Below are 106873 nucleotides of genomic sequence, written 5' to 3' on the forward strand. Positions count from 1 at the left end.
CTTATTAACGGAGAGTGAACAAGTTAAATCTTTTTTAAGGGATTATCTAACCACCATGTTGCAAGTATTTTGAGATTCTATGAATGCAACTACAGCCGAACTATCTTTTACTGCCATTTGTTGTTATTGTTATCATTATTTCATTCAGAATGATAAGAAAAAACGGGAAAAGTTTTATATTTATTACTTTATTCACTCCTGGTGTAATCTTGATGAGACTTAAAGTTTTTCGATGAAGTCTTGTAAATGTTTTCATAAATGAAGGTAATGTTCCTACCCCGTGGTACACCAAAATTTATGTGTCGGTCTAGTTACCCAGATCATATATAATTTTTACCTAAAAATTTTACCTTTTTTTTCTCTGCATCCTTTCAGAATAAAAGGAAATCGTTGACATTAACTCTACAGTAGATCCAGTCATAAGACTAAAATTGTGTGTAAATATATGGTACGTATTTATTAATTTAATTATTTATACATTTATGAGTTACCAAGTGCTTAATATTTTAAATACGTCTATAGTTGATGTTTTTTAATAAGCACTGCCAATGAGAAGAAGCATTGGAAGTTTTTGTTGATAACAAATTGGTAGTACTGGTACAGTAAGCGACGAAATCTGTTGTCTGCCGAGAAGTGGTGGATCGGAGGCCACTGTGAGTCATCCCTGAGTCATCTGTGAGTCGATCCCGCGACAGGTGAGTCCACTCTAGTTGGCACAGAGGACGCGGTGTCAGCCTCATATATCATGATTTATAATGGTAGGAGTCCTGCAGTGGTTAATATTTTTTTAATGTTCACAATGTAGCTACGCCAGGCCTTACGTTCCATGGGTTGGCATGGCGATTGTGGCACACATAATATTTTCAGCTAAATAAGGGGTCAGGAGCTTTTATTAGTAATATGACTTTCGGGGTCACAATATTGCATACAATAAATAATAGTATGGTATCGGGAAGTTCTGTTGATGGGTGAAATGAAGTTTGGGAATTAAGTTAACAGTTCAAAGTAGATTGATAATAAGTTTTGAAACATGTTTATGATTTGACCAAATGGCTGAATGGGAATGAGGGTATTGGGTATTTTTCTAATTATTTATTTTTGTGTGGTTAGGAAAATTTACAAATACTGTACCTAATTTAATTATAACACTTAAATAGTTAGATTGCTTCATTTTTTTTTTTGGGGGTGTAACGTACGGTACAGTTAATAGCATCTTATAAATCCGGAACCCCCTGAAGCATAAAAAAAAAACACTTTTCCCACCTTCCTGGCTACCTACAATACCACTATCCATGCAACTTCAGTAAATTAACAATAATCATCACTTAACTGGAGGTGATTTTTAGCAGGAACAAACCTCTTGAGTGTTGGCTGTGCTCAATGGCCCATTTTTGCTTAAATCTAATATATAGTTCAGTGATTTTTTTCTTAAGTACTGATGACATATAGATGGTAATACAGTATAGGAATGCTAACATGGGGGAGAAAACTCGTAGCATATATTAGGGGTTCACAATTTGGAAACCACAAATAGATAAATTTCTGAGGAAAGGTGTTAAGATGGTGCCCCTCACATGCAATTTTACTGTAAATGTATCATGGGGGTTGTTGACAATTAATTATGTATAGTTTTACAACTAATTCAGTATTTCCGATTCTAGAAATAAGTGGTAGACATAAGAGTTATTGTTTTACTATAACATATGAATTTACTCAGTAATACTTTATGACAGATGCATGCCTGAGTCAACAACTTGAGGCCATTCTTTACACAAGATAAATGTTTTCTTACCTCAACCCGGACATACGACCACCATGGTCGTATAAAATATTTTTCTAATTACGTATTTTCGAGTCCTGACGTTAGTGATCGCGCTGTGTACTGACAAAATTTTCGTTTGTAATTTAAAATGGCTGGCAAGCGTAAAAGTAAGAGTTCTCGTGGTGCTGAGAAGAAAAAGAGACACCCATTTTTAAATTTCTATGTATTATTTTCACCTTTTCGACTTACGACCTGGTCGTCAGGACGGAACCCTGTCGTGTATATATATATATATATATATATATATATATATATATATATATATATATATATATATATATATATATATATATATATATATATATATATATATATATAATATGATAACTATTACATTATGTATAGTAGATTAGGATGTCAAATTATTTACTTAATAGATTATTGAGGTAGTAGGTATAGACCAGCACATGCCAGGAATAGCAAACTGGTGGAATTGTTTGCCGAGGTTTGGGAATATTCATTCATAATATTGACACCCAAACCTACCTAACCTAACTTAAAATATTAGTAGTTATCTTTTATAAAAAGAATACAGTATTATTATTGAAGGACAAGGGTCCAGATTATCCACCCACCTAATGAAAAATAGCTATAGAAGAAATCTTCTTTCTTACCTCAAGATTAAAGCAAATTGGGTTGAGAAACATTTTTTGGGGTATTCTGGTTTTCCTATTTTTTTATGAAAATAAAGATGCTGCTGCCACTCACCAGGTTCACAGAAAACACCATGTTTGTGCATGACTGTAGACAAACATTGTGCAGTGACCAACCAACAAATACTGAATGTTATGCAATGGAACACTTTAGAGCTAGTGAATAAAAACCACCGACCTTCCTTCCTTCTTTCTTTTCCACTGAAACCTTCCTAACAAAACCTGCTTACTATTACAGGTATTAATGTTTTTTTATTAGCGGATTATCATTTTAACATAAGACATAATAATTTATTGTCATCTTTACAAAAATTTCCGAAAGTTGTTGCTGCTGTTGTTTCTTTAGTATGAAATGGAATCTCGTAAATAACAGTACTCCACTTTTATATATGTGTCAGTATTGTAACCAATGAGGTTTATCTGAGTTGTGTTGTTGCATAAAGCTAGAATATCTGTTGATATTATTGGGAAAAGTTTAGGTCATCCCCACCTTCTCGCACTGCACACTGTTAATACACTTTGTGTCTTCAAGTGGAACCAACGGGGAGGTGCTGCTTAACATCCAGCAGTTTGTCTCTTTTTTTTTTCTGACCTGCCCCTCAACTATCTTCTGACTGGTGGTGATTTTTTTATATTGCTCCCAGGCAGTTTGTTAGCATTTCCTTGCTTTCTTTTGTTTTGTTTGTTTTTTGTACTTCAATGATGTCAAACAAAAAGGAGTACCCTGGATGCAAGAAGACAGTAACCAAGACAGCTCAAGCTCTAAGGTGTTGGTATTGCAGTGCCTGGTACCACTGCTTGTGGTGACTTTGATAAGGAGGCTTACAACTGTGCAGGTTGTGAAGACAAAGTATATGACATCCTGAGCACAGCCAAATCAAATCTGGAAGCTAAAATAGCTAATAAGGTAATGTCACTTACAATAACTTCTCTGGAGAATTTTGAACAAGGTGTGACTGGGAGGCTGAAAACACTGGAGGACAGGATCGATGCTTCAGGAGTGGCCTCTCTGGAGTCTCCTCAGTCATTCACAAATATTGCTAAAGAGGAACTGAAGGAGCTAAAAAAAAAATATCAGGATGGTACTAAAGGAGTGAGTGTCAAAATCAATGATTTGGACAGAGATAGGAAAATCCACATCCAGCAGGTACTCATACTGAAGCCAAAGGAGGGCATTGTGGCTGATAAAGCAAAAGTTGTTGATGCTGCTGGGAGTGTTTTGAGAGTACTGAAGTCTATTCATGTTGATAGCTGGAGAGAGACAAGAACTAGCTCCCTTGTTATTAGACTTCCCACTAAGAAGGCAAAGGAGGAGGCTAGTGGGGCTATGAGTTGTTGCTTTGGTACACACTCAGACTTTATGGTTTCTGAATCTAGAAAGATCATGCCAAAAATTATTACACTTCCTGATTATGAAATAGTCTCAAGCAGTGCTGAGAAGAATAATGAAATTTAAGAACTGTTAAATAAACGCTCCAATTTATGTCACCTGAAGTACGAAATTCCCTAAAGAAGTTTCAAAGGATATGTTTATGTTGGACTGAACAGATGCAAAGCTTATGACAGGTTCTAGGTCACTCAATGCTACCACTGCTAAAAATTTGGACACTTTACTTCAGGTTGTCCCAGCAAGCCTGGTTCTCCAGTTTGTGCCTTCAGTGCAGGCAGTCATGAGTCAAGGACATGCTCAACTAACACCTCACCCTGCTGTGCACATTGTTCCACCCTTCAGTAAAAGCCGAGTCATTTTGTATCAAGTAAAGATTTCCCATTGATAACTTCCCAACATAAAAAGTAATTGAAACCACTGATTTTGCTCGTTAAAAAAATGCATAGTGCTCTCCTTGAGTCTGTTAAAAGTAAGTCTGCTTAATATACGTGCGATCCGAAACAATTTGTGTCACAATAATTAGTTTCTGAGGGAGTTCAGCTTGGATTTTTATTTTATTTTATTTATTTATTTTATTTTGATTTTGATTTTTTGGGGGGTGGGGGAAATAGCCCACCAGGGCACAGAAGGATGTACTGTAATGGTCTATTCTAGCGTGACCGACATCTACTCAGAAACGGTGGGCACCGCGGGCAAGACGTGTGTTACGAGCCCACGGCCTTGCCGGCGGTACACAGGATGCCAAATCCACCGAACATTGCCCGTTAAAGTACCTGTAAAAGAGAGAGATTGAAGCAACATTGCGACGAAGAAAAAGGGAAGAGAGATTATCGACTAAAGGAGGAGAGTTAATGAAAAGAAATGCCTTTGATTCCACCCTATCAAACAGTTGGACAGAAGAAGAGCCACCCCAGATATGAGAGCAGTACTCCAAGTTAGGATGTATGAATCCCTTATAAACCTAAAGTAACTGTGAAGGAGTGAAGTAGCTACGTCATCTGTACAGCATTCCCAGCTTTCAGGGGGCAGCTTTAGCAATGTTGAGGATGTATGGCTTCTATGACATTAGAGGAAATGGTGAGGCCTAGCATATCTATTTTAGATTTTGGCAAAATGATATCCTCTGTATAACTGAAACTGGTTCTATGAGTCAGACATCAAAATTATTTGTAAAGCTCTTTTCAAGGCACATTTCCTTGTTCATGTTCCCAGGCCAGCTGCAAGAGCTCCGGTGGCAGAGTGGCACTGATTTATTCTGTGGCCCTGCTCAGCATTAGACTAATTAGTAGTTACTCTGTTTTCTATTTTTTCCTCCTTTGCATTTATAGAAGCATTAATAAATCTTCATCTCCAAGTTATTAGAATTGCCATTGTTTATCGTTCTGGTCAACCAGGTAGAGATGGGGAATTCATGGATTAATTTGGCTTGCTTCTCAGGAAAGAACGGGCGATGGTTGATCTGTGGTGACTTTATATTGAGTTGACGCTCCATCTCTGAAACCCTTTTCTGCTGAGTTGGAAATTCTCAATCTAAACAATTTTGTCAATCATGTGTCGTGCCCAACACATCCTTCTGGACACACTGTAGACCTAGTTTTGTCTCCTGCTGACTGTGATTGTGTATTAGATGTTGAAGTTGGCCAGATTAATTCAGCCGTCTCTGACCATGCTTTGGTTACTTTTGGTTTTAATGTCCCGAAGCCCCCTTCTTACAGTACTGTAAAGCTTTCAAGAACTATAGAAACATTGACCAGACCCTGATTGACCAGGAAGTCAAATCATTCTTTGAACTCGGTTACTCCTCTTTTGTTCTTTGAGAAGATGGTTAAATTGTATAATGATGTCTTCCAGTCCATTTCAGACATTTATTGTCCACAGGTCACGAAGAGAATTACAGTACTGTATACTGTATACAGAATGCACTAGATCAGAGTATGTATATGACTGCACGTAGGGCTGTACTTTGTTCAGTGAGGGTATGCAAAGTTGAATACAGGTTGTACCTCTCTAGTCCGGCATTCTGTGGTCCGGAACGATTTTAGTTTGCCCAATAGGTAGATAGGCAGCTATTATTATTATTATTATTATTATTATTATTTTTTTTTTTTTTTTTTTTTTTTTTTTTTTTTTTTTTTTTTTTTTTTTTTTTTACTTATCTGAATTATTATTATTATTATTACAGGAGTATTACATTTTCGCCCCTCAGGCCCCAATGTGGGTCAGTGACCTGTGCCCAGGTGGGCTAATCCTAGTAAAAAAAACAACAACAACAAAGCCGCGGGAAATTAAGGTTTGTTTACATCCGGCAGTTCGGCTCTCTCTCTCTCTCTGTTTGTCTATACAGAGTACAACATTTAACCCTTCAATATTTATGAGCAGTAAATAAGTGTTGCTTTCATATTCTTATGTAGAGTAATGACGATATGTTTTCACATGTGCGCACTTACGCGCAGTCTCACTTTTTTCCTTTACTATTAATGGTTAGCTACTTATACTGTTCCATTTATTAACATTACTGTACTTCAAACAACCATATTAATTTTTTTACATTAATTTTATTACAGCTACAACCAGGGTCTTATTTTCTTCAGTTTTATATGTAGAATGAGTCAGTCACTGGTTTTGTAATCAACGAAAACAATGCTGTCTCATTTCCTCAGTGTTTTAATATTCTACGTATTATTAATGAATTATATTGCTCATTTTGCACACAAACATTAATTCAATCAAAAAGACATTCAGTAATAAACAATAATGAATCTTTTGTACATAAGAGAAATGACGCTGTTTACACGATTGTGCACGTCGTCTGAACGTTGGCGGGCCGTTCAAACCTGTCGAAATTTGAGTTTCCGCCGTGAAATTTTTAAATTGTGTAGTGTTTTTTTTGTGTCCAAATATAAAACGTTGAATAAAAAACTCGCAAAATTTGAGAAGCTACTGTACGACACTTAATCCTTCAATATGTCTTCAAAGAGACCATGAAGCAGAGAAAGTGGTGCTTCCAAGCATAAGCACAAGTCACTATCTATCCAGGAAAAGGGTGAATTTCCATGGTCCGGCACCGGTCAGATCCCGAGGTTGCCGAACTAGAGAGGTACAACCTGTACTACAGAAGTCAAGTAGCCTCTTGTGGCAATGATCAGAACATTTTTTATGCAGTTATGAATAGGCTGTTGGGCTGGAGGTCTGGAACTACATAGTCCCCGACTTACGACGGGGTTAGGGATCCAAATCCAGGTCGTAAGTGGAAAATGCGAAAATAATACATAGAAAATCTAAAATGGGTCTCTTTTTCTTCTCAGCACCAAAAAACTCACTTTCAAACTTGCCAGCCATTTTAAAGGGAATTACAAACGAAAATTTTGTCAGTACACAGCGCGATCACTAACGTCGGGACTCGAAAATACATAATTTAAAAAAAAATTGATACGACTGGGGAGGACGTATGTCCGGGTGGTCGTAAGTCGAGTATGTCGTAAGTCGAGGAGTACCTGTACTATGCTTTCTTCCACTTCAGATGCTCAGCTTGCCTCACATTTTTCCTTTTTTGTGTGATAAAGATATCACGTATAAGAAATAACCTTGACGTTGTTTCTTGAATTGACAAATTTTCAGTTGAATTTCAACTGAATTACACCATAAGCCTCACTCTTTCATCATTTTGTCCTGTAAGGGTGAACAACTTTTTGCACTACATGAAGGATTCGAAGAAGACTTTTTGTTGTCTTGATCCTATAAATGTATCCTAGGTACAATTTGCTTATGAACATACTGCAGACTTTATTTGTAGAATCCTAAAGAAATGCTTTGCAGAGAGCAGTTTTGTGCCATCTGAGAAACGGACTTTACTGCTTTCACTTTTTAAGAAACCTGGTCTTGATACTGAAAATGTGTCAAATTATCATCCAGTCTTCAATCATTCATTTTTATCAATGATCATAGAGTGGGCTATGCTGGATCAGTTACTTCCTCTGTTAGAGAGAGAAATGGATTAATCCTCTGGTTCATTTAGCCTATAGGAAGCATCATTCAACTGAAACTGCCTTATGTAAAAATCATGATTTGGTAATAAACACTAGCACAAGAAAGTCCTCCCTCTTGGTCTTGCTAGATCTCTCTGCAGCCTTTAACAAGGTGGACCGTCATCTGTTACTTCAGTATCTTTGGTTGCTTGGTGTCTGTGAGAATGCACTCTCACTGCTCGAGTTTTATTTGTCAAAGAGATCTCAGTTTTGGGACCTTTTGTGTTTACAGTCTATACCAGTACTGTAGTCTTGTATCTCTTATTTTTTAATCTTTTATTTTTTATTCAAGATCCATATGCTGTTAAACAGTTTTTGGATAGACAGTGTCTTGTGAAACTATTACATTCACTTATTTTCTCTGCAGTTGACTATCTTAACTCTTTATGGGTATGCCTATCTAACTATCTACTGAAGAAAGTTCAGACAGGGTTGAAGAGGGTTGCCAGGCTTATTTTTGCACTCCCACCGAGGACTTCCACTACCCCATTCTTGATCAAATTGTATTGACTTCCAATTTAAACTTGGATAGTTTAAACACTGCCTAATGACTCTAAGACACTTAAGTTTGATGAGCCTAAGTTATGGCCAATCTACTAAATCCTCTGACTACACATTCTGAAATGATTTTACATAGTAGTGCTGATTCTTCACACCTTGAGGAGCCGAGAGCAGTTTGGATTTGTTCTTTTGTTGCCTGATCCTTTTCCTATGCATCCAGATTGTACAATTGGTTACCTACATCCATGAAGCAGCTGACTTCTGTGGAGGCCTTTAAGAAACAACTTGAGGCCTTTCTATTTTTGAAAGCTTACAGGGTTTAGGAAGTACAGTATTACAACTAAAGGGTATACGAATGATAGAAGTGAAACTCATTTTTTTTTTTTTTTGTAGTACCTGTACAAGTATTTCTTTTTATTCTCAGGCGTTTGTGGTGTTTCGAACACTTGTGAATTTTTTAGACAAACTGGCACTTTTGAAAAACAAAACACCAGCAATTATTATTACTCATCTTCCAGTATGTACAAGTACAGCTACTCCTCGACTTATGGCCTACTCGACTTACGACCATCCCAGTCGTACCAAATTTTTTTCAAATTACATATTTTCGAGTCCCGACGTTAGTGATTGCGCTGTGTACTGACAAAATTCCCGTTTGTAATTCCCTTTAAAATGGCTGGCATGCTTAAAAGTGAGGGTTTTGTGGTGCTGAGAAGAAAAAGAGACACCCATTTTAGATTTTCTATGTATTATCTTCTCATTTTCGACCAATTCGAATTACGACCTGGATTTGGGTCCCTAACCCCGTCGTAAGTCGAGGAGTGGCTGTTTATTATCCTCTTAAGAATGGCAATGGCACTGTGTAATGCTTGTTTATGATAAATGCAAAATTTGTATACATATGAAGGAATTATTTTAATAATTACATTGTTTCTTTGTATTACAGAATCTGGTTGGAAAAGCAAACAAATTCAGCAGCTATGCATGGTAAGCAACAGATTATAACAGGATCTAGTCTAATATTATAAGGTATTCATATACGTAATTGAATTTAAGTATTTTTACCTCTTATTTTTACTGTACTGTATATTATATTGTACTATACCTACTTTTATAGTAGGGTTTATTAATTGTTCTTTGATGATTGTTAATTTACTAGGTCCATGAAGTCCACCCCATTGTTCTTATAGACAGGTAATGAAACTGGCTCAAGTCTAATTAATGATCTGGGTCACTCGCACATAAAATCCAGCTAGGTTTAATTCTTGATCCTTTTCCACTGTTTTGTATGTAACATTCCTTTCTCATATTGGGGCTGGGGGCTTTGACTAGATCTTTGACATCAGTTGGGGAATAGGGTGACATATGGTACCTTACATACTGGGGTAGTTCCTATTTTTGGAAGCTCATGAATAGTCTAATAGAAAATTTTCTTCTTTCCATGTTTTTAAGTGATATGTTTCCTTTCTAGGCATTGATTTTTATTGGCATTAACCCATAGGCTTCGGTTCACCTCAAATGACATGTGCTTCCAGCGCTTCGGTTCACATCATATAGCATTTTGTAATTTCGTGGTACTATTCGCCATGTGGGCCTGGCTAAAATATGTTGCCAAGAAGGCATTTATCTTTCCCTTGCCTACACATGCGAGCCTCCCAGTCTCCATTATCAGTAGTTTCTCAGCTTTTGTGATGTATGGATCTCCCTTGGACTTAACAGTCTTCACCACATGTTTCTACCCCTCCAACCCTCAAGGGTAGTAGGGGACTCTTGACCATCAGCAGATTCGTGATCAATTAATGGAGGCAGTAATAATGATTGTGAATAGTGTAAACAGTAATAACATCATAAAACAAGTATTCTGTATGTCATACAGGTGTTGACCGTTATACGACAGGGTTAGGGACATCAAAAAGTCATTGTAAGGTGAGCGATCCTATATCGATCTTAATAACTTATGGGGGAAAATAGATTCCTTTTCTATACTGTTAGCACTTGCAGCACCATCTTTACCAGCAAATGCCTGGGAAAGTTCATGGAACCAGTGCGAGACAGAGAAGGACGCCAGAGTTAGCACTCGGTGGTTATTTTTCAACCCATAATTTCTGTTAGACAAACTGAATGTAATTTTATTTTTTTCCTGTTATATGCACACACAATCTTTCATACAGAATATGCCCCCAAAATTATTATAAGGTCAAAAAAAATAAAGGGAAGAAACATTACATGCACAAGAGTTACAACACAGAGCAGGAGATGGGGAGAGGAGCGGCAGGGGGTTCTCAGCTGTTTGCTGTCTCATGTCCCATGTGTTGTGAAAAGAATGCTAAATGGCAATGCAATATATTTTTTTCTTTATTTATTAGTACTGTATTATTTTTATTTATTCCTCACATTTACTGGTACAGTATAGCTATATTATTTTATGCATTGATAAAGCAGAAAAAGCATTCTGGTAGCAACCATTGTAAATCTGATCTTAGCCATCCCACAACGGTATTTATTGTTAATTTCTTAATATCGTAAAAATTATCAGTTCTATATCAATCAATTGTATAATGGCCAACCCCTGTACTTCCGTTAAGCCAATATAAGCCATTATTTACGTCTTCGGCAAATTTGCCGTAAGATTGTGATAATTTGGCTTGTTTTTCGGTATTTTATTTTTTAGTAATATTATTAGTAACACAATTTTTGTGCTTAGTGGACCACAGCTTGTCCCAGACACCCTAGCTAGGCACCTTCGCCTACGGTGCTTGGCCTCCAATCCATAATACGGGCGCATTAAACGCAGGGTAATTTGCGATACATTTAAAAAAAAATGCGTCTTATACACCAGCAAATACAGTACCGGGTAGTTCCATTTGGATGATAGGGTCCGCACCAATGGACCGCGGTCGGCCAGTTGAGTACCCCTGTCCTATACCTTTGGGGAAGGGGAGATGTCTGAGAATACTGGGGGTGTCTTAGTGAGAGGCTCATTATCCTGTTTTAAAAGATCTTAGGCCTATTTGCAATGTTAAGTAATTGACAATTAGCAGGCTGTGTTACCAAACTTTGCAATTGATAAATAAAGGAGGTCAGATTTATCCATTTCCTCCTCTCTCCTGGATGCATCAAGGGATCTAGCTAGATTCTGAAACAGTTCTGAAGAATCTATGCACCAGTGGCCCCGTTTGGCTAAATGAGGTGTGGTTCCACCCCTGCATTTTTTGTAGACAATGGGTAATTTGTGAGATGAGTACCTGTTTCCCTTTTTTTTTTTTTTAGGAAGCAAACTCCCATTTGGGATATGTTCCACACCACTTATGTTTCTTGGGGTCACTCCTAACCTGTATCACATAATAATTGAGGGCTAGATCCTGAAAACCCATTTATAACAGGCAATGAGGAGTAACCAGGATCACACCTGCATCCCAGGGATACTCTTACCAAGCTGCCAACATTAATTGATGTTTGCTGTAGGGATAGCAGCCAACATGATTGGATAATTTGTTTTCCTTGCTGCTGAAGGGTTAAAGGTCAACTGGAGTGAGCAAGTTGCTACTGTGAGGTATGATCTATGCAGTAGAGAAAATGAGGTGTATGGTGTCATAACTCATAAAGTTCCATTGTCTTGCAGCAAATTGAGTAACCTTTGGATAACCACTAGTTACGCCTATGGGTTTACTAGAGCTTGAAAAACTTCATTGCACCTCACTGGTTTTGTTATGAAATGATTAATCAGGATCAACCCTTATCTTTTGATGTACAATCAGACAGGTTCCTCTACCTCCGATTTGTATGATGGTTTAAATATTGCAGGTCACTCATGAGCCCTGTACAGTATTATACCGTTAACCCTTACACCCCAGATGATGTTCCAGAACGCACGCCTTTTCACGCCACTGTTTGAATGCCCATCGCGTGTTAGCAGGTACCAGCGTGACTATTTGTCTGTCACAGCACACGGAGGGGAGCGTGGGTGGGCTCAGAGCGGTCAGTAACCATTCCCCAGTTGTCATGGAGAGTCGCCCTCATCTTCCACTCCAATCAAGTGTCACCGCCGTGGGTTGGATGATAGCCAGATAAGGAAAGAACTTTTTGATGTAAGTGCTGTGGTGGTTGAATCTGGTGAGGAATGCAGTGATTATATGCCTAGTGATCCTGATGATAGCATCGAGTTAGACGATGTATTAGAGACAAGTGAGGATGAGTATGACACTGGCAGCGAGGCCCAGCCAGGACGGCGTATCCCCACCGTGCACTCACGGCTCGGACAAGGGACAATGGTTACCTTTGTTTAGTCTGATGGCAGTAATTTTCAGCCTGACATCCCTGATTTCAAACGATCATCAGGTGGAATTACTCCTGATTTTCCTTGTACAGAGGAATCACGTGAGATGGACTATTTTTGTGCTTTCTTTGATGGTGCAATCATGGACTTACTGTGTACCAAGACAAATAAATTTTATCAGTACACATGTGATGCTGACCCAGGCCCTGGCCCCTCACCACACATGCGTCGATGGAGTGATGTTGGTGTTTCCGAACTGTATGTGTTATTTGCATTGCTGATGATGATGGCACGTGTGAAAAAACACGTACTGTACTTCTGGAGAATGTCGATATAACACGAGATAGGTTCCAAGAGAGGTCACTTTAAACCGAATTCGCACTAAATCGAAGTGTCGTTTCAATGGAATAATTTAGTTTGGTACTTGAGAGAAACACAAAATACTAAAAAGACTGAGTCTACCCAGATGCACCTCAGCCCATCTCCTAGAATAAACAAAACATTGTTTTTTATAGTACGTATTATGTTAAAACAAACACTCATAAATCAACACAGCTAAAATTATGGGATGTGAAATGGTTTGTTTACTGGCTGGGAAGATGGGGGGGAGGGGGAGGTAAGGTGATTTGTTTGACAGTTGATGCCAAGGTCTAGTGCTTATTTATTTATCTGTCCTTAAGAGTGACTAAGTTTTTTCTAATAAAATGTCACTGAACAGACATGGGAGAATTTAACATTGCTGGAATTCTTATAAGATAGTGATTAATTTGAATATAAACATGCTGTAGCTCACATTAGACATACAAATTTTAGTTCTAATTTAAGAATTTTATTACAAAGAGCAAAAATTTTTAGCCTATGCAAAATATATGACTTATATTCAAATTATTATCTGTTTTGCAAGGACTCCAGCAATACAAATTACATTCTCTTAACTTTAGTGTGTGACATTAATGTAAGATAAAAACTTTAAGCCTTAAACACCAAACCCTGGCTGGGAAGATGAGGAGGGAAGTGACAGTGACATGTTTGACAGTTGGCGTCGAAGGTTTAGTGAAGTATTTATTTGTTTATTTATGTCCTTTAGCTTGAGTTTATGTTTTTTGCTTATAAAATGTCACAGAAGTGACCAGGAGAATATAATTTACATTGCTGGAATTCTTATAAGATAGTGATTAATTTGAATATAAACATCCTATAGTTTACACTAGACAAAAATTTTAGTAATCATTTACTACATTATTTTTAGTACATGTACAGTACAGCTTTGCCCTTAGGAAAGTGTAGCATGCCCAGAGAAACATTAGGCGCAAAATTTTAAAGATGATGCGCCAGATTGACTTGTGCGAAATAGGAAAGATTCGCTTTAAATTAAAACATTGTCCTTAATTGTGGGTGTTGCTTTAAATCAATAATCTGAAATTGAATCGCTTTAAATCGATGTAGTACTGTACTGGATGTCTCCTGATGACATCACAGCAACTCCATTGTTTGCAAAATTCATGTCCAGAGACCGGTTTCCCTCCATCCTACGTTATCTACACTTCATAGATAACAACATTCCTGTGGCTGGTGACAGACTGTGGAAAATAAGGAAAGTTTTTACGATGCTTAAGGAACGTTTTATGAAGTTCTTCAGACCATTTGAGAATGTAGTGGTGGACGAGTCTCTGGTACTTTTCAGAGGACGTGTTGCTTTTAGACAATACATTCCTTCCAAACGACATTGCTTTTGGAACAAGTTCTTTGTGCTGTGTGACTGCGATACTGGGGTATGTCTTAGATCTCGTTGTTTACACAGTAAATGACGTAGACATGCCCAAGGACGACCCTCATGGTTTCTCTGGCGCTGTTGTCAAGAAACTTATGGACCGCTACTTTGGAGGGAATCATGTCCTCTACACTGATAATTATTATACCTCCTGCCCTGGCCAAGTTCCTACTTGAACAAGACACCGGTGCAAGAACAGGAAACACTGGCCTGTGTTTACTGGCAAACCTGCACGAGGAGAGATCCAGCTGAAGCAAGCAGACAAGATGCTTGCAATATGTTGGCATGATAAGCGTACTGTGCAGATGCTGTTAACAGTGCACAAGGGTGAAATAGTGGACAGTGGAAAAAGGGACTGGACCACAGGAGAGGTCATGAAAAACCCTCGCACTGTCATGGACTACAATGTCAACATGCAGCTCATGGACAAGAGTGACATGCAGGTTGGCGCAATTGTGTGTGTACAGAAATGTGTCAAATGATACAAGAAAATGTTCCTACACCTCTTAGACATCACCATCCTGAATGCGTACAACTTGTACCTAATAAAAACCGGCGAAAACCCTCTCTCAGGATTTTTCAGAAGCAAGTTATAACACAACTCCTAGAGAAGTATGCCAACGTTGTGGCAGCTGTACCACGACCTTACAGCCAAGTGGACCTGCCTGACAAACTCCTTGCACGTGACTGGGTTGTTCGTCACTACCTTGACGACCTCCCAACTCTTCCAAGTGGTCGTAAGATGCAAAGGCGGTGTCACGTCTGCAAGACCACCACAAAGCACCCAGCTGAGCGTGCGGACGTGATGACGTGGTGTAAGGAGTGTGACACTGGTCTCTGTAAACCTTGCTTTATGGAGTACCACTCTAAGAAAACATTCTGAAACAATGTGGCACGTGCTTATAAATGGTGTAAATAGTAGTGTAAGCGTACATGAAAAGTGCAAAGTGTCATATTTGTAAAAAAAGGCACACAGTTGTGCTCATTCACTCGTCACTGCCCACGAGCGCTGGCAGGCAGTTAGCTAGGCGTCAGGGTATCACCAACACCACCATGTATCACCACCACCTCAGCGGTCAGAGGGAAGATTCTTGGTAAGTACCTTCTTTTGTTTATTTTTTATTGTTTGTTCATTTTATCATGCAGTACAGGTATCAAAGTAGTATTACTAAAAGTAGTATAGTTATATTATAGTGTAGTATTACTAGATAATGATGCTATGATTATGTTATAAATGTATTTATTTGTGGAATTATTATTCCGATTATTATTTGTATGACATTCGTGCTCCCCCAAGCACAAAGACAGCCATACAGCCTGGCGACAGACTGCGTGTGTCGCCGAGAATTTTTTATGAAAATTATTACAAATAAAATACATTCTAAATGAATTATTTATCGGAAATAAGTATTATGATCAATAAATATATGCATTATTGGCCATCTCAGACACAAAGACAAGCGGAAAAATTACCCCTAGGTGCGTAGTGACCGCGAGCGCCAGCCGTCAAAAAAAAAAAAAAATTCCCATTATTTCCCGTCAATGAGGCTCCATGGAAGTTCTAGAGGGATAAAATATAAATTTCTTACATTTTTTATTGCTTTATCATTTATAAAGGTTAAAAAAAAAATGTTAAAGTTGATTTTTCTCGTTTTACCCCAAGTGGGGGGTATGGCCGGCGCCACCCTAACGTAAGGGTTAATGAACAATTAAATAAAAAAACCCCAATTTATGATTGGGGGACAAAATTAATTGCTTGGAATCCTCCCATGCAGGATTTCTTATAAACAAGGAAGTGATCAGGGCTAGAACATGAGTCCATATGTTTGTAGTACTGTAGACTGTATTTTAGCAAGTGTAAACTTTCCATCAGTTCAACTCTTTGACTCCACTGGTCCATAAGGCAACCACCGTACTGGTGTCACAAATATGTGTACTATATTTGGCAGAGTGGGAAGGCTTCATGCAGCATAAACATTTGTGAATATGTCCTGCTTAGAGTCACACAATTTTCTTTAATAATGGCATGCTCGTGCAGGGGGTGTGGAGTGTACCATCACTTCTCATAGGTCAGTCCTTTCACCCTTTTGGCCATAACATGGGCTTTCATTATTCACTTTTTCTTTTTTATAAGGATGATTTCTTATTTGCCATTGTTAAGGTTAACTAATTGTGGTTTATTTTTCCCTAGGACGACCAAAGAGGAAAGGTCCAGACCTTAAATTTAAGTTCACAGACAGTCAGCCACCCCAGCCTGTGTAAGTTGTGTATTTTTTCAGTATATATATATATATATATATATATATATATATATATATATATATATATATATATATATATATATATATATATATATATATATATATATATATATATATATATATATATATATATATATATATATATTCTGTTTTATGAACTATATTAAGTTTAACAATAGCAGAAATAAAATACAACTTTAAAATTCTCTCCATTACCAATAACATGAATCTTTCATGTACTTGTATACCCCTTACTTAATTTCATAAACTTTCATTTTCATCTCCCTGTGCTAGGTGGGAGGAAATGTGTCTGCAATCATGAACTGTGTCATTGAAAGCTGTAACTTTGTAATTATAAGTTTATACAATTAAACAATCCATCAATTTTCAACCAAATTTCATGAAACTTGGTACTGTACAAATAGTGTAAGTTGATTGTTCATTTACTTGTGTGAAAATGGTTTCAGTCAAACAAATGATGGCAGAGTTAATGCCCTTCATTGTCTTGAAACCCACACCTGACGATATGACATTTTGAAACATCATTTACACTCCCTATTTCTTCTCTCTTGTCCATGCCTACACCTCCTTTTTATAAACAATTGCCCATAATTAAGTTTTCCTTAACCAGCGGTAAGGTTGCTTTTTTTTTCTTTCACCATACTTTGGACAGTGTTTGAGGGTTTTTAAGCTGCAGTTTAAGTTTAAGGCTAGGAGCATACATTTTCTTTGAAGAGAAGATTTACAGGTGTCTAAAGTCACCCCAGAGGGAAGAAGAGTCAAAAGAAGGGAAAACTTTTCAAGAAAGGTTTTATGTAAAAATACCATGCTACTGTACTTGTATTTGGTTTGTAGGAGCTAATTTTTTTTAAGAACACAGTATACATTTGGAAAGACAGCAAAACAAATTTAATGGGGCACCGGTGCCCAGTATGCAACTTCTTGTTTTACCCCCTGAGCTGTAGATTACACTTTTTTATCAATATTTAATTATTAGTACCATGCATAATGCCATTACTGTACAAATTTTATATCATGCAATCTTGCAAATATGCATGAATAATATTTGGATTGTGCCTCCCAAGTCATTTTTGAGCTGTCCGAAGTCACCCCAAGTAAGACAATTTTCATATACAGTACCTCCATTTAAGTCACATTTTCAGCTATACTGTACAGTATAGGAGATATCAAGCACCCCATATTTCTAATATTTTTCACTGATTACCGTATATACTCATCTATAACCCCCCCTCGTTTATAGGTCGACCCTGATTTTTTGACCAAGAAATCGTTAATTTATGATATTCCTCGTTTATAGGTCGACCCACGTTTTTGAGGGTAATGGAACAACAAAACCTTCAGTAAAAACACTCTACGTCCTATAAACTGAGGCTCGCCGTGCTTGAAACACGAGTGCCGAAGGCAAATTGTTTACCATTTATTATTACGACACGACACTTTACACTGAAACGCGGGTAGTTTCAACAAAAATATTGTATATTTCCATTCAAGTATTTATTCAAGTCAATTAGGAGGGAATATTATTGTAATACAACAGTTTTTTTAACTAAACCATTCAAAAAGCGATTACGGTAACATCTTTTGAACGAAAGAAAGCGAAAGTCATTGTTTTCGTCACGATTTTATCCCACTTTCCACTATAATACGTATGTAATTTCAGCAAAAATATTACATTCCGTGAATGCATTATATCAAGCACAGTATGAATAGAATATCATTGTAATATAACAGAATTTTAACCGAAAACTATTAAAAAAACGAGTAACATCTCAAGAACATCGGAAGCTTAGGTAAAGTCTTTTGTTTTCGTCATGTATTTTATCGTATTTTACATTGAAATATATCACGTTTCAGCAAAACTACTATTTATTTCCGAGAATGTATTCATTCAGGCGCAGTTTAGGTAAAATATACGTATGATGTAATAGTTTTTTAACTGAAAACGATTAGAAAAACACGTAACCTCTAGCCCTGATCAAGGAGAGGACTGGGAGAAGCTGTTTGGTGCTGCAGACGATGACAAGGAAAATGATTTTGATGGATTTTAATGAAAATATTCCGAAATATGGTATCGTAGTATTTATTCAAGTCAATTAGGATAGAATATTATTGTAATACAACAGTTTTTTAACTGAAAACCATTCGAAAAACGATTACGGTAACATCTTTTGAACGAAAGAAAGCGAAAGTCATTGTTTTCGTCACTATTTTATCCCACTTTCCACTGTAATATGTACGTCATTTCATCAAAAACATTACATTTCCGCGAATACATTATATCAAGCACAGTATGAATAGAATATCATTGTAATATAACAATATTTTAACCAAAAACTATTAAAAAAACGAGTAACTTCTCTTGAACATCGGAAGGTTAGGTAAAATCTTATGTTTTCTTCATGTATTTTATCCTATTTTACATTAAAATACATCACGTTTCAGCAAAACTACTATTTATTTCCGAGAATATATTCATTCAGGCACAGTTAAGGTAAAATATACATGTGATGTAACAGTTTTTTAACTGAAAACGATTCGAAAAACACGTGTACCGTCTAGCTGATACACTCAACAGCTGGTGGTGCGTGATGCGTCATGCGTCATTGTAAACAATAGGAGGTTGAAGTAGATTACCGGGTATTATATTAAGTGTGTAATATAGGAAAGGCTTTTATTGCCGGTATTTTTTGTAGATCAATGAGAACTGTGATACCGTATATGATAAGATAAGTTAGCCTGTGCTAAGAACTTCAACATGGACTACTGAAAGCGCGTTGTAAGGTAATTTAGCCTATTGTAAGTTGGTGAGCTTCATTTGCTGAAGGAACTGCACAACTTTTCATTACTAATTGGTACATATTTTACGTTTCCATTGTTTACTGGCAGTAAATGGTAGATATTTTTCATGTCTGAAGCTAAAAGTTGCTCCTCGCCGTTCCCATCATGCACGGGTTCAACCTAACAAAACTATTACGCATGTATAGGACGACCCCCAATTTTTTGCCTAAAAATTTGGTCTTAAAAACTCGAACTATACACGAGTATATACGGTATATTATTCTATACTCCTGCTAGAGAAAGTTTTGCAAGATTTAAGATTATTTATAATTTTTACTTCTATTCTTACTAACACTTTAAACTAGCAAATGTTACTCACATATGAAAACTACATAGCTAGGGCAACATTTTAATACCAAGAAAACTTTGCTTGCTGTAAATGTCTACGAGCTATCACCTCTTCAATATTTTGTCCAAAGACACCCGTGTATGAAGTACTCTACCCCAAAGGTTGTATGGAGTTTACATCTGAAATTATGACCCATGATCAGAGTACTATTTATTTGAGTTTATTGGGGGAAATAAATTTTACCACAGGATTTGTAGATTCAAAGTTCCTCGAAATCTCATCAGCTAACTTTGCTTCAGTCGGTCAGTTGAAGGCACGCTCTGTTGCCAGCATTACTCTTTCGTCATTCAGAAAACACAGTGGATTCTAACCTAGTGTACTGCCCTTAAAATGTCTCGAAACAAACAAAAAAGTGATGACACCGAGTACAATAGTGGAAAAAGAAAATAGTAAGTAGATTGAAAGAAAAAGTGAACATTTTCCAAAGGCTTGATGCCTGGTGTAATCGCTCATAGGAGCAATTGTGGCTGTGCAGGACAATAAGACCCTCGTCGTTGGCGTGATGAGCATAATTCGGTTCAAAACCTGTTGAATACATTTCACATAACAACTGCTGGTACATCAGGACACACAGTTTGAATAATACGATCAATATACAGTACATAATTACATTTATTAAAGTTATTTAGAGTTCTCAGAGGATTCAACAGTTCACAATCACACTCATGTTTTCGGGTCTAGGGTTAGACCAACGATAACAAATATTATGTCCTGCAGGAAGATGTTGGCTCATGAGAATCAAGATGTTGCCTCTACAGTAGAAGGCGATCATCTGCCCCTCAGGCAGTCACACAGCTGCTACCAGCTCTATCTTGCTTAATAAGCTGTTCCGAGTTGTAAACAGTCTCTTCACTTAACATGTGGCCGGCACGCACAGTTGTGCATGGCGATAACACTCCCCCTGTCGGGCTTCGCTCGAAATCACTGCCTACCATTAGATTCACTCTCCGACCCCTTCCAACAGGCAGAGTCTCGTCGCTGGGCATATTAACACTGAGTCTTTTGTCTTCACTTCAACACTTCGCACCAGGCCATCTGTGCTCGGTAGTGCTTCCAGTACTCTCTCTAGCATTCATTGACTCCTGGGGAGGGGTTGTCCAGAGATGATCACGATACTGTATTCCTAGCTCGGAGATTTCGGCGAGTTATGAAGAATTTTTGTCTCTGACTTAGTCTCAGGAGATATTCCTTTACCCATCTCTTCCAAAATTGGTCCACTGTGAATTTGGCATGCTTCCATCTTCGTCAGTACGCAGTGTGTCCGGGTTCATCCGTAGTATGTGAAGCGGCGTGAATGCTTCTAGATCCTTTGGGTCGTCAGACACTGGGGTGATAGACCTTACGTTGACGATCTCTTCTACGGCGCAGAACAAAGTGTCGAGTCGTTCATCATCGTGTCTGGGTGCCCACCACTCCCTGGAGGACCTCCCACACCCCGCCCATATGAGAGGCTGTCGGGAGATTGATCTGCCATTCTATCTGTTTCTGTAGGAGGGCATTCCCAACCTTGTCACTGTTGTTCTAGCCGCTCACTGCCTCTTGTAACTCTCAGCTAGCTCCAATCATGTTGGTTCCCCTGTCAGACCTGCAGCAGGTGAATCTTGTCAGGGCGTTGACAAACAAGTTGGTGTCTAATGAGGTGAGGACTTCTAGGTGTATGGCTCTGGTGGTCAAGCAGGTGTACAAGCATCCCCATCTCGGCCTTTTTTAACCACAAAAGGGCCGAAGCAATCAATTCCAGTGTAGGTGAACGGCCAGCCTCCAGGGCGCACTCGATCTTCTGGCAGGTCGGCTTGGCGTTGATGGGTAAGCCTCCAGTTGCTCCTCCGATAAGTCCCACACATCCGTATTGTGAGGTCGAGTAATTTGCAGCACTTAGGTGTCCAGTACGCCTAACGTATTGCGACAAGAGTGTGTTCTCGTCCCGAGTGTCCAGCTCTAGTCGAGCGTACCTCTCTCACGATGAGCCCCTTGATTCTGTTGTCCCTCGGCAACAGTATGGGATTCTTTAAGTCTGGGTGGAGAGCGGCATGTTTCAGTCGGCCGTCTACTCTGATCAAACTGTCCGTGTCTAGATGAGGTTCCAGCCAACTCACGTCACTACCTCTCATGGGTTGTCCCTGTTGTAACATTCCTAGTTATCGAGGGAATCCTTTGCTTTGCATAAATCTTAAGACAGCTAATTTTGCATCTTCCAATTCGCTGACCTGGAGCCGATTTTTTCTGTGATTTTTTGTTCTTTCTCTTCCCAAGCCGCCATTCTATAAACCTTCTAATCCATGCTATGTTCTTCAGAAGTCGATGCCACGAGGAGTACCTGGCCCATAGCTTATCGAGGATACCCTCCCCCTGGTCAACGCTCGTCATCAACACCGTGGTTTCCTTCTTCACCTCTGGGACTCCGTCTGTGAGATCTGGAATCCTCATTAGACTCTTGGCCAACTGTCTTTTTCCAACAAATGGAAAGCAGGTCTCCGAATCCACCTGCCCTCCTCGTTGAGCTCGGCTCCATGTAGTCCAAGACTAGCGTCGTTGACTGGGTTCAATGCCGACTTCACGTGACGCCATTGTTCTGCATTGGAGTCCTCATGTATCTTTGCCACTCGATTGGCCACGAAGGAATGGAAGCGTCTTTTGGTGATTCGTGTGTACTGAAGGACTGCTGTACTGTCTGTCCAGAACACTGATCTGTCTATTTGTAAGTCAAGTTCTCGCCGTAGTTGTTTGTCTGCCTTGGTAGCCAGTACTGCCGTGCAAAGCTCGAGTCGAGGTATGGTCTGCTGTTTCAGAGGGGCGAGCTTGGCCTTGCCACACACGAAGGAGATATGGTGAGTTCCATCTTCACACGTGGTCCTCAGATAAGTTACAGCTCCATACGTTTGTTGGGAGGCATCGCAGAAGTGGTGTAGTTGCACGGCAGCTACTGGATTTGCATCCTCGGGTCGGTAGCACCGTGGAACGTGCACCTGTGATAGGTGAGGAAGTTCATCTAGCCATCTTCGCCAAGCCACCCTATTCTGTTCAGCCATTCCTTCATCCCACCCAACACCTCGTCTGCACTCATCTTGGAATATAATTTTGGCTCTTGTGACGCTCAGAGTGATGAGTCCCAGTGAGTCATATATGGAGCTGACCATACTCAGAGGGCCTCGTTTTGTCTCCGGTTTCTTAGGGATCTGGACCCGGACCGTGAGTTCGTCTTTCTCTAGGTCCCACAAGATTCCCAGCACTTGTTCAGTGGGGAGCCTGTCGGCTTTCAAAATTACTTACTTTACTCCCGCGGCTTTCTCTGTCCGTGGAGTTGCCTTGAGGACTTCCTTGTGATTACAGATCCACTTTGTAAGTCTGAATCTGCCCTTCTTCATCAGCTGTCTCAGTCGATGGGTAATTACCGTTGCCTTTCCCGGCGAATCTACTGAGAGAAGCAGATCGTCAATGTAGAAGTTACGATTCGCTTTCCTGATGTCATCATGGAGACTTTCCCCGTAATCTTGGAATGTTCATTGTAGCGCATACCCGGCACATGAAGGGCTCCACACACCTCCAAAGAAATGTCCTGTCATTTGGTAAGTGAAGGGGGCTCCTGACAGCTGGTCGTGCGTCCACCATAGGAATCATAGGACGTCTCGATGTTCGGGTACTACTCGCACTTGGTGGAACATTGCCTCGATATCAGCCATGAGTGCCTCCTTTCCTTGTCTGAATCTGATGAGGACTCCCATCAATTTGTTGTTAAGGTCTGGCCCTCGCATCACCTGGCTGTTCAATAACATCGACTCATACTCGGCTGCACAGTCAAAAACTATTCTCACTTTTTCTGGCTTGTTGGGATTCAACACGGGGTGGTGTGGGAGATACCAGGTCTTCCCAGGTGCAACACTGAGTTTTTGACGTGGGACTCGCTCAGCATGTCCCTCGTCGATTAGACGTCTCATCTCTTCTTGATACCTCTGAGAGAGCCCTGGGTTCTTTAGGAGGCATTTTCTCAGTCCCGCCAATCATTGTTCGGCAAGCATCTTATTGTCTGGGAGTCCTGGTTCTTCAAGGTGAAACGGGATGGGAAGTTGGTTGTGTCAGTCCACTTGAGTAATTGATGTTGACCACTGCATCAGAACTCTCTGTCTTCGACAGCGACGGGATCATCGTTACTGCAGGCGGAGTCGCATTCCCAGAAGTGCCCAACTTGTCTCCGAATTCGGTGTTGCCATTCTCTCAAAGTGGTTGATCACATCATAATCACGGCTCGTCTTTCCAAACGACTCCCTGTCCTTCTTGGTCCTTACTTCTAACTGTGCTAGTGTTTGTGGTACATCCAGACCTATCAGGAAATCCACTCTTTTTGGTGCTTGGCATAGCGCAGTACCTTGGAGGTGTTCCTGCATGGTGACATCTTGGGTGTCTGCGACTGACACTCTCAGAGAAGACAGTAGATTCTCAAAAACAATAACTTTGGGGATAGTGATGGATTGGCTCTTTCTTACTCCTATGCTAGCCACTTTTAGACATATCTCTTCAATATTTACACTATTTCTTTCTTTCATGATTGTGCCAATGGAGAGGGAAACTGGCCTTCCCTCTGCCTGCAGCCGGTTAGCTAGGCTACGCGTGCAGTATGATGATTGGTTGCTGCCTGAATCCAAGAGAGCTCCGATGACCACTGCTCCTTTTACCTCTTGGTTCTTCTCCTCAATTGTTTCTCTTACTTTGACAACACAACATACATATATTGTTTCTCACTATATTTTTTTTAATTTTTGGATTTCTTTATTATTAGTGTTATTATTATTTAATTACTCTATTTTTTATTATAAATTTTATTTACTATGAATTATTATTATTATTATTATTGTTATTGTTAAATTTTTGCCCCCTAGGCCCCGATGTGGGTCAGTGACCTGTGCCCAGGTGGGCTAATCCCGTAAAAAATAAATGTACAAAAACTTAAATTTTAGTTGTTACATGCTAATGATACTTTTCATGTATACAGGTACTGTATACTGAACTTTAAGATGGATGTATTTATGTGTCTTTGTCAACACTTGTCTTATTGTATATATTTTCTGAGGCAGCCTCCAATATATATACAGGTATATTTTTTTCATTTTTCACTAGTTTAAACAGATACAAAATCATCTTCAACATTGATATCCTCTCTGCTTCATAAAATTCTTCAAAGAATATTTCAAGGCTTACTCTTTTGCGTGTTTGTTACTGAAAAGCAGAGTTGTAAAAGTACCGGACTTTGTTAATTACGTAAAAGTATTATTACATTGGCAAAATGTTACTCAAGTAGAAATGGAAGCATCCAAAGTTCAAAATACTCAAGTAGAAGTAAAAAAAAGTATATCTTATTAATAAAGTACTCAAGTACTGAAGGTAAAAAGTAACAACAAAATATTGTCTCAAATATTATAATAAAATCCACAATAAACTATAAAAAACTAGTTAACTAAAGATAAAAGACACACCATTACATAAGTTTATTTGCAAATCTTTCTATTGAGATTAATCAATACAGTAACGGATTCTCAAAATTATGGTTGTCCAATCAGGATCTTTTAGTCCTAAGCCCAGCATAACCTACCGAAACAGAATATGTTCAGCCGCTCTTCTCCCTACAATCTACCACATGAATAATGAATGGGCTGAAAATATATCCATCCAACACTCTAATCACTTTCTTCCCTATCCACACAAGTACTGGGTATTGTCAACAGGGATTTATGGTCCACAGACAATGTGTTTGCTCGCATTAGGTTAGGCAAGTATCTGAGGTATGGGATGACCCGCACTTTTCCTCATGTAAACTCTGTGACTGTTCCGCAGTCAAGGACCTCCTACCACAGGACAAGTCACCAACTACTTATTCCTAATAATTTAGATTTAATTCTTGTACACTACCCATGCTTTGGTGGGTGCTAATTCCCATTGTCCTCAAATCATATCAATATTGACTTCGACATCACAAGTCATAGCGTATCCTGCAAGACATGAGTACCAGTGTATTAGTGTCACCCCCTGGGGTGTAATAAATTAATTAGATAAATAATAAACCCAGTAAGACTAAACATGCTCATAAACAACAGGTGCAGGCAGTGGGGTGTTGAACTTGAGAGATAAGTCACACAATGTCAGGAAAGACCTCAGTAGCTCCATTCCATCCCCTGGGCATGCCAAGTTGCTATCAAGTTCCTTCAGTTGAGGAGTTGGTGGATGATTGTTATCTCCATAGTGATTAAGTTGTGTGGCTGTGGTGACATCACTTTTCGATTCTAATTGATGAGTGGCTGAATTTTCCGCACCACATAACATCTGTTGAGTGCTTGGGGGGGCAGTGGTGCTTAGTTATTTTAGCAGAATTTTAAATACACTCAGTCTCACACATATGTATTAATACAGGCTTTATATCTAAGATGGAATTATGTAAAGTATTTAAGAATCATACCCTCTTTGAAATTCATTTTAGGTACAGGTATATGCAAAGAGAAACTGACATCTATCGGAAGACAAAGCCCCTGAAAGAAAGGTGGGGGAGAAGAGAGGGGATTTGATGGGGGGAAGAGGGGGGGGGGAATAAGAGGGTAGGCTAGGTGAGGTGAGTGGTCAAGGTGCTGATGGGCACAAGAAGATCAAAGGGAAAGTCCGCTGTCATGGCCACTACCACCTCACCTCACCTCACCTCACCTCACGAGACCTCTAGGTATGTGACCGCGTGGTGTCTCCCTACACCCACACTGTACCCTTCACGGCTCCACCCACACAACTCTTTTACTATGGTTAATAATTAATTCATTCATTCATTCATTTAAAAAATGTATTAATAGTTTGCACGTAACAAATTAATTTTTTTATTTTTTCAATTGTATTGGAGTAAAAGTACAGTATTAAAAAACCATACTGAAGTAAAAGTAATGAAAAGTTTGAGCACATTTTAAAAAGTAAATACCCAAAAATGTTACTCAAGTACAGTACTCAAGTCAATTTATTTGGTTACTTTACAACTCTGCTGAAAAGTGTATGAATTGTCAGTAATCAAAAAAGCTAGGTTAAGATTATGCATGCATCTCCTTACTATAATGTAGGAAAATGTGGGTTTATAAGGAATATGTAGCTCAGATTGTAAACAGAGTATAACCAATGAAGAAATCTTCAAAATAACTTCTGAAGAAAGTCTAGAAAGAATGTGACAAGTGTTGTGTCTTAGTTTTAATAATGGTGCTGTAACAATACAGTTTCTTCATATTTGCAGTATTCCCATTGCTGTAAATGTACTTTAATTAATTATAATTTGGCTGAGGTACTGAAAGGGTGATCAAGAGAGTCTGTAAATAGAAATAAGACAATCATCACCATAATGCTATGCAGTACTTAATTAACATACTAACTCATTTAAGAGTAACCTTCTTAAAGATAATTGATAAGCTTCATCAATATAGGGGACCTCCACGGGACCTGGACAGCAGAACAACAATAACCATGGATGGCAAGGATGTGGAAGTCTCGGCTGATGACCTGGAACTACTGAAAGAATTAGGACGTGGGGCATATGGTGTAGTGGAAAAAATGAGACACAGGCCATCAAACACAATCATGGCCGTGAAGGTGAGATGCAGTAAAGAGCATAAAAAATGTGTGATGTACCGGTAATCATGCTCTTCAATATAAGATGGGAATGTTGGGACAGTAGGGTGTGTCATAGGAGGGAAGATCAGCTAAAACTAATGGCCCATCACTTTTTTGGTAGATTTTAGTGTATATAAACAGAAAATAATTTCAGTTTCAATATTTTGCAACCTTTTGCTAGGTAAATTTTAGCGTGAAATTTATCGAAAATCTAACGTACAGCTGCATTAGTGCATTACAATTAAATAGTGAACATTGCTTTCTGACTTCATTCTTTAACAACCCAACTAACAATATTTTTTTTCTGTTTCAGATTCTGATGCATTTATAAGTTGATAATATTTGCGATGGCTGCTTGTGTCAGGACGAGGAACCAAAAATCCAGCCATCTCAGTCACTATCTTGGGTCTGGGAGAGAGCTCCTGAAGTCGGAGTTGCCTACATTGAGAGATGCTTTGAGATACGGTGTTTTAATCAGGCAAATCAGTGAAAAGAACCAAAGAATTTACACAAACAAAGACATTGCCAGTGATGTGACCAAAGCTGTCTTGGTATGGTACAATTTCCTGGCTAACGCCAGTTCAAGCCCAGTCATAACAAGTCAGAAGAAGATTAGTGAGAGATCAAGAAATAGTTGGGGAAAAGTAAGATATCTCTTTGTAGAGGGAAAACCTTTTTGCAGTTATGACAGCTTTGCCAAGCAACCGAATTCAGTTATTTGGATATAATTACTTGCAAGTGCCCAATTGTTCTCTGGTCCGAGTTTGGATGCGATCGCGACTGTAAATCCCAGGCCCACATCTCCTGTATTTGCAAGCGGAACTGAAGATTCCCAGGATCTAACTTTCGGCATTTTGTCAAAGTGTCAGGAGAGAGAAGACTGGCAGTATAGGGGCTCTCTACATGATTTCTAGCTGTTATTCCGAGTCCAAGAGACAGGAGGCTGCCACAGAGAGACAGAAGAGGAGAAGAGTTGGGTTTATGAAAAGAGAATTTGGAGAAGGCCCAGGGTGAGGTAAAAAGCCGATGATTGGAGCCGCTGATTCAGAGTTTAATGATTTCCCCATGGCTGGATCCGAAAAGGACCAGGAGAATGGTGACTTTGTCCCTAACCCAGAAAAATAATGATCCCAACCTTCCAGGCATAAGATTCGAAATAGGAAAGATATCCCTAGCATAGCTTCTGGCCAGCATGCGACACCACACTGGACCCCAGAGAAACTGCAGAGATAGCAACAGCTGCCTGGATTGACGGTGGTTTGATAACACCTGATGATGTTCACCTGGTGATAGATCATAACAAAGTAAGGAGAGCTCAGGAGAAACTTGTCAGTAACCTAGAAGAGGAGTTTGATAAGGGGATAAGAGAAAATGGAATCAATTGTTTGTCCTTTGATGGGAGAAAGGATGACACTAAAGTGTTCATGAAAGTTGGAGATTCTGACAAGTTGTTCCCTGCCATGGTGAAGGAGGAACACTACTCCTGCTGCAGTGAACTAGGAGGGAAGTATTTGTGGCATTTCACTCCAGAGAAAAATGACATCAGGAAACCAGCTGAGATAGTGGCAGATAACATTGTGAACTGGCTCAGAGAGAGGAACGTAGACCAGACCCTGCAGGCCATTGGAGGGGACAGCACCAACACGAACACAGGGTGGCAAGGGGGGGTCATACAGTGGATAGAGCGGAAGATTGGGAAGAAGCTGGTCTGGATTGTTTGTGACCTCCACACCAACGAGTTGCCACTCAGACATCTGATCCAGGAGCTGGATGGCAAGACTCTTTCAAACAACAGATGGTCTGGTCCTCTTGGCAAGATGCTGGACTCTGCCACTGAGTTAGAAATAAATCCGAGCTTTGAAAAAATCACAGTTGGCCCTCCACTCGTTGAGCTTGCACATACTGTCATTGACGACCTGAGTACTGACCAGTACTATGGTTACATGATTTGCAGTGCCATCAAAACTGGGGTCATGCCTGATAGACTTGCTTACCTGCAGATAGGTCCAGTCTCACATTCTAGGTGGCTCACAACGGCTCTCAGGTTCTGCAGAATTTGGGTCGCTCATCATAAACTGAAAGGGAACCAGCTTCACAACCTGAGACTTATTGTCCAATTCATCGGAGTGTCTACTTGCCAAATTGGTTCAACACCAAGGTCAAGTCATCGCTCTCCGAAGGTCCGAGGCATGTTCTCTTCCAGCTTGAGCTCCTGAGGAGTCAGCCAAGGAAGGTTGTTCAGATTGTGGAGCAGACTGTGAGGAGATCTTCCTGGTATGCTCATCCCGAGGCAGTTCTGCAGACAATGCTCTGCAGTAAGGATGAGGAGGAGAGAAGAGTGGCAGTCAAAAAGATCTTGGATATGAGACTTATGAGAGGATCTGGGCATGACGAATCAGTTGGTGACGATTCCTTCAGGGTCAGGAAGACTCCTGAAGTCAATCTAGGTGCCAAGACCCTCACTGATCTCATAGATCTGGATAACATCCAGGCTGGCAGTGAGCCCCCTCTTACCTGCAGCCTCACCAATGTTCAAGTCAGAGCTTTCCTGGACAACCCCATGCATGTCCCTGCCTGGCCCTCGGACACCCAGAGTATAGAGCGTTGTGTACAGCAAGTGAGCGAGGCCAGCAGTCACGTGTACAGCCAGGAGAGGAGGGAAGGCTACATCCGAGCTCAGGTGGTCAGCAGGAGGTGATGAGTAGAAACAGAAGCAAGAAAGACATGTTCTCTATGGTGTGCAGCAACACCGGGTCGTAGTAGTAAAACCGGTTTTTGTATTTGATGATTTTGTTTTCTAAAGGAATATTAAATTTAATAAATGTGTCAAGATCATTCGCTTCACTATTCTGGATCATTTTCATCCTAATAAATTAACCTGATACATTTACTTTACTTTAAATAAGCTATTTAGTGGTGTTGGTAAAAGGGTGGGAATACTGAATTTTCATAAGATTTCAAGTTAAAATTTACCTAGCAAAAAATGAAAACTTTTCAAATCTGAAGATATCACATGATTCTGCACATAGAACTACATCATTAATACCATGGGCCGATTTTTCAAAAAAAAAAAAAAATTTGCCTCCGTATGACACACCCTATTGGGACAGTATCATACAGTATATTGGGAAAAAATTCATTATAGCATACTGGTGGTATTGATTTTGACTGAAGGTGGAACGGAGAATATTGTACAGTAAATGTAAGATTTTGTGGCATTACAAGATACAAAGTACATATATTGGCTGGTTATAGTTGCTCATAAGAGGACTACATTAGATGAACCAATGATGGCTTGTTGCACTTTACTGACAAGGCTCATTTTGCAGCATCTATACTGCTGCGGTTCTCCATTGTAATATATCACTGTTTCCATTCATTTAGTTATCTAATACAATATTTTATGGACTAAGCGTTGTTATAAGTGACTTATGAGATCTATCACCACAAAGCATCCCACATCAGAGCCCATCAATTGCCTTGAGCAGTGAGCACTGCTTAATGGCAGAACTTAAGAACAATTTTATGCTGTTAACAACCATTTTACCCAGTTAAATCAGCACTGATCACAAATTTGGCAGTTGTTTCAGAACTGTTGAGGCTTCAGGTCAGTGAGTTTTGGACTCTGAGCAGGACTTCATGTGCTTTTGACCCCACAGTCATAGCCGAGTTGACTGCTTTGATCCATACATTTCCTGCCATTTAGTTGTGACAACAAAATCTACCTTCCTGGGCAGTGTGTGGGCATCCTGAGAATGATAAGTGTTACTTTTACACTTTATTATACAGTGTCTTGAGGTACTGACTGTGCATTTGATTAAATTTGAGCAGTTTCACATGGGACATTCATGTACATACAGTATAGCCTACTGTAGTGTGAGAATGTGCAATTCTTTATAGTCAGCAAGTTTAGAGGTTGTAATCCTAGGCATGAGGGCCTCATCTTTTATCTGTGATCTAAGACCTGAATCAGCTTTATAATAAGACTATCCTTCGCTTTCAGACCGGGTTCCAAAGGATACACTGTACACTTAGTAAGGTGCAGTACTCTAAACAGGGAGAAGTCTCAAAAATTTGATAAAGCCACCTTTGATTTGTTAATTTGTTGACATTGGTCACCAAACACTCGTATTCCTCAGATCCCAAATTTTTCTAAACAATTGGATATCATGGGGTAAAGCTATGACTGTTGTTTTAATTGATTAATATTGTACCTGTACAGCAAGTCCCCAAGTTATGAACAGGTTACATTCCAAAATCTCATTTGTAAGTCGTTCATTTGGAACTCGGAACTCAATTTGTCATTGGCACAGTGTTATAAATAGTGGTAAAATTCTCAAGAAACCCCTTACAGCCCTATTTAACCCATAATTAATCTGGAATGTTGTACATTTGCCATGAATAAAACAGGTTCAGTGTATAATATCTGGTGTTTATTGTTATTTATGTTGTAAATTTGTTATGTTCAATTGCAATAATGTTAAAGAAAGCCAGCAGATACCCCCAGTGAATAACATTCAAAAGAGAAAACTTAATTCATATTGATGTAATGAGATTCCTGCTGTAGGTTTTTCTTTTCTATGACTTTTAATCAGGTTTACCAGTTTTTGTCATGGCCAACGTTGGTGTTAGTTTCAAGCACTTTTGATTCTAATTAAAATTTTCAAGTCACATATAATACTGTGCACTCTCTTGAAAGAACTATAAAATATTATCCCAAATTTTTACAAACCAGTTGTGGAGGGGAAAAAATTATACTAAATGAGGATAATGGCAACATGTCATCCTGTATTTGTTCCCATGTATAGCATTGACCAAGATAGATGTGAAGAAGTCTTCTCACAATCCAGTTAAGGGGAGCATCCGGCTGAAAATGCGATAAAAGTTGGAAAATTATGAAAATATTCGGAAAAATTCCCGAGGAAAACTGTTGCCTATGGCTATCTGCCGATGTACTTTGATTGCGTAATTTGTAATATTCTGTTTATATAAAAGCTGTAGAAAAGTATTTATAATAATATTTTGGTGTAAAGTAATACCAATCACTTGGTAAAAATCGGTATCTGGCACCTTTCGTAGCTAGCTAGCAGCAGGACCAGAGTCTTGTATACAGCAGTTACCCATAAAAGAAGTGAGGGAGAGGTTCAACTGTCTGTTGCTCTCGCACCACACTATCGGCCTGTATCTCAGAATGAGTTTTTCTGACCTTCAAATCCCTAGGGCTCGGTCATTTATGGGCCGATTCTAATAAAAGAAAAATTAAGTAGAAGAATAACATATTGTGCATAGCTGAACATACAGATTTTCTTTATATTTGACTTGGTTTATTATTTGCTGATTTATCTTTATAAATATTTATAGGAAAAAATTGTAAGTTAGGAAAAAATTCATGCACCAAAACAAAAGTGATAATCAGAAATATCTATACAGTATGTCACGTTCAAAAGGAGTAAATTACCTATACTCTACATGCATTTCAACATAATCTAGCGAGGAGTTATGGAGAAGGAAGATTTTGAAATTTGATATGAATATAAGGGAAAAAATCACATATTAGGGATTAGGCAGAACCGATTCAGGGGTACAGTAAGTCCTCGTATAACGTCGGCCTGCTTAACGTCGTTTCGGTACTGCGTCACTAATCTTTAGATACCAAAAATTTATTTAATGTCCCAATGACTCAGTACAACGATGTTTTGCGTCGTCACGGACTTCTTTTTACGGCGCATCACCGTCTCTTGTCTTGCCGCGCTACGCTCTTGGCGCGGAATGTCACAGCGTCCCCGAGCAATGTGAGTCTTTGTTAGGCTTCCACATCGTTAATGTATGTTTAAGTGTATTTGCTCTTAATACTGTTCTGTAACCATTAGAAATGGCTTCCAAGCGCCCATCAAGTGCTACTGATGCTAGTGTTGTGAAGAAGCAACGTAAGACCATTAGTCTTGCTACGAAAATGGAGGTTTTAAAACGTTTTGAGAGGGAGCAGGAGCCACCCGCCGGGTCTCGGTGACTCGCCACCCTCCTCATCTCCCACCCTCCTCCACTCCACTACCCACCACGTACTCGCTCTACCACCTCTGTACTATTTTCTATAGAAATGGCAATGATTTTCTGTACATGTAATGTATTTCATGAGTCGAAGGGAGGCTCAGGAACGTTAGTCCCATATTTTATCTATTTATTATGGGGAAAATTGATCCCCTTAATGTTGTTTCGTATAACGTCACATTTTCAGGAACGTAACCCCGATGTTATGCGAGGACTTACTGTATAGCAACAACGTATCTGGTGTCCTTAATTTCTTACAGGAAATTGATATTGATTGATCATTTATTAACGAATTTCGTGCTTCAGCCGGACGCTCCCCTTTAGAGGAGAGTCCAGTTTTTGGTGTAGGTGCTTTTAATTTGGTCGATTATCATGATCTTTCTGTCATCAATCAAGGATCATGTGTACATCAATTCTAGCCCTATAACCCCTTCTACCCTTTCAAAATTTTCAAGGTATAAGTTCTCCATTACTTCTCTCTATTTTGCCTTGAAATTGATAGTACTAAGAGATCTAGTATTGCCACTGAATTGTCCAGGGCGATATGTTTCTTTTTTGTCATTGTTTTATGAATAAGAAAATGTCAAGTTTGGTTGAAATTTGTCAAAATATCGAGATTAAATATTCAACCCAAAATAAATCTTACAAGATGGAAGAAATTGGACTCTCGAGTTATATTGAGGTTAGAGTTCTCCCTAGGCTGAGTGTTTGTTTCATTGAAATCAGTTAAAAATTGGCAGAGAAATTCCAGTCCGAGTGTTGGAAAAGTTCTTTTTGAGATAGAGGCCGATAAAATTTATCAACCTTTCTCCCCTGTGTAAGCAGCGCTCATTCTGAGCCGATTTTGCATATAATATCTTGTTTTGTTGTGTATTTTTACACCACCAAGTGAACTCCAGTTGGTTGTAAGGCTGGGGCTGGACTGCATCAGGCGCCCCCCTGAGATGGCTGTTACAGTCGCTATTTTAGAGAATATTTTGTTGTTTCATCCTCTTGGATTTAGAAGTGCTTTTGGCACGTGCTTTCTTTAGTCATCGCTTATGTTTTGAATGACATGCCATCCTGATATTTGAGGAGAGAAGCCTGGTACTGCAGTACAAGTGAGGTAACTTGTGTGGTGCAGCAGAGTGCACACCTCTCCTTGCCAAGGTCCGAGCCATATTGATGACACGTGCTTCTACCAGTGACTACCACCTCCCCTATATTTGCCACATGTTGCCTGAAATTAATTTCTAAAGTCTTTTTTGTGCTATTTATTCCAAATTTTTGGGAAAAATATTTTACCACCATCATTCATATGTCTACCCACATGCTTGTTGTTCCATTTGTATCCGACTTATTTAGTTGTCTAATACTGTACAACAAGACTGAAAAAAGAAAATCATATATCAAATTTAAGCATAGGAATGGGAGATTGTGCTACACTATAACAGGTCTACTTCTGTGTACGGAAGGGAAATCACAGATCTGCTTCCTAAAAAACACCATTAAATGCTCTCCATTACAATGAATACATTCCCTACAACGAACCAATACAAACTTCAGTGTGTCGTGATCAATAGCAGCAATGGCTTCAGTAATCCTTGTTTAAAGAAATCCAGTGGGTACAGATCTGGGGATCAGGGTAGCCATGACACATTGCTGAAGAGAGAGATTATCCTCACACCAAACTGTTGCTTTATAAATTGCATAATATTTTCTGCAGTATTTTGTTGAAGTCATGGGTCTACAAGCACTATGTTTTTATGTCACAGTTCAGGAATCAGAATGTTATACAATGTATCCAAGTAGCATTCAGAGTTAACTCTCAAGTCATTATTTTCTTTAAAAAAAAAGTATGCCATTTATCATTTGAGCACTCACCACCACCTTAAATCATCTCGCCAGCACGTCCATCTACCTACTTTTACTAATCTTATGATATTAAAACAAGAAGCATGTAATAATGTTAAAAATGCATAAAATTGTTATATCAGATGTGGTAAGCATGTGTCATATTTTTTTCACAGTCAACTGTTGTTGATGCTCATTTTGTTTTATAATGTAATGTCTAGTTTCACCTTCAAATTTCCATTTTTACTGTTTATAAATGACCTCCTTGGCAAACCACTGGATTTTTTCTTTTCTTTTTAACTCAATTTGGGGTGATAACAAGAGATTACAGGCAAATGAAAATACTGTAAACTCAATCTATCACTAGATGGCAGCACAGGTCTCTTACCCAAGATCAGTGTGTCCTCCAGCCTGACTGTTTATGAAGTGAGGATTTGAGTGATTATATATATATATATATATATATATATATATATATATATATATATATATATATATATATATATATATATATATATATATATATATATATATATATATATATATATATATATATATATATTTATTTATTTATTTATTTATTTATTTATTTATTTATATACAGTTGGGTCTCACATTACGCGGTTAATGTAACCCGGAGGGTCCCGCGGAAAGTGAGGAACGCGTAAAGTGAACAACATAACATATGGGATTAATTGAAATGGAGTCCAGGCCGATCCCCAAACTCCACTTTTTGACGACACATAACTATGTTGCAGTAAAAATTTTATCTTAACTTTATGATGGTATGAAAAAACAAGTAATATAGAAGAGGTTAGGTAAGGAAAGATAAAGGTTAACATAGGAAAAATGAAGGTTACCTTAGAGAAACTAAAAGTTAGGTGGAACACTTACGGTAGTAGAAGAGATGGGTCGGCATACGGGGATGGAGGCTGGTTCCGAGGCAGAGGGCAGATTACTGGCCCTCAGGTGAATCACCATTACTAGGTGAATCATCATCACTGTCACTTACAGTTGTCAGGGCTTCCCTGACAAATCCCTCAAAGTCAACTTCACTGTCACTATCACTGGCTTGGGCTGGCTGTGGTGGGTTGCGGGTGAAGAAATCTGTTATGCTTTGCTGACGGCTGGCGTTGATGTTGTCGTGATACACCTTGATGTACGGCTCCATAGCCTGCACCAGCCGGTTATGGAAGACTTCATAGCGGTCATCGTCATTGTCGCGGGAAAGGAAGGACTTCATCTTCTCTGCACACTCCATGGCACCCTTAATATCACTATGACTTAAATTGTGTTCTTCGGAGACTGCCGCACCTTCTTCCTCCTCTTCACTGACGTGTTCTTCTTCCAACATCTCGTCGGCAGTCACTTCAGGATTTCTGATCACCTCCAGGATGTCGTCGTTGGTGGTCTCGGAGAAGCCTGGAACTGTAACAGTCTGCGCAGCTTCTCTGGCAAGGTCCACTGCTACTGCAACAGTCTGAACCTCACCAGTCACAGATTGACTCCTCCTCTCACCTGGCATTCCATGCAACACATGTCTCCATGCGTGACGAATTGTAGCAATAGACAGCTGATCCCATGACTCCACCAAGATGTCCACAGCTTTCTTGATGTTAAATACTCTCCAGAATTGTTTGAAGAGTATTTTTTGCTGTTCTAACCGTTGTTCCTCATCTTCGTCGCTCTTGCTATCGGTGGTGGTGTCACTCAGGTCACGCAACTCTTCCCTGGTGTTGGTGTAGTCGTTCAGGAGCTGGAATTTTTTTGTTGAGAATGCAGCTTTCACATTGCAAATCAACTCCTGGTCCATGGGCTGGATTAAAGACGTAGTGTTGGGAGGAAGGAAGACCACTTTTACGTTGGGGTGACGATCTAACAGTAGGGGCGAGTGTCCTGGTGCGTTGTCCAGCAGCAACAAAATATTAAATGGGACATTCTGTTGCTCACAGAATTTCTTTACATCGGGAACAAAACAGTCATCAAACCAGGAGAGGGACAGTGTAGAGAACATCCATGCCTTACGTGCTGTCAGCCAGTGGACATTTAGCTTGGTCATGTCCATGCTCTTGTAGGCGTGCGGCTTGCGGGCTGTGTGGATCACCGATAACTTGAGCTTACAGGTACCGGAGGCATTGGTGGTAAACAGGACGGTGATGCGTTCCTTCTGCATTTTCCGGCCCCGAATCCTGCTGGCATTCTTCACAACGAAGGACTTGGAAGGTAGTTTTTTCCAGAAAAGACCAGATTCGTCCATGTTAAACACCTGGTCGTCACTGTACTGTCCTTCCTCCATAATCTCACGTAAAAACGGAGGAAATTCCCGAGCCGCAGCACGATCAGCACTCGCTTCTTCACCACCAATGTTTATATTGGTGATCTTGTTCCGGATCTTAAACCTCTGTAACCACCCAGAGGAAGCAGTAAAGGGTTTGGGCTCTGAAGTTCCCATCTTTCGTGCCACTGCCATGTACAGTTCACGTGCGTAGTCCTTCACAGAGCGCGTGTCGACCGCCATGTTCCGTCGCGCCTGACGCACCAAGTACCTCACAAGTAATTTTTCTGTCTTGAGAAGCACCTGGTTGTGAAAATACTTGATCATAGAAGCACCTGTAGACTTTGTGATCTTCATGTGCTCCTTTATCTTGGCTGAATCCTTCTTTATAGTCCGGATCGTAGATTCGTTCACGCCATGCTGGCGCGCCAAATCAACCTGCCTTGTTCCTTTCTCCAACTCTTGGATGATGGTATACTTCACCTCGTAGCTTAAGGAACGTCGTGTCTTCTTTGGTTTAGTGCCGCTGGGTCCAGGTAAGGAAAGGTTTTTCTCTGGGGGTGGTGGTCCGGCGGAAGCCATTTTACGGAACAATGGATGCGCGTTTACACGGAGTGGCCTGGAGGGATGAAACTGCCGCGGCTAGGTCAAGCGTCGTCTCTCCTCCCTCCCTCCCTCCCCCGGGTGGACACGTCATAATACTTTAAGCCAATTACAGCTAGCAGCAGAGGGGGGTAGGGATGCATGGCCAATCACAGTCCGATACGTCATATGACGTCACTGATAATGCAACAAAGACACACACTGCGCAACCTTACCGCACCGCTTGCCCAAGCGGAGGGAGGAGGAGGGAGAGGCGGGCGGGTGGGTGGCGCGTGGGGCAAATCTAAAAATAGCGTCGCGCCGGACACTCTCCGCGTAATGGCGTTCACGACCGCGGAATGTGAGCATGTTAGGTTCTGGCAAGGCACCGCGGTAACGGTGAAACGCGGAATGCGGGACCGCGTAATGTGAGGATTAACTGTATATATATATAATTTTTTTTTTTTTTTTTAAGAAAAAAAATAGTTTTTGCAAATTGTGCACCCATTGTTCATTTGTGAGAATTCAGTCTTTTTGGGAAAATGGAGAGTAATGTGTCTTGAGCTTTTGTAAAACATTCTTTTAGACATATATGTTTATTATGAAAAATGCAATTCAGGAATAATGGAAACAGTTAATTAAGATGAAATGTGCGAGAAGCAGGACCTAAGTTTAGTGTCTTTTTGTTTCAATATTTGGACAGTTATAAGGTGTCTATAGATAAGTAGATTGTGCAGGGGTACCTAGCACTAGGATCCCATTTCCAGTAGAACCTCACTAAGGCAGACTAATTGGGGGGAAGAGATGTCCGGGAGCAAAAAAAAAAAAAAACAACCTTTATTTGAAGAAAAAAATGATTACAACACCAATGTATCCAATTTTTATTCAAGAAATTCAGGTTTAAAAAAATATATATTAATTAAATAAAAAGTAATGTACTCAAAGTATGGTACACTTACCCTCAAAAATGGAAGGCAAATCCAGTTGGACATGCCTTTGACCGCAAGAGGCTTGCAGTCACTATTGAGTATGAGTGCTTTGAAATTCTGTATTCAGCGCATATTAGCGAGGGAGCAGCACCTTTAGCTTTTCAATCACCTTTAACTTTTTGTTCACTGATAAGGTTTTTAGGCTTAACCTTCTCACCACTCTTACAGACACCAAACACTTTCTTAGAGGCCATGGGCTTATTGTGTCATTTTTTAATAATATGGCAAAAATTTGGATTCTACATCAGCCTACAACATTTCACATTACTGAAGTATTTTCAATGTCAAACAAGTTTCAAAATAAAGTTCAGCATGTCTAAGTGGCAATAAAACAGAATTGACAGAGCGAGAGAGGAAAAGTGATGCTATCATGGGCAACGCTAATTTATGACCGAGTGCATGACGCGTGTCACTTTGTTTACTGGCGTGGGTGGATCACGAGGTCTGTCCGCCTTGATCCCTTGAAATTTTAGCTTATGGTGGACATGTCGTTTTACAACAAATTATGCCCTACTTTTTTATTTTTTTTTAGTTTTTAATTATTTCAATTTTTTAATTGCTTTGGGGCAAATAATTTTGTCTGGCTTAAGCGGGGTCAGCCTGAGCGAGGTTTTACTGAATATGGAATAAATTGTTGAAATTGACAAGTAGATAAAGTGTTAGATGCACAGTAGACCCTTGCCATTTGCGAGGGATAGGTTCCAAAAATGGTGCGAATTGGCAAAACCACGAATAGCAACTTATACTACCTTAGTGCACTACTGTATTCCTATACCAAACAACTGACCAGCTGCGGCAGCGCTCATTCCCTCTTTTAACTTATCTAATAATAAAACTTTCTTTGTCAGGGTCATCACTGACTTCTGCCTTTTACATTTCACTCCACTAACATCACTAGCACTGACACTAGGCAGTCTTTTAGGGTCCATTTCACATAAACACTAAAGTTTTGAGAGTACAGGTTGACAATCCCTTATCCGAAATCCTTGGGACCAGAGGCATTTCGGATTTCGGAATTTTTCGGTTTTCAGAATGGTTAGTAAACTAACCACCATCTGCTTGCCGTGAATCGTCGAAATCGCGAATCGCAAACTCGCAAATGGCAAGGGTCTACTGTATATAGATAAGTAGATAGGTGTTAGATTATGTAGATAAGACATTAGCTATTTATATTTCTGCTTCTTGGAACAAAATGGATATCTAATAGACATTCCTTTATTGTAACAGAGAATTACCAGCACCGTAGATAGTCGTGAGCAACAGTACCTCCTAATGGACCTTGATGTCTCCATGCGGTCTGGCGCATGCCCCTACACAGTCCATTTCTATGGAGCGTTGTTCAGAGACGGTGATGTGTGGATCTGTATGGAAGTTATGGAGACTTCCCTGGATAAATTCTATCCCATGGTATTCTCACAGGGAAAGTCTTTTCCAGAGGAATTCCTTGGCAAGATTGCATTCTCTGTAAGTTAAATTTATTCTTTTTAGTTATTTCCATATTTTTTTTTACATGGTTCATTTGCATTTACATTTTTTAGGCTCATTCTATTTCAGAAATTTGTCTTCTTCCTAGTGTAGACTTGCACACAGTTTTAATCACCCTCTTCCGTTGACGGGGTTCATCGTGACAACCATAGTTTTAAATGCGAAAGGCCCACACTGCAGTGCACAATGGAGAGAGGTGGCAGAAGATCAAACTAATAATATTGGAATTTTAAGATATGGCTAGTAGCTGATCTTCGTTACCCTCTTCGTGATTTTTTTTATTGGATATATATGGTTAGTGAACAAAACAAAAAACTGTTAATTTTATAAAAAAAATAAATTCAATTAATATTTTTGTTGCCCATATGCAAACTTGTTCAGCTGCTGGAATCATTGCATCTTAAAAATGCCGGTACTAATCAGGTAAGTACATTTAAGATAATTTATTCAACATTTTAGCAGTTTTGTAAGTGAGTTTTCAACTGGAATATTTCAACTTTTTCCTTGCCCATTAATGGTACTAAGAATTCCCATGTTGAAGATCGTCCGTGTACAGTCTTGAATTTGGCGCCAGTGTTTATAAACAAATACACCTTTGGCTTACCAACCACACAAGTAAGACGACCTATAATGCATCAGTGAAGGTTGAAAGGCTTACCAACCCTACTCTCAATGGTCCCGCACAGAGGGTAGGAGCTTCGGGTGATTAAAACTACCGCTTGAAGGAACGACTCCTACATACAGGTTTACTTGAGGAAGGTGGTTAAAATTCCAGGTGTTGTTCTCTTCACACTTTCTCATTTCCTAGTGCAAACAAATGACAGTGCATTTATGTATAGTGATATCCCCATTAGCTGGAACAATTGGTGCAGAGCACTTCCGAGGATGAGAGATTTCCAGCTAACCGGCAACTTTCTCAAAACCCGGTAAAAATCCATATCCCCAGAATCTTTTCTGATTACGTACCGGGAAAAGTTTCCTAGTGTCTAAACTAGACATCTTGCATAGATGGACACTAGCCCACTTCTCCAGAACATTTCTGGGTGCTGGGGATGTTTTCCTCGAGTCTAAACTACCGGAGTCCATAAATGCAGTTCTAACTACCGTATTTCGCAGCATATAGGACGCGCTTTTTTTTTTTTTTTTTTACCCTCAAAATCACCCTGCGTCCAATATGGTGAAGGTCAGGATTGGGCTTCAGCTTGGGATCTCGGTATCCCCCTAGTTTAAGAATCCAAACAACTTCAGAATGAATATATATGGTATATTACAAGAATAATTCCATTTAACAAAGAGAGCAATTAAAACAATAATAAATAAACAAGGAATATTCAGTAAATGACTGCGATAATTCTTGAAACTACCTACAGTGGTCAGGCAAACCACTCGTTGTCATAGATGTTTACAGATTTCCTACCAATAACCATTGTTATATTTCTTGTATAAACATGTAACTGCCTTATAAAATAAATCAAAACCTTCATTGACGCACGAAATGCTTCAATTACCAGCTAATGCTCAACAAACAAGGAACAATGGTCTACCCACCTGGCAGCCATTTTTGTTTTGTTTTGGTAAAGTTACGATGCTACATACTGGAATGCTTTATTTTTACCAATAAAGTGGCAATAAATTTTTTTTAATAACATTAAAATTCCCCTCAATTTTATTTTTTCTACATATTTCATGCTAAATTTAGAATGCGTCCTATACACCAGTGCGTCTTATATGCCGCAAAATATGGTAAGTTAGAGACTCCATTTCTTTGCTATAATAATCCAGAATAGATTATCTAAAAAAAATTTTAAATAAATATATTTAAAATTTTAAAATATATATGTTATAGGCATGAATGAAGCTGTGTGTTACAGCAAAGACTTATTTTCTACTCCCATGTTGCTGTGGTGGATTAGTGGGTCTCATGTAACTGACCTGACCTGACACAGTGTCAGGTGGAGGTAGGGTATTAGTGGTGTCATAATAACTGACCTTCTGATGGAATCTTAGGTCACCCTTTCTTAGGTGGGGGATTAATGGGTCTCATGACCTGAAGATGTCTTGAATAAACAGAAAACCTATGTATTTTCTGGACAATTGTGATAAGTATAAGTATAAATGAGCAAAGTTGTATCCCTTCAACATATGTTACATAACATTTTAAAATATGGAGTGAGAAAGCAGAAAGGTGTGGGTAATTAGAGAGATGGGGTGGGAAGGAGTGTTGCTAAGTGCTCCTCAACAGCTGATATTTAACTAGCTACCATGCAGTCACACACACACACAAATTTGTTATACAATAGGACCCTCACTCCTCATGCTTGTTGTCTTAATTCCCTTGTTTTGTGTGTGTGTGTGTGTGTCGCCTCACTGTTTGTCTACTGTATTGACTCATTCATGATTCAATAATGTTTATTTGTTTTTCATTAATTAGTACAGATACATTACTGTAATAATCTATGCTTATTAATACATGTGCCCTTCATATACAATACAGTATAGTACTATGTATATACCTCAAGGGTAAAAAATAATGTCATTCAAGACATATTCAGGTCATAAGACCCACTAATCCCCCACCCCACACTGGGTGACCTGACGTTGCATCAGATCAGGTTAGTAACGTGACCCAATAATCTCCCACCCAACCTTCATCACAAGTGTTAAGACATGATTAGTTATGCATTACAGTCAATTGAGTGAAGTGTGTAACAGAGACATGACCGATCACCCAAGCAACTAACGAGCTGATCAGTGGTGAAGAGGATAAAAGTAACAGCTATATTCACGCCCGTATCATATAGAGCTTTTGTTTTGTTTTTAATATATTTATTTAACCAAACTTTTAGATAAAGTATACAGGATTATTTTAAATAAAAAAAATTTGTGTGTCACTCACAGGAGACACAGCTGATGCGAAGGTCGGTAACTGGGTCAACGTCCACGAAAATCCTGAGTACAGCAAACTGCTGCTCCCTGTCAGTAAACTCAAGGACTCTGGGGTTTACTGGGTACATTAGTGCATCCACCACACCATACCTCAGAATGCTGAGACCATCTCTAGTGATCGGAGATGTGTCATCACTAGGGGGTGTGCTGGGGTGCTCGGGTAACTGGAGGTTACTCACTCCATACGAAAGAATTTTGTTGACAGGATGTCGATTGATGAGTACCCATAACAACTGTAGTCACATCCTGTCACACCCTGGGCAGTGAAAGAATCATTTGCTGAAACTAATGTTCACTTCAGCTCAGGATTGTTGCCATAATTCAGCAACTATCAATAACTCCGTATTGGTTATCGATATAAAAAAAAATTGTACATCATCTTTGGATGACAAAATACAAATCACTCGACGTATAACGTCTCACTACGGAATACTATAATACACTGTAGAAGAATATAACACTTCACTGTTTTTTGTTTTTTCTGGCTTCGAAAAACACTTATGACTTTGTAGAATGTGTATATAGACCGGAATGTTGTTATCCGTTACTGATTTCTTTGATCATTGTAACAGTAAATGTAACAGTAGTATAACGGCTTCTTTGTAGATCCGCTGCTTTGTATATAACAATTATTCTTCCTTGTAGTAGTAAATGTAACACATTTAACTATATCTTTGATTGTTATTTCATATTTACGTTCGTTGATCCGCTGCCACGTATACAGTATAATATAATATCTCTACCTTTACCAACTGTGTATATGGTGAGATGACTGTTAGTGTGATATAACAGTTACTTGTGAAACTGTCATATATGTAATAACCTTCCTGGGTTGTCACCACTTGTAACAATCGTTTGAGAAGCACCACTGTAGATTCTATGATTAGTTAATGAACTATATTTCATGTAGTTCCACTGTGTATTACCGTAGGTTAATCACTGTAAATTATCTCAATGTAGCTATTGAGATGTTAGCATGAAGATGGACGGGGGCTATGTTAAATAGCTCTGCTAATTACGTCCTGTCAATACGATAGTTGAGTGAGAATGAACTACTGGAACGCTCTTTCTTTGCAAGACGCTGGAATAGTGTTTCCGACAGCGACGAGAATCTTGTGAAGGGTTCTGAGACGCTGTCACCTTATGAACTGATCGTGTGAAAGGTTCTGAACCACTGCCACCTTATGATCTGATCTTGTGAAAGGTTCTGAACCGCTGCCACCTTATATTCTGGCCCTTTAACTGTTGATTCCGTCTGGGTTAATGAGGCTAGAACATGTATATTATATAGGGTTTTAGTAGCGAAACCCAATTGTCTGTTATCTATTTATTGAGGAACTATCTCAGATACAGTTCCAAGTGCATATCACCGTAACTTAATCACTGTAGCTATGAGTGTTAAGATGAGGACGGAGGAGGCTATGTTAAATAGCTCTGCTAAGTAAGTCCTGTCGATGAGCGGTGAGTGATAAATGAGTAGGGACCCATCAAGGGAGAACGGAAATATATCCGACGTTCTCCCTCGAGGGAAGACGGAACCATCCACGATGGCTCTCAATAACGTCTTCCTCTAGTCAAGGATATCAAACTACTGCCGCAAGAGGTGGCCAGAGAGCCGGCTACTTAATGCCTTAGCTCAGCACTAAGTGACGCGACTTCCCGTGGGCACACCTTCTCACGTGCTCTGAACATGCTACCTCATAGCTAGTGGAAAGCTACAGAGGGTGATAGAGTATATAAATCAAATGTAATTAACCCGAGTATATAAATCAAATGTAATTAACCCATTTATATAATACTTCTGCCTATAAGACAGGGGCAATTACATCAACACTGACAACAATGTCGTCTCTTATCCTGTTGTGTGTTTTAATATTCTACGTATTATTAATGAATTGAATTGTTCATTTTGCATATAAAAAGATTAATTCAATCAAATACATATTCAATAATAAACAATAATGAATCTTTTGTACATATTCTTAAGATAAATGACGCAGTATCCTTAAATGCGCACGTCTATGTTGGCGTTCCCAATCCATCTTCTTTTTTTTTTCTTTGCCATTAGTGGTTAGCTACTTCGATTGTTCCATTTATTAACATTAAATAATGTTACTTAAAACATATTTATTAATTTTTTTACATTAAATTTACTACAGCTACAACCAGGGTCTTATTTTCTTCATTTTCTCATGTAGAACTATCGTCCCATCTCCTCTTGTGTGACCATATTATTTTTCATTTATATTGTACAGTATAAGGTTTGGGGACTTTTTTCTATATGAACTTATCTCCCTTTATATAATAGGAGTCAATTGGAAAAATTACTTTTGATTTACATAAGGCTTTCCAGTAACATATCCCTTTCATAAATCGAAGCACTTCTGCAGTTCAATGTTCATTGAAGTGTACTTGTTGGTTCCCTGGTTTTCATATTGGACACTGAGCAGAATTCAAAGCAAATTTCAAATACAGTACCTCAGTTTGACTGGTTGATTAGCTGTTGTCACTGCCTTGCACTGATCTCAGTGGACACTGTAACTGCTTTAACCCAATAACTGCACCATTTTGTAAATCAAGGGTACCCCATAAATGCAAAGAAAAACATGACATGAAATTAGAAAAAAATGAAGATATAAAATTAGAAGCCGTAAAAATCATATAAAAACTTTCTACTCATCATGGTTGGCGAGTTGTGAGGTAGTGGGGTAACTGGCAACTGCTGATCTCTGGTGAGCCATGTTGTGTGGCATCATAGGTGTGGGTGAAGGGTCACTGAGGACAAGAGGATTGTCTACCAATCATCGACTCTCCATATGATTTTTGGCTCACAGCTTTTAAGTTCATAGCTCCAAATGCCAATTGTCTTTAAACAACAATACCACAAATTCTGGTAATTCAGTTATAAATTAAGACACGGTTAAAAATGCAGATACACCCCTGACAAGGCAAGTTCTGTAAAGGAATGCTCTGGTGGGCAATCACGATACAAGTCACTTGCAAATGATCGGTAGGTCATAAAATGCTACATTTTAGTTGATATACTATTTAGAACTTGTATTTGAACCATAATTATATGTAAATGGATGGTAAAGGAATACTTCCTTGGTCACACCTCAACAATTAATACTGAATGTATACTCTGTTTCATTATTTTAATATTCTGTTTTTCCTTTCAGGTAGTGAGTGCCTTACATTACCTACACACTGAACTTAAGGTTATTCATCGTGATGTGAAGCCATCCAATATTCTTATTAATAGACGTGGAGAGGTTAAGATGTGTGATTTTGGGATCTCAGGTTACTTAGTAGACTCAGTTGCTAAGACAGTACAAGCTGGATGTAAACCATATATGGCTGTGAGTATTGCTGGATAAGTACTAAAGGTCCACAATCCTTTATCCGAAACCCTTGGGGCCAGATGTGTTTCGTAATTCAAAATTTTTAGGATTTCAGAACAGTACATACACCGCATAATAAGGTAACACCCTAGCAGGGTCTGTGGCAGCACCCCATAAGCAAACACATTAATATTTCTACAACGAACCTTTTGAATGTGAATTAAAAAGCACATACAAAGTACTGTACAGTATACCAGAAAGAGAATTAACAAAATATTAAATGTAACCAAATACAGTACTTTACAGTATACTGTGCAACAATAAATAAAAAACAATAAAATATTTTAACACTTAATTTGAGGTGTGTAATGTCTACATTCAATTAATTTGCTGTCTTGCAAGGATTCCAGCAATGCAAGTTATGTTCTGCTAAGATTAGTCTGTGATATTTTAGAAGATAAAAACTTTAAACTTAAAACCAATTTCACCCTGACTGAGAGCATGAGGGAGGTGAGGTGTTGTGTTGACACAGCCAGTGAAGGTTACCTTGTGGGTACAGTATTTATCAAGTCATACAGAGGGAGTTTAAGTTTTTTGCCTATAAAATGGCAATTAATTGACTTGGCAGAATAAAACTTACATTGCTGGAATTCTTGTAAGATAGTGATTAATTTGAATATAAACACGTTATAGTTTGCACTAGACAAAAATTTTAGTAATTATTTAGTACATTTTACTACAGTAAAGGTTTGCCCTAAGGACAATTATTTCTTTTAATTTTTTCACAATATGTATTTAGGATGGTGTGTGCATGTAAATGAGTAAAAATTAATGATGAAAGTTACATATATCTACCCAAAAATATGAGTTGAAAAACTTGTACGTAAATGTACTACACTAAAGGACTAAAAATTTTATCTCTTGTGCAAAATATATGATGTCTATATTAAAATTATTTGCTATCTTGCAAGGATTCCAGCAATGCAAGTTATATTCTGCTGAGACACAACTGATGCCTCACACCTGCGTGGGTCAAGCTTCGGCCGTTTCGGGTCATGTTCAGCGTCACTCTGGGTATGTCATGCACACGAGTGATGCTCCATGAAAATTTTTTTGGTTTTCAGAGCTTTTCTGATTTCAGAATTACGGATAAGGGATTGTGGACCTGTACAAGTGTTTTAGTATTTCTGAAATAATTCAATCTACTTGTGTATATGTGAATTTACTTTATGTATATCTGTAAGTGGGTGCATATGTACAGGGGGTCCTCATTATATGTCAGGGATGTATTCCAGAGAAAAGCGACTTGAAGTAAAACATTATATAATGAGGAATTTTCCCCATAAGTACAGTAATGTAATTAGGGGTTTATACATTCCAACATGTACACTAATACTCCTTGAAAGCTCAGCAAATTATCTTACAATGTGGTAATTTCAACACACTGTACAGTATTTATGGAGATACATTCCAAACAACATTACAATGTACCCTCATTAATTCTACAAAAAAGGGGCTCTGGGACTCTCGAATTACAGAGTTAACCAAGTTCGGAATATTTTGGCTTAGATTATTTGTTCATACAGTACTGTACTATAAAAATAAGAACAAAAAATTGTAGGGGTATATTGTATGTAGAAGATGGGTGTATATCTGGGAGCAGCTGGCAGAAGAGAGGGGAGGTGGGGGGTAGCACGGGTGGGTGGCTCCCTCCCCTTCTCACCCTCATGATTCCTTGAACATGTCTTTATGCAGTTTCACCACAATTCTCAAGTAATTTAGGATCATTTGGTGATAGGCTGATAAAATATTATCCTAAAATAATCAGCTTTCCTGAAAAAAGAATCCCATATTCAACACCATAAGTCATTTGTGTACAAAGAGCAAACAGCTGATAGGGTTAGCTGCTTACCAAAATGTGTCTTCAACACTTAGTAAATTAGTACTGTACTATAGTCGTGTATTTATCATCACTTAATATTATTGTAGTATATTTATCATCACTTAATGAGTAATATTGTAGTAAGTGTATAAGTAGCCAAATTGAGCCATCATGTATCACACAATAGTAGTAAGCTTATTTGCTGAAAGCTCTCACATGAATGCATCTTGAGTAAATAACCTTCTGATACAGCTTTTCCTTTTATTTATAAGTCATATTAAAAATATTTTCTCTATTACTGAAGATGTTATATTAATAAATACAGTTATATCTCCGTTAGCCAGAATCCGTCAAACCCGGAAATCTGCGATTGCTGAAATTGAAACTTGCTCGGAAAATCATCCCCAAAGCCGTAATTTTCCAAAAATTTCCAGCTTTAGGAACAAATTTTCTGGGGTTGAAAATCGATAGAATTTTCTGAAAAGTCTTGAATAAAGATAAAAGTTAATATATATATATATATATATATATATATATATATATATATATATATATATATATATATATATATATATATATATATATATATATATATATATATATATATATATATATATATATATATATATATATATATATATATATATATATATATATATATATATATATATATATATATATATATATATATATATATATATATATATACATATATATATATATATATATATATATATATATATATATATATATATATATATATATATATATATATATATATATATATATATATATATATATATATATATATATATATATATATATATACATGTTTTGTGGACTACAGTATTAAGCGTACCCTTTTCATCACTTTGTAATAAACCTAGCCATGCCTATGTGTGTTTATGATATTTACCATAACATTATATATATATTTAGTGGGTCTAAATGGTCGTAAAATGGGAAACTTGGGGTTGGGTCTTGGGTGCCTGAACCAATTAGAATAAATCCCATAGGTTCTGTACTTTCGTTATCGGCGGGGTCCCAATTAGGCGCGATAACCAAGGGATGACTGTACTGTACTGTATATACTTGTGACACTGGCCAGTTGCTTCTGGTGTTATGGTACAGGGGTACCAAGTGACAGCACTAGGATCCCGCTTCCTCTATCAAAGGATAAACAATTAAAATTTAAATTGAAAAAAAAAAACATTCAAATAAATTACTATCTTACAAGAATCCCTCTAATGTAAGTTATATTCACCCAGGTCGTTTGGGTGGAAAATTATGAGAAGAGCTTAGTCACTCTTAAGTAATGATAAATAAACACGCAGGCAGGGCTTCAGCGCCAACTGTCAAATCTTATCTCAAATAAATAAACAAACAAACGCCAAACATTCTGTCCCCTCTCCCCCCCCCCTCCCGTCTTCCCACCACCCTTGTGCTCCAAGATAAAAGATTGGTGACTTCTTTATGTTTATTTTATATAATATCTCAGACTAAAGTTAGGATAATATAATTTGCATTGCTGAAACCCTTGCAAGACAGAGATTAATTTGAATATAAGCGTCATATATTTTGCTCAAGATATAAAAAATGTAGTACATTAGTGTACAATGCTGTAGTACATTTTATAAAAAGTTTTTCAACTGTATTTTTGGGTAGATCTACATAAATTTCTTCATTTATTTTCATCCATGTACACCATACTAAAAGAAACGTAAAATAACGAAATGACCTTAGTGCAAAGCTGGAGTGCACATGTACTAATTTGATTACGGTACTAAAATTGTTATGTCTAGTGCGAATTACAACATGTTTATATTCAAATAAATCAGTATATTACAAGGATCCCAGCTAAGTTAATTATATTCTCCTAGGTCATATCTCTGGCATTTTAAAATGAGAGAAGCTTAGTAGGACTGTTAAATAAACACACAGAGACCTTCGGCTCAAACTTATCACCTCAACCCCCCAACCCCCCGCTGGGTGGCGTGGCTGGTTCCTTCAGTCCCCTCTCCCTCCCCCCCCCCTCCCCCTAGCCAGGCTTTTAGGCTTACAGTTTTATCTTATATATTATCTCAGACTAAAGTTAGGAGATTATAATTTGCATTGCTGGAATCCTTGCAAGACAGCCAATAATTTGAATATAAACGTCATATACAGTCAACCCTCACTTTACGCGATCCCACATTCCATGATCCCACATTCCGCGTTTCCACGTTTACGCGGTGCCTTGCCGGAACCCAGGATGCTCACATTCCGCAGTGCTTGTACCCCTTTACGCGGAGAGTGTCCGGCTCGACGCTATTTTTAGATTTGCCCCACCCGCCTGCTCCCGCCTCCTCCCTCCTCTGCCTCCGCCTGGCCAAGCCGCGCGGTAAGGTTGCGCAGTGCATGTCTCTGTTGCGTTATCACTGACGTCATATGACGTATCGGACTGTGATTGGCCATGCATCCCTACCTCCCTCCGCTGCTAGTTGTAATTGGTTTAAAGTAATATGACGTGTCCACACGGGGGAGGGAGGGAGGGAGGGAGGAAAGACGACGCTTGACCTAGCCGCGGCAGTTTCATCCCTCCAGGCCACACCGTGTAATCGTGCATCCATTGTTCTCTAAAATGGCTTCCGCCGGACCACCACCCCCAGAGAGAAACCTTTCCTTGCCTGGACCCAGCCGCCCTAAGCCCAAGAAGACACGGCGTTCCTTAAGCTACGAGGTGAAGTACAAGATCATCCAAGAGTTAGAGAAAGGAACAAGACAGGTTGATTTGGCGCACCAGCATGGTGTGAACGAATCTACTATCCGGACGATAAAGAAGGATGCAGCCAAGATAAAGGAGCACATGAAGATCACAAAGTCTACAGGTGCTTCTATGATCAAGTATTTTCACAACCAGGTGCTTCTCAAGACAGAAAAACTACTTGTGAGCTACTTGGTGCATCAGGTGCGACGGAACATGGCGGTCAACACGCGCTCTGTTAAGGAGTACGCATGTGAACTGTATGCTGCAGTGTCACGAAAGATGGGAATTACAGAGCCCAAACCCTTTAATGCTTCCTCTGGGTGGTTACAGAGGTTTAAGATGCGGAACAAGATCACCAATATAAACATTGGTGGTGAAGAAGCCAGTGCTGACCGTGCTGCGGCTAGGGAATTTCCTCCGTTTTTACGTGAGATTATGGAGGAAGGACAGTACACCGACGACCAGGTGTTTAACATGGACGAATCTGGTCTTTTCTGGAAAAAGCTACCTTCCAAGACCTTCACTGTGAAGAATGCCAGCAAGATTCGGGGCCGGAAGATGCAGAAGGAGCGCATCACCGTCCTGTTTACCACCAATGCCTCCGGTACCTGTAAGCTCAAGTTATCAGTGATCCACACAGCCTGCAAGCCGCACGCCTACAAGAACATGGACATGACCAAGCTAAATGTCCACTGGCTGACCGCACGTAAGGCGTGGATGTTCTCTACACTGTCCCTCTCCTGGTTTGATGACTGTTTCGTTCCCGATGTAAAGAAATTCTGTGAGCAACAGAATGTGCCATTCAAGATTTTGTTGCTGCTGGACAACGCACCAGGACACTCGGCCCTACTGTTAGATCGTCACCCCAACGTAAAAGTGGTCTTCCTTCCTCCCAACACTACATCTATATTACAGCCCATGGACCAAGAGTTAATCTGCAATGTAAAAGCTGCATTCTCAACAAAAAAATTCCAGCTCCTAAACGACTACACCAACACCAGGGAAGAGTTGCGTAACCTGAGTGACACCACCACCGATAGCAAGAGCGAAGAAGACGAGGATCAACAGTTGGCAGAGCATAAAATACTTTTCAAACAATTCTGGAGAATATTTAACATCAAGAAAGCTGTGGACTTCTTGGTGGAGGCATGGGATCAGCTGTCTCTTGCACCTGTTCGTCACGCATGGAGACGTGTTGCAAGGCATTCCGGGCGTAAGGCAGAGTCAATCTGTGACTGGTGAGGTTCAGACTGTTACAGTAGCAGTGGACCTTGCCAGAGAAGCTGCGCAGAGTGTTACAGCTGCAGGCTTCTCCGAGACCACCAATGACGACATCCTGGAGGTGATAAGGGATCCTGATGTGACTACCGACGAGATGGTAGATGATGATGACGTCAGTGAAGAGGCAGGTGGTGCGTCATCCCAAGAAGAACACCGCTTATCCCACAGTAATGTTAGGGGTACCATCGAGTGTGTCGAGAAAATCAAGCTCCTCCTTTCCGACGACCATGACACAAACAGGTATGAAATCGTCACTACCCGGCTGTTGCAGACTATGGAGCCCTACTTCAAGGTTTATCACGATAACATAAACACCAGCCATCAGCAAAGCATAACAGAGTTCTTCGCCCGCAATCCACCGCAGCCAGCCCAAGCCAGTGATAGTGACAGAGGTAGAGACAGTGAAGATGACTTTGAGGGATTTGTCAGGGAGGCCCTGACAAGTGTGGATGACAGCGATGGTGACTCACCTGAGGGCCAGTAGCCTGCCCTCTGCCTCGGAACCAGCCTCCATCCCCGTACGCCGACCCATCTCTTCTACTAACATAAGTCTTCAACCTAACTTTTAGTTTTCCTAACCTAACCTTTATTTTTCCTAACCTAACCTCTTCTATATTACTTGTGTGTGCATACCATCATAAAGTTAAGATAAAATTTTTACTACAACATAGTTGTGTGTTGTCAAAAAGTGGAGTTTGGGGGTCGGCCCGGTTTCTATTTCATTTCAATTAATCCCATATGTTATGTTGTTCACTTTACGCGTTTCTCACTTTCCGCGGTACCCTGTGGGTTATATTAACCGCGTAAAGTGAGGGTTGACTGTATTTTGCTCAAGAGATAAAAAATTTTGTACATTAGTGTACAGTACTGTAGTACATTTTATAAAAAAGTTTTTCAACTGTATTTTTGGGTAGATTTACATAGATTTCTTCATTTATTTTCATCCATTTACATGCACACACCATACTAAAAGAAACATAATATAAATAAATGACCTTAGTGCAAAGCTGGAGTGCACATGTACTAATTTGATTACGGTACTAAAATTGTTTTGTCTAGTGCAAATTATAGCATGTTTATAATCAGATTAATCAGTATGTTACAAGAATCCCAGCTATGTTAATTATATTCTCCCAGGTCATTTCACTGGCTTTTTATAAGAGAGAAGCTTAGTCACCTAAGAACTGATAAATATACACTCGTTAGACCTGGGCCAACTGTCAAATGTACTACCTCCCCTCCCCCTACGCCCCCTCGCTCGCTCCCACCCTCTCTCTCCCCCATCTGCTCGCCGTTGCTGGAATTCTTGTAAAAGAGTGAATAATTTTAATATAAACGTCATGTATTTTGCACAAGATAAAAATTAATCACCTGTATCACATTACAGTAGTGATTTACGAGTAAAAGTGTATATGTACGTACAGTGGGGTATGCTATAACGAATCTAATTGGTTCAAGAACCTTGTTCGTTATAGGATTAATCCGTTCCAGGCCCCCAAATACAACGACTTAACACTGAAAAATATAATATAAAATTGTAAAAATTGTAAAAAAGTGCATAAATATGCGTCTAAACCCCTGAAATAAAGAATATCATTAATACTTGTAATAAAAAAATAAATAAATTAGTAAAAAAATAATAATAATCATAATGTTCGTTGTAGGAGTTTCGTTCGTTATAGCATTCTCAATTTTATAGGTAAAACCGTTCGTTATAGGAATATTCGTAGTAGAATCCATTCGTTATAGCATACCCCACTGTATATAGTATTCCACATACACGTAGGTATAAATAAAAAGTTTATGTGATGATCGGACAACGTCCATTTTGGTTAACGTCACGTTTCCAAGAACTTATCTAGGCCGTTAACCGGCGCATGACTGTATATATATATATATATATATATATATATATATATATATATATATATATATATATATATATATATATATATATATATATATATATATATATATATATATATATATATATATATATATATATATATATATATATATATATATATATATATATATCTTGATAAAATCACACGGAAAATGGAAACAACGGAGTACCTTAGCTTTCGTCTTTATTCAAGACGGAACCTGACCTGACACAATGTCAGGTGGAGGTAGGCTGGGGGATTAGTGGTCTCATATTACTGACCTGATGGAATGTCAGGTTACCCTTTATTGGGTGGAGGATTAGTTGGTCTCGACCTGAAGATGTCTTGAATAAATACGAAAGTTAAAGTATTTTTAGGGGAATTGTGATAAGTAAAAGTAGAAATGAGCAAAGTTGTATCCCTTCAACATTACATTACATAACATTTTAAAATATGGAGTGAGAAAGCAGAAAGGTGTGGGTGATTAGAGAGATGGAGTGAAAAGGAGTGGTACCGTATTTTTCGGCTTGGAAGACGCTGTATCGTGGAAGATGCACCCTGATTTTGGAAATGAAATTCTATAATTTTTTATTTCTTTTTCTTCTTTTTTTTTATGGGGATTAGCCCACCTGGGCACAGGTCACTGACTCACATCAGGGCCTAGGGGGCGAAAATGTAATAATAATAAAGAACCACAAAGAAATACAAAAATTAAAAAAAAAATCAAGAGTGAGAAACAATATATGTATGTTGTGTTGTCAAAGTAAGAGAAACAATTGAGACCCTGCAATTGTGTGTAAATGAGGCAGAAAGTCAGATCAGCAACCTGGAACTTGGTCACAATTTTTGTGATGCCATATGGCAGCAGGGTCTACCATTAGACAACACATCATACTTCCAATATATTCCCAGGCAGTAGTACCTCCCTGTTTGGTAGCTCCTTACTACCGACACCAGTGAAACCGTTGCTTGATATACAGCCCTTTTGGCACAAGTACACACACCTCTTTGAATATCATCACTTAGAACTGCTTATCAGTCGTCATTTTCATCAATTTAAAAAAAAAAAAATTGTATGAGAAGGTGAAATCTTTAATACAGCACTCATTTTATACACCTGGTCCCCTCCGCGTCGAGCGGGCTGTAGTGTTTACATTCTTTCTACTTGTTTTTGTCGGTATGACAACGATGGGAAATATTTTCAACAGTTGAAGGTAAGCAAATGTAAACATGTATATCAATGTCTAAATAAAACAAAAAATCTTTATTTAAAAACAAATAATTAAAGTAAAAAAACAACTCGGTAAAAATCAGCTGAATTAAAATTTTTGGTAAGCAAACAATAAAAATAAAAAATAAATGTAAATCTCTAAATATCATGTCCAGTAAAACAGTCAAAAGCATTTTATTCATCTTCAAATCCTGGTTTATTAGGATGTTGCTTTATTGCAGGTAGTAATTCAACCAAAAAAGTACTGTAGGGTAAATACGGCAAAATTTAGCCAAACATTGAAAGTACCAGACTCAAATAAATTTTTTCCATAGGAAGTGGTATTTAAATTTGGACGATTTGAATATTGCGAGGTTTACAGTCTACAGTTGTTTCTCAAATTTTGCGAGTTTTTAATTCGACGTTTTATATTTAGACACCAAAAAAAAAAAACTATACAGTAATACCCCGATTTACACGGTTTCGCTTTACGCGATTCTACATTTACGGGGTACCTCGCCAGAACCAGAATTTCATTTTACGCAGTGCATCTACTCATATACGCGGGTGAAGTATAATATTTTTATGTAGCTCATAAAATTCATACAAATTACCCGGCCAAAATATAATTTACATTGCTGGAATTCTTACAATATGATGATCATTTTGAATATAAACATCATGGATTTGGCATTAGACATACAAATTTTAGATCTAATGTAATAATTTGGTTTACTCAAAGCAAATATTTTATCTTTTGTGCAAAATATATGAAGTTTACATTCAAAATATTCCCTGACCTGTAAGGAATCCAGAAATGTCAATTATATTATCCTAACTTTAGGCTGAGGTATTATTTATTAAAAAAAATTTAAATATACTGTTTTCTCCCAAACATTTCTCTGGTAGGGAGGGAGGGACCCAGCGATCGTGGGAAGAGGGGGGGGAGCCGGAGGTGGGGTATTTTTATTGACAGATAGTGTCTGGGTGACGTATATTTTTTTTATTTAGTGAAGATATTTGTTTTAGCTCATAAAATTCATACAAATTACCCGGCCAGAATATAATTTACATTGCTGGAATTCTTACAATATGATCATCATTTTGAATATAAACATCATGGATTTTGCATTAGACATACAAATTTTAGATCTAATGTAATAATTTGGTTTACACAAAGCAAATATTTTATCTTTTGTGCAAAATATATGAAGTTTACATTCAAAATATTCCCTGACCTGCAAGGAATCCAGAAATGTCAATTATATTATCCTACTTTAGGCTGAGGTATTATTTATTACTATACCTTAAAATCTAGTGTTTTCACCCAAACATTTCTCAGAGAGGGAGGAGCCAGCGAGCTTGGGAAGAGAGAGGGAGGAGCCAGCGAGCTTGGGAAGAGAGAGAGGGGTGGGGGGGGTGGGGGAGTTGAGTTCATTATTTGAATGGACATTAACCTGGCAACTGTATTTCTCTTAAATATTAATTGTGTATGCATGCCATCATAAAATTAAGATGTTATTTTTATTACAACTTAGGTATTGTGTTGGAAAAAGTGGAGTTTGGGGGTCGGGCCAGTCTCCATTGGAATTAATCCCATATGTTCTGTTGTTCACTTTACGCGGTTTTCACTTTCCGCGGTACCCCGTGGGTTCAATTGACCGCGTAAATCAGGGTACTACTGTACACAATTTTAAATTTTGACGGCGAAAACTCAAACTTCGAAGAGTTTGAGTGGCCCGCCAACTTTCAGACGTGCACTATACAGCATAATTTCTCTTATGTACAAAAGATTCATTATTGTTTATTACTTAATTTCTTTTTGATTGAATTAATGTTTATGTGTGCAAAATGAACAATACAATTCATTAATACAGTAACACGTTGAATATTAAAACACACGAGGAGACGAGACGGCATTGTTTTCGTTGTTTACAAAATCAGTGACTGATTGATTCTACAGATAAAACTGAAGAAAATAAGACCCCGGTTGTAGCTGTAATAAAATTAATGTAAAAAAATTAATATGGTTGTTTTAAGTAATGTTATTTAATGTTAATAAATGGAACAATGGAAGTAGCTAACCATTAATGGTAAAGCAAAAAAGTGAGATCGCATGTGTAAGTTAGCACATGTGAAAACATATCGTCATTACTCTACATAAGAATATGAAAGCAACACTTATTTACTGTTCACATATATTTTAATTAATGTTTCTGAATTTACGAAAAAAATTCTACCCACCAGTGGTGGTAAAGTTGAAAACATAAGGACAGCCAATGTTGTTGTGTGTGTTTTTACTTGGATGACGAAGTTGCCAAGCCATCAGGTTCAACTCTGGCTGAAGATGTAGAACAAAAACTTTTTCTGTGATGTTTTTAGTTTTTATTTAACTTCATCTGTGTTATTTTCGTTGGTTTGTTAGGATATTGCTTTATTACTGGTAGTAATTCGCCCAAAATGTAGGGTAAACAAGGCAAAATTTAGCCAAATATCGAAAGTACCAGACTCGAAATAATTTTCTCCATAGGAAGTAGTTTTTAAATTTGGAAGATTTTAATTTTGCAAAGTTTTTACAGTCTAAATGGGCATCCAAGTATGAGAGCCTACTGTAAATAGGCTCAAAGTCATCATCACTGTCTCTGTCACTGGCTTGGGCTGGCTGTGGTGGGTTGCGGGCGGAGAACTCGGTTATGCTTTGCTGACGGCTGGTGTTTATGTTGTCGTGATACACCTTGATGTAGGGCTCCATAGTCTGCAACAGCTGGGTAGTGAAGATTTCGTACCGGTTATCGTCAGGGTCGTCGGAAAGGAGGAGCTTGACTTTCTCAATACACTCGATGGCACCCCTTACATTACTATGGGATAACTTGCATTCTTCTTGGGATGACGCACCACCTGCCTCTTCACTGACGTCATCATCATCTAGCATCTCGTCGGTAGTCACATCAGGATCCCTTATCACCTCCAGGATGTCGTCTCTGGTGGTCTCGGAGAAGCCTGCAGCTGTAACACTCTGCGCAGCTTCTCTGGCAAGGTCCACTGCTACTGCAACAGTCTGAACCTCACCAGTCACAGATTTACTCTGCCTCCCACCTGGAATACCTTGCAACACATGTCTCCATGCGTGACGAACAGTTGCTACAGACAGCTGATCCCATCCCTCCAAGAACCAAGAATGCCACAGCTTTGCTTGATGCGTGACGAACAGTTGCTACAGACAGCTGATCCCATGCCTCCACCAAGAAGTCCACAGCTTTCTTGACGTTGAATGTTCTCCAAAATTGTTTCACAAGTACTTCTTGCTCTGCCAACTGTTGATCCTCGTCGTCTTCGCTCTTGCTATCGGTGTCACTCAGGTTACGCAACTCTTCCTTGGTGTTGGTGTAGTCGTTCAGGAACTTAAATTTCTTGGCAGTGAATGCAGCTTTCACATTACAGATCAATTCTTGGTCCATGGGCTGTATTATAGACGTAGTGTTGGGAGGAAGGAAGACCACTTTTACGTTGGGGTGACGATCTAACAATAGGGGCGAGTGTCCTGGTGTGTTGTCAAGCAGCAACAAAATCTTGAATGGAACATTGTGTTGCTCACAGAATTTCTTAACGTCAGGAACGAAACAGTCATCAAACAGAGTAGAGAACATCCACGCCTTACGTGCGGTCAGCCAGTGGACATTTAGCTTGGTCATGTCCATGCTCTTGTAGGCGTGCGTCTTGCGTGCTGTGTGGATCACCGATAACTTGAGCTTACAGGTACCAGAGGCATTGGTGGTAAACAGGACGGTGATGCGCTCCTTCTGCAACTTCCGGCCCTGACACTTGCTGGCATTCTTCACAACGAAGGTCTTGGAAGGTAGCTTTTTCCAAAAAAGACCAAATTCGTCCATGTTAAACACCTGGTCGTCGGTGTACTGTCCTTCCCCCATAATCTCATGTAAAAACGGAGGAAATTCCCTAGCCGCAACACGGTCAGCACTAGCTTCTTCACCACCAATGTTAATATTGGTGATCTTGTTCCTCTTCTTAAACCTCTGCAACCACCCAGAGGAAGCATTAAAGGGTTTGGGCTCTGCTATTCCCATCTTACGTGACACTGCAGCATACAGTTCAAGTGCGTACTCCTTAACTGAGCGTGTGTCCACCGCCATGTTCCGTCGCGCCTGACGAAACAAGTAGCTCACAAGTAATTTTTCCGTCTTGAGAAGCACCTGGTTGTGACAGTACTTGATCATAGAAGCACCTGTAGTCTTTGTGATGTTCATGTGCTCCTATATCTTGGCTGCATCCTTCTTAATTGTCCTGATAGTTAATTCGTTAACACCATGCTGGCGCGCGAGATCAACCTGTCTTGTTCCTTTCTCCAACTCTTGTATGATCTTGTACTTAATTTCGTAGCTTAAGGAACGTCGTATCTTCTTTGGCTTAGGGCGGCTGGGTCCAGGTAATGCAAGGTTTCTTTGTGGTGGTGGTGGTGGTCCGGTGGAAGCCATTCTTATGGAACAATGGATACCGATATACACGGTGTAGCCGGGAGGGGTGTAACTGACGCGGGTAGGTCAACGGGCTTGAACGCTCCCGCGGCGGGGCACGTCATAGTACATTAAACCAATCACAGCTAGCGGGGAGGGAGGTAAGGATGCTTGGCCCAATCACAGTCCGATACGTCATATGACATCACCAATAACGCAACAAAGACATACACTGCGCAACCTACTTGCGCCGCCTACCCAACATGACGGGAGAGATGGCGGGAGGTTTGGATCCAAAAATGGCGCGGCGCGATAGGACCGCCAGCCGTTCTCCGCGTAAAAGGGTACACACACCGCGTAAAGTGAACATTCCGTGTTCGGCAGGGTACCGCGTAAACGTGGAAACGCGTAAAGTGAAACCACGTAAAGCGAGGGTTTACTGTACTGTAAAAACATAAAAATACTCTGTGTTCAAGAGACCTACAAGCAAGATGTTTACTCCACTGAACAGAGATACAAACTGAGGCCTTGGTGGGTGAGTGAAGTGGCTGATGGGCACACCAAAAACTAGTTCCCTGCACTGCAATTATGTTAAATAAAGTGTTAAAATTACTAAAAAATTTAATATAAAACTTGGAAAATTATTGAATAGTACAACCTTCTTGATATTTACTCCAGTTTTAATGAATGTAAGCCTTAGAACCAATTTCTGTATTGGCGGACTAATCTTACAGCTGGTGAGTAAGCCAAAGCATGACGAAACATTTTCGTAAGGATTTCGTTAACTGAATTTTTGTTCGTTAACCGAAATGAAGATTCTTATGGAAGGTAATTCGTTAACCAAGGGACCACTGTACAGTAATATGCTGCTCAAAATGTGGCTTTATCACAGGGAAAACTGATAAGGATATTATGGTATCAAATGTTAAGGAGTTTTCAAATAAATTCTTCTACCAGTACCCTTCACATACTGTACAGTAAAATACTTATTTTTACCTTCTAATTACAGCTTGCCATTTAAGGATATGATATTGGAAACGTCTCATAGAGAATCATTGTGGTAACAAATTCACCTCTTTAACACAAATACAGTAAAGATTATAATGCTTGTTGTGAACTAGGAAGAGGGAGAAGGTCTATTGGAGGGGTAAAAGTGACCACACCACCCCCCTCCCCCAAAGGGTCGCCTCATTGTTTGTCTACTGTATTGACTCCTTCATATAAAATCCAGTATAGTACTATGTATATACCTCATAGGTAAAAAATGTCATTCAAGACACCTTCAGATCATAAGATCCACTAATTCTCCACCCAACAATGGGTGACCTGACATTGCATCAGGTCAGGTTAGTAACGTGACCCAGTAGTCTCCCACCCAACCTCTATCACAAGTGTTAAGACATGATTAGTTATGTACCTGTATTACAGTCAATTGAGTGAAGTGTCTGCCTATTCTAGGTTAAAGATGACAGGATCTGCCGGAGTACAATATACAGGTATACAGTACACAAGAACATTTGCCAACAGACGTGACCGATCACCCAAGCGATTAATGAGCCGATCAGTGACGAAGAGGATAAAAGTAACACAGCTCTATTTGTGCCCTTATCATATAGAGCTTTTGTTTTTTAAATATATTTATTTAACCAATTTTTTAGATAAAGTATTCAGGATTATTTTAATAAAAAAAATGGTGTCTAACGAAATTAGATCTGATTTTACTGACCCCGTTACCAACAATTTTATATATATATATATATATATATATATATATATATATATATATATATATATATATATATATATATATATATAATATATATATATATATATATATATATATATATATATATATATATATATATATATATATATATATATATATATATATATATATATATATATATATATATATATATATATATATATATATATATATATATATATATATATATATATATATATATATATATATATATATATATATATATATATATATATATATATATATATATATATATATATATATATATATATATATATATATATATATATATATATATATATATATATATATATATATATATATATATATATATATTTTTATATATATATATATATATATATATATATATATATATATATATATATAATATATATATATACAGTATTCTCGTTAATCTTAACTCAACTGGCTCTAGTTGTCGTTTGCTAATAAACGTTTTGTTAACCGAAATATTTAATGGGTTTGGGTAATTGGTTCCAGTTTCAATGTAAAATTTCCAATCAACAAAAATGGCGGAAAATTACTTACTTTGAGGTGTGTATGTAGAAGCAGCTCCTGGATGATGGTGATGATGTGCATTTGAAGTGGAGGTGCAGGAGGAGAAGGGAGAAGAGAAGGAAGTGAGGTGGAGGAGAAGCATTTACTGCTTCTTGAAGGGGTGAGTCACCCATGAAATGTCGAACCTGACTGACAGATTTCACCATGAACATCCTCTCTTGAAGTGGAAGGCTGAGGGCCAGCATCTGTTCCCTCTGCCTTTTACTGAAGAAAGTGTCAATTGTGGTCTGTGGGCATCTGTCCTCCCCACCATTAACTTATGTTTAAAGAAGGAGACTCACTTTGAGTCCTCAACATGACACAAAAGTTAGTTCAGTTTTTTCCACTTCTGGCAAGCTTGGCTCAGTCTTGAATCCTCCCCAGTGGTAAATCATGATCTTTCAACTGTTTAGCTGACATATGGTCATCACTTTAATTTCCTCCTCACTCACCGTCAGCCCCTCACCCGTAACATCTCATCCAGTTCCTTCAAGTCATTAGGGAGTAAGTTCCTCCTCATGAGACATCATGCTTCCTTCCACATCCTTCTCCTCCACTTCAAGACCCACGATTGACCAATGACACAATCTCTCCTGGTCCAACTCTGTAAGTCATCCTCAGTCTCAAATCATGGACTACTGATGGCCACAGTGCTTCCATGAAGAATTGAGGGTTCTATTGGCACTTCTGCCATGATGACACAACTTCAATTTTGCTACCTCCAGGACGTTGAATCAGGCTCCTTCAGAACTGTTTCAGTGTTAGTTCAGGATCAAATTGAAGCTGCCTGATGACACCTCCTAAACATTTTCCATGTACAACTTCTTGAAGCTGCTGATCACATTCTGTCCATTGGCTGTATGAGTGATGGTGTGTTTGGAGGCAAAAAACAACACTTTCACAAAGTCAAATTTATATCTAAATTTCTGGCAAGGTCAGGTCATGACCAGGAGCATTTATCCATGAGGAGAAGAGCCTTTGAAGGAAGTTTTCTATTGGTGGTTAGGTAGTTTTGACAGAGGGCAAAACACATCAATAGCCCATTCATTAAAGAACTGTCTTGTCACCCATGCCTTACGTTGGACTTCCAATAAACTCCAAGCATTGTTCTACCACTTTCTGTTGCCTTGAACACCCTGGGGTTTTCTAGGAGTGGTAGATTAAAGCATAGGCTTCAGTCGAAATCCCCAAGCATTGGCACCAAGCAACAGAGTGAGACTTGCTCATGGGTTTATGCCCAGGTAAAGAGGCTTCATCCTGGTGATGAATGTTCTTTTGGGCATCTTTTTTCCAGAACAGCCCAGTTTCTCAACATTGAACACTTGCTGTGGAAGATAATTTTTCCATCAGTTTTTAAATTCAATTTAAAACTTTGCTGCCCCTTCTTTATCAAAGCACTAGCAGCTTCACCATGCCTAACAACACTAAAATGTCACTTCTTTTCTAAATTTTTTTCGAACCAGCCTTTACAGTCTTAAAATCTTCAAATTTGGTTCCTGAAGAACTAGGTTGATCTGTCTTTTAAATGTTCATAATCTCCCTGGCTCTCACAAATGAAATCACCAGAAACTGAATCACTCTTTTCATCTGGTTTTTCCCTAATCCAGATGATATAACCTCTCAGTTTCTACGATTAGGATCACTTTTTAAACACTTGTAGATTTGTCTCTCACGCTCACTTAAATTTGTCTTTTTTGTGCAAGAATTGCCTAATAGTTGATGCCGACATGCCATATCTTTGCATAGTATTTGATTTAATACCTTGTTCTTGCTTTTTTTTTATTATTTCTGCTTTCCATTTGGATTGAAATCACTTTTTGGATCTCTAGGGCCCTGGATTCAAATAATGGCAACACGTGATTTTCAAAGTTAAACTAGCTGTAACAAAGAATATTTAAAAATAACACTAATTGGCACTATTATATATTGTCAATAGTAAAATAATTTTCAAAATGACCAATAATTTGTTTGGAAACATTGAAAAAAAAAGCGCTAGTTGAAGAGAGTCTCACAAGATGTTACCTCCAGTGAAAACAGAGGAGAGACTGACGCCTGTTTGCTGTGTTAAGAGGTTGATGTCATGCATTAACCAGTCACTTTACCTTCAATTTGTTCAATAATTGTTAAAATGACTAAAAATTGAATATTAAACTTTTTTAAAATAATTGAATAGTATAAACTTTTGTTTTGATATTTACAACAGTAAGGAATTTAAGCCCTAGAACCGATTAATGTATTGGCGGACTGATACTAAAGTTGGTTGCCCGGTCAGTGCAAGCAAAAACATGTTGAGGTCGTTCAGAAGAAGTTCGTTGGCTTAAATTTTTTTCTTAAACTATTGAAGATCCTTATGGAAGGCAGTTCGTTAATCAAATTCGTTAACCGAGTTCATATATATATATATATATATATATATATATATATATATATATATATATATATATATATATATATATATATATATATATATATATATATATATATATATATATATATATATATATATATATATATATATATATATATATATATATATATATATATATATATATATATATATATATATATATATATATATATATAAAGAATGGAATTCCCATCACTGTATCATATAGAAATATTTTGTTTAAGGATATCTTACTGGAAACGTTTGGTAGAGAATTTATTAAGGATCATTATGGTATCAAATTCATCTCCCTATCACGATTAGCCATGCTTGAGTGAGGAAGGGTAGGACTGACCATGTGTCCCTACCCCCCAGAAAGGTTCACTTCCGTCAACACACCAACACCACCCACACATCTCATATACACTCCTACGTCACACACAAACACACCCTCCAACAACCACCCACATACCCCCTCCAACAACCACACACACACACACCTTCCAACAACCACACACGTCTTGCCCAGCATCTCGGTGCGGCAGATTTCAAGGCTAGTTCTGGTTGGCTTTGGCGGTTTCGTTAACGCCATGGCATCAGTAATAAGCCCGTGTGTGGTGAGAGTCTCAGTGCAGATCTTGAGGCTATAGAGCCTTTCGTGAGAAATTGAACGAGCTCATTCAGTCTGCCAAACTTGAACAATTTCAGCTTTACAGTGCAGACGAAACCGGGTTATTTTGGAAGGCAGTCCCAATGAATACACAAGCGGAAAAGAAATCTTCTAGCCAACCTGATCGGAAGCTGAATAAACATAGTGTGTCTGCGTTATTTTGCGCCAACGCTGATGGCTCACATCGGTTGAAACCTGGCTTGGTGGGCAAGTCGAGGCAGCCTAGAGTGTTAGAGGATGTATTGCATAAATTACCAGTGTACTATTATAATAACCCTTCTGCTTGGTTCACCCGCAATATTTGCTTGGACTGGTTTCTTAAAACAAGTTGAAATAAGAAAATTTCAAATAGAAGAAAAGTAAGTGAAGCCAGAGGATGTGAAAGCCGTTACTTTGTTGGATAACGCTCCTGTGCATCCAGGTGTTGAGAGCTTGACCAGCAGCGACGGCAAAATTAAGTGCATGTTTATGCCTCCCAATACAACATCTCATATCCAGCCAATGGATCAAGGCATAATAGCTGCTGTTAAGAGGATTTACAAAAACTACTTCATGGATGAAGTTCTCGTGGTGTTAGAAGATGATGACGGGGAGGAGGATAGGCGAGGTGAGCGTACACCTGAAAACATACACTCATATAACATGAAGTCGTGTGTGTTTAATCTAGCCAGAGCATGGAAAAATATGAAGCAGTCAACCTTGCAAAATTGCTGGAAAAAACTTTTGAAAGATGAAGAAGTTGAATTTGATTTTGAGGGGTTTGAAAATGATGATTTTCGTGCACGCTTACGTCGTGCAGGGGAGCATCAAGTTTGTTCTAATGACATCAGTGAATGGTTGGAGGCTGATGATGGCGACCCTGGTTACCAGATATTGTCGGAAGCAGAAATTGCTGCTAGTGTTCAGAATCAAGACGATGATGAAGAATTAGAAGATGAAGATAATGATGATGATGACTGGATCGACCATATAATCTGACACATTGATTACAGCAATGATCCTGCCTTCCATCTGCACTACGAACATTTACGTGCATTGAGAGAGATGCCGATAATCGGTTGCAGTCCACTTGTCATGACAGTAGACGAGAGTGATTCAGATAACTAATTCTCTACATAAAACTACAACACAGTGGCTCTACTGTACATGCATTCATGGAAGGATTATGGTACTGTGAACACTATTCTATTCTTTTCTCAGGTTTTTGGATACTGCTTATGTGCCGTACAGTACTTCATTAATAAAAGTTTTGTTATTAAAGTATTATGTTCTTTAACTTTTCCTATGATTATTCATGGTTTCTGTGCTGGTTCATATTTATTTACTAAAGTGGTTAATGTTTTAAAGCAAATGCTATTTAAATATGAATGGCAAATGAACAAAAATGAATAGAGGGACTTAAATGAGGTAGGTTAGGGATAGGTACTTTAAAAACGTATGTTTTATTTCCGTAGACTTTATTTACTAATAACCAACATTTTGTATTATCCGTCGGCCCCTTCCGCCCATATGTTGGCGGTTAATCGCTCTGTATATCTGTACTGTTTAATAAGTGTTGAAGACCATTGGTGTGGTAAGCACCAACCATCTTTACCAGTGACAGCAGGGGTGCATGAGGGAAGGAGAGCGTTGGCAACTCTGCCCGGAGGGATGGTCAGCTGTTCACACTTTTTAAGTAAGCACTGGAAATTTAATATGATGCAATAACTGATTTGACGATAGATAATACAGTGGATCCTTGCCTTTCGTGGGCTTGCAATTCACGATTTCAACGATTCACGGTAAGCAGATGGTGGTTAGCTTGCGAGCCTTTTCCCGCAGCACAACAAGTCACCCCACACAGCATCTTGTCTTGTACTCTCAAAACTTGTGTGTTTCTGTGTGAAATGGTCCCTAAAAGACTGCTTAGTGTCGGTGCTAGTGGAGTGAATTGTAAAATGCAGAAGTCAGTCATGACCCTGACAGAGAAAGTTGAATTATTAGATAAGTAAAAAGAGGGGATGAGTGCTGCTGGTCGGTTGTTTGGTATAGGTATACAATAGTGCAGTAAGGTGGTACAAGTTGCTATTCGCGGTTTTGCCTATTCATGCCATTCCTTGGAACCTAACCCTCGTTAATAACGGGTTTACTGTACAGTATATTAATAAACCGACAACAGATGAATGTAAATAATATGAGAATTATGATGAAATTGCTTACTGTCATGTTAATAGGGTCAAAGGGGAGTTGTCCAGCCATCCACCCACCCTACCTCTTACCTATCCCACACTATTCATTTCTCACTTAATTTTTCTTATTTCATAGTTTATTTTCTTTACTTCAAAGTCACATTAGAGAATTGAACTTATATTTCCACAAATTTTATGGACTCTTATGTAACAATGGCACATGCACACCCTTCTCACTACTAACAAGGGCCCCTGTGTTATAGTGATTTCTATACCTATTATTCTCTCCCACATAATATACTCCTACACCCTTTATTTTTTCTTATCCTATAACTTTATATTACTGTACAGTACCTGTATACAGTATTTTCTTTATTCATAAGGCACACTAGCACATTTAAATGACTTTTCCACAAGTTCTGTGGTTACAGAGCACATGACAACGGTATTAGCGCTCAGTCGTGTAAGAAATGAATGACATTTGGCATGGTAAAAAACTTAATGCTTGTAAGACACTTTTATGACTTATTACCCTATGGTTATGTGTACATTTTATTATTGTGTGATGTTAATAATACGTATCACATTTGGGTACACACAACCTTATTATAAAACAGTGGATGATGCAGATGACATACAGTATACTGTACATGAAAATTGCACTGTGTTTACTGGTGTACAAAAATACATTCTGTAGTATATTTGGAGATGTGAAGATGGTTCATTAGTTTACAACTAATTTTAATATTGTTATACAGTGAACCCTCACTTTACGCGGTCAATTGAACCCACGGCGGCCTGCGTAAAGTGAGAAACGCGTAAAGTGAACAACATAACATATGGGATTAATTGAAATAGAGACCGGGCCGACCCCCAAACTCCACTTTTTCAGACACAATACGTACGTTGTAGTAAAAATAACTTCTTAATTTTATGATGGTATGCACACACAATTAATAATTAAGAAAAATATCAATAATATTAGGTTTTTTAACACTTACATTAGTAGAAAAGATGGCTGGGCACACGGGGATGGGGGGTTGGTTCCGAGGCAGAGGGCAGATTATTGGCCCTCACCTGTATCACTTGTATCAATTGTATCACTATCCACCACAGAGGCTTGCAGGGCCTCTTTGTCAAACCCCTCAAAGTCCATATAAGTCCATATCCTCACTATCATTATCACTATCACTGACTTGGGCCGGCTGTGGTAGGTGGCGGGTGAAGAACTCGGTAATGTTTTGACGACTGGGCGACCTTGTGCGCACCCTGCTCGCGCCGCTCTCCGCGTAAAAGGGTACACACACCGCGGAAAGTGAGCATTCCGTGTTCGGCAGGGTACCGCGTAAACGTGGAAACGCGTGAAGTGGGACCGCGTAAAGCGAGGGTTGACTGTATATAAATGTAAGTATGATGCTTTATTTAAAATCATAATTCATGATTTATGCTATGATAGTTTTCTCTTGTTTACTGTTAGATTTCTGTGAATGTAATTAATTTATATACAACCATGTTTACTATTTACAGCCTGAACGAATAGACCCCCAAGGTGTTCCCTCAAGCTATGACATTCGCTCAGATGTGTGGTCTCTTGGGATATCTATTGTGGAAATAGCTACAGGTAAATTCCCATACAAGACGTGGGGTACACCTTTTGACCAGTTAAAACAAGTAGTGATGGATGCTCCCCCTCGCCTCCCAGCTGGAACTTTCTCCCCAGACTTCGATAACTTTATAGAGCAAGTGTAAGTTGAATATATATATATTTTTCTTAGCCAAAATGATTAATTCTGTTTGTAATGAGGGGGATCTTATAGTAGGAATAATAGATAGATATTATTGTAGGGGGATTGTAAAGAGAGGAAGTTTGGTAGCATGGCCGGTTAGTTATTTAAGTTATTATATTCGTAGGGTAAATCGTCTAAACATTACTCCAATCCTGCTATTTATTATTTACTCAATGGTATGGACACATAATAGAATCAATATATCAAAGTTACTAGACACTGACTCTCGGACACAAACATGAAATGGATACACTTCCCACCGTAAGTAACTCGTCCTTGGATCGCTCTGACAAAGACTCACGTGTGACCTGAGGGAAGCCCAGCAGGTGCTGTTGAAGGGAGTGCTGGACTATGTCTTCTGTGGGAGACTCTGCTAGCTGGAGACGCAGTGCTGGAGAAGGAAATCTCCCTCTGGGAAGGAGCTGTCCGCTCCTTTCCTATTACAATAAAAATCTGAATGCGACTGTCCATGAGAGGGAGCTGCAGGGCCTTTATATTTCCGTGAGCCGGAAGATGTCTTCACTAATCTGGGTGTGTCTGGTCAGGTGACAGGTGTACTAGCTGGAGGGTAGCTTCTTAGTAACACGGTCATGTAGCCGGGTTAAGCTAATCACGTGGCAGTGAGAGCTCTGGGTCAATGAAACCGTGACCTCTCCTTGGGTCAGGTCTGGACAGCTGTGTTTGCCCAGGTGTAGTTTCTTGAGTAACACGGCCATAACGCTGGGTTAACTCAGGTACCTTGTGACCTCTCCTGGGTCAGGTCTTACTGTCACTGTAGGGTGTGTCAACTTGCGTCGGTTACCATGTGGGCATCTACTTACTGTTATATGTGTTGTATTTCTCTGGGCTGTAAGCTGTGGTCTGATAAACAATCATTACACCTTCCGCCAAGACCAAAGCTTCCATAACAGAGAACTGATGACACATATAGACAGTAACATCAGGTGCAGTATCAAGAATAGCCACTGAGGCGATAAGGCATCCTGACATTTTACAAACAATAACCTCATAGATAGATACTGGTTTGTATGTTTTTCTACTGGCTTAGTTTGATCTGGCAAAACTTACTATACCTCCTGCCAAGATCAAAGCTTCTATCCCAGGAGAAAAAACACATCACAGAAAGAAATCATAGTATGAACTCAACTGAGCTAAAGATCCTACATACCTAGAATAGTACCTGAGAAAAAACTTGCAATTTCACATTCTACAAACAATAACAGGTGTTACATGCCTTTGCCAGCCCATTTCAAAATAATGATTAGCCCAATCAGTAATATGGCTAAAACATTACATTAGGCAGTACAAAACGTTGATCAATTGAACTCATAGAAAAGGTGACTAATCTTTCTTTGAAAAAAACAAAAACATTCTCTGTAGTAAATGTTATCAGATGTCACAATGAAATACTTCAAAAATACAAAAAAATGCACCTACTTCCACATGTTAGGGTTTGTTTGTTTGTTTGGTTTTTTTTAAAGCATTATTCATATACAGCAGCAATACAGTAGGTGTGGCCAAGCATGGCTCACTTTCTCCACCAGCTGGTATCAGGGAACTGGCAGTACAGCGGCAGGGGTTGGTTGGTCCTTCCGATGATCCACTTCTTCATCGTCGACTCTTCTGATATCAGCACAGCATGTCTTATGTCTTTACATTGCACGCTTTTCTTTCTTTAATACCGCACCTTCTGACTTCTTCTCACTGGTTTATAATAATGCATCTTTCCTCTTGCATCAGTTTTTATCACATTCCAGATGGGTTTTTCTAGCCCCATCTGAGTTTCTTCAGTACAGCATCATTTTCATATTCCAGATGAGTTTTTCTGTTCCATCTGATTCTCTCCTGTGCAAAATAATTTTCAGCCAATCCGGCCGGGGGTAGCCGGTCACACTGGGGGGTGCCATCACTCAGGACGACGTGTGGGGCAGATTACATGGACCTGGGTTCGCCCTCTGTACACGAGTATAGGCTGGGTTCTTTACCCCGTCCCACACCCCTGCAGCGGAAATCCCCTCCCTGGTTTGGCTTGCCTGGGTTTGAAGTGTGGTGCTGCATTCCACACGTCTTAACTGCCTAAAGTAGAAAAATATAATATCTCCTTAATCCTTGATCAAGGGAGGATTTGAAAGAAGTATAGTGGTGGGTGTAGTGCTGCATTCATCACGCTGCTTCTCCTCTGCTCGTATGTGCTGTGGTTGAAGTCGATGCTTGGTCCACCGTCTCCTCTTGATTGCTGCTGTGTCGTAAGGCGCCATCATCCTGGCCAATCACTGTATACAGCTTGGACATGTGATGTCAGGTCATGCCCAAGTGAGCTGGTTATCTCCAATATCCAGCTGGCAATGGGGCGGTACTGTGTGGAACATTTGACAGAGAAAGACAATCCTAAAGAAATGATGGATTAGTTGGAAGTGCATCTGTAAAAAATAATATTTACTTTATACATAACGTCAATATTTGTCAACTATGGGTTCCATCGCGACAATGTTCTCAAGGCTGGTTCGGGGGGTGAAGCTGCTCACTACGCTGAATACTATTTCTCAACACACATCAACGAGTACAGTAAAGCCTCCAATAACAACAGTTCGACCAACAACTTTTCATATTTAATACCCTAGTTAATTTAGGACCCAATTCAGTTTACGTCCTTATTTCATTTGTATTTACGACCAAACTATAATAAAATTATAATAAAATTATAATAAAATTACATTTTCATATAAATAATAATTAAATCCTGATATGCATTATTAAAAAAATTACTGCAGAAAAAATGAAGAGCGCCTTGCGCAAAGAAACTGCCTCGCTAATGAGTGGTAATGCGCATCGCCAGTAAACAACAGTCGGAGCTTGGCGGGCCTTTTGTTTTCACGCATCAGAACAGGAACAGGAGAAAAACTATCTCAGGTTTCTTACAGCATTTTTGCATCCCTATTCAACATGAGAAAGAGAGCAAGTGATGGTAGTGTTGTTTCAAAAGCTATTAGGAATTGTATAAGCTTAGCCAAGAAACTAGATGTGTTAAGACGATATGAAAAAAGTGAGAGGTCTGTGGACATTATATGGAGCAAGCAATGAACATATTTTCTGAAGTGGATCCATTAACAGAACAAAGCATTAAAATTTAAATAAACACAAATGAACTCTACATAAAGATGTATTATGAGAAAAGGAAGCAGCTGTGCAAGGTTCTTTCGACAGCTTTATTATTCGAAGGCCTAAACCATCACCTTCAGCTACACCATCAAATTCAGCATCATAATCAGCTTCAACATAAACTTCAGGTTCAGTAACAGTTTCAGCAACAGCTTTATGTAAAGCTACAGCTTCAGCCAGAGTGGAACCTGATCTGAGTAAAAACTCGCACAATACTCAATGGGTGTCCTTATGTTTTAGACTTTACCACCATTGGTGAGTAGAATTTTTTTTTTACATTTGTAAATATTATTTAAAATATATATGAACAGTAAATAAGTGTTGCTTTCATATTCATATGTAGAGAAATGACGATATGTTTTCACATGTACGCACTTACTGTACATACGTTGGCGTTCCAAATCATCTCGCTTTATTTCTTTACCATTAGTGGTTAGCCACTTCTAGTATTCCATTTATTAATATTAAATAACATTACTTAAAACATACATACAGGTATTAAATTTTTTTTATTTAAGTTCACTACAGCTACAACCAGGGTCTTATTTTCTTCAGTTTCTTATGTAGAACCATTGTCAACAGAGCCCAACTGACGCCTAGTTGCTGAGTCAAGCATCTGATGGGCGCACAAAAAACTAGTTCCCTGTACTGCAGGGAATGAATTACCTTCCATAAGAATCTTCAATTCGGTTAACTAACAAAAATTCGATTAACGAAATCCTTTCGAACATCACGTTTTGTTGTGAGCATCAGCTGATGGGCTAGTTTGCCAATTCAGTAATTCAGTAATCTGTTCTATGTTTACATTCGTTTCCAGTGGAGTAAATATCAAGAAAATTGTGCTCTTTAATATTTGTGCATTTTTTATATTAAAATTATTGGTCATTCTAAAATTTTGCCATCCAAGCTCTGTCTACATAAAGTTTTTCAACTATTATTTTTGGCTCGATATATGTAACTTTATTCATTTATTGAAACTCATTTACATGCACACACTGTCCCAAGGGCAAAGCTGTACTGTACATGTAATAAAAATAATGTACAAAATGATTACTAAAATTTTTGTCTTGTGCAAACTATAGCATGTTTACATTCAGATTATTCACTATCTTATAAGAATTCCAGCAATGTGAATTATTTTCTCCCAGGTCGCTTCTATGAAATTTTATAAGCAAAAAACAAAAACTCAATCTGAAGGACATAAATAAACAAATAAATACTTCACTAGACCTTCAGCACTAACTGTCAAACATGTCACTGTCACCCCTCCTCAAGCAAGGGTTTGGTGGTTTTAGGCTTAATGTTTTTATCTTATATAATATCACAGACTAAAGTTAGGAGAATATAATTTGCATTGCTGGAATCCTTCTTGCAAGGCAGCGAATAATTTTAATATAAACGTCATATATTTTGCACAAGAGATAAAAATTAATCACCTGTATCACATTACAGTAGTGATTTAAGAGTAAGAGTGTATATGCACGTATATATATAGTGATTTAAGGGCGATTTAGGGGAATTTTAGGAGTGTTTCTGACTTTATGCGTTTTTTAGTTTACTTTGTATGTATTTTTCTGTGAGCTGGAACCAATTACCAAATATCCCATTGAAATAATGGATTCAGTTAACGAACGACTCTGTGGAACTAACCGAGGGACCACTGTAATTTTAATACAGTATAAAAAATGCAAAAATATTAAAGCACAACTTTATTGATATTTACTCTACTGGGAAAGAATGTAAACATAGTACAGATTACTGAACTGGCAGACTAGCCCATCAGCTGAACAGCTGATGCTCACAACAAAACGTGATGTTTGTAAGGATTTCGTTAATCGAATTTTTGTTCGTTAACCGAATTGAAGATTTTTATGGAAGGTATTTCGTTAACCGAACTGTTCGTTAACTGAGGGACCACTGTATAAAGATTAATTCAATCAAATACATATTCATTAATAAACGATAATTAATTTTGTGCACATTTTCTTAAGATAAACGACACTTGTTTCCTTAAATGCGCACGTATATGTTGGCGTTCCCAATTCATCTCGCATTTTTCTTTGCCATCAGTGGTTAGCTACTTCTATTGTTCCATTTATTAACATTAAATAACATTACTTAAGACATATACGGGGTAATTTCATTTTTTTACATTAATTTTACTACAGTTACAACCAGGGTCTTATTTTCTTTATTTTTTCGTGTAGAACTATCATCCTAGACTCCCGGCTGTAAACACAGGTCAAATGACCCACAACGGGGCCTGGGGGGGGGCGAAAAAATAAGAACAGAAAGAAATTGAAAATACAGAAGAAGGTGGTTATACTGTGTTAATCTACACCACGAAGATGCCGGAAAACCAGCTTTTTAAGGTGAGACAGATTGTATAAGTATGGAAACACAGAAGAAGGCAGAGCATTCCACAGTTTGACTGTGTGAGGAAAGAAGGAGGTACTGTAATGGGTTATTTTCTCCTGTGACCGACATCCACAGAGAAATGGTGGGCACCACAGGCAAGACGTGTGTTACGAGCCCACGGCCTTGCCGACAGTACACAGGATGCCAAATCCACCGAACATCGCCCGTTAAAGTACCTGTAAAAGAGAGGGTGAAGCAACATTGTAGCGAAGAGAGATTGTCGACTAAAGGAGGAGAGTTAATAAGATGAAATGCCTTTGATTCAACCCTATCTAACAGTTGGACAGAAGAAGGGCCACCCCAGATATGAGAGCAGTACTCCAAGTTAGGACGAATGAATCCCTTATATACTTAGAGCAACCCCTCAGGAGTGAAGTAGCTACAGCATCTGTACAGCATTCCCAACTTTCGGGAGGCAGCTTTCGCTATATTTAGGATGTGTGATTTCCAGTACACATTGGAAGAAATGGCGATGCCTAGCATATTTACTTCAGAATTTGGCACAATGATAGCGTCCTGAAATGTAATTGGTGGGAGATCATCTAATTTAGAAAGTGCAATTGGTAAATACTGAGTTTTATTACTTTTGAATTTAACCAAGTTTGTACCTCCCCATTCAGAGATGCTGCACATATCCGCATTGATAGAAGTAACGATATCAGCTCTAAAAACAGATTTAGTTTGAGATTTAGTTGGAAGGGTAAAATGTGAAGAAGAGTGAAGAGTAAGTAAAACCATCAGCATAAGAATGGATAGAATTAGTTGTAGTGTGAAGTAAATCATTGATAAAAAGAAGGAAGAGAGTAGGTGAAAGAACAGAACTCTGTGGGACACCACTATTGGTAGAGAAAGAGCGAGAGATCGATCCCTCGACAACAACTGCCATGGATCGTTTCTTGAGGAAGCTAGAGATTAGAAAACAAAGTGGGGGAGAGAAACCAAAAGAGGGAAGTTTAGAAAGCAAAGACTTGTGCTATACCTTGTCAAATGCTTTGGAGATGTCGTGGGCCACGACAAAAGTTTCCCCATAATCCCTAAGAGAGGATGACCAAAGATGGGTGCAATAGGAGACCAGATCACCAGTAGATCTCGCCTCGCAAAAGCCATACTGGTGATCCGACAAAAGAGAAAGGCGTTCAAGGTGACAGAGAAGAATATAATTTGCAATTTTCATTAATTGTATTGTTCTGGGGGGAAAGAGGTTAAAAAGCCACACAAAAGATATGAAAAGGTCACACTTGGGAACACATCTCATTTTTTATCGGGAACACATCTCATTGTTATCGCTTTATTTTAATAGTTATTAATGATTCGCAATACGATGATTCACTTTACACTGCAATATTGGAGGACACATTACCGTCGTTATTCAAGGCTTTACTGTATAGCACATATTTATGCACAAAAATGAGCTTCTTTCAACCAGCTGACTCTTAGACGTGTGGCTACTGTGCTGTGTGTATGGCATGACACGAGTCAGCCATTCATTTATAGGGCACTGCCTCCACAGATACACACCCATGCTTTTCATTTTTCTTATTTTATTGTTTTATATTACATTTTCTTTATTTTTAAGCCATATTTGTTTATATAAAGTGGAATGGGTGTTAAAGAAATTTGTTTATCCAAGAAACGAATTTACGAGGTTAGCTTGTAGCTCTGTCCATTGTAGGATTTATTTCGGGATCCTAAGAGTGAGGTTCAACTAACTGGAAAATATCTTTATCTGGCACCTCTCAATCCCTATAGGTGCCAAATAACTGAGGTTCTACTGCATATTTATCTATTTAGATTAATTTTTTAGGATTATTTTGGTACAGTAAAATCTCAATAAATCGGACTTCAATATGCAGGTACACCACCGATTTTCCGGCACCCTTGGTTCCAAAGTCTTGCGGCTTTATCCGTTTTGCCGGACCAACCGAGGTCAGGTAATAATAATTCAACAATACACCTCTGACCCACTAAGTATACACCTCCTGTGTCTCTAAAGCACCATGGACTGCTAGAAACTTAAAGCAAACTATGTGATATTTATGCTCAAATTAATCACTATATTACAGGGATTCTAGCAATGTAATTTATATTCTGTTAAGTCTAGTCTGCTACATTTTATAAGATAAAAACTTTAAGCCTAAACTGCCTTCACCCTGGCTGTGAGGAAGGTGGGGGGGGGGGACGTGTTGACAGCTGTCAGGGAGGGAAGATAACATAGTATTTAGTTATCAAAACAGAAGGAGTTTTAGTTTTTCCCTTATAAAATATGTCACTGAATTGACTTGGCAGTATATAATTTGCATTGCTGTAATTCTTGCAAGATAGTGATTATGTCTAGTTTGCACTAGACAAATTTTTTGGTAATTAACTTATTACAGGTTTACCCTTAGGACAATTATTTCTTTTACTTTTTTCACAATACAGGTACTTTGTATATATTTAGGATGGTGTGTGCATGTAAATGAAGAACGTTACATATATCTTCCCAAAAATATGAGTTGAAAAACTTGTACAAAAATGTACTATACACTAGACTAAAATTTATATCTCTTGCGCAAACTATGTGATGTTCATACTCAAATTAATCACTATCTTACAAGGATTCCAGCAATGCAATTTATATTCTCCTAAGTCTAGTCAGCTACATTTTATAAGATAAAAACTTTAGGCCTAAAACTACCTTCACCCAGGCTGGAGGGAAGTTAAATGCCCCTCATAATTTTGTCCGGACTAAAGGAGGTGCCGGACCATCAGTTCCCGGATAATCGGTGGTGTACCTGTATCGGAATTCACTTTTTTCAGGCTCTGAGATGCTCTGGTCCCGAGAAATACTATTAAAAAAAGGGGGGGGGGGGAGATTAAATATACAAAAATCTGATGAAATGATCCACCCTTACTGAATACTGTACAGTAGTCTCATCAGATTTACTATAGGCTTACTGAAAACTAAAACAGTTTGTAAGCAGGCTGGGGCTGATCAGGTGTTACCACATTTGTCAGGCTTATTTATTTATTGATTCAGTACAGTATTATATTCTTAGTAAAGAGAAAAATACAATACTGTATGTAATTTGTAATATGACTTGAAAATAAAAGGATAAGCTGTATCAAAAGGTTTAGATGCGTTCGTGTGAGCTTTCAGTAGACCAGCTTACAAGGGTCACTATAACACACTGTATAGTATTTGATATGAAGATATCTTCCTAAAAACGTTATTTACTGCCTTTGAGTGTTATAGGATGACTCAGTTTGGCTACTTGTACTTAGACAAATGATTAATAAATAAACCAGGGTGTATGCAGATCCATAACACTTTACACTGCAAGCGAGGTCAAGTCAAACCCAAAGGCGTTTTACCGCTATGCAAAGTCGAAATTAAAAACGCGAGTAGGAGTATCAGACCTGAGGCTTGAAGATGGTAGTTACGCAGATTCTGACCAGGATAAAGCCGAGGCATTGAACAGCTTCTTTTCCTCGGTGTTCACAAGAGAGGATGCGATTAACCTTCCTGCTATTTGAGGACAGACGGTTTGACACAGCACTGACCCACATTGTGTTCACAGAAGAGGGTATTAGAAATATACTGTCAAAGCTAAAGGTCCATAGGAGTCCCGGCCCTGACATGGTGCATCCTAGAGTGTTAAAAGAGTTGAGCAACGAGCTTGCCGAGCCCCTGATGATCCCGTTTTGTAAATGCCTGGATGAATGAAAGGTCCCCAGTGAATGAAAAGTGACTTATGTGAGTCCTATCTTCAAGAAGGGCGATCGTCACTCCACGAACAACTATAGACCGGTGAGCCTGATCAGCAATAGAAGACTTTCTACATGACCGCAAGCAGTGTGTGGTGATCAATGGCATGAAATCATCATCCGTACCTGTCACAAGCAGGGTACCACAGGGCAGTGTATTGGGCCCGCTGTTGTTTGTTTGTTTCATAAATGACATGCCTGACATTGTACACTCCTCCATACAAATGTTTGCTGATGACGCCAAGTTATTTCGGGAAATCAAGAACCAAGCGGACTGTGAAGAGCTGCAGAAGGACTTCTGTGGGCTCCAAGAATGGTCAAAGAAATGGCTGTTGAGATTCAATGTCACGAAGTGTAAGAGGATGCACCTTGGGCGTACTAACGGTAAGGAGGTGTATCATATGTCCCAACGGGATGAAGAAACTGCACTACAGTATAGTAGAGGTCCGCGTAAAACGAGAAACGCGTAAACAAAATAACAGAACATATGGATTAATTGAAATAGAGACTGGGCCGACCCCCAGACTCCACTTTTTCCGACACAATACATACGTTGTAGTAAAAGTAACATCTTAATTTTATGATGGTATGCACACAATTAATATTTAAGAGAAATATCAATAATATTAGGTTTTTTAACACTTACGTTAGTAGAAAAGATGGCTGGGCACACGGGGATGGGGGGGGTTGGTTCCGAGGCAGAGGGCAGATTATTGGCCCTCACCTGTATCACTTGTATCAATTGTATCACTATCCACCACAGATGCTTTCAGGGCCTCTTTGTCAAACCCCTCAAAGTCCATATCCTCACTATCACTGACTTGGGCCGGCTGTGATGTGTGGCGGGTGAAGAACTAGGTAATGTTTTGATGACTGGGCGACCTTTTGCGCACCCTGCCCGCGCCGCTTCCCGCGTAATTGAGGAAATTTACCACGTAATTAAAACATTTCATTTTGGCAAGGCACCGCGTAAATGACCAAACGCGTAAACAAAATCCGCGTAAATCCAGACTATACTGTATTTGAGACTGATGTGAGAAGGACCTAGGTGTATATGTTGACAATGAGCTCAAGTTCTCGGGCCATTGTGAGAAGAAGATAAATCAGGCAAATAAATTATTGGGTCTTATAAGAAGGTCGTTCAGATATCTAGACGGTCCGTCCCTCCTAACGATCTTCAAGAGTGAAGTGCTTCCCCATCTGGAGTACTGTCACCCGTCTAAATAATAAATAATAATAATAATGATAAACGGTTTATTAATAGAATTGCAGCCGGTGGCTGAAAATATACAGACTTACATTTGATTTAGACATAATGATATAATATGCGTTGAATCCATTTACAGGGCTGTACAGTATATAAATCAGGAGTTGTTTATTATTTTAACAATAAATGGGATGGTGCGATTCTTATATCTATTGGTGCGGGCTCTTATGGGTTGAATTTTGTTGTAGTAGCGGACTGCGCGAGGTGGGTGGGGGCTGCCGGTGGCAGGAGGTGGCGATGACGAGGGTGGTTCATTAGTTGGCTGCCAAACCTTTCCAGTGCTTGGTGGTGGAGGTCACTGAGGGATGGCATTTCCAGGGTGGAGAGAGCGTTGATGTAGCCAGAGTATTCTGCGCCGAGCATGATTCTGCAGGTCCTTTTCTGTACCGTCTCTAGCCAACGCTGTTGGGAGGAGTTGAGAGAAGACGACCAGGCTGGTGATGCATACGTTAGTTTGGGGAGAATAAAGGCGTTGTAGATAGTCCTCAGCTCTGGCGTGGGTGTCCCAAGTGACCTAAGTCGTCTTAGCATGTAGAGATGGTACGAGGCTGCCTTGACTGTGTTGTTTACATGGGCCTTCCAGTCTGAGGTATTATTTATTGCTAACCTAAAAGCCTAGTCCTTTTCCCCAAACATTTCTCTTGGAGGGAGGGAGCCAGTGAGCGTGGGAAGAGGCAGGGGGGGTTGACTCCATTATTTGAATGGACATTAACCGGCAACTGTATTTCTCTTAAATATTAATTGTGTGTGCATACCATCATAAAATTAAGATGTTATTTTTACTACAACTACATATTGTGTCGGAAAAAGTGTAGTTTTGGGATCGGCCCAGTCTCCATTTCACTTAATCCCATATGTTCTGTTATTTCGTTTACGCGTTTCTCGGTTTACGCAGACCTCCACGGATTGACAGCATAAATTGAGACTATACTGTACAGTACTGTAGTATTTTGTTTATTTGCTCGTATATGTACAGTATGTATGCACAGTATGTATGTATGTATGCACAGTATGTATGTACTGTGTGTGTGTAAACAAAATTTAGATAACCTATTCAGGATTATTTGTAAAACAAAATGGTGTTTTAAGATTCTATCTTAATTAGAACTGATTTTGTAGACACCGGTATAATATTTTCTTACTTTTTTCTCATAAAAAAATTGGGTCCCCCTCATTATATGTCAAAATATTTTGTTTAAGCATCATTTATTGAAACAACTCAGTACAGAATTTATTCAAGATCATTATAGGACCAAAATCATCTTTCAACCACAATTAAAACAGATGCTGTGAATACAAGTTTATAAACTTTTTCAATAGCCATAAATATTTTCACTTGTGACCGTGACTTAATATAATGGGAGTGATAAGAAAATCGTAAAAATTTGAAGATTGTTTTATTTGATGTCCATTATTGCTGGACTTTAATATGCCTGTTTATTAAAAATAGAAGCACATAGAATATGTTAATAATAATCATGAGGCGGTTGAGGCAGGAGATTATAATTATGAGTCACAATGTACAGTCCCAGATGAAAGTTCTCACAGTCAAAGTGGGTGATGTAAAGTCCCCCCCACCCTTACTGGACGGCGGGTCCGCTGTCTCGCCATCGCCTCCCTTCCTCCCCACATACACACACAAAAGCACCCTTGCAGTTCAACAATCAAACTCTGATATTTTCATTTCTCAATAAAGACTAGGGAAGGATGTCATTATTTTGTTAATAAATTCACAAAACAAGTTACTCAATCAAGTGTTACATTATTTGACATAAGAGGTTACTTCATTATTAGATAATCATGACAAAGTGCAGTGTGTGTTTTGGTGGCTGGGGTTTCAACGATATCAAAATCCTCCAAGCTGTATTGTCCCTCAGAATGGTAGCCAGAAAATTAAGCATGAAAGTGTGGAATAATACGGTTCATAAGAGATTGATTTATCACCCTCCGTGATAATGGCCTTATCATAGGGCCTACTACATGTAACCTTGGCTTGATCCCTACAACGGATGACAATCTGCACTAGGTCATAATTATCGAATAATAATGTACCTATTATGTCAAATAATGTAACACCTGATTGAGTAATTTGTTTTGTGAATTTATTAACAAAACAATAACATCCTTCCCTAATCCTTATTGAAAAATGAAAATATCAGAGTTTGATTGTTGAACTGCGAGGGTACTTATTTGTGTGTGTGTGTAGGGAGGGAGGCAATGGCAGGACAGCGGACCCGCTGTCGTCCAGTAAGGGTAAACTGAATTTACACCTCCCACTCTGACTGTTTTGAGAACTTTCGTCCAGGACTGTACGTTACAGAACGTGGAGCGAAGGTTATATTTTCACTGCTAATTTCATTGATTATATGTTCTGTACTGTACATTATTTATATTTCTTAAGACACTTCACTTTAGTGTTCCTTGGCAGTCCCAGCTTACGTGAACTTTTCCCCATACAGTATTAACAAGATTTTGGTTGTGTTTTTCCAGTTGGGGTATATGCATATCCAGTGCTGGATCCCAGTCCGGTTTGCAAGGGGATCCGGGTTAGAGGGAGTTTACTGTACTGTATATTAACATTGTTTTTTTTTTTTGTTTTTTTTTTACAGCTTAGTCAAAGACTACAAACTGCGGCCAAACTACATGCGTCTATTGGAACACTCCTTCATTATGGCACATGCAAATTCTACCAGTGATGCATTTGCAGGCTTTATCAATGTAAATTTGCCTCCATTGCAACAGTGACATCAAGCTCTTCTAGACTAGTTTGCTTTTTTTTCTTTTGTTACTAATGTATTATTAGATACATTAAGGATGAATTTTTATTAAATAAAAACTTTAATGATTAGATGTGTGAGAAAGAATCCTCATGTGTTCTGTGTACTGTTTCAATGTACAAATTTCCTTACAGGTTATTAGAGTTTATTGTAATATGTTTTAAGAGTAGGCCTTGTGGCACTGACTGCCCTGGTGACATCACCAATTTTGGTGACTTGTTAAAGTTGTGCTGTCCCCATGTAAATAGTTTTTAGCATATATAATAAAGAAGCTTTTTAACTAGCTTATTACATAAATCCTCCAAATTTGTTATATATTTATTTTTGAGGGAAATATGTTTCAAGTGTTCAAAATACTTCCATGATTCATGGTGTTCTTGAATGTGTGTGATAATGGAACAGTTTACTGTTTTAAAAGTAAAGTACATCACTGGTGGCTTCTTCAGACTTTATTTCCTGGGGAATTTAAAATATGTATTAAAGACTCTAACGGAGCTGTACTATATTTCATGAAGAAAAAACAAACAAAAACACACAGCCTTCTTTAAGCTAAGAACTCTTAACACATGGGGGTTAACATTCTCATGCAACATAACAAGAGGCATCAGTCATAAAAGAAATCTCATTAAGTCTAAGGAAATAAGGTGGAGTTCACTAGGGGTACTTACAGGAAGTTTTCTCAAGCACATCACCAATTTGCATCAAACAAAATTGGCTAACTACCTCATTACTTTAGGTGTGGTTATAGTGTCATGATCCATAGTGATGTAGATCCACAGATAGGCCTAACCCCACAGTTATGTAAGGCCATAAAAAGGCCTAACCCCATGAAAACCACATTTGTGGTTGCTAGAAGTAAAACAGTGCCTTTATTTCTCCCCTTTGCATCACAGTTTCATAAGTGCAAATGAGATATGAGAAGTTAACGGTATATGGCAGTCCATTCGGGATCTGGGTATAAAGTATGCAAAGATAAAAGGTTGATTGCTCTGAGCCCATTCCTTAAATTCTATGACACTTTTTATATCTCATTTTTGCTGGAGGCATCCAGAAATGGACATTTAGGGGGACTCCACTTGTGTGGAAGATGTGTTCCTGAGGTACTCATGCTAAGCAAAAGTTTGTGCTAATTTCTTAGATGTGCCTTGTGACCCTAGACACCTATACTGTAATTCCAGTGTACAGTATTTTACCTTTGCTATCCCTAAGTACATTTAATAAAGGAAGATCCAGCAGAATGCATACTGAATGAACAAGAATTAGGCTTAATGGTCTAAGTGTTTTAGGGTATGAAAAGTCAATGAACAAACTTGTATTCAATTTAGCAATAAAAATTTTGAGTGATCCAGTTCGCATTATCATTCATGGAGTCAGGATAGTTATCCTTTGTCTTTACATAGGCATGAGCCAGGCTATCGAAATCCGATTCATTTTCTATACTCCTGAGGTGAAGGCAGTGGCAGAATAACCCAGCCTGACAAGCCAATGAGCCTAGACAACACGGTGGCATTTATTTTCTGGGCACAGCGCAGATCAGTGTCACTGCTGTCCACAGCTCTCTTTTATCACTTGGAAAACATTGTGAATTTTAACCAGGTGTTCTACCTTAAAATGTCTTAAAACAAATGCAAAAATTATGGTATTGAGGGGTGTAATGTAAATACAATACTGTGCAATATATAAAGTACTCAGGATCAAAGATTGTTTTGTCTCTGAGATGCTGGTAGGTGCATACACCTACCAGCTGACTCAACCCTCCACTTCTTCATCCTATGCTATTCATCTTTAAACACTTCAGCTCCAAGTTAATTAGCAATACTTTACAAATAAAATAAGGAAGTAGAATAATATTGTTACATTTTGTTAACATGTACTGTTAAACTTTAAAAAGAGTAAATAAGGGAAAATTTGGCTATTTGGTGTGACTGGCAGTGCAAGGTAGAGTGTGGGACAAAGACAAATGTGTTTACATTGGTTGCTGCTCAGAGCACATTTGTGTTTACAACATATGAATATTTAAATATAAATGCAAAAAATTAAGCAGTTAGTCTTTACAGTATTGTACATATATTACAATTTGCAGTAACCCGTTAAAATTGTAATTATACATTTTCTCGCTTCCCACCTCCCTTTAACATTCTATGGGCTGATGCCACACCCACAATGCACTGCAAGCTAGACAGATGCTCATAAATGCTGTTTCCTAGCCAATAAAATTTTTAAATTTTGTAAGGAATGCTTTGATAGACAATATTTTTTAGTTAGCATATGATTTGTGATAGGTTCTTCTCACAGCAGCTGCTACATAACTCCTACGCCCCGGGCTAGGGTGCTGCTGGCCATATCCCCCACGCGGGGTAAATTGAGAAAAATCAACTTTTCCAAAAATAATTGTTAACCTTTTTAAATGATAAAACTATAAAAAAAGAAGTAAGAAACACTATATATTGACCCTCTAGAAACTTCCCTGGGGCAGCAGTGGCGAGGGGGATAAGGGGACAGTGTTGTTTTGACGGCTAGCACTCATGGTCACTAAGCACTTAGCGGCCATTTCCTGCTTGCATTTATGTCCGGGATGGAGAGTAATGCAACATGATAATATAATGCCATTTGTAGTGATGTTCATGTGCACGTACCACACCAGTGGTTTATTGCAGGGCCAAAATTCATTGGGCTGGAGTGCATTCAAATTTATACCATAGGAATTGGCTAAAAAAAATTTGGACTTGAATGCATATCAGTTTTTAACACGGGATCCTCTAGGAAAACTGTTCCCAATGAATAAAGAATTCCTTACGGTAACCACAATTTCAGGAATGTATCTTACTTGTTAAGTGGTACCTAAATTTAATGCTTACTTACCTGTAATATACACATCCATAATTTTAATACATTATACATACAATTATAATGGTGGTTTGTATTCTTCATAATTGTTCTCACCAAAGATTCACTGAAATCAAATTGGGTCCACCTGCCATGGCACCAATACCCAGCCCATTTAACACTAAGTTTCACTTGTAAAGTAATTTTTCCCACTCTCATCACTAATGTTTGATGGACATTTTAGAGCCACGGTCTCACAGAAATAAGCATTATTACATTTATAATTTGACAAAAATATCAAGAACAATATGTAGGACAAGTGGTGTCACCAGAAAATTCTCACTTGGAGGGCACAGCAATTTCATATGCTGGCAAAACACCAGTTTTTTCCAAAACAAATAAATTGTACAATTTATTTATTTGACAATGCACACCCTACACTACAGTACACTACACTACACTTTACACTTTACACTTCACACACACACACACACACACACATACATACACACGACTACTACTTTGCTGTCACTTGGAATCGAGTATGACGATCATCCAGCTATGATACAATGATATGACTTATTAAGTTCGTCACTTAAGTTGGTGAGTTTGAGGCGATTAAAGAGGCCGATACGGGACCTGCAGGGTCATCCTCATTCGTTGCACATGTGGAGGGCTGCATCTAGTGCAGGAGGGGCGGTGGCAGCATCTTTCCGGCGTTGGCGCGTCTGCCTCAGGTTGCAGTCGGGCTAACTCAAAAGTATTGACACCATCTCGTGTGGTGCTCCTCCAAGCGTTACGATGTGAAGTAATCGACTCCCGGGTGAGGGGGTCGATTCGGCATTTTTTCAGGTTTGTCTCAAGACTATCCTTATAACTTTTCAATTGCCCGCCGGCATTACGTTTACTATTCGTGAGGTGACTGTAAAGTAGCTGCTTTGGCAACCTACTGTCGTCCATACGGGTAACATGGCCAGTCCAACGAGTTGTTCATGGATAATGGTAGCCTCGATGCTCCTACAGTTGGTGTCATCAAGAATATTGGCATTTATTCTCTTGACTTCCCAGCAAACTCTGAGAATGGAACGTAGACTACGTTGGTGAAAGTTTTCAAGTGCCTTGAGGTGCCTCCTGTATGTGACCCATGTTCTGACCTCGCTCAGTTGTGGTCTGACCTCACTAGAGGAAAGGTCACGGCACACTTAGCTCCCGGGGATAAATTGTCAGTAATGGCTAGTGCTACTTGTGAACAGGGCTGTGCCCTTCTGAGGGCCTAGCTCGTGAAGGTTAAAGAAGAAAACTTGAAATTAAAGGAAGTGATAGCGAGGATGAAGGAAGAAGACATGAGACATGGAAAGCCAGTGTCTGACGAAAACTCAGGTGAATGGAAGGTTGTGAGAAGAGGAACAACCAAAATGGTATTGAGAAAAGACATTAAGGAAACGACAACAGATAAGTGTAAAAACTCTTTTAGTCCTTTGATAGACGAATTGGACGTCAGCATAGTCAGGGACAGGGCTGACAAGGAAGGTACGAAAACCTTATTTGTTGGCGATTCCCAGGTACGGTACCTGGATGGAGCTTTTGTGGTAAAAATAAAAATAGGATGAGGGTTTGTTTGCCAGGAGCTGGGGTGGGGGATATAGATGACAGGATGGACAAAAATATCTTGTCTCCAAATGGGAACAAACCCATTATCTGCCTCATTGCAGGAGGCAACGATATTGGCCAGTGTAGGAGTGAGGAGCTTCTTGATAAGTTAAAGACAGCTATAGAACGTACGAGGTCTGTCCGGAAAGTATCCAGCCATTTACTATTAAAAAAATATTGCTTACCTAGGACAATGGCGCCTTAGTCCCCTTCAAAGTACTCCCCTTGGGACCTCACATACTTCTCCCAGTGTCCCTTCCACTTTTCAAAACAGTCTGCAAAGTCCTCTTTCGGGATCTTCATCAGCTGCCTCGTCGCATTCTCCTTAATCTTGTCCACGGTCTGAAATCTCCTCCCTTTCAACGGCGATTTTAGCTTTGAGAAAAGCCAGAAGTCGCAGGGAGCCAAATCTGGGCTGTAGGGGGGCTGAGAGACCTGGGTGATGTGATGTTTTGCCAAAAAAACCTGCATGAGACGTGAAAAATGGGCAGGCGCGTTGTCATGATGAAGCTGCCAGTCACCACTTGCCCATAGCTGCAGTCGTTTTCTTCTTACTGCATACCTCAGCCGGCGAAGAACTTTGATGTAGTACTCCTTCGTTATTGTTTGGTCATTGTAAATGCGACGGTCACACAGTACCCATGCTCACTCAACGGCGTCTGCCGGGCAACTGAGTTGTTCCACGGGAGTGTGAATGTTCACGCATGCGCAGTACGGTCCTCTCCGAGTAGCTGCCAAGTTACATCAAGGCCGCGAGACCAGTTCTCACAATATTCACAATGGCTGGATACTTTCCGGACAGACCTCGTATTAGGTTGAAGAGAGGGATCCCTATCATATGTGGTCTCCTGCCTAGAAGGAGAGTTGGCAATGAATGGTTATCAAGGGCAGTTGGTGTCAACGCCCATCTTGACAGATATTGCAAGCCAATGTCAATCCCATTCATTGACAACGCGGACAACTTTTATGGCAGAACGGATCTTTATGGCTGGCTCTCTCAAGAGGGCAGGTCAAAAGATGTCGAAGTATTTAAACTGCTAGGGGAACATATGGGCACTGAGGTGGAGGAGACTAAAAGTGGGAGCGGGTAAACAAAGTGAAAGGTTACAGGGAAATAGTGCTAGAAATGATGACAAAACTAAATTAGGCAGGAGTTAAAACCTAAACACGTCAAAGAGAGGACTCAGAACATAACTAACTTAAATGTCTACTACGCAAACAGTAGAAGTACGAGAAACAAAATGGATGAAATTAGGGAATTGGTACCGACAAAATTTATATACAGTGGTCCCTCAGTTAACGAACACAATTCATTCCAGTGGGTCGTTCGTTAATCGAAAATTTCGTTAACCGAATCCAAAGTTTCAATGGGATATTGGGTAATTGGTTCCAGCTCACCAAAAAGTTCATACAAAGTGAAAAAAAAAATTCAGTAAAAGTACACTTACTTTGAGGTGTGTATGTAGAAGGTTCCTGGTTGATGATGGGAATTAGAAGTGGGGGCAGAGGAGAAGGGAGAAAAGAAAGAAAAGGATGGAGGAGAAATCACCTTTCAGGGTACCCATGCTTGATGCCGTCATTTCACCAATAAAATTTTAAGTTCACTAGGTGTAATTCAAGATTATTTTATTTAAAGCAACACTGCACTGCGCTATATAATATCAATATGTTAACTAAATTTCAGAATGACCAATAATTTCAATGAAAAATGCAAAAATACTCAAGATACCAACAAAATAGATATTCACTCCACTGTCAACAGAGCCCAACTGACGCCTTGTGGCTGAGCCAAGCGTCTGATGGGCGAACAAAAAAACTAGTTCCCTGTAATGAATATATTATCAATATGTTAAGTAATTGATAAAATGACTAATAATTTTAATATAAAAAAATGCACAACTTTATTAATATTTACTCCACTGGAAACAAGTGTAAACATAGAACAGATTACTGTACTGAATTGGCAGACTAGCCCATCAGCTGATCAGCTGATGCTCACAACAAAACGTGATGTTCGTAATGATTTCCTTAATCAAATTTTTGTTTGTTAACCGAATTGAAGATTCTTATGGAAGGTAATTCGTTAACCGAACCGTTCCTTAACCGAGGGGCCACTGTTCTGTAATAGCATTCACCAAAACATGGATAAACTTACTCACGTGCCTTATCTGCCAAATACCAAATTGCAGGTTACAAATTATTCCAAACTGATAGGCTGATTAGGAAAGGAGGCAGAGTAGCAATCTATGTCAGGGATAATCTGAAGTCTGAAATAACTAAGGGAATAAAAACTGAACTGAATACAAAAACAATTTGGATAGAATTAATCGATGGTAGGGAAAAATTAATTGCAGGGGTAATATATAGACCTCCTAATCTTGATAGAGCTAATGAGTGACTTATTTGGGATGAAATGAGCAGTAGGTACTCAGAATCAGAGGATTTTCTTGAAACAGTTCAGGAATGTTTCCTAAGTCAACATATACTGTAAGTTGAGGCATATAAGTCGACATTTTAAGCTTGAAAAAATCTTTCCAAAACCAGAGGTCGACTTATACACCGAGTATAAAATAAGAACCTTTACCACAGAGTGGTAAACAAGTGGAACAGCCTGCCTAACATCGCTGTGCATCACCTAGCGTAACTCCCGTGGCCTGCTTCTAATATTTCCTACAAAGGGTTTAGTAAATACCATGTAGGCTTGTTCAGTGTATGGGGGAATCAATAAGCGGATGACAGTTTAAGTCTAACCTGTGTGCCGACAGTGTAACGTACCCATAGCTTCGCAGCTGGCCGCGTGGTGTTGTTGGCCCACTGGCAGATTGTTTACACCAGCTGATGAAAATGGTGGATCGTTAATATTGAAAGGTATTACGGTAAGTGTCTTGATGAAACTGGCGTGGCCTTATTACACACTTTCGCCATAGGCTATATCCACATTTCAGTTCAAGCCTAGCCTATGTTTGTGCCTTGGGGGGTCGACTTATACGGTGAGTATAGGCCTAAATATGAAAATTTGAACTAAAAAGCTTGAGGTCGACTTATACGCCGCAACTTAAGGTAACCGAACCCACCCGGGGGTAATAATATACAGTACTTGATTTAGTTCTGTCGAACTGAGAAAACCTCATTAGTAATGTCGAGGTTGGGAACGAAGTTGCTTACAGCGATTGCAAAGAAATAACATTCCAATTAGAATTAATTGGCAGTCACAAGGAAAATTCCATTAAAGTCACAGATTTCAAAAGGGCAGCTAAGAGAAGGGGTATCACGTTTGGGGATGGATTACATGACCTCACACAGTGTACCCACAGACGGCGACCTCACTTTACCTGGAGACCTGACAACGATATCCTCACAAAATATGACAGTTGAGGATGACCTGATCACGAGATCTGAGATTGAGTAAAACAACAATTTAAATAATGAGTTACTTAATGCACAAAGGCAGAACATACCATACAAAAAACTCAAATCAGACAACAATGACTCTAAATAGATAAATAATTATATTAAGAATATTATTGGAAAAAGGAAGGCTATATGTAGAGCAGTGGTTCTCAACCTTGTTTGCCCCATGCACCCCTTTCACCATATGTCAGAATGTCATTCCCCCCTCCTTTCCAAGATTGTCTGCCTCAAAAAGTGCATTCCAAATAATATGCATATAATACTGAAAATCCTTTATTTTTTCCATATTAGTATCAGTTTTCCCCCCCCTGAAAACCTGAATTCCCCCCTGGTTGAGAACCCCTGATGTAGAGGAATAAATCATGGTGAAGTTTACCTCCGAGATTATTACGTACAGCTAGACCCCGACTTACGACGGGGTTAGGGACCCAAATCCAGGTCGTAAGTCCGACATAGATAAAAAAAAAAAAAAAAATTAATAAAAAATCTACAATGAAATACAGTACAGTAAAAGTAATAAATAATGAGGAATGGATACAGTACAGTGAAAGTAATAAATAATGAGGAATGGATACAGTGTGACAGCACTTACCTTTAATGTAGTCAGCTGAATGCACATGGGGCCCCCATAATTTTCTAATTATACATGGAGACTACATTAACTGGAAACGTTTCGGTATAGAAAATGCGTGCGTCATTTGAAGAAAAAAAAAAAAATGGTCACAACTGCGGCGGTCGTAAGTCCCGACGGTCGTAAGTCCCGACGGTCGTAAGTCCCGACGGTCGTAAGTCGAAGCAGTCGTAAGTCGGGGTCTAGCTGTATAAGGTATTGGCCAGTAGGGTTAAGACCAAGACAAGAAAAGCAAAGAGGAATGATGAACTGAAGGTAGCAAGGGAGGCAAAGTCAAACCCCAAGGGATTCCTTCAAAGTGTATCAAACTAAAACGCGAGAAAAGATTGGACCAATACAGTCAAATACCGGCGAGCTAACTGGTAACAACAGATAAATGAGCAATAATCTGAATAAATATTTTTCAACAATTTTCATCAACGAAAATTTAAACATGATACCCAAAGCACCGACTATATACAGAGATAGTGAGGAAAATAGATTAAGCGAGATAGTAGTAACTAGTAATGATGTTAGTAAGCAAATAGACAAGCTAAAGCCTAATAAGTCACCAGATCCTGATGAGATATTTGCCAGAGTATTAAAGGAATGTGAGGAAGAGCTTAGTATGCCCTCAACAAATTTGTTTAAAATGTCCTTAAAAACAGGTGTAGTACCAGAATCCTGGAGGATACGAAATGTAATACCAATTTTCAAGAAGGGAGATAGATCACTATTCTCTAACTACCGTCCAATCAATTTAACATCAAATGAAGGCAAATTACTGGAAGCAATAATTTCAAACTCTTTTCAAAATCACCTGGAGAAGCACAAGTTGATCAATGATTCCCAACATGGCTTCACAAGCGGGCGTTCATGGGCACTACTATTATGTGGTATATCATGACTTTAGCAAAGCCTTCGACAGACTCCCCCCACGAAAGACTAATAAGAAAAGTGGAGGCTCATAGCATTAGAGGAGATACATATTCTAAAATGAATTACTGAGTGGTTACAGGACAGGAAACAGCGAGTGAGCATTAGCGGCATTAAATCCGACTGGAGTAACGTCACTAGTGGAGTACCCCAAGGATCAGAATTTGGACCATTATTATTTACTATATATGTACATAAACGACATGGATATCGGCGTAGACAGCAAAATAAGTAAATTTGCTAATGACACTAAAATAGGGGGTGTAATTAAATCTTACGAGGACTCCACAAGACTACAGGAAGATCTAAAAAAAAAAAAAAATTGTATGGTCTGAAAAATGGCAGATGAAATTCAATATGGACAAACGAAAAGCACTTAGTCTAGGAGATGTACACAGAGAAACCATATATCAGATGAACAACAATGTTATAGAAAATCCGAATGTGACAAAGATTTAGAAGTAATGAGAAGTAGGAATCTTAAGCCAAGTAAAGAATGTGTATTTGCTCGAAACAAAGCGAATAAAGTATTTGGATCCATACAAAGGAGTGTTAGTTACAAGATTAGAAAGGTCATCCTAAAACCATATCTTGCACTTGTGAAACCTCTTGGATTAAGCAGTTCAATTCTGGTCACCGTATTACAGAATGGATTTAGAATCCCTAGAAAGAATTCAGAGGAGAATGACAAGACTAATCCCGGGCATTGGGAACCTTGAGTACAGAGACAGTTTAAAGCATCTTAATTTGCACTCTCTCGAGAGACGTAGAGTGAGGGGCGATATGATAGAAATGTATTAATGAAACTCAGGGCTAAACAAAGGGGACATTACAAAGGTACTCAAACTATCCAACCAGGAACGAACTCCTCTCAGTGGTTTTAAATTAAACAAATTTAGATTTAGGCAGAACATAGGTAAACATGGTTTAGAAATAGAGTAGTGGATGAATGGAACAAGTTACCAAACATCATCATTAACTCGAATTCGCTGGATAGCTTCAAACATAGGTTGGATGGATATATGAGCAACAGGGGTTGGCTGTAATGGGACTGCCCAGTATGGGCCAATAGGCCCGCTGCAGTTTCCTCCGTTCTTATGTTCTTATATAGCAGGATGGGGAGGACTACTGCACAATATAAGTCAGCTTTGCCGATAATTTCAGCTCCCTACAGCTGAAGACATGGTTTTGGAGCCTGCCAAAGGCTTGAGATGCGCATCCGTTCCAATGCTGAATCTCTTTATCAATGTCTGCGGTGGGGGTGCCGGTGGGTAGAATGGTACCGCTCTTGCCTCGCAAGCGAGATGTCACGGGTTCGATTCCCGGGCCGGTGGAAAGTTGTTCGGACACACTTTCCAGCCTCCCTTGGTCCCTGTTCACCTAGCAGCAAAGTAGGTACCTGTTGTAAATCGAAAGTTGCAAATTCGTATTCAGGGACAAGTTGTTGGAGCTTCTAATAACTTGCTCAGACATAAACCATTGACTCTTCAGGCTTCTATGCCCTTGACTCATGAGACATAAAGGCAAGCATGAACTTAGCATGCTTCCCTGTTGGGCGCTGTAAACGCTTCTGTGCTTCACCTTACACAAGGATGTAGGGGAGTGCCCAATAAAGAAAAAAAAAAAAATGTCTGCGGTGGTGGATAGGTGGGAGCCGAGATACTGTAGCATACTGTATGTGGCCAGTTGTCAAATTTCTCTATGTTTGTCTATCTTCTCTTTGATAGACTCACATACATACGTACACGTAGGAGATCTCGCACTAAGGATGGAGGCAAGAAGTGAAACTCACAATGGCATTCTCCATATATATATATATATATATATATATATATATATATATATATATATATATATATATATATATATATATATATATATATATATATATATATATATATATATATATATATATATATATATATATATATATTGTATGTACAGTGCAGTGCTAGGGAGTTGCTATGTGGTGAGGAGCTTGTTGAGAGGTCTTATTGGTTCTGGAGCGTGGAGTAGAATGACCTTCACGGCTAGGCTGAGGAGTATTTATGCGATTCTGCAGGATCAGAGGAGAGAGGTGCAAAGTGAGCGGCGCTGCTGAATGGTTGAGGTGAAAGCGGTAACGGGCCAATCACCTCGCAGTCCGGGAGTGAAGCCCGGCCTGTGGAACTCGATGCTGATTGGCTGGTATCGGACGGCAAGTGATCAGTCAGCAGTTGTAGGGGAGAGTATCCACTACAATACTCCCCCTCCCCTCCGAACGCTGCAGGAGACTTGTTGTCGGCAGGTTTGTATCCCACATGTGAGACATAACGGGCAAGGGTGTGGACCACTCGGCCGCTACGGGTGACGGCTCCATCTAGTGACACGAAATCTGTGGGAGAAGCAGAGGGAGAAGGAGGGATGTAGATGAGAGAAGGTTGAACAGGCGAGGAATGTGGTGCTTCTCTCGCAGCAGGTGCAAAGTCCTCAGGGGTGCTGGTTGGGGTGTCTGGGTCCACATGAGGAGCAGGGTCCACATGAGGAGCAGGGTCCACATGAGGAGCAGGGTCCACGTCAGGAGCAGTAGGTACCTGAGGATGAAAAGAGGGTACCCAGAAATGTTGTGGGAAAGGTGGTGCTGCAAATTGGTAACTACGGGCAGACTGGTGCAGGCGTCGTTTGTTGGGGGTAATGCTGGGCTGCGGGCTCCATCGGGTAAGGTGACCGGCTTAATTCGATCTATGCTGACGGTGTCGTGTCTGCTATTGCAGTTGATCGTCAGGAACTTCGCTGATCGTGCAAAAACCTGGAGGGGTCCGTCGTAGGGGCGTTGAAGTGGGTTGCGGTGAGCATCGCGCCTGACGATGACATACTCAGCGCTGAGTAGTGCAGAAGGGATGTGTTCAGGGCACCGAGAAGGCTGGCGTGGGGCAGTAGCTCTGAATGCAGAAACTGCTTGTCGTTGTTTTTGCAGTAGGTCATGACGGACGGCAGGAGTGGAGTGGAGTGGTCGAGGTCAGGAGTAAGTGAGAAGTCCCCGGGTAGGTGAAGGGGCTCGACTAGAGTGAGATCTGCTGGGCTGCAGTCCATGTCCTGTTTGTGTGATGCGCGGATGCCGAGGAGCACTATGAGTAGAGCATCCATCCAGCTGTAAGGGTCGTGCTGTGCCTTGATGGCGTCCTTCAGCTACCGATGAAACCGCTCTACCATGCCGTTGGATTGAGGGTGGTAAGCGGTAGTGCGGTGCCTGGAAGTGCCGAGGAACTATAGGAGGCTATGCCAGAGTTGTGACTCAAACTGGGCTGCTCGGTCAGTGATGACAGTCGTGGGAGGACCGAAACGGGAGACCCAACCAGATACGAAGGCGCGGATGGCTGATTCTGCTGTAGCATTGGGCATGGGAATGGCTTCTGTCCATCTGGTGAAACGGTCAATGCAGATGAAGATGTAGGTGTTGCCGCGGGATGCTGGAAGAGGTCCCACGATGTCGAGGTGCACTACTTGGAAGCATCCTTTGGGTACAGGAAAGGTTTCTAAGGGAGCCCGTGTGTGTCGATGTATCTTAGAGGACTGGCAGGCCAGGCACTGGACAGCCCATTTTCGAGTATCAGCCTTGATGCTGGGCCAGACGACACGTTGCTTGAGAAAGCGCTGGGAGGCCCATACATCTGGGTGGCTGAGACCATGGATGTGGTCGAAGATTGCGCGGCGGTGGATGTGAGGCATGAACAGTCTAGGCTGCCCACAGGACATGTCACACCACAACTTGATGTTCATGCCAGGAACGGGGAGTTCTTGGAGGGCGAGACTTGAGGGAGATGTCTTGTATGCTGCAAGGTCTTCGTCGATCACTTGAGCTACGACGAGCTGACTGTAATCCATGGATGGAGATGAGGGAAGAATGCTGGATATACAACGAGAGAGGGTGTCAGCGATCTCGTTGTGGCTGCGCTTGATGTATTAGATGTTGCTGGTGAACTCAGAGATGTAAGCCAAGTGGCGAAGAACACGAAGTGTACAGTATGTGTCTGGGAGACTGAAGCGAAGGCTAGGACGAGAAGCTTGTGATCTGTGAAGATGGTGAACTGACGGGCCTCGAGGAAGTGCTGGAAATGCTTGACAGCAAGATATATGGCCAGGAGCTCTCGATCGAAGGCGCTGCACTTGAGTTGAGGTGGTTGAAGCCGCTGTGAGAAGAAGGCAATGGGCATGAGAGTTCCGTTGATCTCCTGTTGTGAGGCCGCGCCCGCTGCAGTAGAAGAAGCGTCTGTTGTGAGAGTGGTCCGGGCGTTGGGAGCAGGGTGAGCCAGACGGGTAAGGTGTATGATGTGCTGCTTGATAGTGGTGAATGCTGTAAAAGCCTCTTGAGTCCATATGAGAGGCTTGTGAAACGTCTTGGGGAGTCCCTTGAGAAGATCGAGGAGAGGAGCGAGGATGTCAGCAGCCTGGGCAATGAAGTGGTGGTAGTAATTGACTAAACCCAGGAATTCTCGGAGCTTCATCGTTGTTTCAAGTTTGGAGAACTCCTTGATGGCAGTTACCTTTTGTGGTAGGGGTTGGATGCTGCTCGACGAGACTGTCACCAAGGAACTCGATGGAGGAGGCTCCGAAGATGCACTTGGCGGGAAGAACTTTCATGTTGCTGTTCTACAGGCGTTGGAGAAGGAGCTGTGGGCGGTGATGATGCTCGGCAGGAGTCGGAGATGCGACGAGAATGTCGTATATGTAGACAGTGACAAAGTCGAGGTCGCGAAGCATGTGGTCCATGTACCTCTGGAAGGTCTGAGCTGCATTGCATAGTCCAAAACTCATGTAGGCATACTCGAAGAGACCAAACAGAGTGGTGAGGCCATTCTTCTGGATGTCTGCAGGTACCACTGGAATCTGATGGAAGGCACACTCCAAGTCAATCTCAAGAAGATGGTCTTGCCGTGGAGTTTGTTGTGGAAGTCCTGGACATGCAGGATAGGGTACCTGTCAGGTATGGTGATGAGGTTCAGGGCGCTGTAGTCACCACTTATCCTCCAGTCGTTGGATGATGGCTTTGGAACCTTGTGAAGAGGAGGTGCCCAGGGACTCTTTGAAGGTTAAATGATGCCGTCTTGCAGGAGGTCTGTGAGATTCCGCCTTGGCTGCGTTCAGGAGCTCAGGGCGAAGGCGGCGAGGGCATGAGAAGACTGGAGGTCCTGTAGTCTTGATGTGGTGCAAAATTCCCGACGTAGGTGGTGGTGGAGAGACTAGGGGTGAGAAAAGTTCCTTGAACTCCTTGAGCAGGGAGGAGAACTCGTTGGACGGCGAGAGGCAGGTGATAGTGTCGGCGACTGCGGCACGTGTACCCCGGATCGTGTGTGCTGTAGGGTCATGGATGAGGTAGAGGTTGCTTGGGTCGACGACGAGTTTGTGGAAGGTGAGGAAGTCGAAGCCAAGGATGGGTTGAGAGACGTCTGCCACCATGAAGGACCAGCGCAGAGTCTTAGGAAGACCAAGGTCTAAGGCGAGGATGTGTGTGCCATAGGAGGCGATGGGGGTACCATTGGTAGCAAACAGGTCCTATGAGGGTTGCTTTGATGTGTCTTGCGGTGAGGGAGGGATGATACTGACCGATGCCAGTGTCAATGAGGAATTTCCTGCCGGAGATGCGGTCGGTGATATGGAGCAGTGAGACGCCTAAAGAGACGGAAGTTGTGGCGTCTACCAATCACCGTCGATGCCGTTTCCCGAGTAGTGGCAGGGAACCTCACAACGTCTAGCGTTAGCACCGAAGCGTTGATAGTACCAGCAGAGGGTAGCTGCATTGTGCTGGGAGCTGGCGGCGTTGTCTGAGGCAGGACGAAGACGTCGGTGTTGGTAGGACACAGTGCGTGGGGCAGGAACAGGAGCAGCAGCAGGCATGGAGGAGCAGAGCTGCTTGAGGGTGTCCATTCTGTAGCAGGTCCCTCATGTCTTGTGAGGTGTTGCTCGTCTGAGGAGCGTTGATCTAGTTGGCAAGATTGGAGGAAAGTGACGGTGTGGCCGGTGAGTTGTCTGCGGCAGCATGGTGCACAGCAGTGTATTCATGGAATACTCTGTCTGCCGTGGCTGCGTAGGTCGCCGGGGTTGTAGAGTAGTCCAGTGAGGACAGGGCGAGGCGAACTTCTGCGGGGAGCTTCTGGGAGAGAAGCTGGCACAGGACAGTGTCAGGAAGCCTATCTGTGTGGCGGGAGTTCAGTCTCCGCATCTCGTCCCAGAGACGTGCAGGCGTTGAGTTGCCGAGGGAGAGACAGGATAGGTCTTGCAGGAAACTGGTGTCAGGCTGCTGGTATCGCCTCTTGAGAGCACCTCATAGAGCTGTGAATTTATTGTCATCTGGGAGCTTATTGATGACTTCTGAGACTTGCGTGGCGACTTCTGTAGGCAAGGAACAGTCCAGGGCGACGTACTTTTGCTCATCTTTATCTGTTGAACCGGCGAGAGCTGCCTCCACATGAATTATCCAATCCTTGGTGTTGTGGTTGAAGGCTGGAAGAGAGATCCGTTTCTCATCCATCCTTGTGCGAGTGCGTCACTCCGTGGGTCACCAATAATAGCGTAGTGTATGTGTCCAGTTGTCAAATTTCTCTTTGTGAGGCTCACATACATACGTACATGTAGAAGATCTCGCACTAAGGATGGAGGTGAGAAGGGAACTCACTATGGCGTTATATATATATATATATATATATATATATATATATATATATATATATATATATATATATATATATATATATATATATATATATATATATATATATATATATATATGCAAGTAAATCACTGTAGGTGCAAGTGCTTAAGGGTTGTTCAGGGTGAGTACAGACTAGTCTGTACTCACCCCTGAAGATGTGAATTACACGAAAGCCCTTGGGAACTTGTGTTTTTCTTTCTTGTGGTTATCAGTATATATATATATATATATATATATATATATATATATATATATATATATATATATATATATATATATATATATACAATGCTGTGCTAGGGAGTTGCCGTGTGGTGAGGAGCTTGTTGAGAGGAGGTTTCGTCTGTGTGAGAGCGTTGAGTAGAATAACCTTCGGTTTGGTTGGTTATACAGAGAGAAGAGAGCACTAGCTCTGAGAGTGCAAGAAGGGTACAGTACAAGGTAAAGTTCAGAAGTGGGAAATAGAGGAGGAGGTTAACAGCAGGTGGGCTATCCACCTTGCGGAGACGGGTTTTTTTTTTTGTCTTCCGTCAACAGTGCTGCCTTAGTGGCTCATGGGGTTAGGGAAGGCCGGTCTCAGCCAAGCTAAGCTAAGTTGTTCTAAGTTGTCCTTGGGGCATATTATGTTAGGGGGGGTCCCTCCAGGTCCTTGTGGCACTGGAGGGATGATCCCCATCTTTTTTTTTTCTTTTTTTTTTGGGTGTTTGTGAACTATTTAGGTCTTTGTTTATTTGTGGGGTCCCTCCAGGTCCTTGTGTGACTGGAGAGTGGTGTCCATCTTTTGGTTCTTTGTTATTGTGTATATAGAGGCTCTGGTTCTTCGTTATCATTTTTCCTGTTTCTAGGCCACCATCTGTGCGATGTGTTGGTGTTTTCCTCAATTAGTTGGTTTAGTATGGGATCCTGTTCTTGCTGGATTTTTAACCATATTGCATTTGCTTGGGTGTGTATTCTGGTGTTGAGTGGGTCTATGCCGTGTTCTGTGTGTATGTCTTGTGCTGTTTGTGTGTATGGTGGTTGGTGTTTTGCCGCTCTTCTGAGGGCTATATTTTGCACTGCTTGAAATTTAAGTTGATTTGTTCTTGCGATTGTGTTCAGAGGTATTGGAGGGTATTCTAAGTGTGGTCTGATCAGTGCTTTGTATAGGTGCAATTGCGTGTTGGTGTTTAATTGGCGGAATCTTCTGAGCTTTGTAAGCTGTGATTTTGCCATAGCTATTCTTTCGTTGATGTGGGGGATTATTCCGCTTCTGGATATCTTGAGTCCTAATATTTTTCCGTTGGCAGCATATGGTATTTGTTGGTTGTTGACAATAATAGGGTATGGGTTTGTTTTTGCGATGTGAATTATTTTTAGTTTTTGGACATTGGATTTTATCTTCCATTTTCGTTCATAGTTATTTATTATCTCTATTTCTCTGCTTGTTCTGATGGCCATCATTTGTTTGGATTTTCCTGGGTACCTGACTATCTGTGTGACATCATCTGCGTATGCTATATATTCTGATTGCCGTGGTTGCGGCATATCTGCCGTGTATACAGTGTATAATGTCGGCGATATATTACTGCCTTGGGGAACTCCACTATGAAGGTTGAAAGTTTGTCCTAGATGGTTGTCGATGATTAATTTGGCCTTTCTGTTGTCTAAGAAATTGCATAGTAGTGTTGTGATATTGGTAGGCATGTCCAATTTGATTATTTTTAACTTCAGTCCTTCATGCCAGACTTTATCAAATGCTTTTGATACATCTCTTAGAATTATATTGCATTGGTCTCTGTTGCTTGCAGCATTTGCAATTGATTCGTATATTAGTTACGATACGAAGTCTTTAGTTAAGAGGTGAAAGAAGATTATTAGGAGTTGAAGGAAAAGTGGTGAAACTGAAATACAGTAGGAGTAGAAAGAATCTGGGCTCAACCAGATCGCTTCATCTTTCTTATTGGTGTTTTGCGTTCTGCCCTTGGGTCGTCAGACCTTGTATTAATATTGGTTTTTATATAATGCTGCTTATTATTATTATTTTTGTTATTGTTGAGTTAGTAGCCCGGTCCTGTGAACTGGGAGGGGTCACTTTTTTTTTTTTTTTTTTTGAGGTGTTAGTTAGTGTTAGTTGTGTTAGTCTAAGGACCTGTATGGAGGCCTGCCAGGTTCTTGTGGAGCGGTTGGTCCTCTATCTTTATTCCTCTAGTAATGTTTTTGTAGAAATGTGTATATTGAGGCAGGAGGTGGTTCATTATTCTTCTGGCTGATATAGCTGGAGGGTAATCACATTATTATTATTATTATTATTTTTTTTTTTTTTTTTTTTTTTTTTGGTTAGTAGGCTGCCCATGTCCTTGTGTAGCTGGGAGGTAGTCACTTTTTTTTTTTTTTTTTTAGTGCGCGAGGATGGGGGATTTATACAGCGAGGCTTGGTCTGTGGAACTCGCCTCGGGTTGGCAGGTAAGCGACAAATCGGCAGTTGTCAGGGAGAGTATCCACTACAATTGCATAATGTGAGCTCATTCAACACTTGAGAACTGACCTCGGCGAGGTAGGTTCTCTCTGCTCCCAGGTACCACGTGGACCAGACAATGTTCACCTGCAACCAGGCAAGGTCGTTGGAGCTGTATCCAGTCAAGCGCCCTTCGCGCAAGCAACTGAACCTCCTTGTCCTGAGGAGTTTTTGACTCCTCAGGAATCACGGGGTGACAGGGGTCGTCCGCAGTGACAGCGGTGACCTTATCGTCACCTTCGCGGAATGGGGAAGGCCCAGCAGCTAGAAAACCTAAGAGAAATCAACGGGATCCAGATCAAGTTGAAGCCTGCATAGAAACAACTTGGTTTTGGGGTCATCTCCACACAGAAATCGAACATCTGGAAAAGAAAGAACTGGCCAGGCTGATCGGAGACCAGCTCTCAATAGTTGGAATGACCAGTACAGCTGCACTGGTTGGTTACCCAAAGAAACTACCTAGCACCGTTTTGCTGGGATGGGAAAGATCCCAGTAAGACCGTATCAGCGAAGGCCTACACGATGCTACAAATGCAGAGGTACGGCCATCTGGCGCGGAAGTGTCGTGCTCTGGAGGTGTGTTCCAGCTGCTGGACACCGACCAACTGCTCGGCGGCCGCCAAAGTGCGCAGCTTGTGGTGGCCTCACTCCTCCTCGACCGGGAGTGTCCCAAGTGGAGAGAGGAGGAGTGCAGGGTCACCAAGCACGAAGTGAAAGACTGAGCTACAAGGAGGCTCTCCTTGTAGTAAAAATGAAGAAAAGACCAATCAAGACCAGAACAAGACCACAACAAATAAAAATCAAGACCCCAAAGACCACGGAAAAAGAAGAAGAAGCCAAAATTAAACCCGATTTTATAACACTATCTTTAACGCCGTTTATAGAAGTGTATGAGAATATTCCAGAACAAGACCAGGAAGAAGAATGGAAATTGAAAAGCAAAAGAAGAAACAAGAAAAGGAAGAAGTCCAAAGAAAATTAGTCTACAATCAATCAGCTTCGGCCAAATAGCCTAACGGCGAAGAGGCCAGTAATCCCCAATACAAGTACAAGCTCATTCAAGGCCAGACTTGACCAACACAAGAGCAGGTTCCAATATATTCAGGAGCCAGTTCATGCCCAGTACTTGCCAACAGTGCATAACAGAGACGTGGCTGACCTCCAAAGCAGCTAACAAACTGATCAGTGGCGAAGAGAGTAAAAGTAAAAGAATTTTCTGAAATGTATTGCACCATTACGTATCGTTACGATCCTCCTTTCGCCGCTTACCAGCTTCCACCACTGGTTACCAGCGGCCAGGTGGTATATACAGAAGCAGTAGATATATTACAAGTGTCGTCGAATTACCACTAGCTGTACCTGCCAGTCTCCGGTAATTTCCCGACGATCCGTATCAGTGTACAGACAGATAACAGGCAGGTAGATTTCCACCAGGTCACAAAAACACACTTGTGAACTGTAGTCCTCTTTAATAATCACTAAATCTTCACAGAACTGTTCACAGGGTCTATTCTTCCATTGGGACTTCTCACTTCGAATATATACAGGTAGGAAGCACACTACCAGTGCACAATTCCTTAGTCTTTTCACTTTGTATCGCTCTAACAATTCCACAGTACTTGCACAACAAATATCTTTAGTTGTAACTAGGGTTGGACTTCACACTGTGCAGAAACATCAACTGACTCCTAGGCGGCTCACGGGTATTTATACATCTCGTCAGATGCCTAGAGCATTCTAGTGACATCCACGTAGGAACGAGATACGACTGGAGAGTTCTAGAATGACCTAGGCTTACAATATGCAAGTAAATCACAACAAAAATGATGCAATACATTCTAGAAAATTCTTACAGAAGTAATACATCAACATATACAAGAAAACCCCACAAAACTTGCCAAATACCTGCTGTGGGGAATAGAAAATAATCAAAACACCTAGTTCACAAAAATTACAACACTAAATTATGCCTCCGCATAAAGTATTGTTATGCCGAGGCATAATTTTTTATTATAATTTTGTAACCTAAGTGTTTTGATTGTTTTCCTCCCATGCAGCAGTTATTTTGGCAAATTTAGTGAAAGTTTTGTGTATATAGTGATGTATTAATTATGTAAGAATTCTACAATGTATTGCATCATTTTTTCCTGATTTCCTTCTTATTGTAAGCTTAGATCATTCTAGAATTCTCCAGGCATGTCGAAACCAACCTCCCACGTCTGGACATTGCTAGAATGCTCTAGGCGTCTGACGACCCGTATACTGTATAAGCAGAAGCGGGCTGCTTAGGAGTTTGTTGCTCGCCTCTGTTCCTAGTGCAAAGCCTAAGCCTCCTGAACAACTGAAGGCAATTGTTGTGCAAGTATTGTGGAATTGTTGTGGTTAATACACAGGTGAAGACTAAGAAATTTTAAACTGGTAGTGTGCTGACTATATATTGGAAGTGTGGAGTCAAGCTGTGAAGACATTACCTTTTAACAGTGTTGTGAAGAATTATTGTTTATTAAAGAAGAGTACAGTGCACAAGTGTGTTTCTGTGACCAGGTGACCTATTGTTTGTCTATACCGATACTGATCGTTGGGAAATCACCGGAGACCGGCGGGACAGCAAGTGGTAATTCGACAATATTTGTGAGATATCTACAGTTTCCGTACAGACGACCCTAGCCGCTGGTAACCAGTGGTGGAAGCTGGGTAAGCGGTGAAAGAAGGAGGGTCGTAACACTGGTGTCAGGAGTGGGATAGCCTAGCAGTGAGATATCATTCAAGATGGAAGGTGAATGTGTCCAGTCCAGACCAGAAGCCAGACCAGGCAAGGGGAGATTTCCATGGCTGATCTGATGCAATTCCTACAATCACAACGAGAAGAACAGATACAATTACTGCAGGAACAGAGCAAAGAACAGAAACTACTGCAAGAACAACGAGAAGAGCAGAAACATGAAAATGTGCAGCTGCAAGCGAAAATTCAGCAACTACCACAGCAGCTACAGGAAGAGAAAATTCATGAGCGGGATGAGTCAATGCGAGTGATGTGTAACAGATGGAATGATGCGTGTCATGAGGTGCAAATTGAACTCGGGGCGACAAAAAAGGAGTGGGTGAAAAATTAGCCAGCACAACAAAAAGTGAGTGGTGGAATCACAGAGATACAAGAGGAGCTAATAGTGGTGAACTGTGAGCTACAGAAAGTCAGTAGTAGGATGGAAGCTCTGGAAAATTGTCTAACAGCAGGGTATCAGCCAAGATCTAGTGACTCATATAATTATGATGGTGTGCGTGAAACATCATTTGTGCAATCTCTGGGTGGAATGGATAGTGTAGAAAATTCTGGAAAATACGATGAGCGTGTGGAAAAAGGAAGTGCTCGTGAATTACATCAATAATCATAATATCACTGTATACGACACAGACAAAGTGGCACATCAGATGAGGGGCAGACTTGATTATGTGATTGGGTATAATCTAGTAGACAGTAATGTCAAGGCTAAGGTCATCTCAGACCACCTAGTCAGCAAATAATTATGCAATACTTACTGAATACACTGTTGCTGATGTCAAGTGTGAACCCCATCCTAAGCTCCAGATAATAACATCCCAGATATACACCTGGGTCAGTGGATGAATTTTGTTGTCATCTTGTAAATGTCATTACCACACTGTTATATACCTGGGTTAAATCCAGGAGGAAGGAAGCGGCACTAAACCACCTCTGTGGACACATGACCCCATCCTCATCAAAAAGAAGGAGAGAAGCAAAATAAATAGTGATAACCTCCTGGCATTCCTCAAAGCTAACAGAGCATTTCTAAATGAACTCAAGGTCAGGTAGAGAAACACCTATTGAAGACAATTCTTACAGGGGGATTAATAGAACAACCACTCCAGCAGAAGTGTGGAACCATTGAGCTATTTAAGTCACACACCCCCAGGTCAACTTCATCACATGCAGGGAATATGCTGACATGCTATTAGACCAATGGTCTGGTGTGTCTAAATACTTCCACACCTCTGACATACAGCAATATCTTAACTACACATTAATAGGGGTTTCAATATTGTATTCTTACCTTATGACCAGTTTCCTATAACACTTTTACGAACTATAACAGCACCAATAAAAAAGGTGAATCATCTTCTAGTGAGGATGGCATAACCTATAACCCTGAGATTGCTAATGGGGTCCTAACCACCCACTGTGACCTATATGAAACCAGCCTCACACAGGGTATTCTGCCTAAGACATGAACTCAAGGAAACATAGTACCAAATCCTCAGCTAACTATATCAAAATTTCTTATCCTGTATATAGTCTTGAAGAGGATTGTTCTCTATTCTCATGTTTCCAAGTCAAAGACAAACTGGCCCTAATCTCTCATGCCGGGCGCAGCACACAGCATGCTTTGCAGAATATCTTGTTCCTCGAAATATAAAGACACAAACAGCCTTCATATACCTTAAATCGGCCTTTGATGTAGCTAATGAATACATGGATAAAGGGGTTATCTGTCACTTACATATGCTAGTGTTCTGTTTTTGGGAGTCAAAAGTACCAGAATAGAGCATTTGGGCTTGGCACGCGCATGGAGGAGTGTTAAGTCCTATATGCTTTAATATACTGATGCAAAAGCTTATTGCTGACATTCAGTTCAATAAACGAGGCTGTAATACGCTATGCTGATGATATCTGCATTATGACACAGACTTCAAGCTCAGGCTCAAGCCTTGCTGGATGTATTTGCTCAGAGGACTGTGGAATGTGGTCTCATAATATCTGTTGACAAGACAAAGGGTCCTCAATCCTCGTCCTGCTCACCCCTGCCTCTTGACTATAACATTAACAGCATGCCCTTGGAACTATGTAGCTCTATAAATATCTTGGAATTTGTGTGAATGATGTAAGCTTTGTCAGCAACCTTCATGCCAAACTTATGCAGCACATTAAGCCCCTCCAGAACCCTTGTTAGCAGGACTATGGAATTAACATCACTGCTCGTATTACTTTCTATCTTCACTTCCATCGTTTTGTAGTTGACTATCATGCTCTCCA

The 106873-nt window shown here is 39.7% G+C and overlaps 1 protein-coding gene across 3 annotated transcripts; it reads left to right on the forward strand.

Moving 5' to 3' along the window:
- The first annotated feature begins 572 nt into the window (after nt 1–572).
- On the forward strand, nt 573–83488 carry LOC121873203 (dual specificity mitogen-activated protein kinase kinase 6-like). 3 transcript variants are annotated; one of them, XM_042376555.1, is made up of 8 exons: nt 573–695; nt 9338–9378; nt 16630–16696; nt 27344–27509; nt 40485–40721; nt 46868–47047; nt 69581–69798; nt 83041–83488. In XM_042376555.1, exons 2-8 carry the CDS (start codon nt 9372–9374, stop codon nt 83174–83176), a joined length of 1011 nt encoding a protein of 336 aa, XP_042232489.1. In that variant the 5' UTR covers nt 573–695; nt 9338–9371; the 3' UTR covers nt 83177–83488. The 3 variants fall into 3 exon arrangements, with proteins under 3 accessions (XP_042232489.1, XP_042232490.1, XP_042232491.1); XM_042376556.1 differs by having other exon boundaries at nt 647–758; XM_042376557.1 differs by lacking the exon at nt 573–695 and adding an exon at nt 6134–6155.
- Nucleotides 83489–106873: the final 23385 nt, after the last annotated feature.

Source organism: Homarus americanus, unplaced genomic scaffold, assembly GCF_018991925.1.
Source record: "Homarus americanus isolate GMGI-L3 unplaced genomic scaffold, GMGI_Hamer_2.0 scaffold32929, whole genome shotgun sequence".
Classification (NCBI taxonomy): Eukaryota; Metazoa; Arthropoda; class Malacostraca; order Decapoda; family Nephropidae; genus Homarus; species Homarus americanus.

Excerpts from the sequence above, each read along its gene's own strand:
- LOC121873203 (XM_042376555.1), top strand. Across the intron at positions 16,697-27,343 it reads AGTCAGCCACCCCAGCCTGT|GGGACCTCCACGGGACCTGG; the intron begins GTAAGTTGTGTA and ends TCATCAATATAG. Across the intron at positions 47,048-69,580 it reads GATGTAAACCATATATGGCT|CCTGAACGAATAGACCCCCA; the intron begins GTGAGTATTGCT and ends TACTATTTACAG.